The sequence below is a fragment of the Trichosurus vulpecula genome, chromosome 3, assembly GCF_011100635.1.
Source record: "Trichosurus vulpecula isolate mTriVul1 chromosome 3, mTriVul1.pri, whole genome shotgun sequence".
NCBI lineage: Eukaryota > Metazoa > Chordata > Mammalia > Diprotodontia > Phalangeridae > Trichosurus > Trichosurus vulpecula.
The window spans coordinates 148250136-148394314 of NC_050575.1; the positions used below are offsets into that span (position 1 = coordinate 148250136).

Sequence of the window (144179 nt, forward strand, 5' to 3'; positions counted from 1 at the left end):
CGCCTTCCACATGACAGTGTCAGGTATCTGAAGCTAGGCATGTGTTTTTCTCTGCTTTACTCTAAACAGCCCCAGTTCCTTCAGCTGTTATTCCTATGACAAAATTTCATCTTCTTTCATCACCTTGGTCTGGAGATGTGTTTGAATTTTTCAGTGTTCCTAACAAAATGTGTTGCCGAGAACTGGACACAATAATACGCAGGTGTTTTGTCCTCTTTAGCATCTCTAGAATACACCCCTTTCTCATATTGCAACCACCGTAGTTTAGGGCCTCCATCACCTCCAGGCTCACCCCTCTCCAATCCATTCTCCACACCACTGCCAAAGTGACATTCCTAAAGTGTGACTCTGACCATGTCACTGCTGTACATGGTTATTTGTATGTCATTTCCTTCATTAGACTATGAGCAGCTTGAGAGCAGAGGCCCTTCTTGCCTTTTTTATATTTTTGGTATTTATTATCATAGCTGGCACATAGTAATCATTTAATAAGTGGTTATTGGCTTGACTTCAGGGCAAGAACTGTCTTGAAATTTTGTATTTCTGTTCTCGAACTTATCACAGTGCCAGGCAAAGAGCAGGAGCTTAATAAATGCTTGTTTGATCGTTCTAGACCCCGTGCTTGTAATAATGCAACCTAAGACGGTGTTAGCTGCCTTTCCTAGTCTTCAGGAGCTGGGCATCTGTAGAAAGGTGACAGGAGAAACTCAGAGGAAGTAATGGTGGTAGAGTCTTTAGAGATCATCTAGTTCGAACCTGTTGTTTTAAGGAGGAAAAAAATGAAGCTGAAAGAGGGGAAATGATTGTTAATGGTATTTATGGAATAAGTGCATACACCTGGGCATGTTTGTGTTTGGGGGAGGGGAGTTGTAGGAGTGAGGGCAGTTTTCAGATCCCTGGACTGCTAGGAGCTTAGGACTTGCCCTCTGGTCTCTATTCCCAACCCATTACTTGAAATGGGTCCACCTTGACCATCCAATCTGAGAGGTGACTCCACCTAGAAGTGTGGTAGAGGGAGGGATGATTGAAGACTATAGTTGGTCCACTTATGACAAGATGCTCTAGGGCAGGGGTAGGGAACCTGCAGCCTCGAGGCCACATGTGGCCCCCTAGGTCCTCAAGTGCAACCCTTTGCCTGAGTCCAAGTTTTACAGAAGAGATCCTTTTGTTAAGGGGATTTGTCCTGTGAAGTTTAGATTTAGTCAAAGGGTCACACTTGAGGACCTAGAGGGACACATGTGGCCTCGAGGCCTGCAGGTTCCTTACCTTTGCTTTAGGGTAACTTGGGTTGATGTCTTTTGAGGGAAGGTCACCTCTTAGAGGGAAAAGGTGGGGTCTTATTTGAATAGTTCTTTATAGCATCTGGTCTAGCACACTTCACTATTAAGACTGAATGATACCTGTCCTGAATGGGCCTCAGAATAGAGTGGAGATAAGTGCCTTACTTTCTTCCTGTAGTCCTTATGGACCACATAGCCACAGACTTGAGGCATATTTGAAATTGGATGGGGCTTGATTGGGATATTATTGGGGTTTTGGCCATCCCCTAGATTAGGGGTGGGGAGCCTGAGGCCCCCTAGTCCTCAAGTGCAGCCCTATGACTGAATCTAAACTTCACAGAACAAATCCCCTTGATAAAAAGATTTGTTCTGTCAAACTCAGACTCAGTGAAAAAGCTGCAGCCAAGGACCTAGAAGGGCACATGTGGCCTCGAGGCCGCAGGTTCCTCACCCCTGCCCTAGATGTTTTTTCTTCTTTGCTTAATTTGGATTTCATAGCCAGTCAGTTTTTCTCTCTCTTCCCCCCTAGGAGTTTCTGGTTAAGGGCGAAGTTTGTCATCAGCCAGGTCCAGACATGATGAGAATGAGAGAGCTTCCCAGAGAATCTAGTTTAAGGTTTAGCTTCCTGTGTGTGGCATGTATGCTAAAGAAAGCATTTGCAAACTGTGGAGAATCAGAAATGCAAATCACTGGGCCCACACCATAGGGAGAAAATCAGGCACACCTGGATGTTACTGAAATTGATGTCACGCAGGACGTCAGCAGCAGAGTGGGTTCTGGAGCGGCCGGGCCTCTTTGCTTATTCTTCTGGCTTCTTCGTGGAGATGACTCCTTATGGCTCTTCCCCTTTGAATTTCATGCGTTGACTTTGAATTGAAACTGAATTAAAGAATTTTGTTTCTTCATCTCTGGGGCATGTTCATTCTCCTGTGATTCAAAGGGACAGAAAAATGGGCCAATTAAAAAAAAAGGGAAAAACAAATAGAGGATTTAGTCAGGAGAAGGCCAAGGCGGTGCTGGATAGCGAGTGAGTAAGAGGACCCGTAGTAGTAGGGTCAGTGTCTTCAAATTTGTGAAGAGTTCTTACAATGAATATGAATGACCATGTCTATTTTTTTTTCCATCATGGAAGAAGGAACTTTAATTGCAGCAGAAGAAATTGAAGCTCAATGAAAGAATCATAGGATCACGGATTTGGAGCTAGAAGGGATGTTAGATGATGATGAGTCCAACCCCTTGAGAAAAATGAGGCATGGACAGTATCTGAGGAAGAATTTGAACTCCAGTCTTTCTGACTGCACATCCAGCACTCCTCAGGAATTTCCTGACAGTGTCCCCAGGAACTGGAATAAGTCAGATTTTAGGTTGGTTAGACACAGCTTTATTGGATGATGGGAGGCTGCTTGAGCTCATCTCTAGATGTTTGTTTCAGACCCAAAGCTCTAGGGCTGGTGTTGGAGACGCAGTGGGACTTCCCCATTGCTGGATGGCAGGGCTCATGTCTCATGGAACCAGCCTGACTGCTTCTTACGTGGCAAATGTGGCCACCTTGTGACTGAGCCTAGAGAGCTATGGCCTCATCCTGAAGGGTGTGACCGTAATGGGCCCTCCCATCCCGCAGTGGGCTTTGAAAAGTGAAATAATGTTTATCCCCGCGTCTCTTTTCAGTGTGTGTCTTCTGTGTGTGTCTGGTAGGTTCCTTGTGAGTATCTCTCCTGTCTGTGTCTATATTTCTCAGTGTGTCTCTGCATCTTGGTGTGCTTGTCACACGTTTATACCTCTGTGAATCTTGGTATGTTCCTGTTTGCCTCTGTCTGTCTGGTGTGTCTGGGATCCTGGGCAAGAGAATTTTCTGTTTTTATTCCTTTTGTGTTGGATGTCAGGGCCTAGGGAGGGGGTAGTACCTGTGGGAGTGTGCTGGCTCATTCCTGGGCTGTTTTCCTGAGTTCAGCGAGGACCTGTGATGACACTTTAGTGAAAGGAACAACATTCAAGTTCTTTGTGAAGTTTTTTATTTTATGTCAGTGGCCATAAGTCACTCTAGAATACCTTCCATGAATATACCTACATGTCTGCCTACCCTGCCACCTTCTGCCTGCTATGGACTCTAGGGTATTAATGCTGGCAGAGGAAGAGCTTCCCTGGCAGGAAGAAAGTACTGACTAGAAGAAGGGAAAGAGAGAGAGAAAAGAGAAAGAGATACACACACACAGACACACACAAAGACAGAGACAGAGAGACACAGAGATGGAGAGAGATAGGGACAGAGACAATGTGCTGCAGTAGGAGGGAAACTAGATTTGGAGTCAGAAAACTTGGGTTTCTGTCCTGGCTTTACTGCTTATTTAAGTGACATTGGATAAGTCATTTTTCTTTGGCCCTCAATTTCTTCTCTTAAATAAGGGATTTAGGTTAGATGATCTCTAAGATGCTTTTTATTATCTTACGATCTAGTATGGGTTGGCAGCCTGGTACAAGGAGAGCAGCACCAGTGGGAAGCTGTGAAACCTGTTCTCCTCATGGTGCGATGGAAAGAACACAGCCTCTGGAGTCATAGGATGTGGGTTCAAATCTTCTCTCTGATGCGTGTTATCTGTATGACCTTGGGTAAGTCATTCAAATTCTCCAGGCTTCAGTTTTCTCATCTTTAAAATGAGGGGGTTGGATTCTGAAGTCCCTTCCAGCTCTAAATCTGTGACCCTCTAATGCTTCTGCTTCTGCCAACAACCAACTGTGTGACCTCCGACAAGCCACCTCCCAGATCTATGCCTTAGTTTCCCCATCTGTCACATGAGAATTTTTGACCAGATAAGGTCCATTCTGTGGTTCAGTGATCCCCATATAGTTCTATGCTTCCATTATCATGTTATTTTATTTTGCATTTTTATTAACATCTTTTGTTTTTATTAAAAATATATTCATTTCTGAATATATTCAGAATATGTATATTCTTTTCATGTACTCTAATGAACCATCCATTGAAACAGTAACAGCAACAAAAAACCCAACCAACTCTTCCCCATAGTATAACTTCATAGTCTCCCATCTCTGCAAGGACAGGAGAGAGTTGTATTTTCTCACCTCTTCTCCAGGGCTGACTTTCTTGATCATTATAACTACATAGTTTAGGGTATTTTCCCATTTCTATTATTATAGTGTGTATATTGTTTTCTTGGTTCTACTTAGTGTACCCTGCATTGGTTCATATAAACCTTCCCATGGTTCTCTGAATTCTTTATATTCACATTGCTGTACCACAGTTTGTTTTCTCTAAATCTCCACTCTAAAATCTACTTTTTTGTTTCATTTTTTTGCTACCCACAAAAAGTGCTGCTGTAAGTATTTCTGATGTATACTCCATTATAATTTTAAAGGAAGTTCAAGCCTAAAGGCTCTTCTAAAAGAAAGACACTGTATTTGAGGTGGGTGAGATGACAGCTGGAGGAATTAAGGAGGGCTTGTCAATGATGCTTTGGAGTTGGTCCAGTTTAAACTCCCTAGGTTGAGACAAAGCCTCCTATTTCCTTTTACCTTTTCCACTCACCTTCCTGTCTGGGCTCCATCTCATCTCCATTGTCACTGGAGTCCCTCCCACTCCCTCCCACTAACATATGGTGGTGGTAGTGTGTGTGTGTGTGTGTGTGTGTGTGTGTGTGTGTGTGTGTGTGTGTGTGTGTGTTTCAGGGAAGGCTATGAAGCTTACTCTAACCTCTTCTACTCATTTCTTTCCTCAGTTTGCCCCCTCAGGTGCATAGCAGTGAGGAGCTAGGGCAAGGCTTTGCAATTGGGTTTGAAAGTGGGTGTGCCAGAGGGTTCTTAGTGTTTTTGTGTGATTCATCCTCAATCTTTTTTTTTTTTTTGGAGGGGGGAAGGCAGGGCAGTTGGGGTTAAGTGACTTTCCCAAGGTCACACAAGTATCTGAGATAGGATTTGAACTCAGGTCCTCCTGACTCACTGAGCCACCTAGCTGGCCCCACCTACCCCAATTCATCTTCAGTCTTAAAGAGGAAGACTGGGAGCTACAGTTCTGCTCCCTGGACTGAGTGATCCCTGACCTGACACTTGTAGAGAGTTACCACAGAGCGGGCAGGAAGACTGGGGTGGTGGGGGGTGCAGAGAGGCAGTTGTAGGTTTTAGAATGAAGAAGGTTAAACAGAGTATGGAATAATTCATGGAATTATTCTGGGAAGGTTTTATGCAAGAGGTTTCTGTTTTTTCTTGCCATGGGGTAGAGACAGATTTTGTTCCTCCATCTGTTTCTGGACCTTGCCCCTTTTAAGTTGGATGCATCGTGGGAGCCAAGCCTGCTTCCCAAGAGAGAGTATCTCATAGTCTCCCTCGGGCAGATCTCTTCTTTGTTGACCCGTCACGGCTGAGTTGCCTCTTGTAAAACTGGGGCTAAGTGGTATCTGAGGAGGTTGGGCAGCAGAGACCTCAGAGCAAAAAGGAACCTTAGAGGAGGCAGAGCAGAAGGTGAAACAAGATCCCGAGAGCCAGCGTGCTCAGTCCTTAGAGGCTGTGTTCCCATAGCAGTTGTACTAGTAGCAGCATTAAAAGAAATAGGTGAAAATTATGTCTCTGCTACTGTCTGTGTGACCAGAAACAAGTTATTTCATCCCTCTGGGCCTCAGTTGCTCCATCTGTAAAATAAGGGGATTGGACGCAGTGGTCTGGTCCCTTCCAACTTTAAATCCCATGACATTTTCCTGATTTGTATAGGAAAAAAGAGAATTTCGGTTGCCGACTTTCAGTTTATCTCCGGGATGGGCATACTGATACTTCCTGGACAAACGGGGTAACTTCTCTGCCTCAGTTTCTCCATATGGCTAATTCTGGTAGAAAATTCGGTTCATTTTTAGGGGGTTTCTTCTTTCGGTTTTGCTTGGTTTTTGTATATACAAGCTCCCTGAGTGTTCCAACCCAACTGCCCCTCCCCATGGGGCAGGAAGCCAAAATCAGCATAGCTGTTTCTCTTAATTGCTCCAAAGGAGGAAATAAGAAGCTTTTTCCTACCCTGATTTGAATTGGGGATGAAATTGGAGATGCATTTGTTCATGTGTTGTATAAATATCAAGCGTAGGGCTCTGTGCTGATTCAGTAAGGGATGCAAAGGTGAACAAGACAAGTGCCCTACCTTCACAGAACCCATGATCTGTTTCTTGTTTCATCTCTGGCCTGAGAATATTTTCCCTGTTGTAGTTGGCAACGCATCAACTCTTCGTTTGAACTCTTGAGTATAAGTAATAAACCTCATGTCATTTTGTGAAATTTCCTTTGCTAGCTTGAGAGTAAGACTTTAATCTTTTCTCCAAAATAGCATTCCCCACTTCTCCCCTCTCCCCCACTCCCCCAGGACCTATTAACCAGAATGAAATAGGCGCTAGATCTGAGATATTTTGTGATTTTGTCAGGTACAGGCCTTGAAGCTGACTTTTCTTTGGTCTAGATTCTGTGATTTCCTGGGGCCTTGCGGTGTGAAATCATCTGCCAATGCGGATGGGCAGCTGAGCGTAAAGTTCCAGTCTTCAAGAATTACCTGGGGACATTGAAAGTTTCAATGACTTGCTCATGGTCCTACAGTTAGTATGTGTTAGAAACAGAATTTGAATCCAGGCCTTCCTGATACTCCGGCTGGCCCTCAACTCCACACTGCCTCTCAGCTAACTATAGGCAGGTTGCAAAATGGCAGAACAAAGAGAGGTGGGATCTGTGAGAGTGTGTGTGAGTGTGTGTGTGTGTGTGTGTGGTGGCAGGAAGGGGTGGGAAATAAGGGAAGAAGATGGTGAGAATATGTAAACAGGACCAGCATCTTCGTCTAGTGCTCCATCGTCAGGTACCCACAAAGTTGAAATTGATGCGTCCTGCTTTGGTGTTAAATGTGGGATTCTCTAGGACAGGGTCTGTTTTCATTTTTATCTTTCTATGCCTAACAGCCAGCACAATGCACAGCACATAGAAGGTGCTTAACAAATGCTTGATGAATTGAACCAAAAGTGAGAATCTCCAAGATTTGGGTCTCTCCAAGAGGACAAGGCAGCTTGTGCCTTGTCAGGAGAGGATAGAAAATCAGGGGCCAGATACTCTGGAAACATTCCCCAATAGCCTGGCCCCCTAGAGTTGTACCCAGCCAGTTGAGAGGAAATCACCTCCTCCCATCCATCATACGATGGTCTCCAGAGATTGATTGCAGGGAAAAAATATCAATATGGTGGTAAAATATTTACTTCTAGGGCTCAGGAAACCAGGATTAGATAATTTATTAGGAGTCAGGAGGTATGGGTTATCATCCTGACTCTTCTACTAGCTGGCTGCGTGGCTTTTGACTTAGCTGTTTCCCCTTTTCTGGACCTGTTGCCCCATCCGTAAAATGAACACACTGAACAAGGGGGACCGCAGTTCTAATGTTCTATGATTTTATGATCCTCTAGTTCTTCATGCAGGCTCATTTTATCCCCTGATGTTTGACTGTTCTCAACCCGACTCTTTCAGAGAAACTCAGTATTTGTTTCTCTTTCCTCCCTAGGATGAGAAATGTGCACACAAGAATTTTTCCAGGCTCAGCGGAGCCAGTTGGTGAGGCGGCTGGCCTTGAGGTCATTGGAGAACTTTGAAAGTATCTTGGACTATCTGCTGTCTTGGGAAGTGCTTACTTGGGAGGATTATGAGAGTGTAAGCCTCCCTGGGCAGCCCCTGTCCACGTTGGCTCGACGCCTCTTGGATATTGTCTGGAATAAGGGCGGGCAAAGCTGTGAGCTGCTCTTTGCTGCAGTGCGGAAGGCAGAAGGAGCAGATGAGCAAGCAGAACCGGAAGGCCAGTGGAGTCAGAACATGTCCTGTCCAGCCCAGGACCTGCAGAGACATAGGCCGTTGATTGTCAGGAAAATCTATGGTCATGTGGAAAGCATTTTAAACCTCTTACTTGAACGTGGTTTCATCACCAAGTATGAATGTGATGAAATCAGGCTGCCGATATTTACATCATCTCAACGGGTAAGAACTTGGATGAGAAAAAAAAAATAAAAAAAAAATCATGGGGTGGATATTTAACCAGCAGACAACATGGTACACATAATCATCCCTGCAAACCAATGAGGGTCACAGGACCTGGATGAAATTATCTGTTAAAAATGTTACTATACCTCCAAAAAAAGAAGTGAATAGAGCACCCGCCCTGGAGTCAGGAGGACCTGAGTTCAAATCCTGCCTCAGACACTTGACACACTCACTACCTGTGTGACCTTGGGCAAGTCACTTAACCCCAATTGCCCTGCCTTCCCCCCTCCAAAAAAAATGTTACTATAATGCCGTAGGAGGAATATCACAGGCTCGTAGGACCACAGATTTAGAGCTGGGAGGGATGTCTGCTAGCCCCATCCCTTCATTTTATAGATAAATAAAATAATACCTATGGGGCATCAGGCAATAAAATTGGAGCACAACTTACGGCATCCTTATTATGCTTTTATATAGTGCTTTTGTTTGGTACTTTGCACAACTTTTCCCCAAAGCACTTTTATAGTATGTTACAGCTAGGTACTACAGCAGATAGAGTGCCAGGCCTGGGGTCAGCAAGACTCATCTTCCTGAGTTCCAGTCTGGCCTCAGACACTTACTAGCTGTTTGACCCTGAATTAAGTCACTTAACCCTGTTTGCCTCAGTTTCCTCATCTGTCAAATGAGCTGGAGAAGAAAATGGCAAACCAATCTATTATCTTTGCCAAGAAAACCCCAAAAGGGGTTTCAAAGGGAACAACCAGAACAACTGAGCAACAATAGGATAGCGTCAGATGATAGGATTTTGGCATCTCAAGATTTAAGGCTGGAAGGGAACATAGAGATCTTCCAACCTCTTCATTTTCCAGATGAGGATGGTGAAGTCCGGAGATAACCTCTCAGTGACTTGCCTGAGGGTAACATGGGTAGCAGGGCCAGGATTCATTAAGGGACTCATAGGGACAGCATAGGCTTAGGTTTTCCTTTTTTTTTTTTTTTTTTGGTTTTGTTTTTGGATGGGGGAAGGCAAGGCAATTGAGGTTAAGTGACTTGCCCAAGATCACACGTGTCTGAGGCCGGATTTGAACTCAGGTCCTCCTGACTCCAGGGCCCTACTCCAGGTGCTCTACTCACACACCACCTAGCTGTCCCAATAGGCTTAGATTTTCAAAAGCAAATGCTCCCATTTTGCAGACATCCTTCCCTAGTTTTGTCTCTGACTTAATATCAGTGCAATGTCTTTGGAGTATGTTGGATGTGATAGCAGAGAGAGGTAAGAGGGGCTGGAAATGTAGATGGTTTGTCTCCCAAATCTTTCAAAATGGGACCTTTCATTTTCCTTGAACCAGCCATGTCCCTTGGTTGACCTGCCATGTGCAAAGAGGACTGACCAACGTCAAAGAGAGTGATACGGGATGTGTATTACAGGAAGAGAAACTACAGTGAGGAAATACGGGTTCCTTTAAGGTTTTTCTCACTAAAGTTACTCACTTGGGTATAAACAGGCTATTAGGAAACAGGAGCTTTGCACTACCAGCCTGATTCACCCAGCTCTTAACACGGTGGGCTATCAGTCTTAGCTCAGATGCTCTTGGCATTAGTCATAATATTAACTTTCAAAAACTCCTGATCTTTTCTTGGCATTTGATTGTGGCAGAGAAGAGTAGTGAAATAATAATAATCAGTCAAACGCTTTTCCTTGAGTCATTTTGTGTAAACTTGAGTGAATGTGTAATGGGCTTTTTGTGATTCTCAAAGGCGAGAAGGCTTCTTGATTTTGTGAAAGCGAAAGAAAATGGAGTGGCTCGATTTCTCCTTCAACATGTCCAGCAGTTGCCTGTCCTGCCAGCCCCATTCCCTGATGGTACGTATGTCTGTCTTGGCTCACCAGAAATATAAGGACCTTTCCCCCCAATATAGGTTATTCCTGGGAGAAGGAATTCTGGGTAGTTAAAAAAAATGGCCAAAGCAAGCCTCGCCTCTCCAGCAACATCATTGAGAATACTTATTGTCCTTGAAAACATGGATCACACACTTCAATGTGTATGAGGTGCTGCACAAAGAGTGTGCAGCTCAGCTCCCCGACTGCTGGTACTGTAATAACAGTATCTAGCATTTCTGTCACACGTTAAGGTTTACAAAGCATTTTACATGCTATCATGTTTTATCCTTAAAACAATCCTAGGAGGTAAGCGTTATTATGATCTCTTTTACAGATGAGGAGGTGGAGGCTGAGAGGCATTAGGTCACTCAGCTAGAAAGCATCCGAGTCTGGATTTAAACTCTGCTCTCCCCGACCCCAGGATCATCTATCTACTGTGCCACCTGGCCGCCTCTAGCTTATGGACTTAGGCTGACTGGTACTTTTGTATGAAGCCATAGAAAGGCTGGCCGTAACCATTAATGCAATACACAAGTGGGTAGGTGTAGTAAAGCACTTAAAGCAATACACCAGCATACAGAGCATGGAAATCCATCAGGGTAACTAGGCGGTGTGGCAGATAGAAGGTTGGGCCTAGAGTCAGGGAGACCTGAGTTCAAATCCAGCTCCAGACACTCGTTAGCTGTATGAATCTGGGAAAGTCACTTTGGAAATCATAATAGCACTTACCTCCCACGGTGCTTGTGAGGACCAAACGAGATAATATTTGTGAAGCACTTAGCACAGTGCCTGGCACATAGTAGGTGCTACATACATGTTAGCCATCACAATCATCATCATCATTATTACTTAATACAGTGCCCTCTACACATATTGGCAGTGTGCCCTAGTGGAAAGGACACTGGATTTAGACTTGGGTTCACATTCTGCCTCTATCACACATTTCCCGGGCAAGTCCCTTAATCTCATTGGGGTATTGTTTCCTCATCTGTAAACCGTGAGGGTAGGCTAGGTGGCTTCTGAGCTCCCTTTCGGTCCCAGATCTAGGATTTTATGATCATTAAGAGAAAAGTTTACTTTCCTTGAAAATTTCGAGATGTACTTTGGCACATTCAAAGGCTATTAAAAAAAACAACTTGTCTCGGGAATGAGAGCAAACACGTGCGAAGTCCATCACTTTGACTCCGGATGATGCCACGCTAATTGCCCTTAGAGCATGAGCAATCCTTTAAGTATGCTAGTACTTTGAGAGGAGTGGCAATTTGACGGTTTACTAATTTAGTGGTTGATTAGTCACAAAAGAAATGTGAAATCTTTCATCGAGTGCACACAGCACTTTGTTCTGCAATTTTAGAATACATTTGTCATGTGACATCATGTGGCGTGGTTATCTGTGTTGTGTCTCTCCCCTACTAGACTGAAAGTTCCATAAGGGCAGGTGCTTATCAAAATTTTGGATCTTCCCCAGCATCTAAGATTGTGTTCTTTATTTTTGTTGTTCAGTCCTCTCCAACTCTCTGTGACCCCATTTGGGGCTTTCTTGACAGATGAAGAAACTGAGGCAAACAGGGTTAAGTGCCTTACCCAGGGTCACACATCTAGTAAGTGTCTGAGGCCAGATTGGAACTCAGGAAGATGAGTCCTCCTGACTCCAGGCCTGGCGCTCTATCCGCTACACTACCTAGCTGCCCCAAGTGTTCTCTATATGGTAGGTAATAAATGTTGAACAAATGAATATGTAAATCAGTGATTATACTTAGAAGCCTCTGTTAGGGTGAACTAAATCTCTGGAGTGTCCTGCCCTCCCTACCAGGACTTTGAACAGCTCCTATTTCCAGAAAGGGGAACTTTGTTAAGACATGGGAGGTTATTTATTTAGATTTCTGAGTTAATAAATCTTGCTAAGGACAATTTCCTGAACACTCCCTACTCATGACATTGCTTATTCAATAGGGTTTTATGATAAAATGAACTGAAGATGAAGCAATCCAGGCCACCCCTCTATGTCAAGGCCAGACAAAAGTTAGATAGGTCAGGTATCTCCGAGCTTCCTCTGTGCCCCTTGTCTCTAGCTCTCCCTCTATCACTCCCTGCCACATTCGCCTTTCTCTTTTCTTCTTTCCTTTTTTTTAATTCCTTCCTTACACTTACATTACATTTTATATATGCTTTGTCAATGCTTTAGACCAGGGCTATCCAAAATGGGGCCCACAGGCTGCAGGTGGCCCACAGTGCGATTTTATGCGACCCACCTGTGGGTTTTAATTTTCACAAGCAAAAAAGTAAAATAATAATTTGCATGGAATGCGTATTAGATTTTTTAATTCCATCACTAATAAATAATCTCGTTGATGTTAATTTTCTTTGGTGTTTTTAAGCAGCATTACGCCATTTGTTTCAACAATCCGGCTAGCAGCTGTTGTGGGGGTGAAAGACCAACACAAGCCCAACAACAAGAACGCTACCGGCATGCTGCAAAAGCACAGGTTCTTTTGATCTGCTTTAATAAGGAAAGCCACATTAAGGGGTTGACAAGCTTACTTTAATTCAGCCCACAAATATCATTCACTTAGTTCAGGGGAAAAAACCAGCACCCTGAACTTCAGAGCAAAATACAAAGTACAAACATCGACAGACAGACCTTGTCTGATTCAAATCCCAATACATAGTTACCAGAGTTTAACAGAGTCTCAGCATCCGGGTTACAAGCTGGAGGGCTCTTAGCTACAGCTGCCCAGAGTCTCCGCATCAGCACCACCATGAGTGAGAGCCCCAAACAAATTACAAACATTGACAGACAGACCAAATACAGATTCATAGTTACCAACATCTAGGTTCAGCCCTGGAGTTCATAACGAGGGCTGGCCCAGAGTCACTCATGCCACCACTGCTGTGGGTAAGAGCTATCATAAGAATGTATCGCAGGGAATTTTCAGTTGATCTGTGGGATACGTTCCATCTGTACAATGCAGATTAGTCAGCACACACCTACCTTTATACTGTTGTGTTGTTGCTTTGTTGTTTGGTGTTTGCTTTTGCACTTTGCGCCTTCACCTTTTGCATTGATGATGCATGTTCCCCCACTTTCTATTAGTGTACTGTATTTTTTATTCTGGGTGAGGTCCTCGAATAATTATTTTATTTTAATATGGCCCTAAGATAACCTAAGGTTGGACAGCCCTGCTTTAGACCTACAGCAGCACATCTCAAGGCCCCGTGGATTGCACTGGGGACTAATGGGTTTTCTGACCCAAGGTTTGCTGACCAGGATGTGATTCAGTGATTCAGTGATTCAGTGATTCTGAGAAAGAGATTCCCTGTAGCTGCTGTGCTGCACTTCCTTTTTGTTCAGGCATATCCTAGGGATTCTCTTGGCCTGTGGGAAGGCAGTATTTCTAAGCCTAGATTAACATTTAACCATTTATGATATAAATGACCCTGCACTCCCTAGGGAACCCTGGGGTATCTAAGTCAACATTCATGGCTTCCTGTGTAGGATTCTATTTTTATCTGTTTCTCTTTCTTCCAGCTACTGCATGTAAGAAGTACCTGGCCAAGCTGAAGGCCACAGTGTCAGCCCAATCTCGTTTCCTTAGCACCTATGATGGCACTGAGAACTTATGCCTAGAGGACATATACACGGAGAACATCTTAGAGATTCAGAAGAACCTCGGGGTCAGGGCCCCCAGCCAGAAATGCCACGACACCCTGGAGCTCCTGGACATCTTCAGTGACAGTGGTTGCATCAATGAAGATGCTGACACGGTGCTCCTGGTGGGAGAGGCTGGCAGTGGGAAGAGCACTCTCCTGCAGCAGCTCCATCACCTCTGGGCCACAGGCCGACACTTCCAGGATTTCCTCTTTGTCTTCCCATTCACTTGCCGACAGCTGCAGTCCGTGGACAAGCCTGTCTCTGTGCAGACCCTGCTGTTTGAGCAGTGTTGCTGGCCAGACGAGGGCCAACAGGAGGTCTTCCAGTACCTGCTTGATCATCCTGACCAGGTCTTGCTCACTTTTGATGGGTTTGATGAATTCAAGTTCAAGTTTACAGACAGGGAGACGCACTGTTCCCCAACTGACCCCACGTCTGTCCAGAGCCTGCTCTTCAACCTTCTCCGAGGCAATCTGATGAAGAATGCCAGGAAGGTATTGACGAGCCGGCCCCACGCCATCTCCCCTTTCCTCAGGAAGTACGTGCAGAAGGAACTGAGCCTGAAGGGCTTCTCCCAGGAGGGGATCGAGCTGTTCATGAGGAAGCATCACAGCGACCCTGGGGTCGCGGATCGGATTGTCCATCTGGTGAGAGCTGCCTCGGCCCTGCACGGCTTGTGCCACATGCCTGTCTTCTCCTGGATCGTGTCCAAGTGTCATAAGGAGCTCCTGCTGCATGGCTGTGGCTCCTTGAAGACAACCACAGACATGTATCTTCTGATCCTGCAGCATTTTGTGCTGCACGCCTCCCCTGAGGATGGGGGGTGGCGCCCTGGAACTAGCTCCCTTCGGCCTTGGCTCCCCACCATCCTGCATCTGGGCAGACTGGCCCTGTGGGGCCTGGGCACTTGTAGCTACGTGTTCTCTGCCAAGCAGCTCTGGGAGTCTGGGGTGGAGGAGAAGGACCTTTCCTTGGGCTTCCTGGTGCCATCAAAGAGCTTCTCTCAGGAGAGCTCGGCTCCTGTGGAATTCCTGCACATCACGTTGCAGTGTTTCTTTGCCGCTTTCTATCTACTGCTTGATGCTGATGTCACCCCCTCTGTCATCAGACACTTGTTCAACCATCACAAGAAGCCCAGTCGACCGCTGGCTTGGCTGTTTCCTGTGTCCTGTATCCAGTCCCCTGAGCGAGAGGAGGCAAGTGTCGCAGAACTCCTGCAGAAAGCTGAGCCCCACAACATCCAGATCACTGCTGTTTTCCTGGCTGGCCTGCTGTCCCAGGAGCACTGGGGCCTGTTAGCAGAGTGCCAGGGAGCCTCTACCCCACTTCTCCAAAAGCAGAACCTCACCCGGTGGTGCCTGGCCCGAGGCCTCAGGAGGCACTTCCAGTCTATTCCACCAGCTGTGCCCGGTGAGGTCAAGAGTATGCATGCCATGCCTGAGTTTGTCTGGCTGATCAAGAGCCTCTATGAGATGCAGGACGAGCGCCTGGCCCGGGAAGCTGTGTGCAAGCTGGAGGTTGAGCACCTGAAGGTGACCTACTGCAACATTGGTCCTGCCGAATGTGCTGCCTTGGCTTTTGTGCTGAAGAATCTCAAGCAACCTGTGGCCTTACAACTGGACTACAATTCAGTGGGAGACATTGGTGTGGAGCAGCTCCTGCCATGCCTACATGTCTGCCAGGCTCTCTAGTGAGTACTCCATTTGTGGCCAATCCGTGAACTCCTTTCACTCTGTCCCTCGCATTTTTTCCCACTAACCTTCTCTGTTGTCTTTGGTATTTGTGGGTTAAGAAGTCTGGTAACTGCCACAGCTCACTGATTCAGGGCTCTAGGGCCTATTCCGCCTGGCTCCTGGTCTGGTTGGTCCTGGCGCAGCCCAAGCTGGGCTCTGCTCCTCTCGACTCCCAGCTCCGTGCGATAGACCTTACCCAGTGACCATCCAGGCTGTCCTGGGCTGGAGCCCTGCTTCCCTCTGCTATTTCATGGGGTCTGCAGTTCTAGAATTTGTTCAGAGCCATTTTTATAGGTTTTTGGAGGGACCAGGGGTAGGGGGGAGCTCACACAAGTCCCTGCTTTCCAGCTGCCATCTTGGCTCTGCCCCCCTTAAAGGTAGATTTTGAAGGGATCTCAGAGATTATCCTATCCAACCCCCTCATTTTATAGACCAGAAGAGTGAGGTTCGGAGAGGTTAAGTTATTTGCCTGAGGTCATATAGGTAGTAAGTAGTCCAACCCCTTTATTTTAGGGAGGACAAAAGAATGAAGTTATTTTTCCCAGAGTAGCATAATGAGTTTGTGACAAGGCTGCTTTCTATTGTACCAAATTCTCCCCCATCTCCCAAGAAGCTTCCTCTGAATTATGCCAAGAGAGTCCCTTAGAGACTGTGAGTATGGTTTTATTTTTTAAAATCCAAAGAAATGGTGGCCTAGATCTCTTGGCTTAGATGAGCAGACTGATTTTCCTTTAGGAATTTAATCATGTTGTGTTCTACTCCAGCTTACTCCTGTATTTATAGTCCGAATACCTATCCTCATGCCTGGCACACAGTAGGATCTTGTTGGTTAGTTTCTATTTCTGCCAGTGCAGGAGGATATTATGTACTGAAATAGCCACAGCTCTCTAAAAAACATAGTAAACCACAGGGTGTATTGTAGGTATTGAAAAAATTTTTTTTTCTATCAAATAGGATAAGGCTGCAACATGGTATCCTCCATCCCTCCAACAAAGAAAGGGTCATTTCTTATACATCGGTCTTTTCTTCCCAAGCATTTTATTTTTTTCCATTTACATGTAAAAACGTTTTTAACATTTTTTAAAAATTTTAAGATCTAAATTTTCTCCCTTTCTATCTCTCCTCATTAAAAAGACAAGCAATTTGATATAGGTTATAATATGTCTGTCTTTAGACTTGGGACTCTAGAAAACCTTAAGAAGCATTCTGTAAAAAGCAATCTCCATAAGGGCAGGGAATATTTTTTTTAACTTTTTAGCTCCAATACCTAACATATTCTGGGCTTAATAAACATTCATTGAATTTAAATCCCTTTCTGAAGTTTTTCAGAACCCCTGGTGTGTGTCCTATATGTAAAATCCCAGGGAGCATATTCAGATTAGTTACTTTCCCATGTACGATGGCTCTATGTCTTATCTACTTTCTGATCTTGATCAGAAAATTTATAAGAGATAATGTGTCTGTTGATGGCCCCATAGTTGTTTGTTTTCTTAATCAAGTTTAAAAATCTATAGAAATTATTTTTTATCCTTGGTTTTTTTTGTTTTATTTTGTTGTGGATTTGTTGTTGATTTAACAGTCTAGGGAGTAACCTTTAATTAAATGGGGAGGAAAAATAGTAAAAACAGCTGCTAATCCTTGTCCTTTTGTTAGGTCCTCAGTCCAAGGACTGATCATTTTAACACACCATTCAGGTTCAATTGCCCTCATCCTGCTTGTGGAGGTAGTTACATCGATGGATCCCCTGGCAGGAGGTGGGCGGATTTGATGTCCAGAGTGAGGGTGACCTAATGATGTCTCAAAAGATTTTTCACTCACAGAACCACCTTCTATAAATTGACTGTGGCAGAGTGTCATTTACTTAAACATATGCCAAAGGGAGTAAGTAAGTTGCGCCAAAAACTGACTTACAGATTGAGAGATTCCCAGAATGTTAGCTCTTGAAAGAATATTGGAGATTATTGTTTGCTCAGCTCTCATCCATAAAGTACAGACATTTGCACTATTGGGACAAATGAAAATTAAGTCCCAATATCTGTTGATTTCACTTTTGCAACATCTCTCAAATAAGCTCCCTTCTTTCCTCTGACACTGCCACCACTCCAGTGCAGGCCCTCATCACCTCATGGCTGGACTATTGCAATAGCTTGCTGGTGATGAGAGTGGGGGCAGTGGTGGGATTCAAATGAATTAACAACTGGCTCTCCAGGTAACTGAGTGGAGGCACTGCCCCAGCTGCTGACTTGACAGGCTCAGGTCCTACCCCTGGTAACAACTGGTTCCCAGAACTAAACCTAAAATTAGGTATTGGTTCTACCGAACCGGTGGAAACTGGCTGAATCCCACCATTGGGTGGGGTGGGGTGGTGCCTGCCTACCTCAAGTCTCCCCACTCCAATCCATTCTTTATTCAGCCACTAAAGTGATTTTCCTAAAATGCAGGTCGAATTATCACCACTCCCTCCCCCCAGTACACTCCAGGGGCTTCCTATGGCCTCCAGGAGGAAATACAAAATATTCTGTTGGGCATTCAAAGCCTTTCATAACCTAGCTCTGTCCTCCCTTTCCAGTCTTCTTATACTTTACTCCCTGACACGTACTCTTTGATCCAGTGACACTGGCCTTCTGGCTGTTCTACAAACGAGATGCTTCATCTCCCAACTTAAGGCATTCCCTCTGTGTGTGTCCCCAATGCCTGGAATGCTCTTCTTCCTCTGCTTCAACTACTGGCCTCCCTGGCTTCCTTTAAGTCCCAACTAAAATCCCGTGTTCTAAAGGAAGCCTTTCTCAGACCCTTCATTCCAGTGCCTTCCTTCTGTTAATTATTTCCTGTTTATCCTGTATGTAGCTTGCTTTTTCTGTATTTATTTGCATATTGTCTCTTCCATTAGATTACAAGCTCCTTGAGGGCAAAGGCTGTCTTTGGCCTCTTTTTGTATCCGCAGCACTTAGTGCCTGACACATAGTAGGTGCTTAATAAACATTCATCAATTGATTGACTAAGACGTGTTTAGGTCCAATTCTAATACTATCTGAAAGACTGGGTGGGGCATCTGAGGAATCAGTTTTTAATGGAGTGGATAGTTCTTTTCCCTATCAGGTATCCTATGAAGACCCTTTGCCTCACTTTCATTTCTTCATCGTCTTTTTCTTTTCTTTTCTTTCTTTCTTTTTTTTTTTTTTAGCTTGAGAGATAACAACATTTCTGACCAGGGGATCTGCACGCTGGTTGACCAAGTTCTGCAGTGTGACCACTTTCAGAAGCTTGCGTAAGTAGGATTTCCATCATTGAGCTTGATCTCAGCGCCCTGGAGTGTGGGTTTCTGTCTTTGGGAATGGGGTAGGTACAAGTTAAGAGGCAAATGCAGCTTTGTTCCTGTTTGTGCCAGCTTTCCTTTCATGCTGTGTGTCTCTTGTGAAATTTTTCAGGTTGTTCAATAACAAACTGACGGATGACTGTGCTCACTCTTTGGCCAGTCTTCTCAAGAACAAGCAGAACTTCTTGGCATTGAGGTGAGGAGAGGGGATTCATTTCCCTGAGAGATGCCCTAGCCCTGCTGCCCCAACTCCCTGATAATGATTTCACACTTGAGCTAAGTAAGAAGTAAGGAGCAGGAGTGCCGAGGTCCGATCAATTCCCAGAACTTGTGCTACCATATAATGATTTGAGATTCCAGGATTCATGGAATGCCTGATTATAGGGTAAACCGGGCAAATCCTGGAACGAACAGTGTGATATCCCTTAGGACTTGCTATCCTTATGATTCTTTGGGCTACCTGCCCTCATCCAGGGCAAACAGTCCCTGGGTCATTTCCCCCTGTTCTATGTCTCACACAATCTGGATGCTGCGTAGGCATCATTGTAAATTAGTGATAATTACAGGCTTGTTTTGAGACTTTACTGTAAATTGTGATGCAAGGATGCTGTGGTCCCTCCCACAGCATTAAATTGAAGGTACTTACCTAATCAGGCTTTCTATCTTTTTTTGTACAGAAATAGCCACTCTGGTCAGTAGTAGCTTAGGCAGCACAAACATTAGATGATCTGTGCATCTCTGCTGTAGATCCTACCAGCATGAAACTCACTTGGTCCCATTTCTGTTCTTAATTCCCTGAGAATTTGTTCATTATTTGCAGTTGGCTTACTTTTCTGATTATGTGGGAGCTTAGATTTAGAGCTGGTAGGGGTCTTGGAGATCATCTAGTCCAATGTCATCATCTTACAGAGATGGAAAAACGAGGTTGCCTGTGTATGGGAAACTGAGGCCCAGACCAATTAAGTGGATAGCCTGAGGTCACATAAGTAGTAAGTGGCAGTGTCAAAATGTGAATCTAGGTCCCTGACTCCAAATCCAACCCTCTTCCCCCTGTTGTACTACTCTTGTTTTTAAAGTTTGGAGAAGCATTAAAAGTTGGTAAAATGATCATCTTCCTCCCTTGCTGTTTGTTGGACTTAATCTTATTCACTTGTTCACCTACTTTCATTTCCTCTTTATGTTCTCTGGCCATTGCTGAGGCCAAGGTTGAAGGATCAGTCTTTATGCAGCGAAATTAACAGTAAAGAAAAAATGGATTCATAGACATAGGTTGAGTTCCTAAACACCTTTGGATAATTTGAAATAACAGAGAATTTGAAAAGAGCTTTGGGTTTGGAACAAGAGAACCTAAATTCAAATTTCAGCTTTTTAGCTGAAGCAAATCATTATGTCCCTCTGGTCCTTGGTTTTCTCACCTATAAAATAAGAGTGTTGGACCATTAGACAATCTCTGAGTTCCCTTTTAACTGACCCATCCTATCCTATGGTCCTAAGCCCCTCCCTGTTATGTGATATGCCACTCAAAGCATGTGCTCTGTGGTTGTTGGGTGGATCAAGACCTGCCTGAATAGGCCCTGGGGTTTCTGGATGTGGCTTCTGTCTTCTGACTCTTCGGTGCTTTCCTGGTCAAGTCCTTCCCTTCTGCTTTGGCTGGGTCTCTGCTAAATTGACAGCGTCAGTCTCTGGGGCATAGGGGTAGCAGGCTCAGAGAGTTTATAAGAAACATACTTTCATTCTACCAGCTCTACCAGTCACATCTTCCTCCCCTCCCCTGTCTCATATCCCTCTCCAGGGCATTTGTGACAGGTAAAGGTTACCTGCAGTCAGATTCCAGAAGAGGAAAATGAATCTCAAGAGATTGAGGCTTGTCTTTGTAGAGGCACCAAGTCAGTGACTAAAGCAAAGAGGGACATGACTCATTTTCTCTAGTCTGGCCTCTCCCTTATGGTTGGGAAGAAACCACCATCTATTTTGACCCTCTCTCCCTCCTTGCATCCTTATACCCATTATGCTTTGCTTGATTTTTTTGTTATTCTGGTTTTTTTTCCTCTTGCTGGTAGGAAATGAAATTATATCAGACTTTTAAGCAGGCCAGTATGGTCAAGTTAAGAAATGACTACTTTTTCTTAAAAAAAGAGCAGTGACTAAATCCAGAGTCGATCCAGGAACTTGTTATTCTACCCTCTCCTAGCTAATCTGGCCTCCATAAAATGAACCTGCCGACCTCCTTGGCTTGGAAGAGCAACCAGGAGGCACATCCAGGTTTTCTGTGCTTTGTAAATCTTAAAGTAATGTAGAAATATTCAGAGTTAAGATGATTATAATTATTCCTGCCTGCCTTTCAAGATGTGTGGATTGAGATTACTTTTAAATTCCAGGTTGGGGAACAATCACATTACTGCAGTGGGAGCCAAGGTGTTGGCAGAAGGCCTGAAACACAACGATTCCCTTCAGTTTTTGGGGTAGGTTGTGCTACCAGGAAATGGAAGAGGAGACCATTCAGAACCTCCACAGGTCAATCTTCAGTTGTTTTAAGTTTCATGCACATGAATGTGCATGTACATATGTATGAATGTATGCACGTGTGTGTGTGTGTGTGTGTGCGCGCGCGCGCGAGCATATTAGAAGTCCATTTCAGACCCAGAGAAATAGTTGCTGGGTGTTTCCTCAGAGGGTAGGAGAGAGGACTGACCTTGTAGCTATAATTCAGCACCTCCTCAGGCAGCTCATTTTGGACATCTTGAATTGTTAGGAAGCTTTTTTCCCCCTAACATCAAAGGCCTCACTTTGTCTCTTTACGACTTATGGGTTTTGCCCTCTGGGCCAAACGGAACAAGTCTAATCCTTCCTTCATATCAGGGGCATTCAAATACTTGAGGATGGCTCTCATAGCAGCATCTATTTGAAACTGGGAGGGTACTTGGAAGTCTTCTAAACTCACTCTTTTATTGGCATGGGACTACACCTGCGATTTCATTCATGTAGAGGAAATGCCCTCTACCAGTGGGGGTGAGGAGTGCATCTTATAGTCATAGAAAGTCACCTGCAGCACTGAGAGGTTGAGTGACTTGTTTAGGACAGGATTTGTTAAAGGTAGGAGTTGAACACAGGTCTTTCTGACTCTGAAGCCAGCTCTGTCTTCTCTCTGCCATGTTACCTCTCTGTAATCCTTTTAAGCAGTATATTGTTAGTATAACTCACAATTATATCAAGCCTTCCTCATAATGACCTTTGAGATAGGTAATAAAACTATTATTGTCCTCATTTTACAAGTGAGAAAACTGAAACCTTCGTTTTGTTAGGTTTCAGCAGACTGAAAAGGAAGCAGATGATGAAAAAAGGGAAGTTGAGTTATAGATGCTGGATCCTAGGCAAGAGTTAAGATCTAAGGATATAGGGAAGTTCCAGTCAGTATGTTTGGTCATGAGATTGAAAGGATTCCCTCTCATACATGGCGTACCCAGAGGAGATAAGGATAGAAGGGAGAAAATAGGAGGCTAGGAATGGGGGGAGTCCTTGTGGCTCCTTTCGCTTAGCATAGGAACCCTGTCATGAGGCCTGTCCTTACCTGCCTCAAAACATAATGGCTTCGCAGTATTACCAGTATCTATCTATCTATCTATCTATCTATCTATCTATCTATATCTATATCTATTTATCTACATCTCTATCTATATCCATATCTATATCTATCTATCTGTATCTATCTGTCTATATCTATATCTGTCTATATCTATCTATCTATATCTATATTTATCTATCTATCTATATCTATATCTATCTATCTATCTATCTACATCTCTATCTATCTATATCTATATCTATCTATCTATATCTATATCTATATCTGTCTATATCTATCTATCTATATCTATATATATGTGTGTGTGTATATGTATATATGTATATGTATACACACACATGTGTGTGTGTGTGTATGTGTGTGTATGAAACGGAAGTCTTGACTTAGCAGTCAGTGTGGAAAAGGCCCCAGGGTAGGTCAGCCAAGTGCTAGCCATGTAGGGGTTACCAAAAAAAGGTCAATGTTAGTTTAAGGGACATTAAAAGTAGACTAATGTTCTGAAGCAAGGAGGTGACGGTTTCACTGTCTGTTCTGTGTTGGTCAGATCACATCTGTAGTATTGTGTCCAGTTGTGGCTACCACGTTTTAAAGAGGACTTCAATAAACTGTGTATAACAAGAGTTGGGTGTCGAAGATGGTTAAACATCATAGGATCCTAGATCAAGGACTTGGAAGGGACCTCAGCTATCGTCTAGTCTGACATCTGTATTTTACGGGCAAACAGCTCAGGGAGTCTAGGTAACTTATGAAGGTCGCACAAGTAAGAAATAAGAGAGATGAGCCTGAAGGAATGAAGGAAGAGGCATGATGGAAATAGAATCAGTAAGATTTGGCGAGTGATTGGCTCTGTGGTGTGAAGGAGAGGGAAGAAATCAGGATGGTGTCAAGATTTGGAGACAGGATATCCAGGAAGATATTAATACAAAAATAGAAATTGAGAAATTAGGATGAGGAGCGGGTTCTGGGGAAAGTAGTTCTATTTTGGACATATTGAATTTTAGATAATGGCAGGAAACATCCAGATGGAGTTGCCCAGCTAGCAGATGGAAGTGTGGGACTTTAGGGTAGAATTTGGGGCTAGAATCAAAGATTTGGGAGTAATCTACATAGAGGGGATGATTAAAACTCTGAGAAGAGATGAAATTACTAAAGGAGAAAAAAACAGGAGGGCCAAAGTGGAGCTTTCTGGAATACTTAGGGAATGAGAGGAGGAAGAAGAATCAGTGAAAAACCAAGAAAGAATGGTCAGAGAGATGGAAGGAAAACTAGGAGAAAGTAATGCCAGAGAATATTCACATTCAGCATGAAATTCCCATGTCATTCACTTAATGTTGAATGTACCAAGATCTTTTCAGGCCCTGCCTCTTTTCCTTCTTATGAGACCTCAGCCTATGTTGGGCTAAAAAGAAAATCCCCTCTTGATTTTTTCATTTAAATATATCATTATTACACTGTAGTATTGTCTCTGCAGGGCATGAAAGCCAAATGGAGCCTTGGGAATATTTGAGATGGTACTTTTTCCTTCATCCAGAATCATGAAGTGGAGTTATTATGCTGGCTTATGTGGATGCTTTTCATTTCAGTCTCTGGGGCAATGCAGTGGGAGATGAAGGAGCTCAGGCACTCGCATCCGCCCTACATGACCACCGCAGCTTGAAGTGGCTCAGGTGATACTGGGATCTTTGTCCTGTTGGAGAAGAATTTGGGGTGGGAGAATTTGAGAGGGATGGAGGAAAGGGGGCAGTGGAGAAGTTGTGTCAGGGTGGATATCCAATGGCTATTGCCCTCTTGCTTCTGTGCTCTATATAGCCTGGTGGGGAACAACATTGGCAGTCTGGGTGTCCAGGCCTTAGCTCTAATGCTAGAGAAGAACGTTTCGCTGGAGGATCTCTGGTAAGTATTAAGTGTTTACTGTACCCTTATGCCAGGGAGGGATGCCCTAGCCAGGTGGGGCAGAAAAGTGCCCAGGGCTAGAGCATTTTATGTAATATTCAGCTTCTAATTAGCTGCACTAATGGAAGGGAGCAGTTGTTTTAGTAAAGAGTAGCTAATCCATTCTTAATTTATGGGGAATTTTAGAATGTTACAACCCTACTGTGAAGCCATTTGATCCTGGTGCTCCAGAAGGAAAGATTTATGTAGATATCTGAGAAAACACTCATTTGCCAGAAAAAGTCTGTTTCAGGTCCAGGGTGGCCACTTTTTTTTTATATATTTTTTAAATTTATTTAACATATGTAGTTTTCAGCATTGATTTTCACAAAAGTTTGAATTACAAATTTTCTCCCCATTTCTACCCTCCCCCCCCACTCCAAGATGGTGTATATTCTGGTTGCCCTGTTCCCCAGTCAGCACTCCCCTCTGTCACCCCACTCCCCTCTCATCCCCTTTTCCCTGCCTTTCTTGTAGGGCAAGATAAATTTCTATGCCCCATTGCCTGTGTATCTTATTTTCTAGTTGCATGCAAAAACATTTTTGTTTGTTTTTGAACATCTGTTTTTAAAACTTTGAGTCCCAAATTCTCTCCCCTCTTCCCTTCCCACCCTCCCTCCCTAAGAAGTCAAGCAATTCAACATAGGCCACATGTGTATCATTATGTATAACCCTTCCACAATACTCATGTTGTGAAAGACTAACTATATTTTGCTCCTTCCCAACCCATCCCCCTTTATTGAATTTTCTCCCTTGACCCTGTCCCCTTTCGAAAGTGTTTGTTTTTGACTACCTCCACCCCCATCTGCCTTCCCCTCCATCATCCCCCCCCATTTTTTTATCTTCTTCCCTCTTCTTTCCTGTGGGGTAAGATTCCCAATTGGGTATGTATGGTATTCCCTCCTTAGGCCAAATCTGATGAGAAGGGTGGCCACTTTTACTGAGCCAGATGGTTAGAAGAGGAATTGCCCCACCAATAGAATTCTCTGCCTTTGCTATACTCATTTTACATCATTGCAACTATAATTTCTTCTTATTTCTTTTATTTGCTTCTGATCTTGCTTGGTAACCCTATGAGATCTATTGCAGGCAGAATCTACTTTTAAAAATCTAGGTACAATTATATCATACAAACAATAATATACAAACTTGTTCTATATACTGTGATCCCTTCACAAAAAAATGGAAAGGAATTTCTCTTCTAGATCACATCATTTAACAACAAGTTCCCTTATTCTCAATCTCTTATTTATTTTCCTACCAATAAAAATTTATTATTATTAAATTTAGTTTTTTAATTAGCAAAAACTGCCTTTTTATTTTCCTCCCTCATAAAGAATAAAAGAAAAACAAAATTCCTGCTACAAACATGTATAATGAAACCAAGCAAATTTCCACATTACCCATTTACAAAAGAAAAATATATAAATATATACAAACATATTTTATATATGCACATTTACACTGTGTGTATGTGTGTGTGTTTCATTCTGTACTCTGGGTCTTGCTCCTCTCAATCAGGAGGTGAGCAATATGTTTCATCATTAGCCTTCTGGAATCATGGTTGATCATCATGCTGATCAGAGCTTCTAAGCACTGTTTGTCTTTACAATTTGTATAAACTATGCTGGTTCTGTTCACTTCACTCTGCATCAGTTTCTCTGAAACCACCCCCTTCATCATTTCTTATAGCATAGCAGTATTTCATTATGTTTATTCACCATAACTCATCTAGATGTTTTCCCCATGGATGGTCACCCCCCTCAGATTCCAATTCTCTGCTATCTCAAATAGAACTATAAATATTTTTTTACATCCTTAGTTAGTGTTTGTTTTGCTTAGGACTAATTCTTTCTTTAAACTACCCTCCCTTTATTTCCACTTTCTCCCACTTCCCCTATTTGTCTGTTGAATGAAATGTATTTATATACCCACCTGTGGGTGTTTGTCCTTCCTTTGCTCAATTCAGATGGCAGTGAAGTTTGAAGTGTCATATTCCCCCACCCCGTCTATATAATAGTTTTCAACTTGCGATACCTTAGATGATTTTTCTTAACTTTCCCCTTTCTGTTCCCTTCCGGAAATATCTCCCCCACCCCCACTTCAATGTATTCCTCTTCCCCTCTCTTTCCATTCTTCTTTTAAGATATCAATATATAATAGAGCCACTCCGAGGTCTTCTATCTAATTAGACTCCCTCTAAAATCCTTGATGTTGATAAGCTTTAGAGGGAACACATGTATCATTTCCCCATATTAAAATTTAAATCGTTTATTCTTGTTTAGTCTCTTAACACTTTTCATTCATGCTTACCTTTTTTATGTTTCTTTTAATTCTTATATTGGAACTTCAAAGTTTCTATGCAGCTCTGGTCTTTCTATCAAGAATGTTGGAAGTCCTCTGTTTTATTAAAGGCTTATTTTCCCCCTGTATTAGTCTTAATTTTGCTGGTAAGTTATTCTTGGTGGAAAGCATTTGCCTTCTGAGATATTGGATTCCAAGCTCTCTGCTACTTTATGGTGGTGGCTGCTAAATTGTGTAATTTTGACTATGGCTTCTCAGTACTTGAATTCTTTCTTTCTGATTGCTGGCAGTATTTTTTCTTTGACCTGGAAGTTCTGGATTTGGGCGATAATGTTCTTAAGAGTTTTCACTTTTCAGTTTCTTTCAGTAGGTAATTGATGGATTCTTTCTATTTCTACTTCGCCCTCTTTTTCTAAGAGTTCTGGTTAGTTTTAAGATTTCTTGAAATAAAGTGTGTAGGCTCTTTTTTGGTCATGGGTTTCAGGTGGTTCTTAATTCTTAATTTTTTCTCTATGTCTTTTCTATGTCTGTTGTTTTTGTTTTGAGGTACCTGACATATTTTTCTATTTTTTCAGCCTTTTGACTTTGTTTAGATATTTATTGTTTTGTCATGGAATTATTGACTTGTATTTGGTCCATTCTAATTTTCAAGGAATTTATTGTCTGAGCAAAAAATTTGTACAAATTGTATAGTCTGGCTGTTAATTACATTTCCAGTTCTTTCTTCCATGACTCTCATTCTTTTTCCTTTAGCTCTCTCGTTTATTGAAAAAAAAACAACTTTATTTCTTTAAAATAAAGCAAACTCTTGCTTTCTCTTCCAGAAATTCTACTTGAATTTGTGCCCAAGCTATGTTTTTCTTTGATGTTTTGCTTGTAGATGTTTTGGAGTCATTACCTTCTGTGTTTGCATCTTGAGTGTCTCTGTTACTTACCTTGATAGCTTTCAATAGTGAGACACCTCCACCTTTTTTTCTTTTGTTAGCTCATTCCTTCAGCATACTTTCTGACGTTAGACTTTATCCTAAGACCAAACTCTAAGCACTTATGGAGGGAAAATCTGGGCTAGTTCTATTGCTGCTTTCTTGGGGTACTGAGTATTGTGTTATTCTCAGATATCAGGGACAGTTCAGGCCAAGGGACCTGAAAGCTTTCAAGTGCTCTCAAAGTAGACTGACACAGGGCAAAGGCTGATCACTGTTCCTCTGGTCTGAGCTCTTTAGTTCTTGACTTGGGTTTGCATCTTAGCAACAGCAGATTGCTGCTAGATTCTGCCACTATCAGCTATCTGAAAAACTGTTAGTTCAGAGTAATAGAACTGTAGGCTCTAGCTGGATTCCTTCCCTGGTTATTCCCCTGTAATCTTCAGAATGGACTTGTAACTAGAACTGAGGTCTTGCTATGTTCCTGGGGCTCCAAGCCACATAGCGCCTGCTTATTTCTCAATTTGCTTCTTGCTCAGCACACTGTCCAAGGTCTGTGACCATGCCCTACCCTGATCTACCATTGGTCGCCTCCTCTGTCCACTGTGGTTCTGTGACCCATAACTGGGTAGTGGCATGGTATGGGCCGGGAATCTTGTCTTGACCTTAGGCAAGGTCCCTGAGTGCTAGAACGCTCTGAGGGTGCACACTTGGCCAGACCCCCATCCCTAGGTCCATAGAACTCTCTGTCTCCCTTTGTTGACCTGGGCTGGACAAGTCACTGTGACTTTTTCTTGGATTTCTCCATAAAGATTTGTTTACATACATTTTCTAGATCTGTTTGGAGTTTTTTTGCGGGGGGGAGTAGGCGAGCTTGTTGTACTTCTTCCTGCAACTCCACCATCTAATCTCTATTCCCCTCCTCTCCCAGTCCCTTGTTCATTAAGAAGTAGGCCTTAGAGCACCTCTTGTGCTATCAGTCAAAAAAAAGTGGAGTATGGACAGGAGCAGAAGTGAAGGGTCTTAGGATCCTTTTGTTATTGATTTATTATTAGTTTTTAGAGAAGAATGTTTTACTCAAAGCAGGTGGCAAACAAGACAACTTTGAATGAGTTATCATTGATGGTAAAGAACTCTGTAAATCCCAGAGTTGTGGCTCGGTAAGAGGACTCTTAATTGATGTCTGCATAAATCCTGTCTTTTTGTCTTTCTCCTGTGTTCTTTGCTGATTTCAGGGGAGCTGGGATTGGGAAGCTGGGGGTGGTTTTCTCTCTGTGGTTCTTCATGGCTCTCCAGAGCTTTGATAGCAGGCCCATCCTTTGTACAGGTTTTAGCTTTGGTGCAGGAGGGTTGGATACTGTGGTATATTGTAAAGCACACTTGACTTGGGCATATGTCCCAAGTCTATGACTGATGAGCTGTATGAACTTGAACTTGAGCTAGGCACTTACCCTCTGTCTCTGGGAGCTCCTTTTATAAATAACTTGCTTTATGAGCTGTAACATGCTATATAAATAGGAGTTATTTTTCTTACCATTTTTTCAGAGCAGGTCCTGGGTGGTTTAGAAAACTTATGCATTTCCATCCATGATTTGATCCATTTTCCTAACATTCTAGGCCAGCAGTCAAGCAGGGTTAAGGACATAGGTTAAAGCTGATAGGAATTTGAACTAGCATCTATCCCTGACTATATCATTGATGCTTATGCAGTAGTTTTTTCTCTCTTGTTATTTGTGATATTGTGAATGAATATTACAGTGAGTTTATGGTCCCGAGTATTTCGAGTGCCTTTGCTTACATTGTAGAAAAGACTCTTACTCGGATCTGGGTTGGATTGAAGATTTTGAATTTTATTTCTCCCTCTGCCATAGCTGCCATTTCCTCCCAAAATACCTCATCCATATTTTGTATATATGTATATCCTCATATGTTGTTCCTGAGAGAATATGAGTTCCCTGAGGGCAGGGAGGTTTCATTTTTGATTTTATGTCCCCTGCCCCTGCCCTAACGCCTGCCACATTTTTGTCAGTTAATAAATGCTTGATTGATCGACTGGAACCCGGGCTTGAGAAGACCTTATAGAGCTGTGAAGTGAGAGGGAAGCTGACCCAGAGTGAGAAAAGTGAGCCATGAATAATCTTCATACATATAATTCCGGAATCATAGGGTCACAGAATCTAAGAGTTGGGAGAAACCTCACAGGGCTTCTAGATCAACCTGAACCTGAACAGTGTAGCCAAGTGGTCCTCGAATTGTGCAAAGACCTCTAGGAATAGGAGTCCACTCCCTTCCAAAGCATTTGATTAGGGGAGGTGATATGTACATATAAAAGTATATGCAAAATAAATGCAAATTTTCAGGGGGGAGGTAGGGGAGACACTAACAAGCCAGGAGGATGAGGAAAAATGGGGTTCAACTTGAGCTTTAAAGAAAACTAGGGATTCTAAGAGACAGAGGGCAGGAGGGACTGCATTTCAGCCATGGGAGATAGTTTAGGCAAAAGCATGGAGATGAGATATTATGTGTAAGGAGTGGAGGGGGGGGAAGAGGGAGAGGAGCAATAATGTTTAATTAGCCTGGAAAGGTAGGTTGGAGCTAGATTATGAAGGCCTTTAAATGCCCAACAGAGGAGTTTATATTTTATCCTAGAGGTAAGAGGGAGCCAGTATACTTTATTGAGTAGGGGAGTGCCATAGTCCTGCCTGTGCTTTTGGAAGGTCAGTGGCAGCTGTGTAGAGGATAGATTGGAGAAGAGAAAGGTTTATGGCAAGGAAACCAATTAGAAGGCCATTGCATTAGTCCAGGAAGGAGAGGTTATGAAGGCCCAAACCAGCATGGTGGCCATATGAGTGGAAAGAAAGAATCAATAAGACCTTGGCAACTAATGGAATGTAGAGAAAGAAGTGAAATGGGTCCAGGATAGAATCTTGGAGTACACCCATGGTTAAGGGTTGGGATGTGGAAGGTGATTCAGTAAAGGAGATCAAGAAGGAACAGTTAGACAGAAATTAGAAATTAAAACAGAACAGTTAGGAGAAATGAGAGATAGGTGCTCTGAAAACCCAAAGAAGAGAGAGTATCTAAAAGGAGAAGGTTGGCAGCAGTGTCATATGCTGCAAAGAAAGGTCAAGAAAGATGAAGCCTAAGGAAAAAAAACCAGCAGATTTTGCAATGAAGAGATTATTTAGAAAGAGTAGTTTCAATTGATTGATGAAATTGGAAGCAAGATATCAGGGAGCTCAGAAGTGGAGTGGGAAGATAGGAAGTAAAGGCACAGACAGCCTTTTCTTTTTCCTCTAGGAGTTGTGCTATGAAAGGAAGGAGAGGAATTATTTGATAGCTTGAGGTGATGCTAGGGTTAAGTGATGGTTTTTTAAGCATGGAGAACATCCTGGACCCTTTTGTAGGCAGCTAAGAATGAGCCAGTAGATAGAGACTGAAGATAAGGGGGATGGATAGGAATGATTTGGGGGGTATTTTGCCTAAGAAGATCAAAGGAAATCGTATTTTGCCTAGATTTTCTCTGAACTCTTTGAAATGTTTTCTCTGAATTTAGGGTGCATGTCAGACTATGGCCACTTTCATCTCCTTCACTGCAATAATTGCTAAGATGGAATGGTGACTTTCTAAGGTTCCTATGATTTTCACCTCAGCTATTAGTTCCTGTTTATTGATTGGAATCAGATCCAGAATTCAAGTTTCCCTTGCTCATTTTTTTTACCTTTTGAATGGTAAAATTATCATAACAGATGTCAAATTATTAGCAGCTTTGATACTGGCAGAGAGAACACTCTAACAAATGTCTGGATAATTTGAAGTCCCCAATCACTATTAAAACATGCCTAAATGCCTGGCTTGTGATCTGTTTCCTGAACATCTCATTTTTTCCTGTTTCTTTCTAGGTGGTCTGTAGCATATTCCCTTAAATATTTTTTTCAGTTTTTATTCATTTACAAAGAGATCTCTCTCCCTCCCCTAGCCAATGGACCATCCATTATAACAAAGAATTTTTTAAAAGAGAAAGAAAGTTTGGTAAAATTAACACATTAACTATGTCTGGCAATATATGCAATGTCCTATGCCTATGGTCCCTACCTCTGTAAAGATGAGAGGGAGATGCATTTTTCTCCTTTCTTCTTTGGGGCCAAACTTGGTCATGATAGTTATGCAGAGGTTAGTTTCTTTGATTCTTTGATGTTGCTGTGGTTGTTTACATCATTGAAGACACTATCTAATATTATCTTCATGTTCCTGCTTTTTTCACTTTCATCAATTCAGGTCTTTCCATGAGTCTCTCTATTTTCCATATCCATTATTTCTTATGATACAATAATATTCCACTCAATTCATGTATTACAACTTGGTTAGTCATTCCCTGCTGTTCTACTTAAAATACTGCTTTTGTTTCTGCCTCATGTTGATCTTTACTCATAAGCTCTAGGTCCTGGATTTTTGCATATTCCTTTCTAGTCAATTAAATTCAGCAAGCATTTAATATACACCTACTCTCTGTTAGGTATTGAGGCTTCAAAGACAGAAACAAAACGGTCCCAGCTAGAGAGGCTTACATTCTACTACTATATGGATAAATAAATACAAAATATATGCAAAGTGACTACAAAGTAGTCTTGAGGGAGGGAGACTGCTAAAAACTGGGGAAATTAAGAAAGCCCTATTGTAGTAGGCAGCCTTTGAACTGAGCCTTCGAGGGAGCTGGAGATTCCAAGAGGCAGTGGTAAGGAGGGAGAGGGTTCCAAATTCGAGGGACAGCCTGAGCAAAAGCACAGAAGCCGAAGATGAAGTGTGATGTTTGGAGAACTATACATTAATGTATGTATACATGCATTATATAATTAGACATTAGTGCATGCATAATGAAATGGTGGCCGATTTGGAGGGTCAGATTGTGAAGGACTTTAAATGCCAAACACAGGAATCTGTATTTCATCTCAGATACCCTAAAAGTTCTTGTGGGGAGATATGTGGTTAGGATGTATCACTTTAGCAACAGCTCAGAGCATTGATTGGAGGAAGAAGAGACTAGAAGTAGGGAGACAAATTAGGAGGCTACTTCACAAGTCCATATGAAAGGTGAAGAATGTAGATGGTTTTTTGATTGTGAATATTAGGAAAGATATACAAGAGCTAGAGATGCAGTGTTATATAGTGAATATAGTTTTGGGTTTGGAGCCAGGACCATCTGAATTTGATCCCTGCCTCAGACACTTACTATCACTGTGACCCCAGATAGATGACTTAATTTCTCTGAATCTGTTTTGCTCCTTGTAAAATGGGGATAATTATAGTACCTACTTTATAGAGTTGTTATGGTCAAATGAGATAAAGTACTTTGTCAATTTTAAAGCACCAATTAATGTGTTAGCTATTCTCCTACTCTCCATCATCATCATCATCATAACTCTATAATGCTACTTGTTTTCCCTCCCCTACTTATCTTGTTCATTTTTTAATTTTCTTCTTTTTTATTGATGTCTTTTTTATTACCTTCATTTCCAATTATTTCTATGCTCTTCCATAACCAACAACTCATCCTTTGTAATAGAGTTTTTAAAAGGGAGGCAGAGAGGAGCATCCCAGTAAAACCAACAAACACATCAGACTATCTGACAGTATATGCAATATTTCACACAATCATCCTACCTCCCCCCTCCCCACTCTCACCAGCTAAGAAGAGAGAGAGCTACATCTTCTCATCTCCAGGATCAAACTTGGTCATTATAGTCATACCTTGTTCAGTTTGGCTTTTGTTCATCTTTTCTGTTATGTAGTTATTAAACATGTTGTTTTCCTGGTTCTGCATATTTACCTCTGCATCTGCATGGCTTCCTGTGCTTCTCAGAATTCATTATATTTGTCATTTTTGGACCTCAGTAATATTGCATTGCAGTACCACAATTTGTTTAGCCATTGCCCATTTGGTGGGCATCTACATTATTTTCTAGTGCTTATATAGTACAAAAGGTGCTGCTATGGACATTTTGCTATACGTGGGGTTTTTCTGTCCTTGACCTCCTTGTGGTTATCTTGTTAATTTTGAATTAGGTATACCTTTCCAAATATACCTTTCCAGAGCCATTTTCTACTCAAGAGTTCTGTCCCACCAAATGCTAATGGTAACTTTGGGGCAAAATTAGCATCTCTTGTTCACCTAACATTTAACTTTATGTTATGTATTATGTACAGACATCTGAGGTCATGAATTTAACTGCTGGTTCCTTTCTTGGATTTTGCCTCCTGTGCATTTCTGGGCATCTTTACTACTTTTATTTCATCTGCTTTGTTGATACTCTCAATGATATCTAGCTTTCTGATGCTTTTTTTTGTCTTCTTCATTTTCAGTTTTTGAGATTAGACTTGGAATACTCCAGGCAGATACATTCCTTACCTTTATTATGTGCGTTCCATCCTGGACCTAGAGCCCCAAATCCCTATATTTTAAACACTAGTCTGCAAACTGGGGTCTTTAAACCCCAGAGTGCAGATCTTGTTCTTAGACACCATCTAATCTAGTTATTAACTTCTCAAATAGGCCTTTCTCTTCTAAAGCCCTTGCCTTTGAGCCACTGAGGTGATGAAAATATGACCCATACTCAAATGATCTACTTTAGTTTCTTGCCCCAAACTTCACAATTCTTATGAATATATTATTAGGAATAATATATTCCTTTCCAAAAGACAATTAACAAGCATTATTAAGCACTTACTATAGGCTACGAATTGTACTAAGCTCTAGGGATACACAGACATGGCACTATCACTTGTGCCTATATGAATCACTAGAAATGGTTGGTCATCAGGTCTGATAAAACTTCAGAGATTCCTTGCCACATGCCCTGAAAAGTCATTAGACCTCTTTATTCTTATTAGTAGGTTGAAAAATAGCTGCCTTCACCAGGATGTCACCAGCTACCACACCCTACTCTCTTCTTTCTCTGACTTTTACTCGATGATCTCATCTGATCATAGCTATGGATCTTAAGCACCTGCTTCCTTGAGACCTGTCGCAACTCTACCTCTCTGATCTTTTGATCCTCAGAAAGGTCCACTTCTTTCCTCTTTGAGAAGAACCTGAAATACATAGCTCCAAATGTTCAGGGGGACTTCTTTTTCCCTTTTTTCCTTTAGGTCCCTTTATTCTACTCTCCTTCCTATTGCCATAAGCCTTCTGGCTCTTTATTTCTTCTTTGTTTTACCTGCAGGCAGGTAGGTATTGCAGTGTATAAACTTGGAGGCTAAACTTGGGGTCAGGAAGACCTGGGTTCAGATCCAGCCACAGGTACTTGCTAACTGTGTCACTTGACTTGAGCTAGTCATTTGACCTATCACCTCAGTTTCTACTATAAAATGATATTAATAGCACCTACCTACTGGGGTTGCTTTGAAGATAAAATGAAACATTTATAAAGTACTCTGCAAATCTTTAAGTGCTATATCAATGCTAGCTGTTGTTATTTTCTCATTGAAGCTCTTCTTCCTTTTTTTCCTCCTTTAAAAAAATTCTATCCAGAGTTGATTATCATTATCCCTTCTATTTAAATAGACCTTCTTCTCTTGAACAGGCCAGTGAATTATAGGACTGAAAAAAGACATAGTTGCAAACAATATTTAGATCAAAGATGAATTTCTAAGCTTGAGTTTTCAAGGGTGGAGGCAGACATTGAGGTCTTACTTGGTGTCATCGAATAAAGCGTATGACATGACTCTATTGGCAGAGCAAATCTGTCTGAGTTTTGTAGATTATAAATCATCTTGATTCTCCTACTTGAAAATACAAGGGGCACCTCAATCCAAGGAAGAGATTTATTCCTAAAAAAATTGCATGCAAATCGGATACCATCTAAAGTGCATTAGGTGATTTTGGTACTTAAAGGAGCCTCCAGCCCAATTCTTTGTGAGTACAAAGAAATTGTGTCAATATCATGTAATGAGAACAGCCACTCTGAGATTTACTTCTTTTGTAAGATTATAAAATTAGATGTGGGTTTTTTTTCTTAAGGTAGAGCCTACCTGTAGTAATGATGGCCTAACCAGATATTATTTGTATTCTTGCTAGCCTTGAAGGGAACCATCTTCAAGATGAAGACATGTGTACCCTGGTGCATGGACTTAAGAAAAATTCAAGTTTGAAAGTCCTTAGGTAAAGAACCTGTTGACTCTTGTGAAAACAATATTACAATGTCTCTGGGAACTAACTGCCTGTAAAGAGGGGAGGGGGTCATGGTCCTAAGTCATAATTTGTGTCATAAGTGCTGTATCATCACAAGGCTAATAGAAGTCCCCATCCAATCTAGGGGAAGAAATGGATTCTGATACAATACAAATCCTTCTGTCTCAGAGGGGAAGAAGCATGGGACATAATAATGCAAGACTGGGCTTTGGGTCTGGCTCTGCCACTGACTAGTTGTGAGTCCTTGGGCAAAATTCTATTCTCTGGACCTGATATTCCTAATCTGTAAAATGGGAGTGGGGGTAGGCTAGATGATCTCTAAGGCTTAACATTTCATAGTTCTGTGACTCAGGGTCACATCTGGCTTGGCAGGGCACTTTGCTCTGTGGGCTTCACACTGTCCATCTTGTCCAGATGGAATAGTGGATGGGTGATGAATTTGGAATTAGGAAGACCTGAGTTTGAATCTTCCCTTGGACAGATACTAGCTATGTGACCCTAGGCAAATCATTTAGCCTCTTGTAGTTTCGGTTTATTCAGCTGTAAAATGGATATAGTGATAGCTCCTGCTCCATAGGGTTGTTGTGAGGAGCAAATGAGGTAATCTATTTGTAAATTGCTTTGAGCCTTTGAAGCGCTGCTTCAGTATTAGCTATCATCATCATCATCATCATCATCATTAAAAAGTAAAACCTCACGAGCAAAGAATAGGAATTCAATCGATGGGAACTTTTGTGATGAAAACAACAGTTTAACAGGGAGCGTGTTTGGGACCTAAAGCTAGCTTGCTCTTGAGGTGTTTTGAGTGTGAGGGTGGATGCAGGGTAGGGGAATGATTTCTGTACCCCAATAATTGTTAACACTAGCTAGTATCTATATATTTCTTCAAGGTTTGCAAGGCATATCATCCCATTTGATATTCACAGAATCACTGTGAAGTAGGTGCTATTATCTTCATTTTACAGATGAAGAAATAGACAGTGAGAGGGGTTAAGTGGCTTCTCTAGTATTACACAACTGTGTGCATGTGAGGCATAATCTGAACTTAGGTCTTCCTGCCTCCAAGTCTAGTGGGGAAGGGGAAAGAAACAACCATTTATTAAGTGTCTCCTATGTGCCAGGCAGCGTACTAAGGGCCTTTATAAATGTAATCTCACTTGATCCTCACAACAACCCTATGAAGTAGGTATTATTATAATTTCCATTTTACAGTTGAGGAAATCAAGACAAACAGAGTTTGAGTGACTTGCCCAGGGTCACACAGTTAGGAAATACCTGAGGCCAGATTTGGACTCAAGTCTTCCTGACTGCAGGCCTAGCCCCCAAGCCCTCTATCCACTGCGCCACCTAGCTGCCACTAGAACTACAGGCAGAGCAAATGGGGCTAAAATGCCGAATAAATCATCAAGCAGGTGGCAATTAAAATTGGGATTGAGCTGTGTTTGCATTTGGCAATAGTAGGGAGGCAGTGTTCCAAACCATGTCCTGAGCCAAAAGGCCTCACTTTGAAATAGCTTAAGAGATGCATCACATGCTGCCTGGTGCTGCAGCAAAGTTGCATCTGCCCTGGCAAATATGTCCCTAGGAAAATGCTTGTCTTTAGTGACAAGCAGACAGCTGCCTCTGTTGAAAACCGTCTGCTTCCTGACAGACAAGCATCCACTTTGGTTCTGCTTGTTTGTGTTGCTTTTGGGGGGCTGTGAAGATGCCAATTGTTTGAGGGAAACATTTTCACTTGTTACTCCAATAGGAGAAATTGGCAAAAATCAGACTTTGGCAGAAGTGTTGGTGAAGTTAGGACTCAATGCTGATTCACAAATGTCGTCAAGAGGGAAGTGGGGTTAATAATGTGACCCATTATTGCACAGATTTAGATACACCATAGCTCAAATCCTGCTCCTCCAAACGTAACAACCATATTTCATGGAAGCTCAAATATAATATAAGCCCAACATTATTTGGAATATACCTAGAAGCTAGCTAGCCTTGTGCTGGTGTGTCACTGTCATTGGGCACCCTATAAATAAACCCTATAAATGTTTGTCCAAAAAGATAGAAGTACTCATCTGTTTTAATTGAAAGAATAGTTTTCTTTATGTAGGGCTCGCTGTCACCAGAGTATTATACTTTGGATTTCATGTGCTATTAAAGATTAAGAGTAGAGACAGCATCCAATTAACTTGTTTTTGTATCTAGCACAGCACCTGTAAGACTCAATGGATGCTTGTTGGTTGATTGGTCCTTAAAGTGGATGGGGTAAGGAGAGGGTAGGATCCCTTCAGGAAAACAAGTATTTGGGACATTCCAGAAAGCCATCCAGCCTCAGTCACTTAATCCACAAGTCAGTCCACAACAAGCATTTATTAAGCATTTATCACGTGCCAGGCTTTTTGATCTCCCAGAGTTGCAGTTTCCTCATCTATGAAAAGAATTCTTGTGCTACCTGTCCCATTAGGTTGTCGTAAGGAGAGTAAAGTGCTATATAAACTGGGAGTTGTTACCGCAATTAGAATTCATTCCTTAACCTCCCTAGTGACTAAGGGCTTGGGTATTCAGGCTGGTGGGGGTGATGATTTGGAGTGGGCAGGCTTTAGGATACCCCATGCAAAGTTACTCCCTATTCTCCCTGCTCATAAACCTGGTCCCCATCTTTAACCCTCCCTATAATAGAAATGATTAAAAGGAAGGTTATTTCCCAGAACTTCAGATTTATAGTTCAGTGGCAAAAGCAGCAGACTTAGAGTCAGGAGACCTAGGTTTGTGTCTTGGCTCCTCTGAAACTGACCAGATGTATTGCTATGGATAAGTCACGTAGCCTCTTTGGTTATCAATTTTCTTTTTTTGTAAAATGGGGGAATAATAACATTTGTGGCACTATCTCACAAGTTGTCAATATCATTTCCATTTTTGTTCCTAGGCTTTCCAACAACGGCATTACCCACAAAGGTGTTTCTGCCCTCCTTCAGGTTCTGCAAAGTAATTCTTCTATCAAATCAATCTGGTAAGTTGTTCCTCTACTGGGAGGTACTTCTGTTTTAAGCAGCGCTGACTCCTCAATTTTTCAGTCATTCCTAATAACCAGTATTTGAGAGGGCTTTCTACTAGTCTAGCTCTATGCTAGGGACTTGGTACCAGACGGGTCTATATAAAAGAAAGGAGAAATCACAGCTCCTGCCCTCAGGGAGATAACCTAGATTTAATTTTGTCAATGGCCAAAGTATGTTACCATATGCAGCCCTATTTCAAAAGATATGATTTAGCCTGCAATATATAACAAATCTGACCATATTTTCAAAACAAAAAATCATGATGCATGATCTAAAGAAGTTTATGCCTTTTGTAAAGCTTTGTTAAAAATGATTCTATTTTTTTTGTCAGACATAGTTGTCACAATTTTAGGGATATATGGTTGTCAGATATTCTCAGGGATGTCAGAGAGAGGTGCCACATTTGTGCACTAGGTCAGATTTGGGATAGATGACCTCTGAAGTTCCTTCTAGCTACATTATTCTATGACTCTGTAGTATCAGAGTCTTTGTAAAGTCATATTACAATGTTTTACCATTATAAAACTAGCACTGAGTCTTAGTGTCAGAGGCATATTTGCTAAAACTATGCTCTTACCAGTATTTTCAGTAGGTTTTTGTTCAGTTGTTATTTCAGATGTGTCTGACACTTCATGACCTCATTTGGGGTTTTCTTGGCAAAGATACTGAAGTGTTTTGCCATTTCCTTCTCTAACTCATTTTATAGATGAGGAACTGAGGCAAATAAGGTTAAATGATTTGCCCAAGGTCACATAGCTAGTAAGTGTCTCAGGCCAGATTGGAACTCAGGGATGAGTCTTCCTGACTCAAGGCCCAGTGCTCTATCCATGGTACCACCTAGCTACCTTCCAGTAGGTGACTCATTCACATTAACAAATAAAATCCAACTATAAGCTCTTAGTTATAGTATTTCTTTTTGGGCTCTATTTTCCATGCCTTTAATTATTTTTAACATTCCTCTCTGGACCTTTTCTCTCTCTCTCTCTCTCTCTCTCTCTCTCTCTCTCTCTCTCTCTCTCTCTCTTTCTCTCTCTCATCTCCCCTGTATCTCACTTACAAAGACTGGAGCTGGTCTCAGTACTTTGCTTAAAAAAAAAGGCTTTCTCAGTCGTAAATAAATCAAGTGAATTATTACCCAGGGTATGTCAACAAAGATCAAGCAGCTCTATTCCCAGATGGTTATCAAGTCAGGATGGGGTGGTTTTAATTTCTTTATTTATATCCTGTCAGTTCCTCAGCCAATATATCTTACTGCCTTTCCCCTAGATCTCCTATGTCTGATTAAGTACCTCGGAGAGGGGAAGTGGGTGTGAATTAGGGGAAAAATAGTGAGGGATCATGGGAATCTTTTCAGTACCATGGTTCTATGGAAGATGCTACAGATCCTGTTTCTACTCTCATACAGGAGATAAGAGAATTAAAACCAGTCTAGTGGGAAGAGCTCTGTATTTGGTGTCAGAAGACCTGGGTTACTCTTTTGCTTTATTATTTGTGACCTTGATTAAGCCACATCTTTGTGGGCCTCATTTTACTCATCTCTAAAAACTAAGGGAGTTGGATTAGATGATTCAAAGGGCCCTTCCAGCTCTAGTTTCTATAATTCTGTATGACTAGATGATTTCTAATGTCCTTTAGTAATAAGTAACTTACATTTATTTAGTGTTTTTAGGTTTTTAAAAGTAGATTACAGGAAGCTCATTTGATTTGATAACAACTCCGAAATAGGTGATATTATTATCCCCATTTCACAGAGAAAGAAATTAAGGTTTAGAGAAGTTAAGCCATTTTTCCAGGATCACACAAAGTATTTGAGGATGTAATTGAACTGCAGTTTTCTGAAAATAATAATGTGGATTATAAAATATTGCAGTAGTTTTTTCTTTTAACTGAAACTTTTCTTATCCTTTCATGGTTTTAGGCTCAGAGGGAACACTTTCACTCCAGAGGAGATTGAGCAGCTCAGCCTCGTGGATGCCAGACTTTTGCTTTGATCACTAAGAGCCAATTTGTTTGGGGAGTTTTGAGTTTAGACCTTGTATACTAGGAAATTTGGTTTGATGTAGAACATCACATTCGGATTGAACTCTGTTCTCCCCAGTTCCTGTTAGCCCCTGGATGTTGAGTTAGACAGTTTAATACTTTCAGATTGGAGCAGTATTTGATACTTGAGGATCTCTCTCTAAAGTCTATTTCCATCGAACCCTTCCCAGATTCCATCCCCAGAACACAGTGACTGTAAACTGAAATTTGAGTGACAAAATCTAATGAATCCCTCTAGTTGTTGGTGGGCATCTCTTGGGTGGATAATATGTGGCCTTATGCTTCACCCTTCTGAGGCAGAGGGGAGTAAGTTCTGTTAGCTTTGAGTGTCTGCTATTGTACAGAATACTGTGCTACTCATGAAAATACTACCTGTTTATGGTTAAAAGGGGAGGATTGGGGGATGGTGATGAAGCTGAAGGAAGGAAAAGTTCAGGAAGAATGAATGTCTCCTTAGCTCTTTCTCCTGGGCCTCAGATGCCATCCTGGATCACTGCCCTGAATCCATGCTCTTGTCATGAATCCTGGGCCCTGCATCTATTTGCCCTTCCAGTCAACAAATCAACCAATCAACCAACAAGCATATGTTAAATGTACACTGCGAACCAAGTACTGTCCTAGGTGCTGAACATAGAAATAAAAACATGAGTTAGGCCTTGCATTCGAGGAGCTTACATTCTAGACACACAACACATACTACCCTGTTGTGGTGCTTCTTCATGTGTTGAATGGGTCAGGATATTTCTTCTCTCAGTTCTTTAATTATATATATATATATATATATATATATATATATATATATATATATATATATATATATATATATATATACTTATTTCCCTATTCAGTTCTAAAACTGCAAAAAACTAGGAATTTGGGGGTCATCCTGGAATAAATTGGCTACAGGTTCACATGTGAAGGACAAAACTATGCGAACTGAACTACATGTCAAAATTTCTTTTAAATCATATAAAATATCCATAAATAGATGGAGTCTTTGGAAACTATGACTTGTCACACTGCAGCATTTTAAAGTCATTTAAGGACTGAATTTTGAGAGGTGTCAGATGGTATTCTAATTTGATGCCTTTGGATTTTTGTATGTGAAATGAACTCTGCTGAGATATTTTTTGGATATGAATTCTGAAGCAGACCTCTGGCAGTTGTTTCTCTGATCTGGGCTTGCTAGTATTGGAATATTTATGTTTGTTAAATTGCAATATGAAACACTTCCTGGAAGGATCTGTGATTTCTTTCAGCATGGGGAGTTCCTGGTGTGAGAACTCTATCCATCAACACAGTCTGTGTCTTAGGCCTGGGAGACACAAAGCAGCAAAATGACTTGTTCTGGTTCACAGAGCTAGGAAGTCTCAGGGGTGGGATCTGAACCTAGGACTTCCTGACTTCAAACCCAGTACTCTATTCACTATGCCAAGCTCACTGTATGGAAAGTTTACAGGTCAACCAACAAACAAATTATTGAGTGTCTGCTGTGTTGAAGGCACTATGCTAGGCACTGGGGATGCAAAGACAAAACTTAATTGGCCCTGCTCAAGGAGCTTGTGATCTATCAGGTGCAAAGTAAGGCCTTGACTATTAAAGAAACCTACTGCGATAACTCTGTCTTTCTGGAACTACAAAGCCTAGAGAGAGCACTGATTGTGGGGGATGATAGATTGTTAATATTTATAAAGTACTTTGTATTTTCTCAAAGTTTGTATTTTTATAGAAAACGTGACTGTGAACTTTCATGTAAATATTAAGCTATAAATATATATAATATTAAAGTATTTTGTCACTAAAGCCTTCTTTGTCATAAGACTCTAAATATATGTGAAACTTGTTTCATATTGAAGATTAAATATTCCTCATTGTAAAAATAGGTTTTTTAAAAAAAATCAGACAATTTTTACTTAAGAAAGAATGCTTAGAAATAGCCCTGGCAAGCAAAACACTTATCTTTCAGCTAAGAAAAATCAAATGCAGCACAAATTCCCAATGAGCCATGTGAGAACTTCGCTGAACACAGGCTGAAAGTAAAATTGCAGGCAAATTAGAGCCTCTGCAGCTCACTAAGTTGAAATGGCTGAAGACACTTTTGACAGAAACAAAATATGGAAGGTTTTAGTCTTTCTTTTCTGTAGGCACTTAGTTGAAGTAAGCTCTTGATGGTTTCCCCACGGAAACAATTACTTTTAGTAATGAGTGAGCCAAGGCTCCTTTGTCCCTAGCTATAATGAAATACCTTGGGTTTTGTTGCCTTTGCCTAAGTAAGGTGTCTCAAGGACTAGAAAGCTTCTGTAGGGACTGAAGGTACCTGTTTCTCCTGGATCCTGAGAGAGGTGTTTATTTTGGAGAATGGTGAGGAAGGGCAAGAGAGATGTTTTGTAATCTTTTTAATTCAATTTTCAGTTCTTATTTTTTCCCCTTCCCTTCCCCATCCCTACCTAATGAGAGGGCAAGAAAAACAAAACCCATTATAAATATGTATTATCATGCAAAGCACATTTCCTTGTTAGATATATCCAAAAAAAGAAAAAGAAAAAAAGAGAAGAACACTTGTTTCAGTCAGCACTCTGAGTCCATGAACTCCCCATCTGGAAATGGGTAGCATGTTTTATCATGAACCCTCTGGAATGGTGGGTCGTTGTGTTGGTCAGTTACTATGTCTTTCACAGTTGATTATCTTTACAATATTGCTATTATCGTATAAATTGTTCTCCTGGTTCTGCTTATTTCACTTTGCATCAGTTCCTAGAAGTCTTCCCAGTTTTTTGAAACCATCCCCTACACCATTTTTTTTTTCTACAAATAGTATTCCATTGCATTCATATACCATAGCTTATTCAGGCATTCCTCAGTTGATGGGGATTTTGGTTTCCAATTGCTTGCCACCACAAAAAGAGCTGCTATAAGTATTTTTGTACATATGGGTCTTTTCCTTATTTTTTTGATCTCTTTGGGGCATAGACCTAGTAGTGGTATTGCAGGGTCAAAGGGCATCCACAGTTTAGTAGCTTTTTGGACATAGTCACAAACTGCTTTCTGGAATTGTTAGGTTAGTTCCCATTTCTTCCGACAGTGCATCAATATACCTGTTTTCCCATATTCCCTCAAGCATGTAATTTTCTATTTTTGTTATCTTAGCCAATCTGATGGGCATGAGGAAATATCTCTAAGTTTAAATTTGCATTCCCTATTAGTGATTTAGAGCATTTTTTCATATGGTTATTGATAGGTTGGATTTCTTCCTCTGAGAACTATTCATATCCTTTGGCCACTTAAAAATTTGAGAAATTCCTATCATCTTGTTAATTTGACCCTCTACAGCTTAGAAATGAGATCTTCATCAAAGAAATTTGCTGCAAAGATTCCCCCCCCACCCCCCAGTTCCCAGTTTCCTGCTTCTAATTTTAGTTGGATTGGGTTTGTGGAACAACTTTTAAATTTTATGTAATCAAATTGATCTATTTTGCCACTTCCTTCTCTTGTTTGGTCATTAACATGACCAAAGCATCACCCTATCCATAGATTTGATGGGTAATTTCTTCCACGATCCATTAATTTGCTTATCATGTGACCCTTTATGTCTAAATTGTGTACCAATTTTCAGCTTATCTTGATATTGTATGAGAGGTTGGTCTATGCCTAGTTTCTGCCAGATTAATTTCCATTTTTTCTAATAGTTTCTGTTGAATAATGAGTTCTTGCCTGGGCAATTGAGTTTGTCAAATGCTAGATTAGTGTGCTCAATTGCTTCTGTATATCATATGCTTACTTTGTTCCATTGATCAACTTCTCTTGGCAAGAACCCAATCATGGCCAGCCCTGGCCTCAGTGTCTGCACACCTCTCTGTCTCCCTAAGCAGCCCTGTGTTGGAAAAATGACTCACTGGGATTTTTTTAATGGCCTTCTGGATTTGAATTCAGTTTGGTCCTCTTCCAGATTTTTGTGGAGGAGGTGTGCTGGATGAGCTAGCAAAAATACTTCCTTTTACTCTGCCATCTTGACTCCACCCTGTTTTGTAATCTTTTAATGACAAAGGTTTTGTTTTTGTTCTGTGGTCTTGCTCTCTTTGGGGGAAGAATACACATTAGATTATAAACTATAAACTGATGTTAGCTGATTGGAGTGGGGGAGAGGGGCACAGGACTTTTCACAGCAATCATTAATTCCTCACAGATGAGAATAATCTTCCAAAGTAGCTCGGTTTGAAATTATTCAGTACAGGAGGTCATAGCTGAAAAACAAGTTTCCAAGCACAGCAGGGATTCCCAACAGCATCCTAAGGCCTATATATGAGATTGGGCAGATTAATCTCTCGGTGGTTACTACTTTTTAAGGTCCTCCAAACAAAGGGTAGAGCTGGGGGTTTTCCTAAGGGTGAGTGGGCATTTGGATAGCATAGTCAATCAGTCAGTAAGTATTAAGAGTCTATTATATACTTGGCATTTTGCTAAAGTTCTAGGCATACAAATAGGAAAAAGACATTTCCTTCTCTCAAGGAGCTCACAATCTAATAGGGGAAGACAACGATGAATGGGGGTTAAGGTACCTGGCATGGGGACAATAGAGAAATCAAATCCAAAATGAGTGTAATCAGAGAAGCCAAAGAAGTCCAACATGAGTATAGCTGGGTAGCAAATGAGATGTCAGGATATTTCTTTCCTGTCTCCCCTCCAATGGAGGGGCAGAGGGTACTGATGAGATGTGGGAGCCAAGGCTGATTTGTATCTGGAAAGATGATGAGATTTCCCAATGAGTTTACTGGGGGCATGGTAGGGAAGTCAAAGAAGTGCAAAATGAGTGCAGCCAGGTGGGAAATGAAAAGACGTTTACTTAGTCCAGACAGGTTTCTAATAATACCTATGAATTCTTATGGACAAGGTATTGGCAAACAAGAGCTCACATGAGACCTTTTCTCATTCATAAAACCCTGGTTGTTGAATATCAAATGAAAATGACATGGATTCTCATTCTGGAAAAAAAACCAACCTTGTCTTCCCTTTTCTGAATGAAAATGAAGATTCTCAGTAGCATTATCACTAGGTATCAATCTCCTAAATTCAATAGATTCTGCACAGGAGAAAACAACAGGGATCTCACTTCTCTTTAGGAGAATTGTATAGCAATGGGATGTTGAATAGTCATATACATTAAAATGAGTAGCTGTGCAGCACTTTTCATGAAAGCATAAGGTGTCATGTCTTGACCATCTACCATATACCTAGCCCTGTGCTAGGTACTGTGAAAAGAACAAATAAGCGGAAGATACAGCCTCCTGCTGCGAGAGGGGCTGATCTTGTTTGGGAAATGATATCATCAGTAAAACAATTAGAGAAGAATACCAGAGAAGGGGGAGCACTTTGGGAATTGGAATAATCAGGGAAAACTGTTTGAAGATGGGTCTTGAATTAGTCCCTAAAGGATCTTGAAGGTTTGTGATACCAGGTTCTTAAAGTCTATGCCAAGGGGGTACAAATGCCAGCAGGTAATATGAAATTAGAAAAGCTTGCAGTATGGGTCTCACAATGGCATCACTTCTGCACCCAGATGAGGTACTGGGAAGGACTGTAGCGAATGATAGTCATTCTGCAAGTAATCAGTTATTGGCACAAGGATACCCCTTTGTGCTGTTACCTCTCAGGATGAATCGCTCAGACCCTTAGGAACAAGTCCTTCTTCCACAGGGAGAATTTATGTCATGATTAAGACCCTTCCCTGCCTATATCCCTCCTTTGAGTATTATTCATCCTCTTTCATAACTGGTGCTTAATTTGTCAGAGAAAGAATTAATTAACAAGAATCCAGTGTACTGAGAGCCTTCACTACTAAGTTAAAAAATCACTTCCTTAAATATTTTTGAGCTCACTTGGGAATCAAAAACCTCTCTTCTAATTGAAAGATCCTTAACTAAACCATAAGCCCTGGCTGTTGGCCAGGAAGGATGAATTAAATGTGTAGCAATACCTTCTCCTTCTCTGAGACCTCAATTTGGCACCCCCCCCCCATGACTAGTGGATGGCTTCTGAGACAGGAGCCAAACTTCCCTTCAGCCCCATTCAGAAAGGGAAACTGAGGCACAGGGCTGAGAGGGGCTGGGAAATTCGATGGTCCAGGGTTAAGAGCAGAGTGTTATTTCGGGACTCCGGGCTAAAGCTGCATCCCAGGAGTCCTGACTCCCAGCTCAAGCTGGGGCGTGAGCTCTGGCCTCTCCCAAATCTTACCACCCAGGGACCATGGACCCTGCCCTACCCGGTTCAGTAAGGCGTTTTGACAGCTGAGGCCCAGAGGGACCGGGACCGGTAGTGCTCCACCCCTTCTCATCACATAGCCAATGACGGCTCGAGGCCTGTAGCCAGATAGCCAATCAGAGAGCGCTACGCCACTCTCCCCGTCCCCGCCCTCTCTTGCCTCTTCCTCTTTTAGCCCTCCCCCACCCCCACTTTGGCTCTACCGAGCTTGACCGAGCGGAAAGTCCCTAAGTACGGAGCTGGACCAGCAGGCATTGGCGGAGAGGCTGTCATGAGGAGAACCAATCCTGGCGCGCGCTGGAACACCGTTCGGGTCACGATTGGTTCTCATGCCACTTCCCCCCACCCACTGCCACTCCCGCCCTTCCTTCTCTCCGGCTTGGAGGCGGGGCAGGCGGGGGCGGGCCCAGGCATCAGGTTCGGTTGCACGGGGCCGCGCGTCTCCCCGAGGTAAATAGTCGGTGGCGGCGGCGACGACGACTTTTGGCCTCAGGAGCCTGGGGCCGCGGGATTGGGACCCAGGCTTCAGCCTGGTCGGACCTGTTGCCTTCAGGTGAGCGAATGACGGGCGGCGCTGGCGCCTGTGGGCCGGGGTTGGGGAGGCAAGACTCCTCGGGCGCCTTCCCCTCACTCCTCCGACGCCCCCGGCACCGCTGCCTGCCTCGTCAGTGCTCCCCGTCCCGGCCCGTTATCTGGGCCTCGCCGGCCCCGCAGACGTCACTCGCGGGCCCCGCAGACTCACGTCTCCCCCAGCGAGGCCTGCCGGCCCCGGCCTCCCCCGGGGAGGGATCCCAAAGCCCCACTAACTGCCGGTGCCCTGGGGCAGCCCCTGCCACCCCTGGGGCAGGGGAGGCCCCCCATCCCCATGAGGAATTTCATAAATCATTAACTCCTCCCCCTTAGGGGAGGGGGCGGTAAACTGAGGCACCGAGCTGGCTGGTACCAGTGTCCACCTTTGGGACCCAGAGACTTCTAGATGGGCTCAAACTAATGCTTAACTCCACCCCTCCGGTGGGATAATGGGAGATAGGGGTGGTAGGAAGAGCAATGAGGATTAGAGTTTCACGCAGTCTGACCAGGCATTCCAGAGCTCAGGGTTCACGAACCCTCTAGAGGTCCGAGGATAGATTTCAGAGAGGCCATGAACTTGAATGGGGGAAAAATGACACCTTTGTTTTCACTAACTTCCAACTGAAATTTAGAATTCCCTTCAATTATGAAAGTAGACAATAAAGCCTTATTCTGATAAGGGGGTCTGTACGGTTCACCGCACTGCCAGAGGGGGGTCTATGACAAAAGAGCTTAAGAACTCTCTTGAACATGATCATTTTACAAAAGAGGTAGCTGAGGCCCAGGGAAGTAAAGGAATACCCACCCTCCTGCTCTGTCTTACGGATTTATTCTCCTTTCTGTTTCAGTTTCCGCATCCTCAGGGTGAGGATGCTGTTACACAACCACTTGGAGTTCTTTAGTTGAAAAATTCTGTGTGGACAGAAGGTATCGCTCTTTTCTTTTAATAGTAAATGGTTTGGTGGTTAACATACATGGATCCAAATCAATCAGTACAATTTATTATACACCTACTATATATTCTAGGCACTGGGGATACAAACACTGTCAAAAAGTGAGACATTCATCTGTCAAGGAGGGCCCTCTACTAGGGGTATTCAGTATGTGTACAGATAAGTAAATATAGGATAAATGTAAAATGAGTGGGCAGTAAGGGAAATGCTTCTTGAAGGAGGTGACACTGAAAGGATTCAGTCAATAAGCATTTATAAAATGCTTACTGTGTGTCAGGCAGTGTGCTAAGCACTGGGAATAGAGATACAAGCAAGACAGTGCCTTCCTTCTAGGAATAGACTTAAAAAAGCATATCCTAATGGTGAAAGATAGTACACAAAAGGAATCTGAAAAAGAGGGGGTGGTGCAAAGGAAGGTACCTGACTTGGAAGCACATTAGAGTCCAGATTGCAACCTGGGGAGAAATCAATTAAAGGAGCTATCAGGTTTTGAGAGGCAGAGGAGACAGAACATTTCAGGCACGAGGGATAGCATGTGTAAAGGCACAGAAGCCTGAGATAGAGTCTAGGCCTGTTTTGCTAGAATGTAGAATGAATAAAAGGGAATGATGTTATTAGCTTGGAAAAATAGGCTAGAGCCAGATTGTAAAGGTCTTTAAATGGCAAACAGAGGAGTTTGTATTTTATCCAAAAGGTAGTAGGGAGTCACTAAAGCTTCTTGTTTAGAAGAGTGACGTGGCTAGACCTGACCTTTAGGATATTAATATGGCAGTGAGTGGAGGATAGAAATAAGAATTGTGAATTTGCATTCCAGAAAATGCTGCTCATGAGTGTTTGATATACAATGACATGTTCTTTGTACTTGTGTACAACTCTGTTGCTTTTGCATTTTTAAGACAGTTGATTGTTCTTATCCTAGTTCCCTTTCCCCCAAGTTCAGCTAAAAATAACTCATTACTTTGATTTGTGACTGAAAGTCTGTAACATAACAAGATTGTTAATTTTTTAGGCTGTTGTTTCTAAGGGAAAAAATGAGAGGTCCTTAATGTGTTTCAGGGTCTGAGAGAGGGAATTTGTTCAATGTTACTTTTCTGCACCCCCTCACACCCTAGGTAGAAGTAATCGCTCTGAGTATTAACCTGCTGTTCTTCAGTATATAGTGGGTGGATTTGCACTAGTACATTATCAGGAGAAAATGGTTTTAGAGAACTTATTGAAACCCAAAACACTTATGTTCTGTTGCAAAATCCTGGAAAACTCCAGCAAATAACACATTCCCTTTGGTGGTAGTTCTTGTAAGATTTGACAAGGCCAAAGCTCATGCTTTCTCATCTTTTTTTAAAAAATAAGTTTTTATTGATATATTCTGTTTCTTATCCTACTTCCCCTTCCAGAGGGCCATTTCATATAACAAATTGTAGTATTTTTTTGAGAGGAAAAAAATCACAATTGTTAAATAGATTTTCAAAAGTCTGATATCATGTGTATAATGCTTTCTTTTAAAAAATTATAATGTCTAATGATTTCAGGGATTTTTATGTCAAGACTGGACTTTTATTTGATGACAAGAAAGATGAAAGTGAAGAAGGGAGATTGAAGTTATTATTCTATTTATCACTTGATTCATGTTACTGTTTTTTCTGATTTATACTATATTCAGAGTTGTTTGGGTTTTTAATATTGGCACACAATTTGTGCTATAAAAGGATTAAATTAAATGACCCAGAAAAATCAGTTCAACTTGGATGTCAACTGCCAAACATGCTGTAGGCCTTTTCCTGACATTATAAGAGTACCAGTGGATCATTTGTTCTTGAGACATGACTAGCCCATCTTCTCTCTCTGTAATACAATTCTTTGATGATATCCTTTACTCATATTCTTCAGAGTACCTCCTCGGTTCTACATTACCACCTGCTTAATGCCTATCACAGGCTTTTCATTGTTCTCTATGTAATGCTCATCTATGGTTCTTGGGACGCAGTGGTGTTCCAAGTTTGGAAGCATAATCAAATGCTTTTTAGGATTCTCTAGAAATATTGAGAAATAAAACTTCTTTGGTTTAAATCCTTTCCAACCTTCTTTGTTTGGAGGCAGGCCAGATGGATGGACAATAAGCTTTCTTAGTGTGGTAGTCAAATAATTGAATATAGAATGTCTCTTGTTAGATCATTCCCTTCCCATCCACCTGAAGTGTTTGATCAATCTAAGGGCAGTACACTCTTTGTCCGTCCCTTGAAGGTACTGATGCTTTGACCCATGTTTCTCCTTTGAGAAAAGAGATTAAGTCTAGTAAACAAGCATTCAGTAACCACCTATTATTTGCCAGGCACTGTGCGAAGTACTAGGGAAACAAAAAAAGTGAAAAACAGTTTTCGCTTTCAAGGAGCTCATAATCTAACATGAAAAAAAACCACTATGTACAAACAAATTATACAAAGGATACATTGGAGATAATCAACAGAGTGTGAACACTAGCATTAAGCAGGGTTGAAAAAAGCTTCTTGCAGAAGGTGGGATTTTAGCTGAGACTGAAAGAAGCCAAGGAAGCTAGGAGGCAGAGATGAGAAGGGAATGAGTTTCCAGCGTGGAGGACAGCCTATGACAGTGCCCAGAGCTGGAGTGTTTAGTGTGAAAAATATTAAGGAGACCAGTGTCACTGAATCTCAGAGAGAGAGAGAGAGAGAGAGTGTGTGTGTGTGTGTGTGTGTGTGGAGGGTGTTGGGGAATAAAATGCGAGAAGACCGGAAGGGTAAGAGGGAGCCAAATTATGAGGGGCTTTAAAAGCCAAACAGAAAATTTTGTGTTTGATACTCAAGGTAATAGGGAACCACTGGAGTTGATTAAATAGGGGTGTGACATAGTCAGACCTGTACTTTAGGAAGATATCTTTGATCGCTGAATGGAAGATGTACTGGAGTGGGGAGAGACTCGAGGCAGAGAGAGAGTAATCAACAGGCTATTGAAAGTAGTGTAGGCTTGAAGTGATGAAGGTTTGCCACCAGGGTTGTGGCATTGTCAGAGGAGAGAATGGAGCATACACAAGAGAGATGTTAAAGAGGTAGAATCAATAGTACTTGGCAACATATCCGATATGGGAGGTAAAAGAACAGTGTTGGACAGTGTCAGAGGCTGCAGAGAGGTCAAGAAGGGTGAGAATTGAGAAAAGGCTATTGAGATCGGGCCATTAAGAGATACTTGGTAACTTTGAAGAGAGCAGTTTCAACTGAATGATAAGGTTAGAAGCTGGAGTGCAGAAGTTAAAAAAAAAGAGTGGAAAAAAAAGGAAATGGAAGTACTGAAGGGAGGAGGTCTATTTGTTTACTTTAGGAGTGATCAACTAAGGAACTGAATAGTAATTTTATTATTCATTTGTTTTGGAATGCTAGCACAAAACTATTTTTACATATGATCTTTTTCTTGTTCAAGATTGCTATAAATGTTGCCTCAAGTCATCTTGGATGAGAGAGTCCTGTCAGAAGGCAGTGGGGAACTATGCCAATTTGTATGTGTTTGTGTCTCTCTTTTTCTCTCTCTGTTTCTGTGCCATAAATGACTTGGATATTAGATTAATGTAAAATTAAGAAAAAATCATTTCTGGTAGATTTATCTAAAACCAAACAGAGAGTACTAATAATCTTTTTCTTCAACACAAATCTCATTATACAGTACAGACACACTGATTAAATGTTTGCATTGAAAAGTCGGGCCTTTGCTGTTTTAGGAAGCTTGGGGTCAGTAAAAGTGTGTAATCTTGAAAGCAATCCATCCTATTCTGTTCTTTTCGACCCTGGGCACAGCTCATTGGCCATCTGTACTTCTTTTCCTAATTATATATACTATTGGACAAGCTCTATAGAGCCCCCATTTAGTAGATGCATGTTGAAGTCAAGGCAATGGGCAGCCTTTATCTATTTGGTCATTTTTGTAGATGGTCAGGCCAAACTCCTTTGAGTGATTACAGATTTCTCCTTGGAGACTTTTACTGTGTTGATACTTGATGTAATTACCACAATGCCATCTTTATCTGAGAACCTCACCTTCCTCTGGGAGACTTTGACCTGGACTCTTGCACTGGATCCCCTCCATCACAGTGATGAATACTTTTGGTGAGCATACATGTCCTTGTTTTATACCTCACCTAAAGTTTATTTTCAGAAGGTCCTTGAATTGGGTTATTTCTGTCATTTTCCGGAGAATTTGTCACATTCCAAGGAATGATCTTAGCATAGAGATGGGAGGCACCCTTTAAAAGGGCCTGCAAGGCAGTGTTTTGTTCTTCTGAATCAAATGTTTTTTCATAGTCAATAAATAAATACAATGGAATTTTATATTCTCCTTGTCTTTCAGTTATTTGTGAGATAGTAAAAATGTTATATTACACTTGAGATAAAAATTGGTTGTGAATAATATTCCAAGAATTTTTATGAACTTGGAAAAAAAACTAAGTCCCATTAACATAACTTATTTGGATACAATATAATAAAAGAATTTTGTTTATCACCTACCAGAGTATTTTGGAGAAGAACTAATATTTGCTTTCAGTCATAGCATTGGAGATAAAGGAAACCCTTTTAGTAGTGGCATCTAGTACTTAACCTTCTTCTGTGGTCTGGAAACAAGTCTAATTTCTAATATTCTTTACATTTTTTGGAGGGAAGAGTATAGAGCTGGGAATAGAAAGGGTTTGGCTGTATATTTTCTGGTGTGTTTACATGTGGAGTTTAGATGGATCATGCTGGTCATGCTGCTATTCTTACAGAACCATGAGGTTGGCAACAATTTATACTCTTCTTATGTATGTATGTAGTATGTAGTAAAATGAAGTTGATTTAAAGGATCATATTACAAATACATTTCGTTTTTTGCAATATAGACCTCCCTGTAAAGTTACATGTAAAACAATTTCCATTTTAATTGTGTTGGAAGAGCTTGCTATTAGAAAGCTCTTTTTTGTTTTATTTTGTAAAAAACAAAAATTTCCTAATTTAAATTTTTTTGTAACTATAGATTTGTACATATTAGGATTGCTTATAACATTTCTGTTTTGATATTTCCTCACGTGCTTGCGTCAGTATATAAGTTAGGGTGAAGTTTTAAACAGCGTGAAAATTTCTCCCTCAGTCATGAAATGTAAAAAACTTTTCTCTTGATAAGTCAAATTTTAGCTTGCTTAAGAATATGGAAATTTCTCTTTTAAAGAAAGAGATTCTTTCTTAAAGTGATGGTTGTTTGTTTTGTATTCTGTAGAAGAGTTTGAAAGAGATCTCATTAGCTTTCCTTTCTGTTTGGTAATTATAATCAGGAACAGTAATTTAGTACAGTATGTATTGATTCTGAAATCTGATAAAGAATGGATAGCTTCCAGTGCTTTTAAGAGCTAGTATACCTCAGGAGAAGCACAAAGTTCTTGAATTTCAATACTGGCTTTGTTTCTTCAAGAAGATTCTTATGAACAGTATGTGCTGATAACTTGAGAATCGAAATGACATATCTTCTAGATAAGGTAGATATTGACACTTTAGTAATGTGTACATAGAATGATTCAGCTAATTGATGCTGTTAATTTTGCTGTCAGATATGGTTTAGAACTTGCTAAAGTTTCCATTGGTATTTAGTATATAAAATATTTTTTGCCTGTATCATATTCCCCAGGTCATTAGGAGGTAAGGTAAATATTTGTGTCCTCTAAGCTTAAATATTATTACTCACCCAATATAGTAAATCCCTATTTAGTTGGAATATACAAGCAAACTCAAATAACTAGTGTTTTCACAGGTCTTTTCCAGTGGTAATTGATGCTTCAGTTTAACTTGGTAAACATTTATTAGGATCCTTGCTGCTGGGAATACAAAAGCAAAAATGTCTCTTGTCACAGGGAGCTTACATTCTTTTGGGATGAATACATCATGTTCACAGATGAATAAATATAAGGTAATTTGAGGAGCTAGGAAACACTTAACTGGGGTGATCTTAGAAGGCCTTGTATATAGGAGGTGGCACCTCAGTTGAGTTTTGAATGAAAGTAGAAGTTCTGTTTTTGAATCATTTGGGGCAGAGAGGGGTTGGGTAGGGATAACCCATATGAAGGTATGGAAGTTCAGGGAAGAACTAGTAGTCCAGTTTGCCTGGCACATTAATATACATATGAGGAAGTAATATCAAATATTTGAAAACATAGATTGGAGCTAGGTTGTAGAGGGTGTCAGTTGCTAAGTGGAGCAATTTTTTTTTATCCTACAGGAAATAAGGAGGTACTGAAGATTTTTTTAATAGAATAATGACACGGTTAGACCAGGCCTTAGGAAGATTATTTTGGCTACTTTGTGAAGGATTGATTAGAAAGGAAGACTCTAGAAGCATGGAGACTAAGAGACAAGAGGTGATGAGAACCTGAACTATTGTGAGTGGAGAAAGGGGGACAGATGCAAGAGACAATGATGTAACCTCTATAAGACTCGTTAATTGATTGGATAGGATAGGAAGAGTAAAGGGTGACTAGAAGAATGATGGTGCTCTTGGTGAAAATAATTTGGAAGGAGAAGAGAGTCTTTGGGGGCAGTGGAAAGCTAAGTAGTTCCATTTTGGAGGTGTTGCATTTTAGATTCTGACAGGACATCTAGGTGGTTACTGTCAACTACACGTATGAGTTTCTGGAATTTATGAGAGAGATTAGGGCTAGATATATAAATTTATAAGTCATGTGCATATTGATGATCATTGAACCCATGGAAATGGATAAGATTACCAAGAGAGAGGGTATAGAGCAGACCTGCACAACTTGTAAACTTCTTCAGATACAGATAGAGACTGATGATGGTTGGTTCCGGGAGTCACGTGACAGGTGCCCGAGATACTTTGGCAGGTGCAGGCGGCCTGGGCTGTATGTTGTGCTGGCCTGGTATAGAGAGACAGAGAAAAGAATTATCTCTATGTCATAGCCTTGAGGGGACATCCACACTTGCCCCCAAAAATGGTTAAGGAGCCAAGAAAAGAGGTGGAAAAACATTAGTCTGATAGGTAGTTGGAAAACCAAGAGAGAACAATGTCTTGGAATTGAAGGAAGAAAGGGAGTATTTAGAAGTGGTTAACAGTATTAAAAGCTGTATAGGTTGTAGATTGCTAAGTAGCAGTAAGTACTCAATTGAGATCATGACTTCATGAGAATGAACCTAGGCAGGATACTTTCTTGGCTTCCTCCTGTTGAGCTCATCTGTGTTGGAGTAGGACAGTAGAAGGCTGTGGGGGTAACCCACTTTCGAGGCTTGGCAGGTTCCGAATGGTCCTACAACAAAGGAGGAAGGAATTCAAGAGTAGAAGATAATCACTCTTATCAAGATAATGAAGGGTGGAAAGTTAGAAATGAGCAGGACTAATAGATCGGGAAAACAGGAAGAGGTGGTGGAGAGATGATAATGATGAGGATAAACATATTTAGGAGGAATAAGGCAGGGGAAGAGCTAGAAGAACAAAAAGTTGTGATTGGAGAGGGATATTTCAGAGTTTAGGATCGTGTAGAGAGTACAGTGATGGGTAATAGATTATCCCTGTGAGTGGGTCTTAGGAAGCATTGCTGAGGCTAGTGCAGGTGATGGAATTCCAGCTGAGCTATTTAAAATCCTAAAAGATGATGCTGTTAAAGTGCTGTACTCAGTGTGCCAGGAAGTTTGGAAAACTCAATAGTGGTCACTGGATTTGGAAGATATGAGTTTACATTCCAATCCTAAAGAAGAGCAATACCAAAGAATTTCAAATTACTGAACAGTTGTACTCATTTCACGCTTAAGATTCTACAAAGGAGACTTCAACAGTATATGAACAGAGAATTATCAGAAAAGCAAGCTGGTTTTTGAAGTGGCAGAGGAACCAGAGACCAAATTGCCAACATTTGCTGGTTTATGGAGAAAGTAAAAGAGTTCCAGAAAAACATCTGCTTCTGCTTCGTTGACTTTGCTAAAGTCTTTGACTGTGCGGGTCACAACAAAATATGGCAAGTCCTCAAAAAGATGGGAATACGAGATCATCTTACTTGTCTTCTGAGGAACCTATCTGTGGGCCAAGAAACAATAGTTATAACTGAACGTGGAACAACTGATGGGTTTAAGATTGAGAAAGGAATATGACAAGGCTGTATATTGTCACCTTATTTATTTAACTTAAATGCAGAGTACATCATGTGAAATGCCAGGCTGGATGAGTCAAAAGACAGAATTAAGGTTGCTGGGAGAAATATCAACAATCTCAGATATGCAGATGATACCACCCAGATGGCAGAAAGTGAAGAGGAATTAAGAAGCCTCTTGATGAGGGTGAAAGAGGAGACTGTAAAAGTTGTCTTGAAGCTTAACATCAAACAACCTAAGATCTTGGTAACTGGTCCCATCACTTCCTGGCAAATAAAGGGAGAAGAAATAGAAGCAGTGTCAGATTTTATATTTCTGGGCTCAAAGATTGCTACAGATGGCAACTGCAGCCATGAAATTAAAGGATGCTTGCTCCTTTGAAGGAATGCTGTGGCAAATCTGGATAGCATACTAAAAAGCAGAGACATCACCTTTCTCTCACAAATGACCATGTAATTAAAGCTATGGTTTTCCTGGTGGCAATGTATGTCTGTGAGAGTTAGACCATAAGGAAAGCTAAGCACCACATAATCAGCACTTTCAAACTGTGGTGCTGGAGAAGACTTTTGAGAGCCCCTTGGACAGGAAGAAAATCAAATCAGTCAATACTTAAAGAAATTAATTCAGGCTGTTTACTGGAAGGTCAAATACTGAAGCTGAAGCTTAAATACTTTAGCCACAAAATGAAACCATAGGACTTATTGAGAAGGACTGCTATTGGGAAAGGTTGAAGGCAAAAGGATAGCAGAGGATGAGATGGATAGATAGTGTCATGAAACAATAAACATGAATTTGGGCAGACTTCAAGAGATTGTAGGGGTCATGAAGAGTTGGACATGACTGAACAACAACTACAAGTGGCTGAGGTAAAAGGAAGATAGAGGTCGTAAGAGTTAACAAGGTTGTTGAATTAGAAGGTCAGGATGTTGAGAGGAAACCAACATGTAAATCAAAGTCCACAAGTTTAAAGTTTGGAGTTGGGGTACTGAAGAAGAATGTGACCTGGTTGACAAAGGAGGGAAAGTGACTTGTAGATCAGTAGAGTGTAGCAGCAAAGATCTGTACTTATTGACAGATAAATGGATGGACTGAGCCTTGGAGAGGGGAAAGTTGAGAAGTAAATACAGTAGAAGGGAGCCTGAAAGTGGCAGTGAGGAGAAAGGAGTATGCTTTATCCAGAGGTATATTCTGAACCTTCAAAGATTAGTTCTTTTCAGTATTTTAAGTATTAACTCCTTAGAAACTGGTAATTTGAGTGTATGTGATAACTCTCAATCTGAGAGGCAGTTGTGATATAGTGAATAGAAAGCTGGCCTTGGATCCACAAAAACCACCTGGGTTTGAGCTCCATCTCTGATACATATATACATACTGCCTATGAGACCCTGGAGAGTCACTTCACCTCTCATTGCTCTAGGAAATTCTTAAGACTATAAATTGCAGAGAAGGTCCAGATCTCTGTTGCTAGAGGGAATTTCCTCATTTCTAGAGTTCCCTATACCAGTGAAATCACAAGTCCAGTCTCTATTCTTCATTCTCAGTGTACATATTATAATATTCAATTAGAGCTTTCCAATTTCCAATGCTGGAGAAAGAGGAATTTATTATATTTCCGTAATGAGATGGTTAGGTTATATTTTCGAATTCAGAAAAATAAAGCATGATTAGTTTGGGGAAGGAAAAAATTACCTGTGATAGCCAGATTAGTCAGGTAAAAGTCCTTTGGGATTTGATTATTTTTTGTATAGACTTAGGATTTCATTGGTGAGGAAACTCCTACTGAAGCAGATCTCCAACTGACGTGAAACTTAGAAAAAGGTGTATTATCATTATTAGTTGTCTTGGTCTTAAATGTGGCTACGTCTAGTTAGCTTTAAACAAAGGCAGTTGCTATATGCATGTGACATCTTGGACTGTGTATCTTCCACTGTGTTATGTACAGTGCCAAGAACGTGGTAGACATTCAATAAATAATTTTCTTTCAAATTTAAACCTAACTTTAATGCAATTTTCATTAGCATTGCTTTGAATAATTCTGAAATATTAGTGGCAACTATCACTTAAACTCCTTAAACTCTTAGTTTACAAAGCTCTTTGTGTTGCTTGGTATTTGGCTTGTTTCTGTATTTTATGCAAGAAAGGTATGAAATTAATTAATACATTATTTGTAACATGTAATTAATATATTACTCTGTTATACTATAGTTCCAAAGTTATAAGTAGCGTTTGCCAAAGTTATTGAATTTCTGACTGCTTAGAATTTTCCCCACATTTCATATGTTCAGTAAAGTGCAGGTCTTATAGTTACCAAACCTAAATTTTACTTAAAAATATTTAGAAGAGACCTTAGTCTTTCTTGATAATGTTTTCTGCATATATGCATATACGTACATTTACCAACAATTGCTCTAATATGAACTCATTCCCACTTATCCTAAGTGGAAAAAGAAAAGCCATGTTTATCATTACCTTTACCATACATTTTCTTATTTAGTACTTGGAGACTGTACCTCTTCTGTAGATCAGTCCCATTTTCTCTAGATTGGAGATTTTTCAAATAATTTTTCTCCCTCATCCTACCAAGATACAAGTATATTTAAGAAATTCCAAGCAAAGAATATAGTTATACAACTAATTTTTAATACAGCTTCCTAATGACACAATGAGGCAGGTAGGTGGCTCAGTGGATAGAACTCTGGGCTTAGTCAGGAAGACCTGAGTTCAAATGTGAGCTCAGACACTTACTCCCTGTGTAACTCTGGGCAAGTCATTTAATCTTTGTTTGCCTTAATCTACTGGAACAAGAAATGGCAAACCACTCCCATATCTTTAGTAGGAACAACCCATGGACAACATTGACATGCTGTGGTCTGCAGGGTCATGAAGAGTCAGACAAGACTGAATGACTAAACAGCAACAATGACACAACAGTAAATTTAGTAACTGAAAATTTTAATTTGGCTAAATGTCAATAATGTATTAGTGTTTGCAGACGGTTTCAAATTGTGACTTGGAATGTTTAAGATAAAGAACTGTGAATTATGAGAATTGTTTATGTATGTAAGCTTCCTTACTTTTAAAATAGTGAAAATAATGTTATAGTTTTCACAATTAAGTTTGAACTTGACTTGCATGATTTCTTTTAAAAATGCTACCAGATGCTACAGTAGCTATATTTAAATCCATTTCAATAGGTGTATATGTATACAACACACACTTCAAAAGGATAATAACACCTCAGCTTATCAAGATGTAACCTTAGTTTGCATGAATCTGAGAACCCTGGGGCTTGAGGGGAAAACGGGAGAAAAATGATCCTCCAAGAATATTCCATGAACTAAAAAATGCCTACATGTTTTAATTCATGAAAAACCTCCTCAGGCCTTCTCTCAGAGCCTTTATATTTTTGTTTTTCATACAAGGCTTAAAAGCTTACTTATGTAGCTTCCTATCTCTGCATAGCCCAAAAGCTGCAAATTAAAAAGAGAGAGGGCTGGCTTCTAGAGGAAGGCAGGCAGGAAAAGGTGACAGTCAAATGTCAAAAGGGAAGATAGAAAAACTGTAAAAAGCAGAATCCCATGCTCAGATAAAATTAATCTGTAGCTGTTCAACTTATGGGCAGTATATCCTAATGGTCCTTGAGTTGGTTACTATATAATAGCACAGTGTCACAATTCATTCACAAAGATGACCCCCAGTTATCCTCAAAAAGTTTAAATTAATGTACCTTCTACTCTATTGAATAAGACATTGAACTGTATAATACATTTGTGAGAGTTTCAGCTTCACGTATCTGGAGAATTGACTTGTGGAAATACCTTATTACCTGACAGTGCTTTAAAAATGGAGTACGTTATGCATATATTTGCTTGGCCTTTTTTAATTTGATTGAACTCAAAATTTTGATTATTGCATTTCATAAACGAGACCCATTCAAGAATTAATCAGATCTGGAAATATGGGGGTACTGTAAATTATGCAGAAATGAGAAATGGACATTTGCATCATAAGTAAGAGTAAAACAAATACAGTAATATACTGAGCAGCTAGGTGGTGCAATGAGTAGAGAACAAGGCCTAGAATCAGGATGACTTGAATCCAAATTTGGCCTCAGATATTTTCTAGCTGTGTGACCTCGGGCAAGCCACTTATCCTCTGTTTTCATCAGTTATCTCATCTTTAAAATGAGGATAATAATAGCATTCATCTCTCAGGGTTGTTATAAGGATCAAATGAGATGATATTTGTGAAGAGTTTAGCACAGTGCCTGGCACAGTGTAGGTACTATGTTAGTAGTGTACACCTAGTTAGTAGTAAGTTAGCTGTTATTATTGTTGTTTCTCAGGAATTGAACAGCCACTTTATTATAAAGAAGCTATACACAGACCCTATTTTTCTCATCAAAGCCTATGAATTTGATCTATCAAAAATGTTCTAGGTATTAAGCCCCCAGTAAAATAGTAATGAGGCTATATATTTTTACTATTTCAAGTAGGCCTTTTATGATATAAATTAATTCTGTGGCTGTTAGAAAATGAAAAAAAAGTTTAGGTGTGAAATGTGTAAGATTAGAGAAATGATACTTGTGATTCAGAGGTGAAATGTTCCATTGACCAAAATATGACATGCAAAAAATTAGTTGTGGTTAGTTCAGGATATGTAAGAGCCATGTGATCTCTAGTAAATCATATCACCTTTTGGGGCTTCAGTTTCCTCTTATGTAAAGTTGGGTTGAGAGTGGGACAGGAGTTAAATTGAATGGAGATAATGTCCTTTCCAGGTCACATTCTTTGATTTTTGGAAGGTGAATTCCCTGGTCCAAGATGAATATGTGTGCCCCTTCTCTCTTCCTCTACAAACACATGCATATAAAAATTACAAAATCTTTAACCAGTGTATGTATAGTATTAGTAACCATCACTTAATTACATAGAAAGTTTATAGAGTACAGATGTTAGACTTTTTTTAAAAGTATGAACTTTTTATAGGTTTCATGTTCAATCATAAGTTTACTCTTATTAAGTCTTAACAGAGTTAAATGTTTTCTTGTTTTAAAACTTAGAGAATTTGATGATTATGTTAATAAAAATTTAAAAAATTTCTACATAGAAGATGGCGGCTGGAAAGCAGGGACTTGTGTGAGCTCCCCACCAGGTCCCTCCAAAAACTTATAAAAAATGGCTCTGAACAAATTTTAGAACTGAAGAACGCACAAAATAGCAGAGGAAAGCAGGGATCCAGCCCAGGACAGCCTGGATGGTCGCTGGGTGAGGTCTATCATGCACGGAGCTGGGAGTGGAGGGGAGTGGAACTCAGCATGGGCAGTGGCAGGACCAACCAGACCAGGAGCCAGGCAAAACAGGCCCTAGTGCCCTGAATCAGTGACCTGTGGCAGTTATCAGACTTCTCAACCCACAAACACCAAAGACAACAGAGAAGGTTAGTGGGAAAAGCTGTGGGGACAGAGTGAAAAGAGTTCCCGGTTCAGCCACTGCCCTGGGGACGGCGGGGGTGGTGCAGCTACAGAACTACAGCTGCAGTTGCCAGCCCTAGGCCCACCTGGTGGGAGGAACTAAGTGGTGGATCAGAGCAGAGGATCAGAGCCGGAGTGCAGAGTCGCGGTAAGATCTGAGTCAAGTCCAGGTTGGTGGTTCTTGGGGAAGGAGGAGTGCTGGTATGGCAGAGCTGGCTGTAATAACTCTGAAATCAACAGCGCATCCCCTCAAGCTTGGAACAAAGTACTCTTTACTCTACAAGCAGTCATACCCTGCTGAAAAACTCAAGAGTCAAGTAAGTTGGCTGGGATCATGGCCAGGTAGCAAAAACGCACTCAGATTCAGTCTCAGACTTTGAAATCTTTGGTGACAAAGAAGACCAAAACGTACAGCCAGAAGAAGTCAACAAAGTCAAAAGCCTCCCAGAAAAACATGAACTGGTCTCAGGCCATGGAAGAGCTCAAAAAGGATATGGAAAAGCAAGTTAGGGAAGTAGAGGAAAAATTGGGATGAGAAATGAGAATGATGCAAGAAAACCATGAAAAACAAGTCAATGACTTGCTAAAGGAGACCCAAAAAAATACTGAGAAAAATATTGAAGAAAACAACACCTTAAAAAATAGACTAACTCAAATGGCAAAAGAGCTCCAAAAAGCCAATGAAGAGAAGAATGCCTTGAAAGGCAGAATTAGCCAAATGGAAAAGGAGGTCCAAAAGACCACAGAAGAAAATACCACCTTAAAAATTAGATTGGAGCAAGTGGAAGCTAGTGACTTTATGAGAAATCAAGATATTATAAAACAGAACCAAAGGAATGAAAAAGTGGAAGACAGTGTGAAATATCTCATTGGAAAAACCACTGACCTGGAAATTAGATTCAGGAAAGATAATTTAAAAATTATTGGACTACCTGAAAGCCATGATCAAAGAAAGAGCCTAGATATCATCTTTCAAGAAATTATCAAGGAGAACTGCCCTGATATTCTAGAACCAGAGGGTGAGGTGGAAATTGAAAGAATCCACAGATCGCCTCCTCAAAAGGATCCCAAAAAGAAAACTCCTAGGAATATTGTTGCCAAATTCCAGAGCTCCCAGGTCAAGGAGAAAATACTGCAAGCAGCCAAAAAGAAACAATTTGAGTATTGTGGAAAAACAATCAGGATAATACAAGATCTAGCAGCTTCTACATTAAGGGATCAAAGGGCTTGGAATATGATATTCTGGAGGTCAATGGAGCTAGAATTAAAACCAAGAATCACCTACCCAGCAAAACTGAGTATCATGTTCCATGGCAAAATATGGACTTTCAATAAAATAGAGGACTTTCAAGCTTTCTCAGTGAAAAGACCAGAGCTGAATAGAAAATTTGACTTTCAAACACAAGAATCAAGAGAATCATGAAAAGGTAAACAAGAAAGAGAAATCATAAGGGACTTACTAAAGTTGAACTGTTTTGTTTATATTCCTACATGGAAGGATGATGTGTATGATTCATGAGACCTCAGTATTAGAGTAGCTGAAAGGAAAATGCATATGTATGTGTATGTACATATATATATGTATATATGTGTGTGTGTATGTATGTATATATGTAGGTATATATACACATATATATGTATATGTGTGTGTATATATATATATATCTATATATATATATATACAGAGAGAGAGAGAGAGAGAGAGAGAGAGAGAGAGAGAGAGAGACAGAGGGTACAGGGTGAGTTGAATCTGAAGGGATGATATCTAAAAAAATAAAATCAAATTAAGGGGTGAGAGAGGAATATATTGAGAGAGGGAGAAAGGGAGAGATAGAATGGGGTACATTATCTCACATAAAAGTAGCAAGAAAAAGTGGTTCTGTAGGAAGGGAAGAGGGGGCAGGTGAGGGGGAATGAGTAAATCTTGCTCTCATCGGATTTGACCTGAGGAGGGAATACCATACACACTCAATTGGGTATCTTACCCCATAGGAAAGAAGGAGGAAGAAGATAAAAAGGGGAGACGATAGACGGGAGGGCAGATATAGGGGGAGGAGGTATTCAAAAATGAACACTTTCAAAAAGGGACAGGGTCATGGGAGAAAATTGAATAAAGGGGGATATGTTAGGAAGGAGCAAAACATAGTTAGTCTTTCACAACATGAGTATTGTGGAAGGGTTTTACATAATGATATGCATGTGGCCTATGTTGAATTGCCTGCCTTCTTGGGGGGGGGGGAGGGAAGAGGGGAGAGAATTGGGAACTCAGAGTTTTAAAAACAGACGTTCAAAAACAACAAAAAAAAGTTTTTGCATGCAACTAAGAAATAAGATACACAGACAAGAAATTTATCTTGCCCTACGAGAGAAGAAGGGAAAAGGGGATGAGAGGGGAGTGGGGTGACAGAAGGGAGGGCTGACTGGGGAACAGGGCAGCCAGAATATCTTGGAGTGGGTGGGAGGGTTGAAATGGGGAGGAAATTCATAATTCAAACTCTTGTGAAAATCAATGCTGAAAACTAAATATATTAAATAAATAAAATTAAATTAAAAAAATTAAAATTAAAAAAATTTCTACATAAATTTTAACATTTCAAGATTTTTTCCATCATCTTTGAATTTTACAAATTGAACTTGTTTGTAAGTACAACCATACTAGCTTTTAACCTACTTGATGTTACAATAAGGTATGCCACTTATTTCCTGAGTCAGTTATTTAAAATGGCAAAATTATACTTATATATAAAATATATGTGACCATGTGCCTGTGTATTGGGACATATACATTTATTTATAACACATATGTAAAAATCCTTTTGTTTCTGAATTTATCTGAAATATTCCTAGGATAACATCAAGTGCACACATGTTCACAATCATAATAAAATGTAACTTTTATCATAGTTTATGTTGAAAAAAGTTAAAAATTTCTTTTTGCTTGTCCTCTAGGCTTTTTGATTTGGGATATTTTTAGAAAATGGACATCACTTTTCTAAAACCAAAGCTTGAGACTTCCAGTGAAGGTGTTTTTTTCTTCCTTGGGGGGAGGGGGAGATATTTTACTGCAAATATGTTAGTGATTCCTTTCTCTTGAATTAATTTTTCAAACTTAGAATCACAATGAATTCAGGCTTATGGAGCCAAGAAAAAGTTACTTCACCCTATTTGGAAGAACGGATTTTTTATTTGCTTCTTCAAGAATGCAGTGTTTCAGACAAACAAACACAAAAGATTCTTAAAGTACCAAAGGGGAGTATAGGACAATATATTCAAGATCGTTCGTTGGGGCATGCGAGAATTCCTCTTTCTAAAGGCAAGAAAAATCATATTGGATTAAAAATTTTGGAGCAGCCACATGCAGTCCTGTTTGTGGATGAGAAGGATGTAGTAGAAATAAATGAAAAATTCACAGAATTGCTTTTGGCAATTACTAATTGTGAGGAAAGATACAGTCTGTTTAAAAACAGAAGCAGACTAAGTAAAGGCCTCCATATAGATGTGGGATGCCCTGTGAAAGTACAGCTGAGATCCGGGGAAGAAAAATTTCCTGGAGTTGTACGCTTCAGAGGACCCTTGTTAACGGAGAGGACAGTGTCGGGAATATTCTTTGGAGTAGAGTTGCTGGTAAGTGTGACAAGCAATTTTGGAATGTGTAGTGTGTTTTGTTTTTGTTTTTTGGTGGGGGGAGGGTGGTGAAGGGGAGAAGTATATAGTTAAAAATAAAATAAGCACAAGAATTCTGTGTCTTAATTGTCACTCTTCTTTAGGGTTGTATTTTTCCCCCCAGGGGTATATCGAGTTCTTTTAGTGCCTGATTGTTAGGACCAAAAATGTAACGCTATATTGGACCTTCCAGAATGATGTACTTTAAAGCTATAATAGAGAACACAGTTAAACGTAAACAGTAGTTAAAATCTTGTCTCTGAAGTTTCTGATACATTTGCCCATTTAAAAAAATGAATTCTAGTAAAACTGTACCAGAATTGCAAACTAAGTGATCAATTAAATAAATTCCTAAGTGTATTAAGAGGAATCATCGATGTATTTCTTAGATACCATTCTCTCTATTATATAAATCATATAGAAGTTATGTGAGTCAGGAAGACCTGAGTTCAGATGTGACCCTTAATAGCTGTGTGACCCTGGGCAAATCGCTTAATGTCTGTTTGCCTCAGTTTCCTGAAATGTAAAATGGGAATAATAATAGTACCCACCTCTCAGGCTCGCATCCAGGGAATAATGTTTGAAAAAAGAGCAGCAATTCCCGGCATATAGTAAAAGTGCTATATGAATACTGGTTTTTACTACTACTACTACTACTACTACTACTACTACTACTACTACTACCACTACCACTACAACATATGAGCTGGCATATGGGGATAATCTGGACAAAACTCTTTCCTATAAACTGTAGCAGCTTAACAGTTGTCCCACCTGGGACTATCTGGGAAAATCATCTTTAAATCATTTCTTCTAGGAAGGCAGAGAAGCAGCATGGTATAGTAGAAAGAGTACTGACTTGATTCAGAAAAGCTAGATTTTAATCCCAGTTCCTCCTCTCACTAGCTGAATGAGCTTGGATAAACCACTTAATTCCCTGATGTTTGAATTCTTCATCTGTAAAATAAATTTAATAATACCTACCCTTCTCATGTGTTAGTTTTGAAGATTAAAAGAGGTAATGTACATGAAAACTCTTTAAAAACTGATTTTATACACATGTAAACATGCAAGTCAATTATTTTACTTAATATTAGTGGTTATTAAAACTTGCTAGATAATTATTCAAATATTTATTACATTAATGAGGGTATCATATCTTACAAAGCTAAATGCCAATTATACTTTTCAATTGTATGAGCTTTGCATTTTTACCATTTTGTGAATTGAATCATTTATATTTACCTGTTAATTGTTAAAAAATGATTAGAAAAAAAGTTTCTTCACAGATATTGATTTAGTTCTTTTGATACTGTCAAAACTATGAAACAATTCCTCCATTCATAATAAATGCATTGAATTATAACTTTTACTGTATTTTCTATCTACGGAAAGGCTTTTTGACTTCAGTCAGGTAACTGTGTGAGCTTTAGACAACTGTCACGTATTTTTACTATTTGCATTTGGACTTTTCTAAAATTATGTCTATATTACCTGTAGTAATCTTTTTCTCTCTTTAAATCTAGGAGGAAGGTCGTGGTCAAGGTTTCACTGATGGAGTTTACCAAGGGAAACAGCTTTTCCGATGTGATGAAGATTGTGGTGTCTTTGTGGCTTTGGACAAATTAGAGGTTATAGAAGATGATGACAATGCATTGGAAAGTGATTATGCAGGCCCAGTTGATATGATGCAAGTTGAACTCCCTCCTTTGGAAATAAACTCCAGAGTTTCTTTAAAGGTTGGAGAAGGTATAGAATCTGGGACAGTTATATTCTGTGATGTCTTGCCAGGAAAAGAGAATTTAGGATACTTTGTTGGAGTTGACATGGTAAGAAGCTCTAAGGTTTAATTTTTGAGGGGTTTGAATGTGTATTAGTTGAATGTCCAAGCTGCTTATTAAATCAACAAGGAAACTGCCTATTGAATATTTAAGGTGGAACATCCATGGGGGATGGTTTTAAAAGTGTTTTCTAAGTGTAACTGACTTTGGGGAATTTGAATGTTGAAAGAAGTCAGGAATGTAGGTTATATAATAGAGTCTATTCTACCTAGTTTGTGACATTGATTAATACCTCTACTTTAATTTATCAAAGTAACTTTGTGCCTATTTCATCATATTATATTGTTTTCTTTCACTTTTAATCCAAGAGTGTAACTCTGTGTTTGTTGTCTGTTATTGAGGCATTTCTCCACTTTTTGGGTTAAGATTTGGCTTTAATGAAAAGTGTCATGTTGGTTTACTTACATAGCATTTGCTTTTGAATATGAGAAAATGCCATGTAATATAAGAACAAACACTTTAGAAGAAGTAATTTTGAATATCGCTGTTGTTTTGAGGTAAGAGTAATAAAGAAATAAACCTATAATCAGAACTAATGTATTCCTACATGGAAAATTTAGTTTTACCTCTAGCATTATTTACCTAGGAGAAAGGAAAGAAGACTAAAAGCATGCGTTTAGTTTTTCGGTATAAATGAGACTTGTTCTTCATCTCTCTACTAAAAGAAGGAAAAGGATTTCAGCTTCAGCATGGAAAATTTGTTAGACATAAGAAAGAATTTAATATAGAACTATGAAACCTCTGGATGAGAGGTTGTAGAATCTTTACTTTTTATATTTTTATTTTAGAAAACCTGACTTTGGTAGTTTAGGCATAGTTCTTGATGAACAAAAGGAAGATCTTGGCTTTCCAAGTCTTTCTGGTCTTATTTTCAATTGATTCTGAATGTACTATATTAGAAATAGTAGTAAATAAGTATTTATTATATATTTACTATATTCAAGGCACCGCCCTGGGTATTATGAGGTTATATATAAGATAAGCATCTTCCCTAGGAGGAGCTTATTCCCTATTTGGGGAAACAGAACTGAAATACTTGCTATGATAAAATTGTTTCAAAGCATAAATGCAGAGTAAGACATATTATTACTTTGATAGATAGACTTGTGATCTCATCAGTCCATCCAGCAGTGCAGATCTTAACACATCTGTGCTCTCTCATATTTTTAAACTATTATTTATGTTGCACATTGAATATTAAAATGAAAATTTTATGTTTAAATTTAAATATTTAAATTTAAAATATTAAAAAGTACTAAAAAGATGTTAACAAGTAATCAGAATGGGAACAATTTTAATCATAGAGTTATTTCTGGAGGAGGGAAAAAATCTAATTTTGGAAACAATTTTTATCCAGATTATTGTTAATGTTGTTAAAACATGGTTATGCAGAAATATACTATTATACACTAAAATGTGAAGAAAAATTTAGATACCTTGCTCTATGGATTTATTACAGCAGTTCTTAGATTGCATTTTCTAAATTGTGCTGATAGTCCTTTTATAAAAGCTTTTCATATTTTATCAATTTTCCTCTTAAGCCTAAAAGGTGAAATTATTTAAAGAAAAATTTCTGGGATAACATAAAACTGAAAATGTAAATTTCTTTTTCAGCATTTTTTTTTAATAGGAAGAGTTTTTAGTATGTTTTCATTTTTATTTCTAGGATAATCCTATTGGAAATTGGGATGGAAGATTCAATGGAATACAACTTTGTAGTTTTGCAAGTGTTGAAAGTACACTTCTGTTGCATATCAATGATATCATCCCAGGTATGTTTTATATATTTATAAAACAGCCAATATGTTTGAAGTCCCAAACCTTATTGTAGCTTTCCAATTTGCACATGCTTCAGCTTTTATTTTTTATTACAGTACTATAATTACACAAGAAGTTTTTTTTTTGTTACCATGAAACAAATGACAAAGACTGCTTTTACTTTTTAGAAGTACCTTCACCATTAATCTTTGCTTATATTCCAATTATATTATGTTTAATTCTCCGTATTTCTACAAGGATTTTAAACTTACACTGTTTGTAAATAATAAACAGCCCAATTTGTGGCTCTCTTTCTCTCTCTCTCTCTGGCTAGTGGGAGGAAGGGGTGAGGATAGTGGAATGAAGGAAGCAATTTCTACAGCAAATTCTTTTACCCTAGTACTTATCCTCTCTGGGCCAGCTATAAAGTACTTTGGACATATTAAATGTCTAATTATAAAAATACTAAGTCTTAACCTTGCTTTTTGTGTTTCTGTTGTATAGAATGTTATCTTTAATGTTAACATAAAACCAGAGGTTGAGAATATTTATTGAGGTATGTCACATTGCAAGCAGCGACTTGGAGTTTTAGCCAATGAGAGGCTCTGGATATACTTGGTATGGAAAGATTTGAAGGTTACACAGATTACTTGTTTAGCCATACTTACTGTCTGTGTGACTCTGGATAGGTCTCAATGCCCTGGCTAATAGCTCGAAAATTGTAAGTTGCAGAGAAGATGCTGACCTGCAAAGGTAGAAAGAATTTGTCTCTGAGTTCCCTTTACTAATGAAGTCTCAGGATCAGTCCTTATCCCTATTTCTAAGCAGCTGTTCCTATAGTGATATGTTGTTTCTAGTCCTCCTATGATTAATAACACCATTGGGCAGGCAAGCTGAAACAATTTTTATGCCAGTGGCCCTAATGCTATTTTTGGCATGACTAAAACTTTTAAATTGCTTCTCTATTTCTTTTCTGTGCCACAGTTTTTTCATTTATGAAATGCAGGAACTGAATTAGGTAATTCTTAAATTTTATTCAGCTGTAACTTTATGACAAATTAATCAGCTCCTAATGTTTGGTCATTCCTTTTCTGACAAGTAGTATTTAAGGAAGCTAAAGATAGGCAAGACCTTAAAAAAACTGCAGTACTTTTTCACTAGGTTTTTTAGGTTACAAAGGTGGTATGAGACAAATGGTTGCCGTATCCCATTTTTGCTTTATAGTCTGAGATACTTTTATGTACTTAAATTCTTAAGATTCATTTTTTTACTCCAATAGTTAGAATATTGGCTATTCCTTTCCTGTACTTTTGGAACAAGAATTTTGCATTAGAGAAAAACATTCTCACACATTTTATGTTTTCACTGATAACATTTATTTTAGCTGAGACTTGAAGGAAGTCAGGAGGTGTCTGACAATTGGTCATGCTGGTTTTTCTTATTAACTTCAAGGAAGCTCCTGGCTTCCCAAACAGATGCAGCTCAGGGAACTGTCATGTTAAAACAAAACATATCACAATATTAAAAAAATAAAAATGATGAAATTGGAAAAATAATTCATCATTAGTGCAAAAGTTTTTTATGAATGCCATTTTAAGTGTAAATTCAATTTTTTCTTAAGTTCTAGAAGCTCTGCTATTTGATCATGTTTATTAACAAAAGTCAATAAACATTTATTAATTACCTACTATGTGCCGGAGATCCAAACAGGAAAAAAGAAAGGCAGTCCCTACCCTCAAGGAGCTTATAATCTAGTGGCGGAAGACAGCGCACAAAAGGAAGCTCTAAGGAGTTGGGAGATTTACCAGAAGTGGTGTACCAAGGTAGATGAGATCTTACAAGATGGTGAGGTTCTTCCAATAATGGACTTCCTGGGGCTTGGTGGAGAAGTCAATTAGAAAAGTAATGTAGCCAGGTGAGAAATGAGATGTCTGAGCTGAACTCTTCTCTCCTTAACTGGAGGTTTGGAGTTCATGGCAGCCAATCAGAGAGTCAGCGAATAGTGATGAGGTGCAATGAGACCTTTCAGGATGTTGAGGTTATCCCAATAATGAAACATTAAGATCATCTCAACCAAAGTGTAATATTTCTTATAAAATATACAAACATATTACTTTTATTTAGGATTTTTAATAGCAACTGGTAAATTGAATTAATAAGATAGAATGAGTCAGGGGAAGGTGTGCCAGGTTTGAAGTTAAAGGACCTGAGTTCCTATCCCAGTTCTGTTACTACCCATGTGACCTCAGGCAAATCACTACCTTAGTTTCATTATCTGTAAAATGAAGACTGGACTAGATGAGCTCTCTAAGGTTCTTTCCAGTTATATGTCTCTTATCCAATGCTATTCTTTAAGATTACATGGTTAATTGTGAGCTTTCTGAACCAATTCAGAAGCATGTTCAAGGGTTTATAGCATACTTTATTTTTTTTCTATATTTTATGGAAATAATTTTCTGACTGGATTTTTTTATTGCTAAGAGAGAGAAAAGCTGATTTTGTTAAACTTAGCCTACTTTGTTTAAATTTCTTTGATTTTTCTTAAATTTAAAAATGAATACATATTGAGGGCACTAAGAGTCTCAGGAAATTGTCCATTTTTAGTATATATTTTAAGGAAGAAAAAGACAACCAAAATGTGAAGTTTAGCTCATGTATAATTGATAGTGTTTTCCTCAGCATAGAACACTCCAAGTATAGAAGAAAGATTTGAAGTATTTTCTACTCTGCATCATCTGTGTTTCAGTATAGTTTTCCATATTCCAACTTGGTTTGAAATTTAAATCATCCAAGAGTTTTCAGTAGCAATTAACTGTATTTCTTTGCTATCCCCTCCCCCAATATACCATTTATATTTCTGTTGTGTACCTTGCTAATGCATTTTGTTCTTTACTATATTTTTTTTGTGTGGACCTTAAATAAAGAATAATTGTCAGGTATTTGGCATTATATTATTAAATGTTGAGTACATGCTTTCTTTGGGAATCAAATATCAGACATATGAGCTGCACCTATGTTTGTCATCTTGTGAGACAGGGGCTATCACTGCTCCCATAGGAGCAGCCAATAGAAAGGAGAGGGAAAAAATGTAACAACAATTACTGTGGTAATTACTATTATTACTTTTAATTGTGTATGTTAATATATAATGTGTATATGTTATATGTTATGTACTTGAGATTGACTGGCTTTTAGGGTCTTTTACATCGGTTAATTGTCTTTAATAGTAAGAACTATTTATTCTCAGTCAATTTCCCTGGTATATTTTGAAGCTTGTGCCATTCTGATATTTTCTGCACTTGAAAATCTATGATATGCTATACCATTTACTATATTGGGAGAACCTAAGGAAATGTCTTTTTTGCTTTATTTGATTAATATTGTGCTTAGCATTTTTTCTCTTTTATTTGTCATAGGTTTGATATAATTTACCAGTTTAATTAGTGAATTAAAAAAAATCTATGCTGCAATTTACTTAAAAGTTCAAACATCTAGTTGAGGCTAATTACTATAGTAAATGCAGTGTGGTACTTTAAAATGTGTATTTTTTCCTCAGTGGAAAAATGACCAACCATTACTTGGAGCTAATTAATACAATATGATTTCCTTTTATCCCATTTTTAACATGACTTTTCCTTGTGTTAAAATGTAAATTTTCCCCATTTTTTCTTATCTTCCAAAATCTACCTTGGATGATACAATTTGGGCTGATTTACAGCTTTATCAGGTATGATTTTTAAGTGTTATATACATCTTGTGGAATGTGATGTAGATTTTTCTCAGAGACAATATTTCCATATTGAGTTTTTCACAGATTCCTTTTCTATATATTGAATATTTAACTCAAAATAGAATTTATGATATTGTACTGGTCTTGGTGCTAAATGTGACTTTGTAAAACTTTACAGTTATTTCTTAGAATTACATTAGGAAATCTGCTACAAAAATTATTATTGTCTTTGGATGCTAACTTATGTGCATATGCCTTTGTGTTTTACTTATTTCATTTATATCTATATTTATCACACATGATTAAATTCTGAATAATTTTAAAATCCCAAACTATGCATGAATTTTTATTTGTAATCTTAAATACGAGACTGAGCATGTTTACAAATGGCTAACCTTTGAGAAGATTATGTAGGAATAACATTTTCCAAACATTTATTAAGCTATGTGCCAGACACTTGCTAAGCTAAAAGAAAGACAGTCTCTGCCCTCAAGGAGCTTATCCTCTAAGGGGAGAAAGACAACATACAAAAGGAAGCTAAAAGGGAAAGTGATGATGAAGTGGAATACCAGGGCTGATGAGATCCTGAAAGTTCTCAGCAATGAGCTTTTCAGGGCATGGTGGAGAGATCAGCCAAGTCCAGAAGTAGTTCAGCCAGACGAGAGATGAGTTGTCTGAGCTAAGCTCCCTCCCTTAAATGGAGGGTTTGGAGTTCATGGCCCCACCTTCCAGTCAGAGAGGCAGTATAACTTAAGGATAAAACACGGAACACTAGATGTAGAGTCAGAAGACCTGGGTTCAGATCCTGACTTTGCTCTTTTATTAGTAGTATAAATCTGAGCAAATAATTTCACCTCTCTGTGACCTCTGTTTCCTCACCTTTAAAGTAAAGTTAGACTGAATGAACTATTGTTTCTTCTGACTATAACTTCTTGTAATAGACTCTGAAGGTAAGGTGCTTTCTGTATTTTTGGTGGAACCCACAAAATTGTAAATTTGTGACAAATTGACCATATAAATAATTGACTTTTGTTTGTTCTACTCTAGAAATAGTTTTTGCTTGATTTTTACTGTTTTTGCTTTAATACACTTCTTAAAATTGAAGACTTTAAAAATATATCTAATGTTTCAGATAGTGTGACACAAGAAAGAAGGCCTCCCAAACTTGCGTTTATGCCAAGAGGTGGTGGGGATAAAGGTTTATCCAGCCATAGTAAACCAAAGGCTACAGGTATGCTTTAATAGAATGAGAGTTTCTTTAACATGTGATTCTGATGTTAGAGACTAACAGAGGTCAAGATTGAGTTACTTATTTTTAAGCAATACATTGACATTTGTGGTAATGGAAGAAAATTCTGTGTGAAACTTTTGACTTGAGGCTAGGGTCTTCAGCCCTTTTAGCAGATGAAAATGCTTACTGTGGTCTAGGTGGTGAGGGATACAACTATTGCTTGAGCATAATCAACTAGGTTAAGTTTTAAGGCATGTCAATCAAAATTGACTAGCTTTGGGTACCTTTGACTTAAAACATTGTTAATACAATTTGGAATTGTAAATTCAGTGGTTTAAAAATTATTATTTGTTATAATACGCGTACATAATGCTTTCTGCATGTACATTGTGCTTTATTTGTATGCAGCATTCACAGATGTGTTATTTTGCATGAGATGAAGTATTTTAATGATAATCATATGAACTTTACTAACCAAAAATAGGACAGATAAAATTCTGGACCTCCAGAATATATGGGCCTTTTCCTTCCCAACACATCTAGCCACTGACCATAGAAACTCCTTCATACTGCTCTCCTGTTGGATGTGTATTATGTATTTGTGGAGGTATCATGTGGGTGGTAGTTACATGTCAATTAGCTGAGTCTTTTTAAAATATTGAAAAGTTGCGTGAGATTCTTAACATAGGGCCAGGATGGGATCTGTCAACTAAATAATGCTATTTTAAATCATTTTAGAGGGAAGTATATTGTAAAGGTACTTTGGGCTACAAAAATGCTTCAAAGCATGTTAGACCTTGTATGATCTTGGATCCTATGTGATATTGACTGATCTATAACTCAAAAAGGATGTGAAACTTTTGTATTGTGTCGGACAGTTCATTACTCTTTAATAGCCCCCCCCCCCAGTCTCTCTCTATATGTGTATATGTACACACATATCTTAATTCTATCTATATACGTGCTTAATTGTGTTGGTCTAATGACAGACTTCTAAAGTACCAAAACTGAAACTACTTTGTATAATTATTGACTGGTTTATCAAAGAAAATCAGATTTTCAATAGATCCTGGAGATTTCACTAGTTTTGACTCCTCAGGGATATGTTCTGCAGGTTAGGGATCAGGCAGGACTAGTCTGTGAACATAATCTTTTTGACATTGCTTGTATAATATTGGTCTACTTTTCCTTCAGTGCATGAAGAAACTAAGAAAGGAATTTTGTAACCTATAGTTTCAAAGGCTGATTTAAAAAAATGAAATCAGTTACTGAATCTTTTCTTTGTTTTCATGTACCCATAATGATGAAATAGGTTATAGAAAAATTGATAAGCCTAGAGTTTTTATGTAAATAAGAAACTGTTTAAAATAAAGTGCTAATAGACCCAGTTTCTTCACCTGGCATTAGGAAAGGCTGACTTTTCCAGTGAAAAATTGTGTGCAAAAAAAAAGAACTATTAAAAACCAATTTGGTTACAAAATAATATTGACCAGGTTTTTCTTGACTCCCTTCTCCCATTTGACGCTTGGGCATACAAATCTTTTGGCATTACCAAAATGGTGACAAAGTTTCAAAACTGAAAACAACAAAATAATGTTGTGTTTGTGTATCTATTGATTGTGTAATTGGTTGTTGACTCTGTATGCATGTGGCTCTACATAGCTTTTTTTCTTTCTTTCTTTTCACCAAATCTTGGAGTTTTAAAAAGGAACTTCTCTTGATCCATAGGATCTACCTCAGACCCTGGAAATAGAAGCAGATCTGAATTATTTTACACCTTAAATGGTGGTTCTGTTTATTCTCAACCACAAACCAAATCAAAAAATACATGGTACATTGATGAAGGTAATTTGGAATTTTTTTAAAGTTTTTTTTTTCTTCTTCTAGTAATACTATCCATCTTTTAGCTCATTAGGGTGGAAAATAGAGTGACATTTTTTCCCCTCTTTTTTTTCAATTTAGGTAGTTTTTTATAAACAAAATGACTAGGCCACAATGAACACTGTATTAATATTTATAAAATGAAAACACTGGCTTAGATTTGGATTACTTTTGAAATTAATTAAGGCAGTATTTTAAAGTATACAATAATAATTTTGTTTTCCTTCTTTTTTGGTTTATTTATTCGAGAAGAGGAAAATCTGAAAAAGTAAGAAACACACACACGTACACACATTTCAGCTGAAGACAAACTTTGATTATTGAAATGAGAATAAAAAATACAGTAGAATCTTGCAGTATTGTCTAAGCTAAATCACATTCTCTCCAAATTGGTACTATATATGAGACTGATATTTCATGATTAGCCCATAAGGTGAGTGTGTTAGTCCAGTTGGTATTAAGTAATCACAAGCAGTGATCCCATGAGCAAACTCTATTATTGTTTTGATATTTTTGTTCCTGAGATAACTTGGTTTTCTGGTATCATTTATCATTCTGCAATATTAGGGGATTTGTCTGAACACTTCGGAGAAGTCATCCCCACCCTTCCCTAGGCATTAAATTTCGTGCCTACTGCCCACCTGCCATATTTGAATTAGTAGGTCCAAGAGCATTGCTCTTCTCTTCTGTAGGACATTTCAGGGATAGAAAGTCCCTTTGTTGAGAAGTTATACCTATTGTAATTGTTGTTTAGGGCTTTTTTTTTTTTTACTTTGTATGTGCCTACCATCCTACCATAAAATGAGTTTATTCATGGATCATCTAAATAGTGTTACCTCTATTTTAAAATGCAGCTACATTTCAGGAATTTTGGGAACTACGTGGTAAATAATTTATGATTGTCTTTAGGAGTTTGTGAAGAAAGAAAACTTTGAAAGATGTGTCCATGTGTAATTCTGTTGAAAGTTTAAATAAGCATAGATTTCTTTCTCTTTTGGAAGATCATTCTGCATTTTCAAGTATTAGAGAACCAAAATCATCCTGTAACACATTTTATAAATACACCTTAGCTATTCTAATTTTGCTACTTTTTGGCACTACATTTTGAATACTTTTGTAACAAGCCAATTACATTATTATGTATCAATAGCGCATGTGAATAAATTTGATTTTGACTTCATTTTCTTATCTCTTTTTCTCTTATAAGATTTGTTAATGCTTTTTCTATGTGATGATCTTTTCCAAGGGCAAGAAATTTTAATAAAACAAATGATTGTTCCAATAATTCAAGGAAGGTATATTCTTTTGTGATCTCTGTGATTTTATCATGGATCCATGACAAAAAAAAAAACCAAACCCAAACAATTCTTCATCTTAATGCTTGTTTATCTGTGTTTTACTAGAGCTAGGAAGTCTCTACTTTAGCTTACCCAAAATGATTTCTGTTAGAATTTGGTCAAATATAATTAAATTCATGAAAGGTAATTTTATTTTTAAGAAGATGAAGTTGAAGAAAATGTGTGAAATCACACCCACACCCACATACACACACACACACACACTCTAAACAAACTCAACACACACATACACACGCACACACTCACTCACTCACTCTAAACAAACCCAACTAAAAAAAGAGCCCTAAAAAACTCTACTGAAATTTGTCTTTAATTAGAAAGGAGTCCTTTGAGTTTTGGTTGCAATATAATAGTATTATAGTAAATTATTTTGGTTTTATGTATGAATGTATATAAGATGTTTTGTATATAGTGGATTCAATTATGGAGGATATAAAATTTTTTTTTAAAGATGTAAGAAAAAATATAATACTCGAGTTGATTTTCTAATTAAGAGGAACTTATTTTTTATAGTTGCTGAAGACCCTGCAAAATCCCTGACAGATATATCTCCAGATTTTGGACATTCTTCACCACCTCTGCAGCCTCCTTCTATGAACTCTTCAACTGAGAACAGATTTCACTCTTTACCGTTTAGCTTGACAAAGATGCCAAATACCAACGGAGGTATTGGGCATAGTCCTCTGTCTCTGTCTGTTCAGTCAGTGATGGGAGAGCTAAGCAACTCTCCTGTCCAGGAGAGTCCACCTTTGACTGTACCTTCGAGTAATTCACATGGTCTTGAAGTAGGCTCGCTGGCTGAAGTTAAAGATAATCCTCCTTTCTTTGGTGTAATCCGTTGGATTGGTCAGCCACCAGGACTAAACGAAGTGTTAGCAGGACTGGAACTGGTAATATGATTTGACCCATAAAACTTCTTTCTTCTTTTCTACATGGGGCTTTATATAGAATTTATTTGTTAAAATGGGCAAATACTACCTATAACTGTCAAAATGATATGTGTGTATGTGTGTGTGTGTGTGTGTGTGTCTGTGAGTATGGTCATTTAAAGCAGTTTATTTTTATTCTTACATTGGCTTCTGTTGCCCAATATATTTTAAATATAATTCTCTTTTCTGATACTTTGTATTTGCTCAGGGAATGTAAATTAATTTTGGTATTGGTCTAGGCAATTACAGTTAGGAAAGTAAATATGTCACACCATTCCTTCCTTTGCTTTGGCAACCCTTTTTCCCTACAACATTCCCCAGAAATCCCCAACGTAAATCACCCTATGATGCATTCTAACACCAAATGTAAAACAAAAACAAAAACAAAAAAACTTGGGATCATTCATTTTTTAAAATTTTTTAATTGGGTCAGGAGAATGGGATTAGTCAATAAAACACAAGTTCCAATTTATAGGATTCTTGAACAAGAAATATTTCCTAGTTTAATAAAACATAGTTATAGGACTCAGGGTAAGGTAAAGGTTGTTAAAGTTTGCTTCTTCAGACAGAATAGTTTTCCTAAAATAATTTAGTTCTTTTTTGACCACTCCCTTCAATACTTCTCCTTTCCATCTGGTCAATACCACTCCAACTTCTAAAAATTGAAGTAATGACAGAGGTTTCTTATTTATCTTAATCTGATTGTTACTTAAATTCTTTCAGTGTGGATTAGTCAAGGGCCCCTTGCCCTTGTCCATTGCCCTACTTGGCTCAAGGGAGAAGTCTTTCTTGAGCTGTTCAGAGAGGAGGGCAGGAATTTTTTTGGACTTGATAGTTAAAGAAAGACTAATAAGGTTTCTCTTTCAGATTAAAGACTTCAGACTAGGATAATTTTAAAATGCTTTCTTGATATTTCTGAAAGAGTGGTAGCCTTGTCTGCTTACATACATGAAGTCTACTTTAACATCTTTGCATTTAGAGTGAGGTAATTATAAAAATAAGCTTTAACATATAGTCCATATGAATTTCCTTGATAAGAATAAATTGCTACTTTTAGTAAATTAACTCTTTTGTGCCATTAAAATATTAATTTGTACATTGAGAATTCTTATTCGTTAATAATTGTCTCTATAGGCAATTGTTAACCCTATTGCTTCTGCAGAACTCTACTTCAGTGCCTCATTATGGCATGGAAGTGACCCTGGGTTTCTAGAAGTTGTGCCAGCAGAGCACAAGGTATGGAAAGTTCTACCATGCCTGAAGTACTTACAATCTTAGTAATAGACTGTATCTGCTTCCTGAGGCCCAGCTTAGATTAGTATACAGAGGTCATCACCAGTAGACTGGCCACTTGGTTATAAATTATTTGGCCATGGCATCCTACAAAATAAAGAAAATATAAAATGACTGTCACTCCAGTGTAGCTCTTCTCCACTCTGGAAGGACCGTGGCATAATGGAAAAAAGAGACAGGGTTCTGAGAATCATACAGTTTTTAATTTGTCTATTAATATTAAAGTAGCTATAAGCACTGCAAATGTTAGAGCCTTGTCTGGTGACCAACTAAGAAACTGGGCAGACTTGTTTACTAATGTCAACCTCGACGTTTTCAGTATAAATGAAATCAGAAGACAAAGAAGTCACATAAATGGAAGGACAGTTCACAATTTTTCCTAGGAAAGGCAAATAAGGAGTTGGTAGAGTTGGTTTTATACTGTATCTGAAAGCAATAAGAGACATTTTGGTTTCTTATATTGCAGTGTTTGTGATAAGCATTTGTGAAAAGGTCATTATGAAAATAATTGCAGCTTATGTAATGTCATCTGTTAAAGATGATAGAAATTCTACAAAGACCTCTATGTGACCCTCTGAATTAAGTGAACATATATCTTAATACTCATTGACTTCAGTACAAGGGTAGGCTTAAGGGAGAGTGGTAAAAAAATGTTTTTTTGTTCAAGAATAAGAAAAAACAAATGTAGATTAGGTAAAAGCCCCAGATCTATATGTCATAAATACTTTCTTTGAGAATAGAATCAGCAAATGCTAGATATGGCAAACATCAAATAACATCAAAAGTGAGATTATATTTTAATGACATGAAAAGAATCATTATTGCTTGTTGGATTAGAGCTGGGAGTCATTCATAAATAAACTATCCCTATACACTCAGACCACTGACTTGTTAGAATAAAGAATAAAAATTGGAAGATGTTACACAGTTTAGGGAACTCCAGCTTGACCTATGTAAACAAACTTTTGACATCAAAAAATAAGAAATGGATAAAAGACAGATTTATACACACTATCCTTATTTTCTGAGGAAATTCAACCCATGTAAATCAGTCTCCACAATTAGGAGACCAAAAGCCTGGAAACCACATCAACACGCAAATACTTGAACTCCTAACTAAGCAGAAAGGTATGGCAGTCAAAAGCAGCAATGGCTTAGAATATAAATTTATTGTAAAATCTTAAGGATGATGATGGAAGATTATGAACAGTATTGCCTCATAAAACAGTGAGAAACAGTGAACAAAGATCAAGTTTAAAGAAAACTTGGTTTTAAAAAAAACTTTAAGCTAAAATCACCCTAAGGGCATTTAAGGATGAAACTAGAAGTTCAGTAAAGAGATGGAAAATAGAAAAACAAAAAAGATCTGTCGAGATTTTTATAGCAAACTTTTTTCCTTATTAGCGACCACAGAGCCACCACATTGTGACTCTAACATTAGTTCTCAATATGCTAAAGAGCAAATAGAATGGAAATTCCCAGTGCTTGTTGATGATGATGAATAAAACAGAATATTCATTAGAAATGTTTTAAAAAATCTTGTCCAACAAGGTATCTCACATGCATATATCAAAATTATGTGAGATTCCTTGAAATATGTATCAACAAAGATAACTTTATTCAATCCTCTAGTGATGCTTGCTAAAGGTGTTTGCCACAGTCATGGAGGATGCCCAGTGCAGAGTGCAAATGGAAGAGAGATTCCCTATAGATGGTGAGATATTCCAAATGCTCCTGTTTGGGACAGTTTTATACTGGTAGCATCAAGCCTTGGAACATTGTTGAGCCTTCCAAATAAAAACAATAATCAACATTAAAGGGTTCAGTCTTAAGTATCTTCCCAGGAATAACCAAGTGGATGAAGAATGTCTGTTGTCCAAACTGATAACCAATTGAGTTGACAACACATCTGCCTGGTCCTCAGGCTGATATACCTTGGATAGATTTTGTGGCTAGACAGCGAGCTGGGCCCAGAATTGAACAGAAGGATATTGGACTGGATTGCCTTTGCTCTTAATGACCTCAGGTTTATTCTTGAAACAGAAGTCTATTTTTTTAATTTTTAAGTCTTTTTTCATGGTCATTTTTTGTTTTTATATCACTTGCTTTTGAATTTTATACTCCTTCCCATTCATCAAGGCATTCTCTGTAACTTAGAATTTTGAAAAGGCAGGGGGGTGGGGAAGCAGTTTAGTTAAATCAATCAACATATTAGCCATGACTGATAGCATGAAATATTCCATACCTTAACAGAGCTGCATTTTCTCATTTCTTCTCCAGGACCAAATTTGGTCATAATTACACAACATTAAGTTTTTTTTAAATTCTTTTCATTTATATTTTTGTCATCATTGTGCACATTGTTTTCTTGGTTCTTATTACGTCACTCCACATCACTTCATATGTCTTCTCTTTGAATTCTCAATGTTTGTTATTTCTTGTGAAACTGTAATATTCCAAATAATTCATTTACCAAAATTTGCTTAGTCATTCTTTAGTCACTGAGTCAAACATCAGTATTCTCCCAGTGACACTGAATGGCTGTGAGTCATCAAATACGAGTCTCCAAAGAACTAGTTACAGGCTACCCAAATGACAATGGAGAGGTGCAAGGTGGACATGAATCCACCAATAACCTCTGACCGCTGAAGAATTCTGTGAGAGAAGCAGCAGAAAGAATGTTATCAGAGAGATATATGACCAGAAAAACAGGTGGACAGATCATAAGTTAAGAGCAAGGGAAAAACCAATGAACAGCTCAAACGATCCTTTGGTATGTCAAGAGATCTAGATAAAGCCTCCCAACATATTATATACACTCCCCAAGGGTGACATACAAGAAGGCACAGACAAAAGTTACATAAAATAGAAGGCGTGGGTAGGTCGCAATCTGATTTTTGCAGAGGATACATTTTGAAATCACAAATCCATTAAAACATTGAAGTACAGCCTAGTGAGTTCAAGTGAACTCTTTTAATCTTTTTACCAAAGGCCATTTTAATTCCTTTTAAACAGTAAGATCATACTGCATGATCTAACTTTATGATTTTGGCAATAATTTCCCCATCTGGGATTCTACTTTTCATCTTTCTTTCCAATTTATTCCTTCCACTCTGATTGTCATGAGCGAAAGAGTAAACATTGAACCTAACTCTCCAACCTATGGGTCAGAAAGAGGGTTCTTGCCATCCTTTAGAGGTATGCCCTCTAAATGGTTTATTCAATAAGCAGGAAAATCTTTTCCTCCATTTATTAATTTATTCATCCATTTAATAAATGTTATGTATCTACTCTGTTTAGGGCACTGTTCTGGGAGAGGGAAAGTTTAGATAAGTCATGTCTCTTATACTCTAAGCTTGTATTGCAGCTGGATATAGGACAAGTATATTTGTAATGCACGATATTATAAATATGTTAGAGACTTAAAGTGCTACATGAATTCCTGGAGGGAAAGTCTTTTTCTATAGTGTTAATCAAAGGCATGTAAGACAGGTCAGGGTTAAAGGTTGAGATTTAGATCTTTTCATAAAGGTGGTATCTGAAGCTGTGAAAATAAGTAAGATTGACAAGGGATAGTGTAGAGGGTGAGTAAAGGGGAGGGCTCTAGAATAACCCAAATATAAGGTATCAGGAAGAAGGCAAATAGGAAGGAGATGGGGGAGGGTTGTTAGGTAGGAGAAGAAGCAGGAGAAAATAGTTTTCTGGGGCCAAGGGAGGAGGTTAGCAAAGTTGAGAACGTCTCAGCAGTGTCAGAGATTGCAGAGAGCTCAAGGAACATGAGCAAAACATTTGGGCATGGAGATTAGCAATAATCACTGGTGACCTTTTCAGAGTTGCAACAAAGCAAAGCAAGTGGAAGCCTAGTTGTAAGAGGTCGAACAGAGCCTAGGAAATGAAGAAATGGAGATATTGGCTATAGGCATCTTTTAAAAGACATTGATTTGTGACTGACAGGAGAGAGATGACATGGTAGATGAGGTAGAAGGGTGAAGGGAATTTTTTTTTTATTTAAAGGATTGTGGAGACCTGGGTATAGTTATAGGCAGATGTGAAAGAACCAGCGAAGGAGAGATTGAACGTGTATGATAGAGATAACTGTCAAATCAAGGTCCCAAAAGAAGTGGGAGGGAGTAAGAAGACCACAGGTAGAAAGATTTGACCTTAGGAATACCTCTTCTTTTGTGACAGAGGGAAGCAAGAGAGAATGAGTGTTGATGCTGACTTGTTTTTAGCGATGAAAGAGAGGACTCTCCTGGAAAGGGCATTCTCTTGTCAATATGATATGTTCCTCTCTCATCCCAATAACGGTATAGTCTCTACTATACCTAATAATAATGATCCTAGAGAATAATTCTAGAGATATGCAGAAGGATTTTTCCTTTACTTTATTGTAGCATGTCTTAGAAGGGGAGAATATGAGAAGTATCACACATTTAAGGGCTAATCTTTCCTTTTTCCTTTTTAGTTCATCATTCATTGCTGTGAATAATATTTATCATTGTGTATTCAAAGAAATTAATGGCTTCAATTTTTTTTTCTTACTTGGGGTAGTGGTAGAAGAGATTCAGTAGCCTAGAGAAGATTTCAAGTATTTCTTTTAAAAAATAAATAAAGGGAATGATGGGTCCATACTTGTCACTTTTAAAATAAAGACCTTAGCCTCAGTAATGTCTTAAACTCCCAGAAATAATCATCCTAATGGAAATCTCAGTATCACTCCCAGTGAATCAAGAGCAGGATAAATTAAAAAAAATCATTCAATGCTATCTAGTTCTTTAACTGTTACCTTTGTACATGCAGAATAATTCACTTCTAAGCATATTTTATTTCAGGAAGATGAATGTGCAGGCTGTACAGATGGAACTTTCAGGGGTACTCGTTATTTCACCTGTGCCCTGAAGAAGGCGCTGTTTGTTAAACTCAAGAGCTGCAGGCCTGATTCTAGGTTTGCCTCACTTCAGCCAGTTTCCAACCAGATTGAACGGTGCAACTCTTTAGGTATTTGCAACCTTTTAATTTATTTCCAGTTTGATACAGATTCCATTTCCAATCTCAGGATTTTGTACAGTAATTATAAATGAAAATACTGTAGCCAGTGTCTGGTTAACATTAATATGTCTTTTCAATTAGTATTACCAACAACAGAATCCCTTTTCGTATTTCATTTTTAGTTATCCTAGATGAGAAATTAATTTTTCCAAGACTTTAACTATACATAGCAGCTGATGACCTTTAAAAATCAAGTTTTTTTTTAACTTTACTGTTGTTCTTAGTCATTTAATTTTCAGTTATTTCAGAAGGTTGAAATTAAAATTTAGGTTTTTTACACCAACTTCTTTGTCTAAATGAATTGCTTACTACAAAGTAAGCACAAACTTTGAAATAAATTGGTCTTGTACTAGAAAATTATTTTTGATTTATTAACATAATGCATATCTCTTCTGTTAAATGTTGCAGTTTCCTGAAATTATCCCTTGCTTAGATTTAGCTAATAACTGGACAACTTTGGTTATTGCATAGATAATGAAAAATACTTCATTTTAAGAGTTGAGTGGGTGCAAGCAAAATGTTAGCAATTTTTTTGGCAATAAATGTTTATGAAAAGTACTTCTAAAAAAGAATATAATAAATTCACCATGTTACTTTCAGAGGTGTCCTGCTTGTTCTTTTCCTTCTCAGCTTCCTTCTGTTAGTCTCTTTGCATTATGAAAATGTTTTAGTGATAAAATGTGCTTTTAATTGCAACAATCAAAACAACTCTTTCTGCTTTGGTTAACAAAATAGACATTTGTAAAAGAATTTTACTTGGCCAACTTTTGCCGTTGCTATATATGATCTGAAAAGGTTATATATTAATTACTAATTAAAATTTGGGGTGGATTGAGGGTAGAAAAGGGCAGGAATCAATTACAGCTTTTGTAAATTGAGCTAAATAATGCAAGAAAAACTCATTTTTAACCTTAGAAATCTGGTTTCCATAGTAGCTATGTAACAGTGCATCAAAATGCAGTTAAGAAAAATGAAAGTGTGGGTAGAAACAAACAACCTAATTATTTTTGAGAAATGCTGTCATGTTGGTTTTATCTTTTCAGCATTTGGAGGTTACTTAAGTGAAGTGGTGGAAGAGAATACTCCACCAAAAATGGAAAAAGAAGGTTTAGAGGTAATGATTGGAAAGAAGAAAGGTATCCAGGGCCATTACAATTCTTGTTACCTAGACTCTACCTTGTTCTGGTAAGTGTGAAATATAGTTGAGTGACAAAGGTGATAGGTTAATGATAATATTAGAAGCAATACACACCAAACATTCAACTCTCTAAAGAATTAAACAAGTACTGCCATCTCTGTGTGCATAAAACAGTGGGGCTTGCAGCAATCCGTATATTGGTATGCAGTAGGTTTCTTTTATGGGGTAGAGTCAAATCTAGAAATAAACCATTCAAAAGGTTTTAGGGGGTAGGGTCAAATTCAGAAATCTATCATTCAAAAGATATACAATAGAACCACTGTGATATTTGTATGTGCAGCTTGTTCTACAGTGAATTGAGTTACTTCTTTGTTAACATGTGATGATTATCCCCTTCAATTAGAACTATCATGGTATTTAGAATTGAAAGAAATGTTAGAGAACATATAGTCTAACATGATCGTTTTACAGATGAGGAAACAGAAACTCAGAGAAGTTAAGTGATTTGCTAAAAATATTAAATGACAGAGCCATGATTTGAACAAATCTAGAGTGGTTGTGGATTTGTCCTAGATTTGTCCTAGATTAATACTTTTGTCAAAAATTTTTCAGCTCCTTTTAAAATGATTTGACTTTGTGGTTCCCCTTGTAGCTAGCTGTTATACCCAATTATCTTCTTGCCTTGTAGGCAGTTAAAAAAAAATACAACTTTAGTATTGTCAAGCCTTACCTTTCCCACTGGATCCTAAAAAATAATTTCTATCCCATTTTCATTTCTTCTTCCCTCCTATTTCTTAGTTGCTTCCTCCTGGGGGATAAGAGGTATATTCGTATCTTCATAATCTGGCTACAGTTTACCTTACCAGTCATCTTTAGCTCTGCTGTTTTTTCACACTTTACATTCTAGGCAGTCTGGATTTCTTTCTAGCTGTTCCTCATGTTTGTCCTGCAATTTGCATAGGCAGTTTCCCCTATACCTGGAATAAGTTTTCTCCACATCTCCATCTTTTTTTTTTTTTCAAGCTCCAGTGCAGGTCCATTTTTTTTTTTCATGAAGACTTCCCTTAACCCCTTAGTTGTGAAAGATCTTTTCTTTCTCAGATTTCTTACAGCATTTTGTCTGACTCCTCCTCTCATTTACCACATTCTACATTACATTGTATTTGGGTATGTGTTTTTATCCACTTCCTCCATTAGCCTGTAAGCTCATTATCTTCCTTCTAATCTTGACCATCTTCAGTACCTTCCTGTTTCTGTTGAGGGCCCCATCTTCCCAGTCACCTAGGTTTTTAATCCCTTAGTCTTCCTTGACCCTTTCCCCCCTCAAACCTTCCCTATCCAATCAATTGCTAAGCCTTGTTTAGTTTCACCTCCACATCATATCTTGCATCTTTCTCCTCTCCATTTACATGATTATCACCCTAGTTCTAGCCCCAGTCAGCTCTTATCTAGAGCACTACAAAAGATCCTCATTGATTTCTCTGCTTCTAGTCTTTCCCTTTTCTAATCCATTTCCCACACAGCTGCCAAAGTCACCATTTGAGGTACAGGTCTGACCATGCCACTCACCTGTGTAAGAGCCTCAAGTTATCTCTATTGCCTTTAGGATAAAATTCAAATTATTCAGCTTGGTATTTATAAGACTCTATAATCTGTTTCTTGCCTGCCTTTTTAGCCTGATTTCAGACTACTGTCCTTTACAAAATCTGCTTGGTCTACACTAGGCTACCATTTCCCCCCCATATTTAACAGTCCTTCTGTTCATTCCCACAAGGTACCCCTCATGCCCAGAAGGGACTCCCAACTACATCTCAACTACATTACCAACACCCAGAATCATTGCTGTCCTTTCAGGTTTCTTTCAGTGCCTTCTCCTCCATGAAGTTTTACCTGATCTATCCAGTTGTTGGTGCTTTTTCCTTCTGCAGTTTACCTTTATCATACTTGTTTGTATATATGTGTAGAGTGTAAGCCCTTCTCAGAGAGTTGGGACTATGTTGATTTTTGTCTTTGTCTTTGAGATTCTCACTTTGTGCCTGCTGTAGTGGGTTGCACATAATAGGGTTTTGTTGGATTGTTATTTGAATTGAGGGCATAGACAGTTTTATTTTTCAACTTCATATCTCCAGCTTCTAACACAGTGAGTGTTCTGCATAAAGTGGGTACTCTATTTAAATTAAATTGAATGATAGATTTCCTAGGAGTTTCAGTTTTTCGTGTTTGAAAACATTAGTACTTAATAACGTTTTACTTTTTTCCTCTACCTTATATTCTGGTCCTCCAATTTTTATTTTTGCTTTTAGGATCAGTTTGTTAGTTCTTGGATTAACTTATTATTTCCACATGTTGAGAATTCCCCCCACCCCAGAATGCATTTTTATGTTTGTTTTTCAGCTTATTTTCTTTTAGTTCTGTTCTGGACACTGTCCTTCTTAGGCCAAAAGAAAAGAATGATGTAGAATATTATAGTGAAACTCAAGAACTACTGAGGACCGAGATTGTAAATCCTCTTAGAATGTAAGTATACACAGCATTATAGCTTAATATCCTGTCTTTGCTATAGGTATTTGATTGTTAGCTTTTGTATGGTAATTACATATTATGTAATATGGAAGGGAAATTAACTAAATTGTATGTTTTAAAAGTATATTCTAAAAATAATGCACATATATATATATTTGATATTGGATCTCCCTTTCTCACCAAGTCTGGAAGTTCAGCTGCTGATTAGCACAGGAACTTTGACCTGTTCCATTTCTGACTGAGCCAGTTCGCCACCCCAGCTTAGGCAGCAGTGTGGTGGCCCTCTACTCCCAGGGGCTCACCATATTGCTGTCAGACTTAGTGCGGATGCCTGTTCAGCTTTATTCCTGCTGCAGCTCACAACTCTGAAGCTCAAGTGATCCATCAGTCTTGGCCTTCCTAGTAGCAGGGATTACAGGAGTGTGCCACCATGCCAAATCTTAATACATACCTTTAAAAGAAATGTACTTTGGTCATCCCACTCTAACTTATCTTGGTGTTCTGATTTCTTAACTCCAGTGAAGTTACTATGTAGTGTATCATGAAATGGTTTATGGAATATATTGAACTTTAGTGATTATGGTGGGTTAAGGAAAACTAAGATGCTTGGGATTCTCACTTTATCATCATATATGTACATTAATAGGAATAGTAGGTAAATCAAATTGCATTTAAATTTATTGTGCTGAACTATATAGACTCTATATAATGAGTCAAAAGTAAAATTTAACTGATACTAACTCTGTAAATCCAATCCCATTGTGGATAATCGCTCCAATAAGCCATACTGCAACTCAATCATTCCTGCTCAATCCATGCAACATTTGGTCCATGTCCTCATATAAGTTTGCCCAATATACTGAAGATCTCTCTCACTTTGCCTTGACCCCTCAATAAAAGGATTTGTGCTGTGAAGTTTGGGTTCAAAGGGACACACATGAGGACCTAGAGGGCCACATATGGCCTTGAGGCTGCAGGTTCCCCACCCCTGATAGAGTGTCCCAAAAAGTGTTAGTGCAGTTTTGAAAACTTAAAATTGCACTAAGACTTTTGGGACACCTTTATGTAAAGGATTAGACCCTCAGTGAGGAAAATATTATGTACATAGTAGCTAACTGTTAACTCTTATATTAGAAACAGATGAGTTTTTTTAAATTACAAGATTCTTACAAGGAATATATTATAATATAAAAGTTTTATAGTTATAAAAACTTTTATATTTCCCTAGTACATGAAATATAAACATGTTTTCCTTTGGTTGTAAGAATTGTTTATATTGGCAGAAGTAAAAGAAGATACCTAATAAAAGTTTTTGGTGAGTGGGAAGATAGGTGATATGTGAGAACACCTAAAGTAGGTGATATGTGAGAACATCTAAAGTAGGACTTTGAAATTATATATAAAACATTTTTAAAAGTTTTAATTTTCTTTAATTTTTTTTTTTGGAGGGAGGAAGGCAAGGCAATTGGGGTTAAGTGACTTGCCCAAGGTCACACAGCTAGTAAGTGTGTCAAATGTCTGGGGTCAAATTTGAACTCAGGTCCTCCTGACTTCAGGGCCCGTGCTCTACTCACTGCGCCACCTAGCTGCCCTCTTAAAATTTTTTCAAAGATCTGTCTCCTCTCCCTCCCATTCCCTTTCCCCTAATTGAGAAGGCAGGAAAAAAAAAACTCCTGTTACAAGCATGTATAACCAAACGTAAAAAAAATTTTTGCATTGGCTTATGTCCAAAAAAATTACGTGTCAATCTGTACTCTGAGTCTATCACCTCTCTTTGTATGGACAACCTATAAAACTCGTATATATATGTACGTTTATGTATGTATGCACATATCTATATCTATAATGTATACATATATACACAGAGTATATACATAAGTCTTCCTGATCTAAAGGTCCACCTTTTTTTTTTTAACAACAATAGTCTTCCAGTGACATTGTATGGCTGTGTGTCACGTATCCAAAGAATTGAAGTTGAGGAACCGCTCTAAGGGAAATGGAGAGGCACTTTGTGGGTGTGAACTTGCTGCAATACTTTATAAGCAAGGAATTATATACATTATAAATGAGTAATTATGGCAGGAGAAATAATTTAGAGAAAGTCATCAATGAAATGTATGTTTGAAAAAGTTTGGTCATGTGGCAAGAGTGAGGAATTACTGATTAATAGCCACAGTGTTACACTGGTATTTCACAAAGTCAAGGCAATGTGAGAAAGATCTTCAGTACATTGGGCAAACTTATATGAGGACATGGACCAAATGTTGCATGGATTGAGAAAGCATGGTTGAGTTGCAGTGTGGATTATTGGAGGGATTATCCACAATGGAGTTGGATCTATTGAATTAGTATCAGTTAAATTTTACTTTTGACTCATATTGAGTTTGTCAGCTACAACCCCTAGCCCTGTTTCCCACATATTCTTTCCATTTTGTACTTGAACACTTAATTGATCAAACCTAAATATGGGCTCATTCAAGCCTGTCATGTTTTATTTTTAAAATTTTAATTCTTTTATCTACAACATTAAATATTTTCACTATCCTTTTTTTAAAGCAAATTAGATAAATATTCTTTTTATATTTGTTTAAGACATCACATAAATTTCAATAGGAATAGTGCCAAGTACAGAGCCCTTCAGCAAGCCACTAGAGACATCCGTGGGATTATGGATTCATTAATCAGTACTTCTTGAATATAGTTGTTCTTTCAACTACATATTAACCTAAGTATATATCCAGTCTTCCTTTCTTCATAACCATAAGGAAGGATGTCGTAAGATAATTTATTAACTACCCAGTGGTATGAAGATATATAGTCACTTAACATTTCCTTAATCTCTGACTAGATCTCTCTCACATGCTCTCCCTTATTTTTTTTCTAGTCTGTGGACTAATGTAGAGATGTATACTTTCTTAAAATACCCTCATCTTACTCCTCCCTCCTAAATAGTAACTGTTTCTCTTTTGGGCAGGAACCCTGAGGGTCTTCCCCTCCCAGTTTGATTTGTTTTTTTTTTTGAGCTTTTGATTAAAGGGGCCATTCCTTGATTAACTTTTTAAAGAGGCATATTCACTGAATGGGCATTACCTCACTCAAAGTGAGAACCTGAAAAGACCCTAATGTCATGGTCCTCTTGGAGAATGAAGGACAAACACAACACCACCACCACCACCACCTAATATTGAATACATTTCTCTTTACTTCTTTATTCTAGTCATGAATCTCAGACCCCCAAGTCATCATGATTACGTATGAATCATTTATTTTTCAGTGTTGGAATTTGAAGTTGTTTATTACTTTTATTCCATTTATTAGTACAGTCATCCCTCAACATTTGTGGGTTTCCCATTAAGGTTTTGGTTATTTGTGGTTTGGCCATCAATAATTAAATGGAAATTTTTGAAGATTTGTAGTGTATTGTAGAAAATTGAAGATGATAAATATATGTAAAGAAAACTAAAAAAATATATTTAGTAAATCATCAATGCATAAATGGGCAGTGAGGTGGCATAGTGGATAGAGCAGTAGGCCTGGAGTTGGGAAGACCTGAGTTCAAATGTGGCATCAGACACTGCTTAGTTGTGTAACCCTGGGAAAGTCACTTAACCCTGTTTGCCTTAGTTTCCTCCTCTGTCAAAAGAGCTAGAAAAGGAAATGGCAAAGCACTCCAGTATCTTTGCCAAGAAAACCCCAAATAGGGTCACGAGGAGTCTAAATGACTTAAATGATTCAACAACAACAAATGCATAAATACCATATATTATTAATCTATTTTATTATTTACTGCCATAAGTATGCATACACAAATTTTTTATAAACAGTTAAATTTTGTTAGAAATTTCAGTGCACTGAAGAGCTCCACTCTCTCTTTGGGAATGCCTCCTCTTTGTGTCCCTACCAGCCAGACTCAGACACATGATTTTCTCCCACCCTGATCTTGGTATCTTCCACTTTTCAGAGGAGAAGGAAATTGGTGAAAGCAATTGCTGCAGTGATACTGGCAGCTGTGAAGACTACATAGTTTTGCAGCTCTTATGTAGAAACTGCAACTTTTTTTATGGGTGCAGTGTGTTGTTTTACTTGTTTTGTGTGTTAGATAAATAATATCAGATTTATTAAAAGCCTAGAGTTATTGGTGGTTTTTCTGTTGTATAAATATGTTTGTGTGTTAGATAAATAAAATCAGATTTATTAAAAGCTTAGAGTTATTGGCATTTTTTTACATTCATGGGGCCCTATGTCCCTAAGCCCTGTGAATGTTGAGGGACAACTGTAAACAGATGTTTAAGTTTTTCTTTTATTTCTTTTCTCCTAAGGATTACTGGCCATTTCCACCACTTTTTTTTTGTTACACCAGATGCCCTCCATAGTTTCAATTATGTTTTGTAGTACTATTGGGATATTACTTTCCGTTCCCACCCCTCATAGTTTAGCGTAAGCCTTCATCCAGATAATTATAAAGATACCAAATCTGATGGAAAATGTAAGCTTTGATTTAAAGATTGTATGTATATGCATATAATAATAGAAATAGCTATCATATAATTATCACATAGTAAAATAATTATATATCATATATAAATGGAAATTTAAGCCTGTCATGTTTTCCTTCTAGGTAACAATGACTATTATGTCAATATTTAAAACACTATTTGTTAATTTTTAGTAGAGATATAAAGTAGACTTTTTCCCCTTTCCATTTACCATATCCAGCAACATTTTTTCTCTCCACATAAACCAAATTTGAACATGTATCTTTTTTTCTGACAATAAGAAATCACGTTTAAAGAAATTAAATCATCTTAGTATAAATTTCTTGTTCTATAGAATCTGTTTAAGTCCTCATAGTCGCAAAAGGAACTGTGCAAATGTGCTTTTTCAGAATAATTGGATATGATATTAATGTATGAAATCCTGAAGTTAAAACTTGTAGAATTCTGAATGTTTATTGTCATATAACTATAATGCTATTATAAATCAATAAAAAGCTATTTTATCTTTTATTATAGATATGGATATGTTTGTGCCACAAAAATTATGAAGTTGAGGAAAATACTTGAGAAAGTTGAGGCTGCATCAGGTTTTACTTCAGAGGAAAAAGGTAAGTGACTTCATAGATAGTATATGTAGTAAATATAGATTGAAGTGGAATTAAATTGAATATATTATAAGTTATTTAAAGGCATGTGAGTATACAGCTAGAGATTCACTTTATCATAGGGTGAAAGTAACCTTTAAATATTTATGGATTTTTTTCCTTAGTATGTTATATTTTCTGTCTTCTGAAAACAAAATGATGATAAATGATAATTTCTTCTAAGAAATTGGCTAGTTTGAATAAATAATAAATAGACAGCGAGGACAGCACATTTTATTTGTGTGATAATGTTGCTTTTTAAAAACCACTTTTATTCTTATGTCGCAGTCATTTCTTCAAATACTCTATTTCCTCTTCCCCCTTTGTAATAAAGAAAAAAATATACAAACTTCCAATCTTCTTCTCCTACTGTGATACAGTGCCCAAAGGGGCAGCTTGGTGACACAGTGGATGGAGCACTGGCCCTGAAGTCAGGAGGACCTGAGTTCAAATGTGGCCTCGGGTACTTGACACTTAGTAGCTCTGTGACCCTGGGCAAATCACTTAAACCCTTTGCCTCCCCATAATTCACTTCTTAAAGAGGCCTGTTCACTGAATGGGCGTTACCTCACTCAAAGTGAGAACCTGAAAAGACCTTAGCCTGAAAGGGTCAGGGTCTCCCATTGCATCCTGGGCCATCTCTAGTCATCCTGGTGAATATCAGGCCACTGGACCCAGATGGCTCTGGAGGAGAAAGTGAGGCTGGTGACCTTGCACAGGCCCTCCAACTCTCAAATCAAAGTCAACTGCAAGTCATGTCATCATTTTGCTGATGTCATGGTCCTCTTCGAGAACGAAGGACGAGCACACACAGTGTCCAAATCTGAAAATTGTATACCGTTCTACCCTAGTAATTAACCAACTCATAATATAATGTCAGTTCTAAGTTGAATTGTAAATTCTTTCAGGACAAAGTCTGTTTTTTTTTTTGTCTATGTATTGTTCCATGACCTAGCATAATGCTGTCTTGGAGAAGATGCCTAAATGTTTTTTTTTTTAATTGAAGTTTTTCAAGTAATGGTGATGAATTGCATAGAGCCATCCATATTTTTTTATATCAATACTTATTTTGACAGAGTGATGGCTGTCTGGGATTAGGTCAAAAATCATGTTTTTCTGCTAATTATAGAGATGTAAACTCCTGGACTTGGCCTTATCAGTATGCTTTAACTGACTTTTAGTACTACTGATCAAAAATTGAATTACAGTTATTATTTAAATGGTAGGGAAAATTGGTTTAATTCATTTATCCCCAATGCCCCATAAAAATGGCAAGTATCATATTGTAATTAAGCTAGTATGTATTAGTATTAGTATGATTATAGTGAAATTGGAGGACAGTGCTGGTTTAATCTTTGTATGAAACCTTTTGCATTTCTAGATAACCAGGGAAGTTACAGATTTCTCTTGCTAATTAGAACAGTATTAATTTCAAAATTGAATTTGGAATTGAAATGACTTTGAAATAAACAAAACTTATTTTGTTAAATCTTTTCTGCTTAAGTTACTTTCATTTTTACCTAGATCCAGAAGAGTTCTTGAACATCCTGTTTCATCATATTTTGAGGGTAGAACCATTATTAAAAATAAGGTAAATTTCTAATCCTTTCATGACAGTTTAAAAAAAGTTGATACTGCCTTTAAGGCTCTTAATTTCAGTAGAAGTGATTTCAATGTTAGTATTGTGTTCATTGAGTGCTTATAATGTGCTAGGTAGCAATGGCTTAAATTTGTTTTAGTAGCTTCTCCAGAAAAATAAACTTAATTTGGAAAATGATCGTAATTTAAATTTGTACTTTAATCTGAGGAACAAATGTTATTGCAAACCATCCTTTATGAAATTGTGTACAAATATTTTCATAGAATAAGTTAATGAACCTTTTAGGAGAATCTTATTATAAGATAATCACATTCTACAAGAACATTATTTCCTTTTATCCGTCACTGACTTAAAGAATTAAATTTTTAGTCTTAAATTAGGCCTATTGTTTTCAATTCTATAACTCATTAGTCATTTTTTTCACCCTGAGTAAAATCATTGAACTAGATACATTTGGTTTTTTGGCTATCTGGAACCTTCAGGGAATGAGTCTTTGGATGATTAGTTTTCCAAATATCTGAAGATTTATCCCTCAAATGTCAGAATTCTTAAAACTATTTTAATGGGAAGTTTTCTAAAATTTATCATACATTTCTTTGACTTTCTAAACAGAGTATACTGAGCATAACTTTTTATTAAATATTCAGTGCCATGATTTTCAGCATTGGTTATTGGGATATCACTACCAGTGAATGTGTCGATAGTATGGGCCTTAGCACTCTATAGCTCTGGAATCCAGCACTGACTTTAGAACTTGCTTTTGAAAAAACTCCATTGTTACTTTGTTTTTTGGTTATTTTTCTGTTCTCATGAAGGTGGAATGAAGTATACATAGCTTACGACCTATTTTTTGATCAGTATAAGATAGTTGCCCTTTTTTTGGTCTTTTCAAGGACTGAAGCAGCTTCACCTCTTTTTCTCCTGCCAGTCATCATATCTTTTACTGTTGCTATATGTTTTGACTTTTAACATAGTTGAAAACATCATCTGTGGTTTCTGCATTAACAACATTGACCTTACTTGATGGCTTGCACCTACTCTCTTTTTGTACTGTATCATCATGTGGTATGAAGGAAACGTTCTCTCCTCCTTTAAAAGTTTATGCTGGAGTATTTTCAGGAGAATTCACTCCAAATCCCATACATTCTTCATTATCAAAAGATGTGCTTATGTTGATTCAACACTAAGTTCTGATTCCCCCCAGTTTATCTCTTTGGGTTTCAATAGAATTCTAGTCACAAGCAATATTAGCATTTGCATCTTTAATGTCATAATGAAATTTGAAGTCCTGTATAAGATCTACTGAGATAAAATCAGAGAAAGCACCTTGGAAATTTTAAAATACTATACAGACTTAGCTATTATTACTGTTAATTAATGATGTTCATAGTAATGTAATGTGACTATTATTATATGGTGGACTAACTTTTTAATGAAATTATTTCTCTAATAAGAGTTCATATTCTAAATACTCCAGTTCATAAGTTGAGTCAATGACTTTATATTTGGGTAGAAGGCAGGAAGATGATGAAAAAATATTCTCAGATACTAAGCCTGCTTCCTCAGAGTGAGCACTACAGTATTTGGTAGCAAAATAGCTTTGTCATACTCAATCCTTAGTTCTCATGTGATCTTTCAGGGATGTACAAAAAGATGATAGAACCGTATCAGAATTTTTTATATATACATAAATTAACTCGAATTTTGTAAATAATAAGTAAGTTTGTAACATCCTTGAAAGTTCTAGGATGATCAAATTTTTCATTCTCTAAAAGTTTTTTTTTTTTTATCAAAGCCTTTAGCTTTAGCATGTGCAAAAACTATCAGTCTGCCCTTATTTTGTATAAACCTCCATGGAAAGGGGGTATTTTTCTGAAGTCTAGGAGACAGAATGGTTCCTTAACATTTTCTATGTAGAAGTTGATAAACAGTGCCAGAATAAATCAGATTGATCAGTGTTTTAAAATCATTCAAGGGACAGACCATGTTTAGCATTGACTTCACTTGTCAGTCTGTAAATTTCACTCGTTGTTCCTAGATCTACCAGGCAGAACAAGCCTAACCTTGTTTTCCTATCACAGGCCTTCAGATACTTGAAGACTGCTGTCATTACCTCCAAAGTCTTCTCTAGGTTAAACATCCCAAATCCCTTTCCTATTTCCTATTCTCACCTCTCAATGTCTTCTCTCTCTCAAATTATTTTTCACTTGCTTGTCTCTAATTCTTGCCTGTAAAACATAAATTCTTGAGGGCAGGATCTGTTCTTCATTTTGTTTTTTTCATCCCTAGCAGTTAGCATAGGACCTCCTTGCACGTAGTACATGCTTAACTTCTTATTGAATAAATTAAATGTTTACTTACCATCTCTTTGATAAAACATTCTAGAATTTTGCCAGGAATAGAAATTAAGCTCACTGGCTCATAGTTTAGTCCCCACTGTCTTCCCTTTTTTTGAAACCAGATCAAAATTTGCTTTTCTGCAATCTCACAGAATTTTTTCATTTTTGACAGTTTTAACTAATTCTTTCAATTCCCCAGGATTCAGTTTAATCTGGACTGGTGACTTGAACTTATTAAGGATAAGTAAATGCTGTCTTATAATTTTCCTTCTTATCATTCCTTTCTAGCCCAAAGATAATTTTCTTTGGAAAATGGAAGACTTTTTTTTGTTCTATTTTAATCATCTTATTTACCAGTAGTCCTATCCCTTGCTTTGATACCTCCTTTTTCCTCAGTAGAACTTAAAATAGACTTTCTTAGCCTAAACTGATTCTAGCTTTTCCTTGTTATTCAGTTGTTTTCAGTCGTCTGACTTCCTTCCCTCATTTGGAGTTTTCCTGGCAAAGATACTGGAGTGGTTTGCCATTTCCTTCTCCAGTTCATTTTACAGATGAGGAAACTGAGGCAAACAGGGTTAAGTGACTTGCCTAGGGTCACACAGTAAGTGTTTGAGGCCAGCTTTGAACTCAGATTTGAACTTCTGATTCCAAGCCCAGTGCTCTATCCACTGTACCACCTCATTGCTTCTAGTTCTTAGTCTTCATGAAACTTTGGTTACTGTACTGTGCCATCTACTATTCCATTATATATGTCTATATATACTGTGCCATCCACTATTCCACTGTATCTGTGTTCTATATTTATACCTATATATTTATATATAGACACATACACCCACAATAAAACACATATACTATAAAACCTTTCTATCCAGGGACCAAGCTTCCACAACAAATCCAAATCTGCATATAGCAAATAAAATCTACAAGCTAAGGAGAAGATGTACTCATTCATCCACTATTTTAGACCTTGCTTCTATCTTCATATTGTCTTTTTTAAAAAAATTTCTGAGACTGGGTCTCCCTATCTCAGCCCAGCCTGGAAAGTGCAGCACCCACTTATGAGTCCGATTCCAATGTTAATCCATTTGAAAGCTTTGAACTGTATCCTTTCCCAACCTGGGCCAATTCGCCCCTCTTTATGCAGCCTGGTGGCCCAACATTTCCTTGAGAGAGAGGAGAGGTTTCACCATATTATTGCCAACTCAATACCGACACCTGACCTCTAGTCCTACTGCAGCTCAGAACTCCTCATTTCAAAGGTGGATCCTTGATCCACTAAGCTTAGCCTCCCCCAGTAGCAGAGATTATAAATATGTAACACCATGCCTGGCCATACATTTTTAAAAATCTAAGTTGGTCAGCGAGTTCCCTGTACATCCACATTAGTTTCTTTTGACAGCTGTCTTGGAGTTATTTTTGTGTCTACAGAATTTATTTCTCAGAGTTTGCTGTTGTTACTTGCCTGACTTTCCCCATAAAAATGATAAAACTTGAGATCCCACCTATCCTTTTTTCTGAATCCTTTGAAATCTATTCTTTTTAAATCTATGGTACATGTCAAACTTGTCCATAGCTTTTCTTTTTCACACATTTTAAGATGGAATAATTACTTCCCCCTATAGTTCTCATCATTTTGATTTTAGCAATCAGTTCCTTTGTGTTAGTGAGAATCAGATCCAGTTTAACCATTCCCCATCATTGCTTCCTTTACCTTTTGAAGGCTAAAATTGGCTTAAAGACAAGCCAAAAATGATTAGCTGCTCTGATTTTGGTTTTCAGAAAGAAAGCATTAGTGGAGAAGTGAAATCCTTTATTACTACTATATCATGGTTCTGTGCTGCTCTCTTGATCTAAGGCTGTTTTCTTCCTCATCAAAAAAGGTGTTTTGATTTCACAGGATTACAGAATGTTAGAGTTGGAAACTTAGAGTATTGAGTCCATTTTCCTCAAACAGATGATGATACAAGACTAGGGAGGGAAGTGCTTTGCTTGTAGTAATATGGCAAACAAATAAGAGGCAGAGCCAGGACTTAAACTCTGAATTCAGTACTCTTTCCACTATAAAATTCTGCCTCTCCTTAGCTTTTATCTTTTATTTGCTATATCCAGATTTGGTTTTGTTCTAGAATCTTGATCCCTGGATAGACAAGGTTTTATTGTTTATATATTTTATTGCGTGTATATGTCTATATTTACGTATACACATATATGTAAATATAGACACACATACATAGTATTACCTTTTTCTTCCTAAAATTCTAGGAATATAGCAAATAATTTAGATATTTCAAGTCAACAGACATACAAATTAGAGATCCTGTTAAAATTTATTACCAGATTTTAAGATTAGTCTTTTTGAAGCATAACTCATGACTCAAAAATTGAGTGTTCTTAAAAATGATTCCATTTTAAAGAGAAGTCTAGTTATGGTAATTATATGAATGTTAGACATTCCTAGTTGAAGAAATGAAGTAGCATGCTGAAGTGGAAAAAAAAACTATAGACTAGGCAGAAGGAGACCTGAGTTCTAGCCCTTGCTCTACTATTGATTCCTTGTGGGATCTTTTCAATAACAACTCACATGAAACTCTGTAATATGAGATTAATTATTTCTAAAGCCCTATCCAGCTCATAGATTCTATGAATCTATAGATTGTCAATTTTTTTTCTTTTCCAGTCATCATGTGTCATTTACTTTTGTTGTTGTTCACTCATTCAGTGATGTCTTACTCTTCACGACCCCATGGACCATAGTACACCAGACCCTTCTGTCTCCGGACACTTCCAAACAGAAGAGCTCATCTTTCAATGTCATCTTTTAGCATCTTAATCCATGGCGTTTTCTTGGCAAAGACACTGGAGTGGTTTGCCATTTTCTTCTCTAGTGGATTACCTTTTGTCAGAACTGTCCACTATGACCTGTCCATCTTGGGTAATGCTGCATACTATACATAGCTCATAGTTTTCATTGAGCTATGCAAGTCCCTCTACTGCAATAAAGCAGTGATCCAGGAGGGGGCGTCATTTACTACTTCCTAATAAATATTCAGCAGTCAGTTTTGCATCCTGCTTATGATCATTAATGCCTTTTGCCTCTAACATGATTCCTTTGTTTCCTTTTTAGTCACACACACACACAAACCAACTTTTAACTTAAAATATTTTAACGCCTAATATTTAAAAGGTAGTTAACCATATGTTTGGTCCATGTTTTTCCCTTTTATAAAGTTGTTCTGGCTTTCTGGAGAGAGCACCTGAAGTTAGGGAAGTGTATAGTGTTTCTGTTTCTCAATTATTTTTTTCTGAACATCCTTACAGTCCTTAGCATTTCAATATCACCTTAGCCTTTATTTGTTTTAAGGACAGAGTGTTCTTTATCCTTTAGGTCTGCAGGACAAAAGGTACAAGATTGTTACTTCTATCAAATTTTTATGGAAAAAAATGAAAAAGTTGGCGTTCCCACAATTCAACAGCTGCTAGAATGGTCGTTCATCAATAGTAACCTAAAATTTGCAGAGGTTAGTGACAAGTCTTCACTGAATTTTATTAATACTTGTAATCATATTAATGCTTGTGGCTACTTGGTCCTGTAGTAAAGTCAGTATCTTCCTTTAAACAGAAGAACAGATTTAGAGATTTTAAAAATCAAGCAGAACAGTTAATATGAAGTGTCATATCTGCTGGTGCAAATGAAAAATATTAAGACCAAATATTCTGGCTTTCTGGGGGTGAAGAGAAACATTAAACTAATTTATGTTAATAAAATAACTAAGTAATTAAAACAAAAGATGTATTTATATCCTATATAACAGAGCCATTATTATGTCTTTATGACTAAAATATTTAGTATTTTGTCCAAGTAGAAATTTTTTCCACTAAGATATGTCAAAGGAGGATTTTTACTTTTTTCTCCTTCCTTTAATAAGTTTAAAATCTGTTGATTACTTTCTATTAGTAGGATTTTTACTGTATTAATTTTTGAAAGAATGTTTAACATTGATAAATGTTCTTATTTGTTGAAATAAAGAAATGAATGGCTGTTTTGTGCCATAGTTGCAAAAAAGAGTCCTCTATTTTATGGACTCAAACACAGTGGACCATCACCATTACCAGTTGCTGTTTTTATTTGGTATATAACATTGTGAACAACATGGTATCAACATATGACTAAACTTGGGTCTGTATTGAAGCTGCTTACATGATTTAAATCGGGACATCACCATAAAATACGTTGAAAATATTTTGGTTAAGCGTGTATTTATAGTCCATCTATGTTATACCCTAAATCACAGTAGGAATGTTTACAATTTTATAGAGAAAATTCTTTTTGAGACATTGACCTTAATATATGTGTATATATTTTTAAGGCACCATCATGTCTGATTATTCAGATGCCTCGATTTGGAAAAGACTTCAAACTCTTCAAAAAAATTTTTCCTTCACTGGAGTTAAATATAACAGATTTACTTGAAGATAGTAAGTATAAATATCAAATTTTTTTTTGCAAGTGATTTTTCTTTAATCTTGTGATTAAAGATACCTTAAAATTAAGAAAATTTAAAGTAAATACATGGGAGTGGGAGAATAAGTTTTCAGGGGTGACGTAAACACTGTCTCTTTGAAAATATGACATTTTTGCTTTTTAATGGAGGGATGCATTATTTGTTACCAAAATATAGCTCCCAGACAGTGCCGGATATGTGGAGGACTTGCCATGTATGAATGCAGAGAATGCTATGACGATTCTGACATTTCTGCTGGAAAAATCAAGCAATTTTGTAAAACCTGCAATACGCAAGTGAGTTTGACTTTAGTTGATGTATGTGTTTTTTAATATAGTAAGTAATATGATTTACTATTATGGTGGTGTTTTGCATTGTATTTCCCTACTTACTGAGGAATAATATTCTAAAGGAGAGTTTAGGTTTTAACTACTGTATTTCGAAGTATAAATTTTTTTGAATTCATATTGATTTTAAAATGTATTTTATTTTATTTTTATTATAAAAATGACTATCTTCCTCAGGTACTCTGTCATTAAGCTTTTATGAAATACTTAAAGCTACTACTAGGAAGTAAGGGCTAATGAAATACATTGGCCAAAACACTGAATTTAGCATTGCAGTAAATGGGCTTCATAATGAACATTATGTGAGCACTTACAGTAAAAAGAAGGGTTGTTCGCTCATTTCTCTTAAATGATTCACTTTAGGTCCACCTTCATCCCAAGAGATTGAATCATAAATACAACCCAGTGTCACTTCCCAAAGACTTACCTGACTGGGACTGGAGACATGGCTGTATACCTTGTCAGAAGATGGAATTGTTTGCTGTTCTCTGCATTGAAACAAGCCATTATGTTGCTTTTGTAAAGTATGGGCGAGATGACTCTGCCTGGCTCTTCTTTGACAGCATGGCGGACCGTGATGGTATTTAAAAACAACTTTCTTCTACGTTTAGGGCAATAAAATAGTATTTCAGTTTTCATTTTGCAAACCATATTGACACAGTTCTTAGTGGGAGACCTTCTTCTGTTGCAAAATATTACTGTGCTTGAAAATCCTTTAATGAATTTATTTTAACTCAGTGCCTCCTGCGTGCTGGTAGTATAGGGTAACAAAGAAAAAAACAAAAGACAATCCCTGCCCTTTAGGAACTTATGTTCTACTCTGGCATACAAGAATAGCACTAATTACTGTGGAAATCAGGAAAGGCTTGTTGTAGGACTAATGCACAGAGGAATAGCCCATGTAAAGTCTTGGCTGCCTTCTCTCTCTACACTGTTTCACTTGATGACTTCATCAGTTTTCTGTGAGTTTAATTATCTTTATGCAGATGACTCCTAGCTCTGATCTCCCTTTTGAGCTCCAGTCTTACATCACCAACTACCTTCTTGACATCGCTAACTGCATGTCCCATAGACATCTCAAATTCAACATATTCAAACCAACTTATTATTTTGCCCTACAAACCCATTCCTCAACTTCTTTATTTATGTAAAGAGCACCAGATTACCTCATTTCACAACCTCCACATTATACTCTACTCCTCATTGTTCCTAATCTATCCAGTTACCAAATCTTAACATTTCTTCTTCCACAGCCTCTTTTCTGTGTCCCCACTTCTGCTCAAAAGGCAAGCACTCTGGTTCAGACCCTCATAATCTCTCTCCTAGGCTATTGCAATAGTCTTCTAGTTGGTGTCCCTACCTCAGATATTTCTCCTTTCCAATTTATCATTATATAGCTGCCAAAGTGATTTTCCTAAAGTGTACATCTTACCACATACCTCCCCAAATGAATAAATTTCACTATTCAGTTTTAGGATCACATATAAATATCTCCATTTTATATTACATTACAACCTGGCACAAGACTACTTTTCCAGGTTTATTACGTGTCATCCCCTAAATACTCTTGCATTTATTTATCTTAAAAATTATTTATTTTTAACAGTTTAAAAATTTTGAGTTCTAAATTATCTCCTTTTTTCTAGCCCCTCCTCCAACTCATTGAGAAGGCAAGCAATATGATATAAATTATACTTGTGAACTCATGAAAAACATTTTCCATATTAACCATGTCAAAGAAAAAGGTCATACTTCAATTTGCACTCAAGAGTTTATCAGTTCTCCCTCTGTATATAGATAGCATTTTTCATTGACAATCACTTGGAGTGTTCTTGGATCATTGTATTGATCAGAGTAACTAGGTCTTTCACAGTTGATCATTGTTACGATATTACTGTGTACAATATTCTCCTGGTTCTGCTCACTTTCTTCTGTATCAGTTCATACAGGTCTTCCCAGGTTTTTCTGGAACCATCTCCCTCATCATTTCTTATGGCACAATAGTATTCCATTACTACTCATATACCATAATCATAAACCACAGTTTGTTCAGCCATTCCCCAAGAAGGGCATCTCCTCAATTTCCAATTCTTTGCCACCACAAAAAGAGTTGCTGTAAATATTTTTGTACCTATAGGTCTTTTCCCTTTTTCTTTGATCTCTTTAGGTTACAGACCTAGTAGTGATATTGCTGGGTCAAAGAATATGGACAGTTTTATAGCCCTTTGGATATAGTTCCAAATTGTTCTCCAGAATGGTTAGATCAGTTCACAGTTCTACCAATAGTGCATTAGTGTCCCAGTTTTTCCACATCCCCTATAGCATTTGTCATTTTTTTTTTCTTTCGTGTTAGCCAATCTGATAGGTATGAGCTGGTACCTCAGAGTTGTTTTAATTTGCATTTCTCTAATCAGTAGTGATTTAGAGCATTTTTTCATATGATTGTAGAGAGCTTTGATTTCTTTTTCTGAAAACTGCCTGTTATATCTTTTGACTATCATTTGTGGAATGGCTCTTATTTTTTGACTCAGTTCCCTTTGTATTTGAGAAATGAGGCCTTTATCAGAGAAACTTGCTGTAAAATTTTTTGATATTGCTTCATTGTCTATGGTACTTTTAGCAAAATGTGGTTTCCCTGATTATTTCTTTTAATTAGGTTGATTTTTGCTTTTGTTTGGTCTCTCTCATTATTGCTACCCCTGCCTATTTTACATCAGCCAAAGCATAATAGATTCTGCTCCAGCCCCTTATTTTAACTCTGTGCGTGTCTTTCTGTTTAAAGTGTGTTTCTTGTAGACAGCATATTATTGGATTATGACGTCCAATCTGTTACGCTTTTTGCTTCCATTTTGTGAGTGAATTCATCCCATGCACATTCACAGTTATGATTACTGTGTATTTCTCTCCATCCTATTTTTTTTCTGTTTATCTCTCTCTCTTTCTTTTTACCCTGACCCTCTTCAAATGTCTGTTTTACTTCTGACCACTGCCTCCCTTAATTTGCCCTCCCTCTTATCACTGACTACCCCCCACCTCTGCCTATTTCCCTTATCTCCTTCCTCCACTCCTTCCCTGTTGGGTCAGATAGATTTTTCTACTCATCTGAGTATGTACGAATATTCCTTCCTCTTTGAACCAATTCCAATGAGAATGAGGTTCAAGAATTCCCGCCACCCTCTGCCACCCTATTCCCCCCTCCATTGTAAAAGCTCTTTTTTGTATACCTCTTTTATGTAAGATAATTTTCCCCATTCTTCCTCTCCCTTCTTCCTTTTCCCAGTGCATCCTTCTTTCTCACCCCTTCATTTTTTTTGGAGATCATCCCAACATGATTCACTCATATCATGTACTCTGTCTATGTAGACTCCTTCTAACTACTCTAATAATGATAAAGTTCTTAGGAATTATATGTATCATCTTCCCATACAGAAATATCAATAGTTTAATCTTATTAAGTCCCATATGATTTATCTTTCTTGTTAATTTTTTTATGCTTCTCTTGATTCTTGTGTTTGAATGTCATATTTTCTATCTAGCTCTGTTTTTTTCATTAGGAATGCTTGAAAATCTTTCATTTGTTTAAGTATCCATTTTTTCCCCTGAAAAATTATATTCAGTTTTGCTGGATAGGTTATTCTTGGTTGGAATCCTAACTACTTTGCCTTCCAGAATATCATATTCCAAGCCCCCTGCTCCTTTAATGTGGGAATTGCTAAATCTTATGTGATCCTGACTGTGGCTCCATGATATTTGAATGATTTCTTTCTGCTGCTTGCAATATTTTCTTCTTGACCTGGTTGCTCTGGAGTTTGGCTATACTATTCCTGGGAGTTTTCATTTTTGAAATCTCTTTCAGGCGGTGTTTGGTAGATGCTTTCAATTTCTATTTTACTCTCTGGATCTAAGATATTGGGGCAGTTTTTCCTTATAATTTCTGGAAATAAGATATCTACACCCTGCCACCCTTTTTGTTGATCATGGCTTTTAGGTAGGCCAATAATTTTTAAATGATCCCAGGTCAGTTGTTTTTCCGACGAGATATTTCACGTTTTCTTCTATTTTTTTTTCCATTCCTTTGACTTTGTTTTATTGTTTCTTAATATCTCATGTAGTGATTAACTGCTCCTTGCCCAATTCTTATTCTTAAGGAACTATTTTCTTCAGTGAGCTTTTGTATCTCTTTTACTATATGGCCAATTTTGCTTTTTAAGGAATTCTTTTATTCAGTGAATTTTTGTGCTTCTTACCATTAGGCCAATTCAGTTTTTTAAGGTGTTATTTTCTTCAGTATTTTTTTGTGTCTCTTTTACCAATCTGTTAATTCTCTTTTCATAATTTTCGTGCATCACTCTCATTTCTTTTCCCAAATTTTCTCCTACCACTGTTATCTCTTTCTCTGACTCTTCCAGGAATTCATGTTGAGCTTGTGTTCAATTTAAATTTTTTTCTTTGAGGCTTTTCTTATAGCTGTTTTCACATTATTGTCATTTTCTGAGTTTGTGTCTTGATTTTCCCTGCCATCATAGTAGTTTTTTTATGGTCAGCTTCTTTTTTGTTTGTTTGCTCATTTTCCAGCTTATTTCTTGACTTCGAACTTTATGTTAAAGTTGGGAGGCGCTATTCCTTGTTTCAAGGTTTTTTTGTTCTTCTGTTTTCAGAGCTAGTTCTGAAAGTCAGCATTTTTGGTGCTTTTAAGGTGGTATTATCCTGGGAGGGGTAAGGTCACTGTTCTTCTGGTCTGTGCTCTGGCTTTCAGCCAGTAAGGGCCCTTACTTTTATGTAGCCACAAGTGTTAGTGCTCCTCTGTGCCCTGTACTGTGACCAGTGCCTCTGCTCCCTTGTGACTGACACAAATGTTCCTCTTTGCCCTAAAACTGTGACCCACAACTACCTCTGGACAGTGGATTTGCCAAATAGCTCCCTGGCCTGCTCCCTTTGTTAATTCAGGATCCCCTGTAATCTCTTTCTGACCAGTTGTCTAATCCCCTTACCATCACTGAACTGAGAACTGAAGCTGCAGCTACTGCAAGCTTCACTTGCACCTCCAAGGCCCACTACTGGTGTTGTCACTGCATGCACTTCAGACTGGCCCCTACCCCAGTGTCATAGACCTCTTTTCTTAACATCCTAAATTGTCTTGGGTTGGAAAAATGTCTCACTGCAACCTTTTATTGGCTCTGCCCCTCCCGACTTTGATTTGACATGTTATTTTGAGAAGAATGTTGGGAGAGTTTGGATGAGTTGCTGCCTTTACTCTGCCATCTTATCTCTGCCTGTATTTATTTTTAATATACCCTCATATGTACATATCGTCTTTCCTATTGGAATGGTAGCTCCTTGAAGGCAAGGATTGGTTCTTTTTGTCTTTGTGTCTCCAGGACCTTGCATAGTTTGTAACATGCTTGTTGATAGATTGATGAAGGTAGGGGATGGAATCCTGTGTTTGAAAATAGCAAATAGTTTAATTTAGCTGGAATTTAGGGCAAATAGAGGGGAGTTATGTGAAGTAAGTCTGGAAAACTCAGTTCAGTTCAACAAGTATTTATGTGCTTGGCATCAGAAAGGAGTTTCTGTTTTGTCTTAGTGGCAGTAGGAAGCTACTGAAGATTTTTGAGTTGGGAGTGACATAGTCAGATTTTGTACATAAGTTATTTTGGCAGTTGTATGGAAAATGGGTCTGGGAGAGGAAAGACTGGAAATAGGGAGAGGAAAGACTGGAAATAAGGAGACTAGGAGATTATTTCAGGAGAAAGATGTGAATGGAAAGAACTGGATGGATATGAGAGACATTTTTTTTGGGGAAAAGGTGTCATTAAGGATGGCTCTGAGATTGTGAAATCTGAGTGACTATAGTACAGGTAGGTTTGGGAGTCATCTTTGTAGAGATAATTGAAGTCAATCAAATCACCAAGTATGTGTGAGGCTCTGTGCTGGGTTAAGGGCTGGAAATGCAAATAGGAGGAAGAAACCAATCCCTGCCCTCAAGGAACTTACATTTGGATAGGGGATGACTACACATAAAAGGAAACTGAAAATGGAGGCTGGCAGGAGATGAAGGTACCTGGTGTTGGGGGATGGTAGAGAGAGTCTAGGGAGTCAAGAGTACAGTCTGGATAGGAATGAAGACATAGCTTGCCTGGGCATCCTCCTTAAATTAGAGTTCTGGGAAGAACTACCCAATTAGAGGAGAGGCCATGAGGGTAGAAGGTACTTCCAATGTGAGAAGTAGTCTCCAGGAGTGGAGTAAGCTTTTGGGGGGAAGAGATTTGTTGGCATCTTAGAAAAAATCCTTCGGAGAGTCAAAAGTATGGCCTGGAGAGGATTGAAGACATGGTTAGCCTAGGTATTCTTAAATTGGAGGCTCTGGGAGGAATCAGCTAATCAGATGGAGAGGCTACAATGGAAGAGACATTGGGAGATAATGAGATCACTGAGAGAGAATGTAGAGTTCTTAACTTTTTTTGTGTGTTATGGACCCATTTGGCAGTCTGGAGAAGCCTATGGACCCCTTCTCAGAATAATATTTGCAAATACATTGAGTAAAATATATCAGATTACAAAAGAAACCAGTTATATTGAAATACAATTATTTGAAAAACCCCAACAAGTTTATGGACTCTCAAGTAAAGAACTCCTAGAATAAAGAGATCCTATTAGATTATACTATATAGTATGTACCATAGATGTGTCAGAATTTTAGTGACATATTGCTGAATCTTGAAACATGGTAGCAATCTAATAGCTAGATTAAAATCAGTAGTTTTGGACATGAAATTTTATTGTGTATCTTTGTTACAAAGTTAGATTAGAAATTAACATGGATTAGAAATTCTAATGGATTAAAAATCCACAGATTAGAAGTTTTTGCATTTCTGGAATCCTCTGGATTTATGTTTCTACATTTGTTGTCTTGTGATATATTGGTCTTGGGGAATTGGGGCAGTGATATTTGACAAATCAAACTGTTCATATATTAGTAAGTAGATATAATCCTAAACACTTGTGACTACTGGTTCTGTCTCCTGTTTCTTCTACTTCCTATCTCATTCTTCAATATAGGGAACTAAGAATAGCATTTCAAAAAGGCTATAAAATTTCCACCCCTGCAGAGTATAGGATATATAAGACTGTAAGATCAGGACCAGACCTAGGCAAAAGTGAAATATTTCAGTTTTGTATTCAGCAGCCTCCTCTCTCCTTTTCTGTACTGCAGTTCTCCTTTTTGATATTCCTTCCTTCTATCTCCATCTTCAGCTGCTATCCCTTCCTATTCTGTCTTCAGCCTCTACTGTCTCCACCCTCTACTGCTCCCTTACCATGCCCAACTCCAACTACCAAAAGCAAAATAGAGTTCTGTTAAGTCTCAACAGATGAGCCCTTACTAAATCCTAGGGATAGCCTGGACTTGTTATTTCATTGGCATAGAGAACTTCCAGGTAAGAATACTTCTACTTGTGTAGGTCAACATCTTCTCTGTAAGTGTAGTCTTAGAGGATTGCCTAGAATAGTGGTGTCAAACTCAAATAGAAACAGGGACCACTAATCTGTATATAAGGGACTCTGTGGGCCCCATATTGACTTAGAAAATCACATGTTTATATATTTCTTTTTTAATAGTTCATCAATGCATTAAAATCAGATAGGAATTTATTTTGATCTGGCTTAGGCTATATTTGGGGGTGTTGTGGACCATGTGTTTGACACATGGCACAAAGAGGTTAAATGAATTGTCCATGGTCACATAGGCAGTATATATTAGAGAGGACTTGGAGCCAGCTGTCTCTGATTCTGAGGCCAGTTCTTTATCTATTATGCCCCTCTGCCTCACTGAATTACAGGTTAACCCATGAGAGTTAATGGGGAGAATGTTGGCAAAACTTTATGTATAGAATTCCATAGTTAGGGGAGCACCTCAGTGTCCCCTATGCTGCCTTCTAGTTGCCTAGGACTTCCCATTGTGTTCTTCCTTCTGAGTAGAGTCCTATGCTTTATACCTATCCCTTTCCCACAGCATCAAAATTTGCAAGTCTCAGGTTCCATTTTATCAGCACATTGTTCCCTATAACTAATGAGGTAAACTAATAGGAGCTGAAGAAAAATGATAATGGTAATAAAAAATTAATGTGTTCTCACCCAGATATAATTGCATTTTAAGTGTCAACTCCTTCAAATCATGCTGCTGCATAGGTATTCTCTTCCTCTGCATCCATTTAAGATCAACTCTTAAGTTGCATGTAAAACAAACAAAAAAACTTTATATTTAGCAGGAATATCTTATGTGCACATTACTTAGTATGCCCTAACCTGGCAGTCCTGTCTGCTATGGAAGTGTGGATTATACATAGAATCTTTCCTTTTCTCCTTGTTGGAATCAGATGATTAATCAACAAGCAAATATCAAGCCCCTACTCTGTTTGGAGCACTGTGCTATAAACACTAGTGATACAAAGGCAAAAGTGAGAAAGTCACTTTTGTAACTCCTAGAAGAGCATTTTAACAAGGGGAGAACACATGTACATATCTAAGTATTTATATAATATATATATATAGAAGTATTCACAAGGTAGTTTGAGGAGAGAATACACTAGCAGCTAGGGGGATCAGGAAAAGCTTCATAGATATGTGGATGCTTACACTTATTCTTGAAGGAAATCAAAGATTTTCTTTTGTACTTATTTTTTGCCATTTCAGTTTCACTGTTAGGCCAAAAGATCTTTTTGGAAACTAAGAAATTAGAGCATTTTTAAGGTAGCAGTAGGTTTCACTTGCTACATAGAGTTGTCAAAAGTTAAATCAGATGCTTTCAAATCTCTGATAGTAAATCCTTACTAAATCATAGGATTGTAAAATACCTATTTTGAGAGTTGGGAGGTAGTATGGGAGCAGGGGAAGGACAAACCTTATTTGTAGCCTCATTTTCAGTCTGTCCTGGGACTCTGACAATCAGCAGAGTTTATTTTTGTGAGTTCCCTAAAACTAGAGCATTGAGAAGGCAAGAAATATGATACCCATTATACCTGTGAAGTCATACAAAACATGTTTCTGCATTAGCAATGTTTCAACCCCCACACCCTGTCCCCCTCAAAAAAAGCAAGAAAAATAAAGAAAGTAAAAAATATGCTTCAGTCTATACTCTGAGTCATTCAGTTCTCCATCTGGAGGTGGAGATTATTTTTCATCATGAGTCCTTGGGAATTGTGTTGGGTCATTGTGTTGATCAGAGTTACTAAATCTTTCATAGATAATTATCAATGTTGCTGTTACTGTATAAGTTGTTCTCCTGGTTCTGCTTATTTCACTTTGTATCAGTTCATGTAAGTCTTCCCAGGTTTTTCTGATACCATCCAAGGGAACCATTATTTTTAAATCATTTGCTGAACTTAGCTGAGATGATGATTTGGTAATTGACAGCATTCACAGCACAATAGTTATCTGCAGTTTCGTCATATTTTCTACATGGTAAATTTCATTTAGTTCTCAAAATGAGCCTCATAAAACTAGAATTAGAAAAAAAAGAATGCTTCCTTTAGTCTTACTCTTATGTTGGGTTTGTTTGACATGGCAGCAAATAGAATTGAAGACTTTTTTGTTGGATGAACTTTTGTTGGATGAGCTCTGAAAAGAAATATTTCTATTTTTCATAGGTGGTCAGAATGGCTTTAACATTCCTCAAGTTACCCCATGCCCAGAAGTTGGGGAGTACTTGAAAATGTCTCTAGAAGAACTACATTCCCTGGACTCCAGGAGAATACAAGGCTGTGCACGAAGACTTCTTTGTGATGCATATATGTGCATGTATCAGAGTCCGACAATGAGTTTGTACAAATAAATAATTGTGGCCAACTGGAAAGTAGAAGACACTGTATGAAAACTTTTACTGTTGCATTTTACTTGAGTTGGCTGTCCTGATTAGCATCCATTGCCGGCACTGGATGCCTCCGTGGTGATAATCCTTAAGAAAGGATTAATGCATTGAAAAACAAATTGCATTTATGTTATTGAATATTTAAATAAGAAGCATTTTGCACTCTAGAACGTATGTTTGTGTTGGTTTTTTAAGAAGTCTAATGAAGTTATTAAAACCTGAAGCTTTAAGTTAAGTGCATTGATCATATAATATTTTTGGAAGCATAGAAATTGAATTGTAACAGTTTTAAAAACCTCCTTAGTCCATTGAGAATGTCAACAGACACACGTGACCCTGTGCTTGGAGAATTACAGTGGACCAAGGGTACCAAATAATTTTTCCTTTGTAGCTAATGGTTGCCTTGAGGAAGAAATAATTTGGTTTTATTAAGAGGCTTGATTTCAACAGTTATTAGAGTTGTTTTGCTGAATTTGTTTTGTTAACTCTTTCCTATCTACTTCAAGGTTTTGCATGTCAGGAATCCTCTGAATTTGTGTTTCTGCAGTTGTCAGACAATACCTATCCTTCCCCCCAATATTGTTGATTTCTGTTTGTTCTGCTTTTTTTTTTTCTGATAAGTGTGTGAAACTGTTTTCTAAAAAAACAATGTTTTTTGTGATGTAATGGTCTTGAGGGATTGGGGCAGTAATATTTGACAAATGAAGCTGTTCTTGTATAGTAGTCGATATCAGCTGACTGATCTATTTTTTCAGGCTTCTTTATAAACTTTTTTGTGGAATGGGGAACAGTAAATTTATAAAAGTGTTCACGTGTTAAGTTGAACCAAATACTAGCTTTTAGTAGCCAGTCCTACATAAATGTAGTCCAAAAAAGTTAAATTTGGTGTATGAAGTTATATGGTAAATTTTGCCTAAAAAGATGTTAGGTCCCATAACCTTTTAGTATATTTAAATCTAAATGCCTAGGACTAAAAAGTTTCCCTATCCAGAACGATAGCTAAGAAACTAAGTTCAGATTAGTTGCATCTGAGATAATGCTTCTTATGAATCTTTTTGTATCCAGTGAAACCATACTGTCAACTGGCTTCATCCTGACTTCTGACTAAACTAAGAAAAAAAGCCTGATGTTTTCTTAGTTAATATCCATTGTGTGTATATGCCACAATTGGATGTTGTAGATTCTATCTATAGATATGAATTTCATTGTTGTGGAATGTATAGTATCTAATTATTTTATACTATTGATGTCTCTGGGCTAACTTCCTAACCATGCAGAAAGAGAAGAGAGGTTGTGTGCTTATAGCATATGACTGTATAACAGTGTTTAATATCATAAAAATACCCAAATAGCTAAAATCTTTACAAATAGTGAAATTAAAAAAAGTTCAACACTTTCTTTTTCTTTAATTGCATCATTCCTTTAAAAGTATTAATTAGCTTTAAAAACTACAGCAATGTACAAAAATTTACTATCGCAGATTGTTGGAAAGTGAGCCTATGTTCATGCACTAAGATTTGTTTAATAATATTTTGGGGAAGTGCCGTATATCTTAAAAATCACTGCACTGGGATTTGGGATATCTGTGTTCTAGTCCTGGATTTCTTACTATTTATTTGATCCTAGACAAGTTACTAATTTCTTGTGTTCTCAGTTTCTTAATCTGCAAAATTAAGGAGTGGAATTCCAGATTTCATATTGGTTAATTTATAGAATGCTTTTTCAACTAAGGTCATTAACATAATTATAAAACATACTACTTACTCCAGAGGATGGGTCAGGATTCAAATTGTAAAATCTTTTATCTTCATTATCTTTATTTCATATCTATTTTTTGATATAACTATTGATATTTAACACCAGTTGGACATTTAATGAGAGGAAACTAGTGGATAATTCTTTCCTTAAAAATTTTTTTTAAATGTCTAACTTGAGGAAAACCTGTCTTTGAGGAAAGATTTTTAAGTAGTTTTTGAAGAACTGATGATTTAGTACTTGCATTGTTTCGTATTGAAGTTTGTGGTACATTTTTTCTGTACAAAGTTCCTTAGCTATAATTTATTTATTTTTGTTATACTGGGATTTTAATTTACTGTTTTCCTTTGTCAACAGCACTTAAAATAAAAGTAGTAGTGGAGAGAATGAGAGGGAACAGTACTCTGGTTCTTTTTGATGGTAGTAAAAAAGCAACCAGAAGTACCCATCTTGTCTTCCTCTTTCTCTTTTTATTTCCATTTTTCTCTTTCTCGTTCTCATTTTTCACCCAATGTGTCTGAACTGTCAAATGGCCAAGGTGGGGAGAGGGGACAGTGGTGGATGATGTTGCAGCTTTCCCCTTTCTCTGCTCTAGTCCCCCTTTTTTATGTCAAATTCAGTTCAGTTCAGTTTTTCAAATGCTTGGAATTGCTTTCTTCCCCTACTGCTTTTTCTGTAATCAAGAGAAAAGATAATACAGGAGAATCCTACTATGGCATAATCATTATTACACACAGATGTGGGCCAAAAATGTTTTACGTCCACCAAAAGACGAATATTAAACAGTTAATACAGAGGGCATGTACGATCTTTTCTCCCAATAGTAGTGGAATAAAGAGCTTCCACCATATTAAAGAAACGTTTTATACCATGCTAGGTGAAAGGCAAAATAAATGTATTGTGTTCAAAAGAAAGAAAATGTTACAAAGGAATTTACTAATATTTATAAGTTATTTATTAAGAATAACTTAATAAATATTTGTATCAGCCAATTATATAATGGATAGATTCTCTAGTTCCTTCCTATTCCAAATTTATTTGGCTTACACCCCCCCCAAGGTGTGTTCATCACGTAGTAATATTTTCAAAATAAATCATTTTATATGTTGTCATATTATCTAATTATCTAAGTGAATGTAGCTTATATACAGGCATTACTCTCTCTACTCACCTTTATCTTAACACTCACTGCTTAGCTATGTGACTCTGTGCTTTTGGATAGTGGTGGGTAAAGTTCTAGGTATTCAATAATATGGAATAGCAGGCTTTAGCTGTGTCTTAATGGTTATCATCAAAGAAGTTTCAAGTACCCATTTTCATTTGCTTAACTCTGTGCTAAGCTCTGTGGAGAATTGAGAAGAAGTATAAGATATGGTCCCTATCCTTAGGAAATTTACACCAATTGTGACATTGGGTTATCTTATATTATTCTGTTAAGGGTCCCTGGTATTAATGTGAATAATTAAAAGTTAGCAGTAGCGCCAGATGTATGATTTGTGTGCAAGGCTACACAAAGTATAAATTTCATCTATTTTAACTGACTTTCCCTCAGGTATTTATGGTCTTTGGGAAACAATGTTCCTATGGCTATGTCTTTCCAAAACAATTCTTCCCATATTTTAAGATGAGTTTTTTGTTGTATTATGTGGACTTTTCCCTCACTGTTTGAAGTCTCTTGAAAAATATAGTTTCTGAAGACCAAAGAAATAAGGAGAAAAGTTACCATGTAAAGTTGGAGACAACACACTGTCAGCTACTTGCTAGGTGAAAATGTACAATCATGCATGGAAACTGTGAGGTAATAGTTTACTTTTTCTTGTTGGATGGAATAGAATATGTTTTTCTAGGGAATGGTAACATTGACAAAACATCTACACCTTTCTGTTGATGAGAAAAAGGATGAAATTCCCAAAGCTGAGACAAAAAATACAAAACAGAAACCAACATTTGCTAATAAATAGCAGACAAACTCTTTAAAACTTATGTGATGAGAAGTACTGAATGTAAACAAGGGCTCACATTAATCATAGATAGATGTTACTCTTGTGTATTCAGAGCAAAGGATTTCAGAAAGCAAATCATACTACTGAAAATCAACAATATTTTCCTTGATATTTTAAAAAGTATAAATATTATTCTGAGGAAAAGGGGGGGGGAGAACTTTTTGTTTTATAGGGACCAGTGAAGACTTTCTAAAATTGTCACCTGTCAGGTGAACAAAGGAAAGGATTCAGTAGACTTGTTAAAGGCCTGTTTTTGTGGCTGTAAACAAGATAATAAAAGTAGAAAATAAGCTTGACCCAGAGTGCAAATATTTTTAGACAAAAGTTGAGCAGAAACTACATATATTACTTTGGGAAGAGGAGAAAGGATTTTATTTCTTGTTTTCCTGTCTTTAGCAGGGAGGCATCTTTTCCTTTGTGATATTGAAGGCATAAATTCTTTTTTTTTTTTGCCTGAGTAAGGTAAAGAAAAGAAGCTCAGTGCTAAAGACCAGAGTTTCTGAAAACAAATATCCACTAACATAGTTAACTTGAATTTGACATATATATCTATAAGAATCTGTATGTATATATTTGTGTGTATTCATATCTACAAACATATATAGAGATATATATGGATATACACACACACACACACATACATACACATATTTAAAGCACTTTTTTTTCCCTATAAGGAGTATCGTGGAGACATAGGTGTCCCTGGTGACAGTTGGCATTGGTATACAAAATGGCCTAATACTGTATAATTCCAACTCCTGAAAGCCTTTACATTATGTTGGGGTTTTTGGTTTCATTTGTAATTTTCAAATTGTTTGGGGGTTTGTTTATTGTTAGTTTGGTATAAAGAAACATGCTTTATTGTGTGCTTTCCATTCTTGGTATCTTGTTAAACCTTTTTTTTTTTTTGCTTAAAGAATATGCTTTATTTATGAAGACATTCTTAAGAAAAAAACATCATTGGATATCCCATTATTATCAGGTTGCTCTGATTTAGCCTTAATTTTGTTAAATTTTTTAGAGATGAATGAAGTGCTGCTGTGGAAAGGAATGTACTATATACTATTTCTGTATCATTAAAATTAAATTTTTATGGTTCCCTTATATTTCATTTCTTTGGGGATGGATCTTGGGGTACTATGGAAAAACTGGAATTTGTATTAACTGGTATAACTTCATAAGCTGTTGCTATGGTACTAGAAGAGAATTATGTTCAATGGTTGTTCTCAATTATGTTTGACTTCTACAAATGTGAATATAAATATTTCAGTTTCAGCTAGAATATCATCCATGTCCCTCTTCTGTTTGAAATGAATTAAGACAGTCCCTTTGGCAAATTTGAATATACCTGAGGAATTTGGCATTCTTGTCAAACTATAACCATGGTTAGTTACTATAAGTGCTGCTTATATGTCCATACACTTAAAACTCTCTCTATATAGATTGTACCAAAAATACTATTTCATTCTATGTTCATGGCCTAACGAAGTACAGCATTTAAAGGGCCTCCTATAATACTTTTGAATCACTGACTAGATGATGTTTGATGGCAGAAGATTGTCTTGCCTATCTGTCTTTAAGCTTATCCTGGATGAGTGAGGATGATATTTAAGTACAATTAATCTGTGCAAATGTGAGTTGCATTGTTCCATATTAACTGTATCCCTAAACTGTGATTTTACTAGGAGAATAATAATTATTGATATATTATGTACCACTTTAAGTTTTGCACAGTGCTTTACATATGTGATCTCGCTTGATCCTCACAACATCTTTGTGAGGTAAACACCGTGGGTACCAACTCCCATTTCACAGATGATGAAAATGAAACTGGGAGTAATTAAGCAACTTGCCCAGGGTCACACAACGATTAAGAATTTGAGGCAGGATTTGAACCTAGGTTTCTTTTGGATTCCAAGTTCAACACTTTACCTACTAGATGTGAGAGATTACTTGTTCACTTAGTGACAGTAGTAGACACCAAGGACCAGTAGTCGTTAGTGGACGTGGAAGCACTGCACAGTGCTTATTCATATTCCTTTGTGGGTGACCTTGTGAATTTGCTTTTCACTTGGGGGAGGAGTGACTTCCATTCTTTGGAGTAATAGTATCAGAAGCTTTTCCTTTTTGCCCAAATATTAGAAAATGCTCCAGGCCGTACCTAAAATGTTACAGGCCACACACAGTCCTGCCCTCAGAAATGAAGAGTTGGAGAAGTCCTTTCATACCTATGCATGCTGTCATCCCCTGTATCCTCCCAATGTAGCTCTGTGTTCAATCGGTGCCAGTTAGTGTTTTGTGATTTTTAAGCAACAGGGCCTCCTGTTAAAAATTAGTTTAATACATTGTTTTGCCCAATTTTATATTTTCCCTTCAAAGAACCCAACACTTAATATGTTCAACAAAATATAGATAATTGGGGTTGAATCATGCCATTACTGTGACCCCCAATATTCAGAATATATGAAGATAGAGTAGACTTTTGATTCTCGGCCTGGAGAAGAGGTGAATTGACTCAGAAATGCTGAGAATCTTATGTAAAAATAGGTTCTTATGAAGACCCTGCTGGTGTATCCTATATAGATGAGGGAGTGCAAAGGCCTTGCCTAGGTGTTGCATAATAGTACTGCTCTGGGTGATACTGGAATCCTGAAATCTTCCTGCCATGCTGGAGAGAGTATGGAAAACTGATGATCAACAGTTGACACTTCCATTGCCCCACTAATTCCATCAATTTACATGTTGCACAGGACAAGATGCTTTCCAGTTTATGTAGGAGGCAGTGGTTTAAGGAGGACACTTCTAAATGTAAAAGTGTTTATAGTCTAAATGCCATTTGTTTACTTCAAGGTTTATTAGCTGGATCCATAGGGAGAAGGGTGCAACTCTGTCTTCAACTTGCTTGGTAAATTCAGCTGAGTTTTGAGGTTTTTTGATGAAATGCAAAGGGACTGAGGGTTTGTGTAAAAGCCATTTTGGTTAGAGCTAATTGCAATAGTTAACTCTTCTGATTAGCATCTGCCCCCTGGAAAAAAAAGTTAAATTAGCCAAGACTGTTAGGGGCAGAATATTCTGATGATTTGTTCAATTCAAATTGTGTGTATACACATTAAAATAGGGGAATGTATTAATTATCATTAACATCCAGCTCTGAGGCTTTTAAAAGAGGTGTTCTAAGGGTTTGTCTAAGGCTTTTAAGTGGATGTTTTAAAAGTTTGTCTTCTACTTGGACTGAGCTACATTCCAAAAGTTCATGAATACTCAACTATTTTGCATGGTCAGTTCCTTATGTAGTTATATTATTAGTAAAACTTATCTTTTCCAAAATAACTAATTTTCAAATTGTGCTGAGGCTTTAAAAGAAGTGAAGCTTTGGGGAAAGGAGTACTAAGCCTTGTGGTAAATCACTTAGGTCTTTTTTATTTTTATTTGCCTCTTTTCTCAAGCTCTGAATGAGAAATATGTTGTTGGAGGTGGTTGAAAGTGTAATTTTCAAAATCTCATTCTGTATAATGAAGACACCTGTTCATCATTTGTTAGCTTTGAGTTTATTTTGTTTTGTACTTAGGGGCAAATCTATCCCAAGAAGGATGTCCTGCATGGGATTTCTTTTTACTGTCTTCGTGCATTACTTTGGGCAATTATCTCAATAACTATGAAGAAGTGTTTTGTCTAAAAATGGTCATAGTTGCATTTCAGTGGCTGCCTGTTTTGATCCAGCTTTGTAGGGGAAGCTACAGTATGGGGTGACGGGGTTCATGATTGAACATTCCTTATAGATTAGCAATGCAAAGTCTTTAAAAAGCAAAAAAGTGATATTTCCCTCATTACCACCTATCTGCGTTATTGCCACAGACTACTAAAAGCTTCAATTTTTACTGCTTTCTAGTCCCATCTTTTCACTGCAACCAAAATAATCTTCCTTAAACACAGTTTGCTGAATTCTGTCACCTCTACTAGCCTTATTATTAGCAATGCTTTCTAAGGCCCACTTTGACTTCATTCTTCAGCTGAGCTATTTAAAATCCTAAAAGATGATGCTATTAAAGTGCTGCACTCCATATGCCAGCAAATTTAGAAAACTCAATGGTCAGTAGATTGGAAAAGATCGATCATTTTATATTATAATATATATTTATAATATATAATATATATTATAATATATATTTATATATATTTATATTTATAATCCTAAAGAAGGGCAATGCCAAAGAGTGTTCAAGTTACTGAACATTTGCACTCATTTCCTACACCAGAAAGGTTAAGCTAAAGATTCTTCAAACTAGGCTTCAGCAATATGTGAACAGAATTACCAGAAGAGTAGGCTGGTTTTTGAAGAATCAGAGGAACTAGAGACCAAATTACCAATATTCACTGGATTATGGAGAAAGCAAGGGAGTTCCAGGAAAAAAAAACAAACAAAACATCTGCTTTATTAGCTACACTAAAGCCTCTGACTGCATGGGTCACAACAAAATGTGGTAAGTCCTCAAAGACATGGGAGTACCAGATCATGTCACTTGTTTCCTGAGGAACCTGTAGGTGGGTCAAGAAGTAACAGCTAGAACCTACCTTGGAACTACTGATAGGTTTAAGATTGGGAAAGAAATGCTACCAGGCTGTATTTAACTTATTTGCAAACTACATCATGCACATTTGAAATTCCAGGCTGGATGAATCAAAAGCTGGAATTAAGGTGGCTGGGAGAAATATCAACAATCTCAGATATGCAGACAATACCACTCTGATGACAGAAAGTGAAGAAGAGTTAGGAAGCCTCTTGATGAGGGTGAAAGAGGAGAGTATAAAAGCTGTCTTGAATAAAAAACAACAACAAAAAACAACCTAACAGCATGACAACTGGTCCCATCACTTTTTGGCAAATAAAGGGAGAAGAAATGGAAGCAGTATCAAATTTTACATTTCTGGGCTCAGAGATCACTGTAGACAGTGACTGCAGACATGAAATTAAAAGACTCTTGCTCCTTGGAAGGAAAGGTATGGCCAATTTGGACAGCATACCAAAAAGCAGAAATACCACCTTGCCCACAAAAGGCCATATAGTCAAAGCTATGTTTTGCCAGTAATAATGTATTGCTGTGAGAATTGGACTATAAGGAAAGCTGAGCACAACAGAGTTGATGCTTTAGAATTGTGGTGCTGGAGAAGACTTTTGAAAGTCCCTTGGACAGCAAGGAGATCAAATCATTCACTACTTAAAGAAATTAATTCAAACTATTCATTAGAAGGACAAACTGAAGTTGAAGCTTAAATACTTTGGCCACATAATGAGAGGACAGAATTCATTGGAAAAGACCCTGATGTTGGGAAAGATTGAAGGCAAAGGAAGAGGATGGCAGAAGGTGAGATGATTAGATGATGTTATGGAAGCAGTGGACATGAGCTTGGGCAGACCTTGGGAGATAGAGGAGGATAGAAGGGCCCATGGAGTCACAAAGAGTCAGACATGACTGAACGACTAAACGAAAAAAACCAGTTCTTACCATTCCATTCCTCTTCAGAAATTTCTCTGCTTTCTTAATGCCTACTAAGTTTTAACCATCTTTGTCTGGTATCAAGGCCTGGTTATTGGGATGGCCTGGTGCCACCCTGCCTTTTGAGGCTTCTCATATTAATCCCTTCTTCATATTCTAGGTTCCAATCAAACTGGACTGTTCTTTTCCCCTTGAACATACCCTACAGTACAGCTGCCACTCTTCCATATGTCTTGAATGTCTCCCTTTTCTGCCTTTTGAATTTCTGTTGTCCTTTAAAGTCCAATTCATGTTTTCATTCGTGAAGCCATGAAGTCATGAAGGCCATTAATGGCCTTCCTTCTCAGGGCATAATACTTTGCTTGGTACCCACTCTGAGTTTATATAATGCATACTATTTGTGGTGGTTGTCCTTTGTTCTCGAAGAGGACCAAAATGGCATCACTATGTTAAAGTCAAGTCACTGTGCATCCAACTGTGGCTGATCAGACCAATATGAGCTGAGACTGCTCTGCTACAAGTCAGACACAAATAGTCCATGTGAACATTTGGGGTGGATTCTCTAAATTTGTGCATCTCACTTTTTTTTTTTTAGCTATTTCAATTCTGCTCTGCTCATAGAGCACAGCATCTTCTCCGATGAGGGCACACCATGCTGGGTGGTCCTGTGCCTCTGTTTCCCATGTCACACAATTCCACAGTTCTTGAGAGACCTTCAGAGTGTCCTTGTATCACTTTTTCTGACTATCATGTGAGTGCTTGCCCTGTGTTAGTTCTCCACAAAATAGCCTTTTTGGCAAGAGTGCATTTGGCATGCCACATAAACCTCTTTCAGATCAAGATTCTTGATTTCACTGGTGACTGGAGTTCTGTAAAGAAACTCACTCTACCAATACTGACCTGTGACTGGGGATGCTGAGAGGTTAAATAACTTGCCCAGATTTGCACAAGCAGTATGTGTTACAGGCAGAACCTAAAACATGTTTTCCTGACTCTTAAGGCTAGATCTCTGTTCACCATGCCTTACTAATTTGCTTAACCTTGAGGCATTATTATAAATATTTGACTTTATCTCTTTGTGTGTCTTGACCCACTACCAAACTATAAGCTTCTCCTTAGCTTGTTGATCTCAGTGCTTTGCACAAAGGAGATGTTGTAATTTTTAGGTTTGGTGCTAAGTAGGCGAGACTTCTCCCTCTCGGTATATCCAAAGTACTTTCCAGAACACCCAGAGAATCAATATTTTAGAGTTGGAAGCCATCTTAGAGGCTTTCTAGAAGTAGCCTTATCTGTTAGAATGAATGCTGGACCTTGAACCAGAAAAGATTGGGGTTCTGATCCTTACTGGCTGTTGAATCATGGACAAGTTACAGCCTCTCTGAATGTTTCCTCAGTGGCAAAATGGAGATAATGATGCTGTTGATACCTACCTCAGGGTTGTGTGCATCAAATGAGACAAGGGCCAGTGTTTTGCAGACACATTTGCATAATATTAATGTTATAATTCTCACATATAATCCATACATGAACAAAAATTTCTCCAACAGTCTTGATTCAGTGGTCATATCTACTTTAAAACCCTTTACCACCTTCACTCCCCTTGAAGAAGGGGAGAATTCACTATTTTTGTAAGATTATAAAATCATTGATATAGAGCTGGAAAGGCTCTTGACTCTGATGCCATCTTGTCCAACCCCCTCATTTCACAAGTCAGGAAATGGAGGCCCAGGTAGGCTAAGGTGGGATTTGAACTCAGATCCTCTGACTCTGCCTAAGACTGGCTCTAGAGCTGGTGCTATTTCCACTATACCATACAAGGAACCTCCTCATTTTACAGATGAGAAAACTGAGGCTCAGAGAGGTCATCTTGTGCTCATAGTAACACAGCTAGTAAATATGAGAGGCAGGTTTTGAACCTAGTTCTTCCTGACTCCAGGGCCAAGGTACCCCTTCCACTTTGGGACAGCTCTATTTGTTAGGAATTGTTTCCTTATGTTATGCCTGAATATGCTGCCTTGAAACTTTGACCTGTTTCTCTTAGTTCTGCTCTCTACTTCTTTCATGTTATAGCCATTTTGGGACTTTTGAAGACAGTCTTTCTCAAGTCTTCTCTAGGATAAGTTTATTTATTAAGTATAGTTTCTTCAACCAGTCCTTATGTGAACCCTTGCCCTGTCTAAAGTTTGTGGTAATCTTGGCATAATTCTTGACTCCTCACTTTCTCACACCATATATAAAATCAACTGCTGATTCTTGTCATTTTTATTTTCACATATCTCCAATCCAACACCTTTTCATTAATAATAGCAAGTTCTCACCACGTCTTGCCTAGAGAATTTCAACAGCTTCCTACTTGGTCTCCCTGCCTAACGTCTCTCGCTACTGTGGCCCATCCTAAAAAATTATTGTCAAAGTAATTTTTTTGTAAGCATAGATTTCTTTTTTTTTTAGTTACATATTTTATTATTTAATATTTTTTAGTTTTCAGCATTGATTTCCACAAGATTTTGGGTTACAAATTTTCTCCCCATTTCCACCCTCCCCCCACACTCCAAGATGGCATATATATTCTGATTGCCCTGTTCCCCAGTCAGCCCTCCCTGCTGTCATCCTACTTCCTGCCCCCATCCCATTTCCCCTTACTTTCTTGTAGGGCAAGATAGATTTCTATGTCCCATTGCCTGTATATCTTATTTCCCAGTTGCATGCAAAAACAACTTTTTTTTGAGCATCTGCTTTTAAAACTTGGAGTTCCAAATTCTCTCCCCTCTTCCCTTCCCACCCACCGTCCCTAAGAAGGCAAGCAGTTCAACATAGGCCACACGTATCATTATGCAAAACACTTCCATAACAGTCATGTTGTGAAAGACTAACTATATTTCCTTCCATCCTATCCTGTCCCATTTTATTCAATTTTCTCACTTGACCCTGTCCTTTTTCAAAAGTGTTTCTTTTGATTACCTTCTCCCCCATCTGCCCTCCCTTCTATCATCCCTGCTTTTTTATCCCCTTCCCCCTACTTTCCTGTGGGATAAGATACCCAATTGAGTGTGTATGTTATTCCCTCTTCAGGTTAAATCTGATGAGAGCAAGATTCACTCATTCCCTTTCACCTGTCCCCTCTTCCCTTCCAACAAAACTGCTTTTTCTTGTCACCTTTATGTGAGATAATTTACCCCGTTCTAGCTCTCTCTTTCTCCCTCTCTCAACATATTCCTCTCCCACCCCTTGATTTTATTTTATTTTTTAGATATCATCCTTTCATATTCAACTCACCCTGTGCCCTCTGACTATATATATGTATATATATATATATATATATACATATATATATATATATATGTATAGATAGATAGATAGATAGATAGATAGATATAGATATGTATATGTATATGTATATGTATATTCCCTTCAACTACCCTAATGCTGAGAAGGGTTTTATGAATTACACATATCATCTTTCCCTGTAGGAATGTAAACAAAACAGTTCAACTTTAGTAAGTTCCTTATGATTTCTCTTTCTTGTTTACCTTTTCATGCTTCTCTTGATTCTTGTGTTTGAAAGTCAAATTTTGCATTCAGCTCTGGTGTTTTCATTGCGAAAGCTTGAAAGTCCTCTATTTCATTGAAAATCCTTATTTTGCCTTGGAGCATGATACTCAGTTTTGCTGGGTAGGTGATTCTGGGTTTTAATCCTAGCTCCTTTGACCTCCAGAATATCATATTCCAAGCCCTTTGATCCTTTAATGTAGAAACTGCCAGATCTTGCATTATCCTGATTGTGTTTCCACAATACTCAAATTGTTTCTTTCTGACTGCTTGCAGTATTTTTTCCTTGACCTGGTAAGCATAGATTTCACTATGAGACTTTCCACTCAGCCAACTCCACTGGCTTCCTATTGTCTCTAGGATAAAACCAAATGGAGAAATTTCAATACTGTGAATAAATTCATTTACCTTGGCAGTATATTTTCCAGGGATGTACACGTAGGTGATGAAGTTGATGCATGCATTGCCAGAACTAGTTAAGTGTTTGGGGGGCTCCAAAGGAAAGTGTGAGAGAGAAGAGGTGTTAGACAGCTTACTAGACTGAAAGTATACTGAACTGTTGTGCTGACCTCATTGTTGTATGCCTGTGAAACCTGGACAGTATACCAGTGCCATGCCAGGAAACTGAATTGCTTCCATTTGAATTGTCTTAGGAAGATTCTGAAGATCACCTGGCAGAATGAGGTGCCAGACACTGAGGTCCTTGCTCGAACTAAACTGCCAAGCATGCAAACTCTGCTTCAGAGAGAACAACTCCAATGATGTGGCTACATTGTTTGAAGGCCAGACATACATTTGTCTAAACTCACACAAGGCAAGAACTCACATGGAGGTCAGAAGAAGAGAGGGACTCTATGAGACAAAGTACATTCTAGGCATGAGGGGCAGGCAGTACAAAAGTGAGGAGGTAGGAGATGGAAGGTTATAGAGGAACAGAGAGGATAGTCTGGAATTATCAGAGTGCTGGAGGAAGGGGTAATGTCTAATGAAGCAAGAAAGATGGAATGTTGGGATCAGGTTGTGAACGGCTTTAAAAGCTGAACTGAGGGATTTATGTTTTATCCTAGTGGTTGGCTGGTTGGCTGGTCAGCTGTTGTCCTTGGTTCTCAAAGAGGTCCAAAATGACATCACTATGTTGGGGTCAAGGTACAGTGTGTCCAACTATGGCTGATCTTACCAATATGAGCTTGAAAGTCTCTGCCGCAGGTCGAGCACAAATTGTCCATATGAACATTTGAAGTGGAGCCATCTCTAAATTTGCACATTTCATGTTTCTTTTGAGCTACCGTAATTCTGCTTTGCTTGTAAAGTACAGTACCTTCTTTGAAGCAGGCATGCCATGCTGAATAGTCCTATGCCAGGGTCTCCCATGTCTCACAATTGATACCAGAATGGATGGATGAGAACGATTTGTTCCAACGGCCACGAAGGCAGCTGAAGCAGGCACTGTGGGGCATTCTGGTCAGGTTTCAAAGATGCCAAGGTCATCCAGGGTATCCTGAGCCATCAGCAGTCATTCTGCCACTGGACTTCCAGGACTCAGGAAGAGAGTGAGGCTGATGACTTTGTGCAACTCTGTCTCACTTAAGTTCAGTTCACATATAAGTCAAGATATAACCCTGTGATGTCATTGGTCCTCTTCGAAAATGAAGGACAAACAACTATATATATGTATGTATACATATATGTGTGTATATGTTAATTTATTTTAGTCACGTATGACTCATGACCTCATTTGGGCTTTTCTTGGCAAAGATACTGAAGTGGCTTGCCATTTCCTTCTTCAACTCATTTTACAGATGAGGACCTGAAACAGACAGGGTTAAATGACTTGCCCAGGGTCACACAGGTAGCAAGTGTCTGAGGCTGGATTTGAAATCAGATTTTCCTGACTCCAGGCCCAGAGCTCTATCCAGTATATTTATTTGTCCTTGTTAATTTGTTCATTATTCTAGAATATCAGCTGATTGAGAATAGGGATTGCTTTAGTCTCTGTACTTGTAGCCCTGCTGTCTAGCACAATGCCTGGTATATAGTAGGCACTCGTTGATTGATATGGCATGATCTCAAGGCCAAATCCAATGACATTTTCTCAATTTCGTTCTTCTTGACCTCTCTACAACATTTAATACTGCTAACCATCCTTTCTCATACTACTCTCTCTCCTACTAGTCTGACTGCATCTTTTTCAGTCTCCTTTGCTGGATCATCATCCTTATTCCACTCCCTAACTGTGGGTTTACCCCCAAGGTGCTATCTTGGACCCTCTTCTCTTTTCTAGCTGTGTTCTCTTTAAAATGCTGGGCACAGAAAGAGGAAGGATGCTCAAAGACTGGAGAAGAAACTCCATCTCCCATGAGTCCTATTATCATCCCCATGTAGATGACTCTGAGACTTATATATCTACTCCTTCTGAACTACAGTCTTGAATCTCTTCTTGTACTTTTTGAACTGGATGCCTTGTAGCCATATCAAACTCATTATCATATCAAAAGCCAAATTAATTATTTTCTCCCTTAACTAGTGTTTCTTAAACTTTTTTTTAATGTCATGGACTTTTTGTGCTTCTCAGAATATTATTACATTGTATTACTCTCCTTTATATACCCTGTGGTCCAGCAAAACTGGCCAGCTTGCTGTTCCTCTTGTAAGGCATTCCATCTCTCATCTCTGTGCCTTTGAACGAACTATTCTTTGTGACTAGAATGCACTCCCTGCTCATCCCCACCTCTTTAGAATCTTTAGTTTTCTTCAAAGATTAGCTCAAGTGTTACCATCTACACGATGAGGTCTTTGCTTCTCCATGCCGCAGTTCTAGTGCTTCTTCCCTTCCTACTCCAACATTGTCTTATATTTTACACACACACACACACCCTAGTGTGTACTTATTCAAGCATTTATTGTCTTTCCTAATAGATTGTAAGCTCCTCGAGGGCAGGGGTTATTTCATTTTTGCCTTTGGATTTACGATGCCTGGAACATAGTAGATGCTTAATAAATACTTGTTGGTGGGTCCTTTGATACTGGTGTCATTTCCATTTCATTTTAAAATAAATCCCTTTCCATCCACTTTGTGGGATGTCCTTCCCCACTTTGTTGGAACTTAGAGCTCTGGATCTTAACCTAGTCCACAAACTTAAAAAAATATTTTGTAACTATTTCAGTGTACAAATATGTATGTATATGTGCTAAATACTTTGTTTTATGCCCTTAAAATAATTGTTCTAAGAAGGAATCCATAGGTTTCACCAGACTGCCAAAGGGTCCATGACATAAAACAGATTAAAAGCTTCTTCAAGTTTGGTTTCCTTTTGTGTAAGGTGCCCATAACAGATTTCTGTTGCCATTCTGGCCAAGAGGAAGGGCAATTAAGATATAAGGGGCAATTCAGTTCAGTTCGCCAAACATTTTTTGCATTCTTAAATATAAGGCTCCCTGCTAGGCATTGAAGGGTTTCTTGACTAGGGATAAAACACTGGACTAAGTGACTGAGGATGTGAAATTGGCATGTTTAGTACGCTAGGAAATTGTTCTGTTTGATAGGGAAAGAATCATATAACCATTTTATAAATGGGACTTTGTAATATGTAAATGTGATACCTTTTATGAAATTTAAAAAACAAACACCTGTACAGTCATTATCTCTGAAGAACTTCCAAAAGAGAATAGACAGCCACCTGTGCTGGATGGCTCAGGTATTCCCATGCTCAAAGGCAGGGGCCTGGACCAAGTGACTGCTCAGATTTCTTTCGGGTCATAGGTTTTATGATCTAGAAAAAATGGGGAGAGAGAGGTAAGCAGTATCAAAGATCTTAAAATCTCATCTCTTTAAGTTGCTTTAACAGTTTCTTCTCCAGTCTTTGAGCATCCTTCCTCTTTCTGTGCCTAGCATTTTAAACTTACATTCTTTTCTACAATTCCAGTGATGGAATAGACAAAACCCAAGATGAAATTGTCTTACGAAAACAAAACAAAACAAAAAAAAGAATGCAGTTGGCCTTCTGAGTGCAGCAAGCGCCATCTTGTGGCCTGAATTGGTCATACTGGTACTTGAATTCAGAGCTTCATTCTTAACTTTTGAGTATTGACAGAAATTGTTTCCAGGAACTGGCAAAGCAGGCAGTGCACTTTGAAAGACAATGTAGAATTTACCTACTTAATTCTCTTTAGTTTACTCACCAAAAAAGGAATTGAATACAGTGAAATTTTAGGTTTACTTTGTATCTGTACATTGAAAATTGGACATGCGTTACTTCAAAATATTTGTGAGTGTATCAGTGTGGACATTCCCTCTACTAACAAAAAAATCACAATCATCTCTCTAATGGAGAGTTTCATGAGTTGATATGGCCCCTCACAATCAGCTCATAGTGGCCAATTTTCTGGTGATATACTTGTTTATATAAGCTAGGCTAGATTTCAGACAATAGACATACTATACACATACATATTGTATCATTAAGTTTATAATCTAGACCTTGATAATGTCTCGCTAGCTAAAGCTTGTGTTCTATTGATAGAATCTTTGATAGTCCAAGGTCAACATTCTATGAGATAAGACATGAAAATAGGGCTTTGGTGGAGAATGTTTCATCTATGTTTTCTTTCTTTCTTTCTTTCTTTCTTTCTTTCTTTCTTTCTTTCTTTCTTTCTCTCTCTCTCTCTCTCTCTCTCTCTCTCTCTCTCTCTCTCTCTCTCTCTCTCTCCTTCCTTCTTTCCTTCCTTCCTTTCTCCTTCCTTCCTTCCTCCTTCCTTCCTACCTCCCTCCTTTCTTTCTTTCTTTCTTCCTTCCTTCCTTCCTTTCTCTCTCTCTGTCTCTTTCTCTCTAAGCAGCATGGCATAGTGTGTGTGTGTGTGTGTGTGTGTGTGTGTGTGTGAAAGAGAGAGAGAGAGAGAGAGAGAGAGAAAGAGAGAGGGAGGGTGTGTGTATGTGCATGTTTGTGCCACAGGCACTGATGTGAATCACATAATTCTCTTTTCCAGCTATGAAAGTATATAAAACTATCTAGGATAATGCTCTGTAGAAGAGTTAGTGCCATCTATTGGAAGAATATAGGATTAAGTAATTAGTCTTTTTCCCTCTTCTTACTTAGAAAGTAACTGAATTGAGGGGATGGTATGTAGATAATTAGTTTGAATGACAACTGCTTTTGTTGTAGGATGAGTTATCTTAGAATTTAGAAATTTTTCTCTTCTTCCAATTTCTTTCCTATTTCTCCCTCTCCAAGGGTTGTATGACTTTAAATATTCACCAGCTGTACCACAGCTGAAGCTGTATATATTCCAATATGAATCTAAAGTAGACCAAAGGCAGCGATGGGATTTTTTCCTGAATTCTGAAATACTGGAAAAGACAGTCATCTTTTGAATAATGTCTAGAAAGAATTGATTTTAGAATTATGAATTCCATAAATTGAGCCCTTAATCAGGTCTGGACCTATGAAACCACAGGAGTCTTTGATATATTTGTAATATTTGACCTGAATTCTTAACCCTTCTCCCCCCATCTCCCTGAGCTGGGTGAGGAGGTAGTCTTACTATTGGAAAGACAACTCAGTGCATAAATACACACACTCAACTTTGTTTTCTACGTCAGTGGAGACCGATAATGATGCGGATAATCCAAAAAGTACCTGTGGTGGGCTATTTTAACCAAGGATTTCTGATTTATGGTCAATTTGCCTTTCTAATCACCTTCAGCCTTATATTCAGATGGCTTTGAATGTCGTAGCCACTCAGAAATTGACTTCAGTGATGACACAGGAAGGTGCTGAATGTGGGAGAAAATCAGCCAGGGATTACAAATTTGCTGTGGGTAATTAGATACTGAAGGTAGAATGCATCTTTTGTGTAAGACTTTGCAAGTCTTAAGGCACTATATAAATGTTTATTGTTATTATTATTATTATTATTATTGATCCAGATATGTGCATCCATCAGTGTAGTGGACTTTAGATGAGGGAAATTCCCTTTATGGAGGGAAAGCTACATTGTTCTATAATTTATAGTTTGGGGGAGTGGACTGGAATGCTGAGAGGCTAAGGGACTTGCCCAAGGTGACAGAACCTCCTTGACCAGCCTGCCTAGGTGAGAAGAGCAGTTAAACTTCCTCAGGTAGGAAGAGGATCTAAACTTCCTCTAAACTTTTCCTCAGGGAAAGTGGCTCCTTGCTGGTCCCAGGTGGCATCTTCCCTCTGCCCCAAAGCAACAACTTCCATCTCTGTGAGCACAAGACATCTTTTACCTCCTGCTGCCAGGCCATTTCCCAACAGTGATGTGAAGAACTTCCTGTGTAAAACAAAGAAACCTACCCTTTGCTCTCAGGCATTCCATCTCCTGCTTCTCTTGCTCCTTGAGGGAAAGGTTGGTGGCATACAGACTTCTTTCTTCAGCTATGCAGATTCAACTTCTGTCTTCTGTTGCACCCCTTTCCTGCCCAATCTTTACTGAAGGCAGAAGAATAGCAAAGCAGGGCTTCCCATATGACCCCCAGACTATGTGTCTTCTATCTCAAACTACACTTTCCTCCTGCCTGATCTTCAGTGTCTGTTGAGAAGAGGAGTGGTACCTTTCCCTCAAAAATGAATATTCTCACATTCTCTCATGCCCTTCATATCCCAGTGATTCTGAATGCCTGTAGATCATCATCCAAACCATATTCCCAATTCCTTCAACCCTCTCACTCCCAAATTTCAACTAAATACTAACCAGCCCAGTGGTAGGGCACCTGTGGCCTCAAGGCTATACGTAGCCCTCTAGGTCTTTGGGTGCGGCCTTTTGATTGAATCCAAGTTTTACAGAACAAATCCTTTTATTAAGGGGATTTGTTCTATGAAGTTTGGATTCAGTCAAAAGGTTACACATGAGGACTGAGAGGGTCACATGTGGCCTTAAGGCTGCAAGTTCCCCACCCCTGACCCAGCTCTTTCACTGTGTTCTGTGGAATGCATGTTCCATAGGTAACACAATTCTCTTCATCCTAAATCTTTTTCTCTCCCATTCCTTCCATCTACTAACTATTACTGAAACTTGGTTTCCCCCCTTCACCTCCCCCCAAGAGATAGATTCCTTGGCCACCCTTTCCAGTATAGGCTATACCTTTACTCATTCTCCTTGGCTCACTGGTCAAGGTGAGGGAGTTAAAATACTTCTTGTTCCTCACTGATACTTTAACTCCCCCTACCTCCATCACTAAGTAACCTCTCTTCCTTTGAGGTCCATGCTATTCCTATCTACCACCCAATCACAATTCTGGTATCTGTTATCTACAGATGGGTCACTCCACCTTCTTTCCTCAATGAGTTTGATACATGACTCACAATTTGTTTCTCCTCCCCAACTACTTACTTGATACTAGGAGACTTCACTATACATATTGATTCTCAAACACTCTAATCAGTTCCTCAACATACTCATTTCCCATGAGTTACTCCTTCATCCAACCTCAGCCACACACAAAGGTAGTCATATCCTTGATCTTGTCATCACCCACAAATGTACTCCTCATCTGACTATCATCTATGGACTTTTTACCTTTCTGCCTTCCCTCTGTCCACACCATCACCTCCAATCCTTTGAACTTTTAATTCTCTCCCAGGCCATCTCCCCTGATCTAGACATTGTCTCTTCTTTTCCCCATCCTGATCCCTTGCTTGAACCAATTCAACTCTACACTGACTTCTCTCTTGAATCCCCAGACCCCTTATCATTTCATTGATCACTTTCTTCCAGCCTTTTCTTACTCTTATGATTCGCCTCATTTACTCTTACATAAATGCTGCTCAACAAAAGTCGATAAAATCATGCAGCTGCTCTGACTGGGTCCACTGCAAATTTTGGTTACGCAATTTCAAATGGGCTCTCATTCCTGCTACATAATCCTACTATACCTCCCTTATCAAGTCACTATTCCACTCTCCATAGCAGCTCTTCCAAACCTTTTCATCCCTCCTTAAACCTCTCATGTCATCCCCTCTTCTCACCCTCTCTGCTGAGAACCTTGCCTCATATTTTTTTTTGAATGAAATCTGACAACATTTGTGAAGTACCATTACCACCAAGGTGGCAGACATTGGGTTGAGCCAAGAACCAAGAGCCTTTATCTAGGTTGGAAGAGGTTAACAGCCATCTGAAAGAGAATCAGAAAAGGCTACAAGTAACCTAGAGACAAAGAATCTTTTTCTCCCTAGGCTTCCAAAGAGCAGCAGGGCCCAGCCTGGGGAACACTGAGAGCTAGCCTGTCATGCCTCGCTGAAGACCACAATTAAACATGGAAGAGAACCTTCCCACTGGGCTTACAAGACCCAGGTAGTCATCCATTAGGGAGCCAACAGCAAAAATATCATTCTTATCTACCCTGGTTCCCACAATCTTTAGGCAGATTTCATTGTCTTGCTGAATCACAATGTCCTCATCCCCTGTTTTGTAGCATGGAGGGTTAGAGTTGGGAGCAAATTCCATCTCTGAGGGGATGGAGTGGTGAGAGATGAAGCAAGACATGGGTCCAATCTCTGTGAAGAGTCCCACCTTGTTGACCTGGGTGACAACTGCATTCATGACCTCGCCCTTGAAGGCACGGAAGATGATGGCTTTATACTTGATGGGATACAGCATGAATCCTTGCCCAGACTGGATCACCCTGGCCCCAATGTGGTGACGGCAATCACAAAGCCATACTTGCCCGCGCACATGCCCTTTACTGTGGTGAACAACTTCTGCTTGACTGTATTGAGTAGGTTCAGCCTGAATAGTGTGGGTGCAGCAGGATCTCGTGTTCCAGGGAGATGTGGTAAAACATCATCTCTGAGACTGGAGGGTGGGAGGGAGCCATCTCTGCCACCAGGAATCTGCTGGCCTGACCAGAAGCCATAACCTTGCCTCATTTTACAGAAAAATTGAAGCCAATCACCATGAGCTCCCTCTTCTCCTCTCTTCCTCACCTTCTATCACTCTGATGCTTTCTGCCACTAACTCCTCCTTTGCCCTCTCTCACATAAGGTGGCCTTACTCCTTATTGAGGCTAACCCCTCTACTTTTTCAAGTGATCCCATTCCATCCTATCTCCTCCAGCAGATTGCCTCCTCTGTCTTCTCTAGTCTACCACTTATTTTCAGTCTTTCTCTGTCTACTGGCTCATTCCCTACTGGCTACAAACATGTTCATATCTCCCCCATCTTAAAAAAATCTATGTGATTCTTCTATCCCTGCTTATTAACAACCTATATCTCTTCTGCTTTTTATGGCTAAACTTTTTGAAAAGGCCATCTCTGATAGATGTCTTCACTTTCTCTTCTCTCTGTCTCTTATTAACTCCTTTCAATCTGGCTTCATACCTTATCATTTGACCCAAAGTGCTCTCTCCAAAGTTCCTAGTTGACAAATCCAATGGCCTTTTCTCAGTCCTATTCTCCTCGACCTCTCTGCAGCCTTTGACACTGTTGATCATCTTCCCTCCTTGATCCTCTTTTCTTTCTAGGTTTTCAGGACATCATGCTCTCCTGCTTCTCCTTCTACCTATCTGACCACCCGTTTTCACTCCCCTTTGCTGGATCCTCTTTCAGATCATATTCTCCAATTGTGGGTGTCCTGTATCAATCAGGCCTGGGCCTTCTTCTCTTCTCCCTCTATACTACTTCACTTGGTGATCTCATCAGCTCCCATGGATTTAATGCTGATGATACTCAAATCTATCCTGCCTTAACCTCTCTGATGACCTCCAATTTTGATTCTCCAATTGCCTTTCAGACATCTTTAACTAAACAGATTCAAAACAGAACTCGTTATCTTTCCTTCTAAACCCTTCTCCCACCTCCTACCTTCCTATTACTGTAGAGGGCAACACCATCCAGTCCCTCCAGTTCACAACCTAGGAATCATCCTGGACTCCTCACTCTCTTTCTCCCCCAATGTCTAACCTGTTGCTGACACCCGTTGATTTCACCTTTGCTTCATCTCTGGAATACATTCCCTTCTCTCCTCTGATAATGCCACCAATCTAATACACTCCCTTATCACCTGATGCTTGGATTGTCACAATAGCCTGCTTGCGGTGTGTGTGTATGTGGGGGGTCTGCCTGACTCAAGTCTCTCCTGGCTGCAATCCATCCTTCTCTTCCCCCTTCCCCCAATAAACTCCAGTGGCTCCTTATCACCTCCAGGATCAAATACAAAATACTCTGTTTGGCATCCAAAGCCCTTCATAACCTAGCTCCCTCCTACTTTTCCAGGCTTCTTATACCTTACTCCCCACTTTGTATTCTTCAACCCAGTGACACTGGCCTCCTGGCTGCCCAAAGAACAAGACACTCTGTCTGTCAGGCCCAGGCATTTTCTCTAACTGTCCACCATGCCTGGAATGCTCTTCCTCCTCAACCCCATTAACTAATTTTCCTGGTTTCCCTTAAATCCTAACTAAAATCCTGCCTTTTACAGGAAGCATTTCCTAACTTTTCTAAATTTTAGCACCTTTTCCCATGTTAATTATTTTCTATTTATCCTATATATAGGTTTTCATATATATATATATATATATATATATATATATATATTCATATTGTCTCCCTCGTTATAATGTAAGCTCCATTAGTGTAGGAACTCCTTTTTGTGTTCCTAGCACTTAGCACAGTGCCTGGCACATAGTAGACACTTAATGAATATCTATTAATTATTGATTGATTAACTCAGCCAGTATGTGCCAGAGATCAGTTAGTCAACTTGAGTTTACTATGAGGCAAGCAGGACAGCTAGGTGGCACAGTGGGTAGAGCCTGGGCCAGCAGTCAGGAAGACTCATCTTTCTGAGTTCAAATACAAACTCAGATACTAGCTGTGTGACCCTGGGCAAGTCACTTAACCCTGTTTGCCTCCATTTCTTCGTCTGTAAAAAATGATCAAGAGAAGGAAATGGCAAACCACGCCATTGTCTTTGCTAAGAAAACCCCAAATGAGGTCACAAAGAGTCAGACATGACTGAAACGACTCAGCAGCAACAAAAATGAGGCAAGCAGTGTGCTAAGTGTGGCAGTACAAACACAAATAGAAAGACCATCAGTCCCCATCCTCAAGGAACTTCTAATAGAAGAAGACAACACCAAAAAGGAAGCTGAAAAGTGGGAAGAATGGAAGTGTCACACAAATACAGATGTGTGGTAGAGGATGTTCTGAGTGCAGTTTGGAGAGACATGAGGTGAGATGGACCCCAGATCTTCCTGATTCCAAGATTGGCCTTTACTACACTGTGTTTGTTTCTCTGATGAATCTTAAGATCATAGATATAGAGCAAGAAGTGACCTCAAAGGTAATCCCCTCAAAGGTCTAATTCCTTCATTTTACGGAGGAGAAAACCAAGACGCAGAGAGATTAAATGCTTTGTCCAGAGTCACAGAGATTAGAGGTGGAATTTTTACCCAGGTATTCTGACTCCAGAGCTCTTTCCACAGAATCCTCTTATAGAGCAGAGCATTTTATCTCCTCCAAGAAACCCTTTCCCAGACTGGCACAACCCCACATTGATTTACAGCTTTTTCAGAGGTTTACAAGGTCCTTTCCTCACAACAACCTTTTGTGCTAAGTAAACAGATATGCCATGCTATAGATTCGGGAACTGAGGCTTGGGGCACATTACACATTTGCATAACTCTTACCACCTCCATTCAGGGATAGCGATTCTGGGGCCATGGGCAGTGATCCAGGAGACACTGAGAGGAACCTTGCAACTTAGAGAAGACACAAATGTGTTGAAGAGCCTCATTCGTATCCTTTCTGTGGATAGAAGTCCTTGAATGTACCAAAAAAAATTTTATGAATCCCCTACTATGCTAGGTGAAGGGAGAGAAATAGTAGAAAAGACACAGTCCCTACCCTCATGAAGCTTAGCATCTAATAGTGGGCTAAGACACCTGTACATATAACTGAGTGAATTAGAGTGGCAAAACAAAGTCCTGAGTGAGACCCTGGGGGATGATACTCCTTACTAGTTGCAGGGCAGGGGTGGAGGAAGAAGTATCAAGGAAGTCTTTATGGAGGAGAAGGCAACTGAGTTTTGTCTTAAAGGGCAGGTAAGAATTTAACATAAAGAAGGGGAAGGAGGACATTCTATAGATAGAGGATAGCATAAGCAAAGGCATGGAGGAGGAAGGGGGTGTGTTCTAGTGATTGCCTAAAAGGCAACTTAGTTGGAGGGAAGTAATAGGTCATATGTCTGAAAAGATATCCAGTAAGAGGTCTAGCATAGCCACTCTTCCTATTCATCCATCTTACATAGATCCCAAATTTAGAAAAGGAAAATTAAAAAAGTAAATTAGCAAGTATCCTATTTCCTGAGCTGAAACCATCTATAGCCAACATTGATTTCAAGTAAAAAAATTCCCAATGGGTTGCTTAAAAAATAATGGGATTTAATAGAAATAAACATTAAGTTCTGTACTTGCATCTCCAAAAGCAACTATTTGACACATAGGATGGGAAGAGAACTGGCTTAGCAGTAGTAAGTTTTCTGAGGCTGTAACTGTAGTTTCATTTCTATCTCTGTATATTTGGTCTAAAAGAGGTGCCATGTACACAGCAGGTATTTGATAACTGTTTGTTGCAGTAAATTGTTTCAGAGGTCTACAGCTGAAACAACTCAACCCTATACTATAAAAATGGGTATTGGGTACCGAAATAATATCAACCTCGACTATAATAATTGCATCTAGAAGTTTAACAGATATAAATCAGTTGGTACAATAAGAAGATGAAAAGGGCACAGAAAGGGCCTCAGTCAGCAGATACTTGCCAACTGGAGAGTTGACAGCCAAAGTAACAACTAGTTTAGAATATAGACTTTTAAAATCTTGTGAGGAAGGATGATGGATGCTTATCAACAGTATCATCTCATAAAGCAGAGGACAATAGTGGACAGGAAAGCCTGTTAAGAGGAATGCTTGGCAAAGGATCCAATTAAGTAGTCATACTGGGAGGATTTAAGGATGGAAGTGAAAAGAGAACAATCAACAGAAGAAAATGGGAAAAAAAATTTACAAATATTTGAATGAGAAACTTTTTCACTACCAACGACAGTGACTTGGACTTTAATATCATAGCCTTGGGTTTGCTTATAGGGGAGGTACAAATGACATTAAAGAGAAAAAAATGTGAGGAAAGCAGCCAAATCAGACCAGAAGATCCATAGTACAGGTGATCCAATTGTGAGGATATTTCAGGATCAATGCGGAAGGTATCTAAAGCAAGAGAAGAGATGAAAGGCATGGGCAAAAAAATCTCAGCAATTATTAATATGAAAAGGCAACCAGAAGAACATCGACAACTACTGACTCATGTGCTTGCTTTCCCATATAGACAAAATCTTTAAGAAATCCAATATACATTCATTAAAGATATACATGTTGGAGTCATTTGTAAGGAGCAGGAAGGCTTTTGCCAGTAACAATTTTCCTGAACTGGAAGATGTAGAGAAAACAAGGTCCCATAGTGTTTATTGTTGGTTGATTATAAAAAAAAGCATTTTATTTGATAGAATAAAATACCACTTTAAAGTTGCTTCCAAAAAATGTCATCCATCCAACCATCCATCCATCCATCCATCCATCGATCCATCCATCTTTCTATCTATCCATCTATCATCTATCAAAATAATTGAAGATTATTTTAGAGATATAACTAGAAACAATATCTTTCAATAACAAGACACATGCCAATAAATAACAATATAAATTATATAGAAATAAAATAAGATATGTACTTGTCAAAGGTGTCCATCACTGTGATGGAGAAGATCAAGTGTGGAGTTCAAGATGAAGAGGGATTCTGTGGGTATAGTGAGGTCCTCCCTGTTTATGGATTATCTTGTGCTGCTTGCATTTAACACTAGAACATTACAGAGCCTTCTGAAATATATCTTTTTGTTGTCGTTCAGTCATTTTTCAGTTGTGTCCAACTCTTTGTGACCCCATTTGGGGTTATCTTGGCAAAGATACTGGAGTGGTTTGCCATTTCTTTCTCCAGCTCATTTTACAGATGAGGAAACTGAGGCAAACAGAGTTAAATTGCTTGCTCAGGCTACATAGTCTGAGGCTCGATTTGAACTCAGGAAGATGAGTCTTCCTGATTCTAAGCCCAGCACTCTATCCACTGTGCCACGTACCTGCCCATATGTATCTATAGTTACTCAAAAGAATTTGGCCTGACCATCCATACACAAAAAGAAGTGGATTAAAAAAATCTATTGCTCAAATTATGACATAGATTTTAATGGATAACCTATTAAACTTATCCCTCAGTATGTATATTTAGAATAGACAATACAAATGGACAATGAAGTGGGTTCAGAATTCATTAGGAAGAAGAGACCTGGCTGGATTTCCTTTAGGAAATTGCAAAGTTCTTTTACTGACCCCAAACTTCTCCCAGAAACAAAGGTCTTTCATTTTAATACCAATATTCTATCAATAGGGTTATATGGCTTTGAGACTTGGAACACAATGGTCTATGAAGGATTGAAAATGAAAATCAAACAAAGGGCAGAGGAGAGGTGCATGGTGAGTAAGAGAGGGCTACAGCAGAGGTGTCAAACACATCTGTGACATTCCTCAGTGCAAATGAAGCAGATTAAAATGTAATTGGGAAATATTTAACAAAATAAATAAAAATATGCTGGAACTTAGGTAATATTATTATGTGGTTTTCTAAATCAATAAGCAGCCCACAAAGATCCTTATCTATGGCCTGTTTCTATTTGAATTTGGTACCACTGGACTACAACACATAACTAATGAGGAACTTTGAGGAGAGCAGGAATAAAATATGTCATTGGGGAAATGTAGATGGACCAATCTCACACTGAGTGTGAGAGATGACAAATGGACAGCCAGAGTGTTCCAATGGCATCCTTGAAATGACAAGAAATTTAGCGAGTCTGCCATCATATTGGGTGAAACCCTTGTGGTGAACTTATGGGAGGGTGTGATTGAGTCCCATAAGATGGGCCAGCATAGGTGGATTGCAATCTGCATTGGCAAAGGGAAATTCCAAAATGAAGCACTCACAGATCCACTTGAGTACTGAGTGGTCTACAAGCTCAACATGAGATAAGAGTGTAACGCTGTAACATGGATGATTAAAAAAGAACCTCTAATCTTCTTTCACTTTCTCTTTGCTCATTGAATTGTTGTCCATCCTTTATGACCCAATTCAAAGGCTGTTTCCTCCATTAATTCTTCCCTGAACCCTGACTTCACAAAAGGTAAGTGTATCCTCCCTGAGATCTGACATAGGATTCTATTTTGCAATTCAGCATTCTTTATTGGTTCCTTAACCCTTTATTCAAATCTTTTACTCAACTGAAGCTGTTGTTTTCAAAGTTACCAATGATTTCTCAATTGCAAACCTGATCGCCTTTTTCTCCATTCCTCATTCTCCTTGACTTTTCTTCAACATTTGACACTGTTGATCACCCTTAGTTTCCTTTGCTGATTCTTTGTACATGCAATTCCCACTAGCTGGGTGTACCTCAAGGTTTGGGTCTAGGCGTTCTTCTCTTTTCTTTAATACATTTTTCATCTTGGTGACCCCTTTAGCTCCCATGGTTTAATTTGCCATTTCTATGTAGACGACTCCCAGATTTATATACTGAATTCTAGTCTCCTGAGCTCCACTTGCATTCCACCAACTATCTGTTCAACATGTTGAACTGAAAGAGGCATCTCAAGCTCAACATGTCCAAAACAGAACTTATTATTCCCTTTAAAGCCAACCCCTCTTATGAACGTCTCTATTACTCTCTATTACTGTTGAAGTAATTTTTGTAATAACAACATTATAACAAAAAAGAATTTTGGAAGACTTGAAAATTCTGATCAATTCAATCACCAACCAGAGGGAAAATGATAAAGGATGCTACTCACTTCCTGATCGACAGGTGAGCAACTCAGGGATCCAAATGGACTGGATTCTAGGAATCTAGGTTTTAGACCTTGGCATCATCCTACTCACTCTCATTCACCCTACATGAATTGCCATGTCTTATTTTTTATAGCTCCACATCATCTTTAACATGTGTTCCCTCCTGTCTACTTTCACAGTCGCCACCCTAGTTCAAATCTTTCTTCTCCTCTGAAATATTGCAAGTCTCCTATTGCATTTTCTTACCTTCTGTCTCTCTCTACTTCAACCCATCCTCCACATAGCCATCAAACATTTCCATACATAAAATAGAATAAAGAAGATGATATACAAAGCCACTAATATTATATATGGCTTGCTTTTTTAATAAAAGTATATAATAAATTCAAAATGCTATTTTTAAGATGTTTTACTTGCCTGTGTTTTCTTCTGAACTGCTCTTTTCTGTGCATTTCAAAAATGCTTCAATACTTCAATGACATTCTTTTTCTTTTCAATATCCCTACTTTCCCATTTGAAAAAAGGAAAAAAAACACAATCCTTGTAACAATGAATAATCAAGGCAAACAAATCCATACATTTGCTATAATCAAAATCATATGCCTCATTTTGATCCTTGAGTTGCTTACCTCTTTGTTAGGAGGGGAGTAGCAGGCTTCGTTATTCTTCCTCGGGAGTCATGGTTATTCTTTTTTCCAGTTTTTGTAGTTGCATACTCAATTTGTTGACCTACTCTTTCTCTCTCTTGTTGATGTTAGCATCTAGAGATACAAATTTCTCCCTAAGTATTGCTTTGGCTACATCCTACTAATTTTGTATGTAGTCTCGTTGTGGTAGTTACCCTTACTGAAATTGATTGTTTCTATGATTTGCTCTTTGACCAACTCATTCTTTATGATTAATTTTTATCTGTGCATCAAAGACCATTTATTGAATAATGTTTTTAATTGAACCTGATAAGGTTATCTTTAATATTTTTGCTTTCTTACATTTGTTTGTGAGGTTTTTATACCCTAATAAATGGTTAATTTTTGTGAAGCTGCCATTTGCAGCTGAGAAAAAGGTATGAGCCTTTCTGTTCCCATTCGATATTCTCCAGAGGCTTATCATATCTAACTTTTCTAAAATTTTTATTCATCTCCTTAACTTCTTTCTTATTTATTTTATTACTAGATTTATCTAGGTTTGAGAGGGACAAACTGAGGCCCCTACTAGCATGGTTTTACTGTCTGTTTCCTCCTGTAGTTAGTTTAAGTTTTCCTTCAGGAATTTAGATGCTATGCCATTTGGTGCATATATATTTGGTATATTTTAGTATATTTCATTGTTTATGATACATTTTCCCTGATTTTCTCTTTTAATTAGGTCTACTTCTGCTTTTGCCTTGTCTGAGATTATGATTGCTACCCTAGTCTTTTTTTTAACTTTAGCCGAAGCATAATAGATTCTGCTCTAGCCCCTTATTTTTAACTCTGTGTGTCTTTCTCTTTCAAATGTGTTTCTTGTTGGATTATGAATTCTTATCCATTCTGCTATCCCCTGCTATATGATGGGTGAATTCACCTTCACATTCACAGTTACAGTTGCTAACAGGGTAGTTCCCTCCATCCTATTTTCTTCTATTTATCCTCCCTCTCCTCCCCTTGCCCTTTGTTCCATCATCAAAAGTCTGTTTTCTTCTGACCATTGCCTCCCTTAATTTACCCTTCCTCTCTTCACCCCCTCCACCTTTATCTTTGCCCCTTCCCCTCCTACTTCTCTTTTGGTTAAGATAATACCTAACTGCGTGTGTGTGTGTATACACACACACATGCATAAACATATACATATATAATATATACACACATATATTCTTCCTTTTTTGGACCAGTTCAGATGAGAGTGAGGTTCAAGTGTTATTCATTCCCCCCTCCATTTTCCTCCTCCATTATAAAAATTCTTCATTGTCTGTCTCCTAATAGGACCCAATTTTCCCCATTTTCCTTTGCCTTTCTCTCTTCTCCCTTTCCCTCTTTTTCACCCTTCTATTCTTCTTTTGAGATCATCCCAACATAATACAATCATATATATGACATATCTGAGTAGACAACTTATAACTGCTCTAATGATGATAAAGTATTTAGGATTTACATGTCTCATATTTGTCATTTGGTAATGTAAACAGTTTAACATTAATAAGTTATTTATGTTTGGTTACTTATGTTTACCTTTTCATACTTCTCTTGAGTCTTATGTTGAATGTCACATTTTCTCTTCAACTTTGGTCTTTTCATTACGAATGCTTAGATGTTCTCTATTTCATTTAAATGTCTATTTTTCCCTTGTAGGATCATAGTCAGCTTTGCTGGGCATGTTATTTTTGGTTTTAGACCTAGCTCCTTTACCTTCTGAAATATATTCTAAGCCCTCTACTTCTTTACAGTGATAGCTACAAAATCTTGTGTGATCTGACTATGGCTCCATGGTATTTGAATTGTTCTTTCTGGATGCCTATAGAATTTTTCTCCTTGACCTGGTAGCTCTGGAATTTGGCTATGATATTACTGGGAGTTTTCATTTGGGGATTTCTTTCAGGAGGTGATTGGTGAATTCTTTTAATTTCTCTCTTGCTCTCTGCTTCTAAGATATTTGGGCAGCTTTTCTTTATAGTTCCTTGAAATGTCTAGGCTCTTTTTTCTGAGAATGGCTTTCAGCTAGTTCAATAATTCTTAAATTATCTCTCCTCAATCTGTTTTCTAAGTCAGTTGTTTCCCTATGAGATATTCCACATTTTCTTCTTTTTTCCCCAGTCTTTTGACTTTGTTTTATTGTTTCTTTTTACCTCATGGAGTCACTAGTTTCTACATAGCTAATTCTAATTTTTAAAGAATTATTTTCTTTAGTGAGGTTTTGCATCTTTTCTACCATTTGAAAAAATAATCCTGGTTTTTAAGAAGTAATTTTCTTCAAGTTTTTTTTGCCTCTTATACCAAGCTGTTGATTTTCTTTTCATAATTTTCTTGCATAGCTCTCATTTCTTTTTCCCAATTTTTCCTCAACTG

The 144179-nt window shown here is 38.3% G+C and overlaps 2 protein-coding genes and 1 pseudogene across 5 annotated transcripts; 2 read left to right on the forward strand and 1 right to left on the reverse strand.

Moving 5' to 3' along the window:
• Positions 1 to 7802: 7802 nt before the first annotated feature.
• NOD2 (nucleotide binding oligomerization domain containing 2) lies at positions 7803 to 41610 on the forward strand. Its single transcript, XM_036751274.1, has 11 exons — positions 7803 to 8270; positions 10032 to 10137; positions 13685 to 15497; positions 18725 to 18808; positions 18969 to 19052; positions 21235 to 21318; positions 24023 to 24106; positions 24249 to 24332; positions 35673 to 35756; positions 38704 to 38787; positions 40752 to 41610. The coding sequence occupies exons 1-11, from the start codon at positions 7812 to 7814 to the stop codon at positions 40822 to 40824; spliced, it is 3039 nt and encodes a 1012-aa protein (XP_036607169.1). The 5' UTR covers positions 7803 to 7811; the 3' UTR covers positions 40825 to 41610.
• Positions 41611 to 47549: 5939 nt separating this feature from the next.
• CYLD (CYLD lysine 63 deubiquitinase) lies at positions 47550 to 117292 on the forward strand. 4 transcript variants are annotated; one of them, XM_036749275.1, is made up of 19 exons: positions 47571 to 47681; positions 48547 to 48625; positions 65361 to 65871; positions 67437 to 67739; positions 69418 to 69523; positions 73228 to 73236; positions 74372 to 74470; positions 76199 to 76315; positions 78223 to 78599; positions 84764 to 84929; positions 86024 to 86165; positions 88513 to 88635; positions 93654 to 93745; positions 95306 to 95372; positions 101109 to 101241; positions 102091 to 102199; positions 102403 to 102521; positions 102936 to 103152; positions 112217 to 117292. In XM_036749275.1, the coding sequence occupies exons 3-19, from the start codon at positions 65368 to 65370 to the stop codon at positions 112399 to 112401; spliced, it is 2868 nt and encodes a 955-aa protein (XP_036605170.1). In that variant the 5' UTR covers positions 47571 to 47681; positions 48547 to 48625; positions 65361 to 65367; the 3' UTR covers positions 112402 to 117292. The 4 variants fall into 4 exon arrangements, with proteins under 4 accessions (XP_036605173.1, XP_036605170.1, XP_036605171.1 ...); XM_036749276.1 differs by lacking the exon at positions 73228 to 73236; XM_036749278.1 differs by lacking the exons at positions 65361 to 65871; positions 73228 to 73236 and having other exon boundaries at positions 47550 to 47681.
• A 16179-nt stretch (positions 117293 to 133471) lies between these two features.
• Positions 133472 to 134036, reverse strand: LOC118842254 (annotated as a pseudogene).
• Positions 134037 to 144179: the final 10143 nt, after the last annotated feature.

Bases quoted from the DNA above. Each gene is read 5' to 3' on its own strand.
- NOD2 (XM_036751274.1), top strand. From the start codon at position 7,812: ATGTGCACACAAGAATTTTTCCAGGCTCAGCGGAGCCAGTTGGTGAGG. The intron at 18,809-18,968 runs GTAAGTAGGATT...GAAATTTTTCAG, and splicing joins GACCACTTTCAGAAGCTTGC to GTTGTTCAATAACAAACTGA. The intron at 24,107-24,248 runs GTGATACTGGGA...TGCTCTATATAG, and splicing joins CGCAGCTTGAAGTGGCTCAG to CCTGGTGGGGAACAACATTG.
- CYLD (XM_036749275.1), top strand. From the start codon at position 65,368: ATGAATTCAGGCTTATGGAGCCAAGAAAAAGTTACTTCACCCTATTTG. The intron at 93,746-95,305 runs GTAAGTGACTTC...ATTTTTACCTAG, and splicing joins TTTTACTTCAGAGGAAAAAG to ATCCAGAAGAGTTCTTGAAC. The intron at 95,373-101,108 runs GTAAATTTCTAA...TTTATCCTTTAG, and splicing joins GAACCATTATTAAAAATAAG to GTCTGCAGGACAAAAGGTAC.